Source organism: Cryptomeria japonica, chromosome 3 (assembly GCF_030272615.1).
Source record: "Cryptomeria japonica chromosome 3, Sugi_1.0, whole genome shotgun sequence".
Classification (NCBI taxonomy): domain Eukaryota; kingdom Viridiplantae; phylum Streptophyta; class Pinopsida; order Cupressales; family Cupressaceae; genus Cryptomeria; species Cryptomeria japonica.
Window position 1 is genome coordinate 9,684,235 of NC_081407.1, and position 144,179 is coordinate 9,828,413.

Here is a 144,179-nt window from a genome sequence, read left to right on the forward strand (position 1 = left end):
ATTGGGTTCTCCCGCAGTCATTCTGATCACACCGTCTACATTCAGTTTCTTGAGGGTGACATCTTGATTCTTGTGCTATATGTTGATGATCATCTCATCACGGGTAGCTCATCATCTATGATTCAGCATATTCAACGTGCCTTGATGGATCAGTTTGAGATGACAGATCTCGGTCTGTTGCACTATTTCTTTGGTCTTCAGGTGATTCAGTCTTCTCATGGGATCTCTCTCTACCAGCAAAAGTATGCTCTTGACATGCTTCAGCACTTTGGCATGCTTGATTGCAAGCCTGCTCCCACTCCATTTCAGTCAAGGGTTGTTTTGACCACATCTTGTCCCACTCCTTCAGTCGATTCTACACTTTACAGGCAGTTGGTTGGCTGTTTGTTGTACCTGACTCACACCCATCCTGATATTTCCTTTGCGGTTGGTCTTGTCTCTCGATTCTCCCATGATCCTCATGAGAGTCATTGGCAAGCTGCCAAACACATTTTGTGGTACATTCATGGCACTAGTTCTCATAGCATTCATTATACATCAGGGGAACCTCACATTGTTGGCTACACTGACTCAAATTGGGCTGGTGATGTCACTGATCGGAAGTCTACTTCCGACTTTGTTTTCTATCTTGGCTCTGGTCCTATCACATGGTCTTGCAAGAAGCAGACTATTCATGCATTATCATCTACAGAGGCTAAGTACCGATCTGCTATGCTCGCTAGTCAGGAGATCTTATGGCTTCAACAGTTGATGACTGAGTTTGGTTTTCCTCCTGATAGTCACACTGTTCTTTGGTGTGAAAATCAGAGTGCTATTCATATTTCCCGCAACCCGGTAGAGCATTAGCGGACGAAGCACATTGAGCTTCACATGCATTTCATCCTTTAGTTGATTCAAGATGGTGTTCTCATTCTGGAGTGCATTCCCACTTCTGAGCAGGTTGCAAACGTCTTCACGAAACCTTTTGCATCGCCACGTTATCTTCAGTTGCGCTCTATGCTTGGGGTGAAGGAAGTTTTCCTTGGGGGGTCTCTATGAGGCCTTCCTTCCTTCCTTCCTTCTTCTTCTTTCAGCATGTTCTTTTATCTCTTTTTGGAGAGGAGTTTTTTCCCACTGGGTTTTCTCCTTTGTCTCCGTTTCATAGAGATTTCATTGTATTTGGGTACCTAATCAAGCCTTGTTGTCGGGACCCATCTTTCATGCTTTCAGTCGTTGTTCTAGGTTTTAGCTTCTCCCTAAGTCTAGCTTAAGGGGGGGTGTTAGAGTAATTGGGTCTTTACTTGATTGATTAAACATTATTTGTTTAATTCTTTAAGTTTCCAATTATCTTTTTACACTTAAGCTAACATTAGGTGCATATAATTAATTATTATGTGCAAGCCTAGGGTTTTCCCTTTTTAGGGTTTCTTGACCTATTAGAGGTTACTTTTTCTTTTCATTGTATTATCTTTTCACAATACATTTCTAGTGAATTGGAGCTCTCATTTTTGGAGAATATTTTTCCTGTGTTTTTTTTTGTTCTTCAGATTTTGCTTCATTGCTTCTCCTTGTAACAGGTAATTCGGCTTGCAGAAGATCTCCAGGCTACTGTGGGGTTGTATTTCTCAACTCCTATAATGTTGTATCCCAAATAGGGGTCAACAATAGGGGAAATAATTAGCAGAGAGATGGAGTGGATCATCATAGAGAAAAAAATCAACACCACATGACAACAATAGCTAGACCTCTTATGTCAGTTTTTTCCACTAAGAATACAACCACCAATAGGGAATGATGTTACTTTGATTGATATTCAAGAGGAGCTTGAATAGGATTGACATGATGTAGGGACAAATTTCCAACATAATTTATCCCTACATGATTATATTGATCTTAAAATGAGACATATGTCAAACAGGGTAATAGAGAGCACCATTATGACTTATGCAGGAAGGTTTGGAAACTTACTCTCCCTTATTTTGATAACTCTAGTAAAACCTCAGCTAGAGAACGCATTCAAAAGTTAGATATCTACTTCATTCTTAACCCTATGCCTAAAGAAGAGTCTATAAAATATGCTACTATACATTTAGAAATGGTTGCTCATGAGTGTCGGCATCATGGTATGCTCACCATGTGACATGCACATATCACATCATATGCAGATTTTACTAAGAAAATGCTTTTGAGGTTCGACAAGAAATATCTAGAGCTACATTTCAAGGAGTTAGCATAGTTAAAAAAGTGAGGAACAATGGATGCTTATGTTGCTAATTTTCAACAATTGTCAATCTTGGTGATACATATATCTGAGAGGAGGTTCATTGTACTCTTTATTGATGGGTTATATGTTCAACCATTAAGGGGATGGATTAAGGAATTCAACCCACCTACCTTGAAAGAGGCTATCAAGAAAGCAATGGATATGGAGGCTTCTACATCAAGGAACAAATTTAGTCTAAAGAATTTTCCTATACGAAAGATAAGGATAAGATATCATCTCAAAAGGAATCACACCAGCCATGGAGTAATTCAAACAAGTTGGGTAGAGAGTAGTTAAATGACCTTAGGAGGAGGAAGTTGTGTTTCCATTTTAGGAAACCTTGGGGCCCTTCCCATAAGTGCGGTGTTAAAGATAAGGTGAAGCAATTAGAGTAGTTTTTGGCTAAGGAATTTGCATCAAAAAAATTAGATCAGTAGTCTGATTCTGATAGTAGGGATGAAGAAAACGGTGTGAAAGAGGAAACCAAGTATGAGGGGACCATTTCCCAACTCACAAGTGCCCGGAAATCTATTGCACTCAAGCTAAGATGAGTGATATAGGGGCAAAAAGGTGATAGCATTAATTGACACATGGGCTATGCATAACTTCATTGATGAGAGATTTGGAACCAAGTGGGAATTATGTTAGGAAAATTAATGTTTACATTATATTCGTGGTGTTAATAATTATGTAAATGTAGAAAGGTAATTACTATTGTAATAGCGATGTTGTTAATAAAAAAACTCACTAATATAAGTTTGGATGGTTAGAATAACAATATATCACAATAGTTAGTGGTTAATGTGTTATACATGTGAATGGTATTCCAGGATATTTGTTAAGGTTGTTTGCCTATGTAAGTGGCTATACATTAGCCATGTATTGAGTGTTGAAATATGGAGAGCATCGTATTGTTTGATTTAATTATTTTAGCTTCATCTCCTTTCTTACCATATATTCTCATATTCTGGTATCAGAGCAGGCGTTTCGACCCAAGAAGGCAGGTGATGCATCAGCCTCAAAATTTTGATGTTCTTATGATTGGTAGCTTGATATTATAATCATAGATTAAAGACACTTATCTTTCTGCTTCAAAGCTTATTCATTTGTGGTAGTTGGTGATGCAGAGATAATTGGAGAATATGCAGTTGTTGAGCCCGTAAAGAATGACATTGTCTTCCAGAATGCTTGTGATTTGATTGAATTTCATTAATTGGGCATTTCTATCACTAGTTAGTCATTATCGGCTATCTCCATGGCTACGATTTTGTTAAGGCAATTTTAGGAGACTGTCTGATATATCTTCTCTGTGGTATTCACCTTTGCAATCTTTACATTGCAGATCCTTTAAACATGACTAGTTGTGATTACTGGAGGCGGATATTTTATGCCTATCATGGTGTGATCCTTGTGAGTGGATCAATTTGGTTGGTAGATTATATGCTTAAGTGGCTCAAACAAATTTGTTGTTGCTTGAATACTTCTTTGTGTTGTGTCATAATGTGGGAATTTGTGGTCTGCCCACTCACTGTGATCTGTATGTGGCCCACGTAAAATCTGACTCATTATGGCGGACCCTATCAGGAGTCAATAAGGCTAGTTTGATAAGTTGCATTTTGTTGAACTTCCTTCAGTATGGCGGAGCCTGTGTTACCTTGACCATCTTAAGTGGGTATCTTATCGTTTTTTGTCATAAAAAATATATAATTTTGTATAGGGGTTATAAGTCATAAATTGTCGTGTCACTAGAGATATGTTTGTCATGTAAATTATTTAAACATGTTTGAGTCAATTTTGTGAAGTATTTTGTTTTTATGGTGAAGTGTTCTAGTCAAGGTGAATTATCAGTTGAGCCTGATACCTTTGATTAAAAAAAAAGTAATCATGGACAAATTAACTTTTATAGAGAGATTTGAAGGGAGAGACTTTCATACTTGGCAGATATAGATGCAATTACACTTGATTGAAAAAGATCTTTGGGATGTTATCAAACCAACTGATGCAAATGAACTTGCAAAGTGGAATATCAAAGATCAGAAAGCTTTGGGAACTATTGGTCTCAGCTTATCAAAAGCATACTTACATCATGTGGATTTTGCAAAATTGGCAAAAGAGATTTGGGAGTCATTAAACAAGCTCTTTGGATCCAAAGCAGAAAGTGCCAAGACAACATTGAAGCAAAGATTGTATGGACTGATAATAGAGAAAGGTACAAAAATGGCAGATCATATCAGTAAGTTTCACTCTCTTCTAAATCAGCTACCTGGATTAATGAAAAAGTAAAAGATGATAATGCTAAAGCAATACTTCTTAATAGTTTTCCTAAACATATGTCTGCAATGGTGATCAAATTAATAGTTTTCCTAAACATATGTCTAAAGAAGCCTTATTTGTACGAAATAAAGCAAGAAAAGGAAAGTGCAAATCTCAGACTATTCCTTCAAAAGGAAAAATAAAATGTTTCTATTGTAATGAAATGGGACATGTAATTTTGAATTGCAAGAAGAGGGCACAAGATCTATTAGATGATAAAATGGATCATCATGCTTCCTTAGCTGAAGAAATTGATTGGGAAAATCATGAGAAGGATGAAGAGCTATAATGTCCCAGTGATGAAGAATATGTGCTTCTGATAAATTCAAGATTAGAGGTTGGAGGCACAGGAGGCCGAAGGAATTTTGGCGACCTCTAGTCAATCAACAAGGACGAGGCTGCTTATCAACTTTGGTGGCACTTTATTTGTTGGAAATTGACACTCATTTGATTTGGTTCATATGTTATCATTGATGGCAACATGCTCTGGCTTCATTCTTTGGTTTGGTACTTCACCGGCAGACACTTCACCGGCACCGACAGGTATCTTCACCGGAAGGAAGGATTCTATGGGTACCGGCATTGAAGGCTGACATGACTTACAAACAGGGTATCGGTATAGGAGGCCGACATCATTCGGAGATCCAGCAATTGGCAATTTCATTTTCATTATTTATGTATATATGTAATGAGCTGACATGTATAATCATTTTGTAATTATCTATGTAAGACGACATGAGTCATGGAGGATTGTAAGGGTATATAGGTCAGTTGATTAGATCATTTTGTGATATGATAGGATATGATGGAAATGATTGTAATCAATGATGTTTTGTAATGTAAAGATCATATATATGAGGTTTGTAGATGATTTTGGATGCGCTCACAGAGCGAAGGTTATTCCGGTAAGGGTTTAGGGTTTCAGAACCGGAACAATCAAAGCTTGAATCGAAACTCAAATAGGCATAGCAGATGCACTAAATGAGTTCAGTCTTATGTTTTATTATTCAAAGTGACTGTAGTCAGTGAGACTCCTTTGTGTTGAGCAGTGTGCTCTAGGCTGTAAGCCTTCCTGCATGTGCAGGCCCCCATATTATGTAATATATTTTCATATGGCCAGTGGATTGATATTGTGGGTCACAAATCCCACCATGGTTTTTCCTCTTTGAGGTTTTCCACATATAAATTCTTTGTGTTATTGTTTAAATTTTTGTAATTGGTTCATTGATTTCTTTACTTCTTTCAATTATATATGTATCACTTTACCGGTTGGTGAATGCATGATATAATAAGGTTAAAATTGAATTTAACGGTAGAACACTGATTCACCCCCCTCCCCACCCACCCCCCCTCTCAGTGTTCTTGGATTCCAACAATTTGTATCAGAGCCTTGTGCCTCAGAGGAAGTGTAACAACTTGAGGGAGATCCTAAATCCAGAATCCATGGATATGAGTATGGAGAAGCAACTTGAGGTGGCACTTGAAGATTATGATGTTGAAAGGATGAAGAACTTGAAGCTACAAGATGAATTGAATTATGCCAAGGAATTAATTCTTATCCTACAAGAGAGGTTATCATCTGTTCAAACTAGGAGAAAGGAACTTCTGCAAAATCAGGATAATGAAGAGAAAGATTCCCTTAATGAAAAATGTCAGAAGCTGAGTCAGGAGAATACGGTCATGAGGAATGAAATGCAAGCCCTAACTATGAGGATGTGAAAGGAGATTGAAGACCGGAAGACGAATGAAGAAAACCTTGGGAGATCTCTGAAAGATAGATCTGGAGAATGCATCCAATTGGCTCATGAAAATGATATGTTGAAAACAGAATTAGTGCAATCCCAAAGCAATGAACAAGAACTTGAAAGACAGATGATAATCCTAAGAGATGTTCTGAATATTGCAAGTGAGTACAAGGACAAATTCAAGGTTAGTTCAGCACAGCTTGATGAATTATTGAAAAACCAAAGACAGAATGGAGATTCCAGTGGACTTAGATTTGAACAAGGTCAAGTCCCGGTTCTACAAATGAAGATTAAAACCAGAAGACACCGGTAAGGCAGCTTAATGCTTATAAATTTAATGGTAGATGCTTTGTTTGTAATAAATTTGGTCACATGGCTAGGCAATGTAGAAATAGCACAAATCAGAACTATAATTCTACTCTCATCAGAACAAATGCAATAAGTATGGTCATAAGACAGAAGATTGCAGAATGAATGTTAAATGTCATGCATGTGGAAAATTTGGACATATGGCTAATCAATGCAGGTGAAGCAATTCTACCCATTATAGCAAAGCAATTCAAAAGAACAATGTTACATGCTATGCATTCAACAAGATTGGACACAGCTAAATTTTGTAGAAGCAAAAATCCACCGATTAGCAATGATGGATCAAATGATAAAGGGAAAGAAAAGGTCAATGAAATCCGACAACATCATATCAAGAAATGGTCAGGAAGTTAGATGATCAATCAGCAGAAGGAATTGCTCTGGTTACTCAATCGACAAAGGAGATTGCTCCTGCACTGATAGGAAGCTCATCCGGTAACAGAGGCAGAGGCCTTAGGGGTAGGAAAAATTCATGAAAATATTGCATAAGCCCTAGGAAGAGGATTTGGAAGATGTTCCAGACATTGGAAAAGGTTTATTCGATATGGAGATGTTCGACCGAGATCCGGTATATTCCACCAGAATTCATTCATATCAATGATGGACTAGGGTTTCTTGAAGATTAAAAGGTTGAATCCACTTTATTTTTTATCACCTTGCATTCAAAGCGATACAGAGCAAGTCTAAGGCGATTCAGTGCAATCAAGTATCTTATTCAGCGATTCCACCCGCAGTTGAAAGAGTTCTCTAGGGTTTCACCGAGAACCATTTCTCAGGTACTTATCGAAATCATCTTTCATCATGGAAGCAGGATCATCCTCTGCACCCACTTTCATTGCAAATCCTACTATTGTCAAGGTTAAGGATATTCCCAAGCTAATTTTCAAGCAATGTTCGCATATTGCCACCTTCGATGATTCGGTCGGTGCATTTTCTCGTGTTCTGAAAGGAGTTGTTTATGTGGAAGACGTGAAAGCATACATTCACTATCACATTGAGGATCTGGGTACCAGTAGCATCAAGGGCATGTATATGAGCGAGTTGATGGGAGACTCTGGAAAAATCAAGCCCAAGTATAAGCACATTGAGGATATAGGGTTTACTAGCATTCTTGATATCCCTGAATTTGAAGATGAGATCATCTAATATGTACTGAGCAGAGTTCATGGAGAGTTCATTTGGCTAGAAAGGCCATATAATATCATGAAGGAGGCCATTAGGGCCATTACCGATTTGTCACAGATTGGTCACCGACCAGTGATCGATGAGGGTCAGCACCATCACTGATAGAGACATCAAATTTGGCAGCATGATCATTGGGTATAAGGTAACTCAATCCAATCATCTCAATTCAGTTTCTAGCTCTTGCATATATGTCACACATAAGATTATGAGGGAAAATGAGAAGATAGATCTCTATGGATGGATGTTAGATGAGTTGTTAATTAACCTTGGGAAGATCAAAGGAGAGAAAAAGGGGATATTCTAGTATGGGAATCTTATTGTATGCTTGATGATATTTTTTATTAATGAAACTCTCGGTATTGGGAAGAGACAATGGGCATTTGATATCCCGGTAGGCAAACAACTGAAATAATATATTGCTAGTTTGGGTAGTCAGCAAGATGATAAGGTTTGGGGTTATTTCAAGGCATTTCAGAAAGCAATGAAATCCAGAGAGAGGGTTCCTAAACAAATTGTTGAGAAATACTCAACCAATATCTGCTTTATGGTCAAAAAGGATGAAACCTTAATGGAAGCAGTTAAACCCCAGAAGATATGGATAGAGGAAATGGGATTGGAGGTTGATACTGAAATTTTGGATTTTTATGCCAAGATGTTGATTGATGCTCCGATTGATGAGGCTGAAAAGTCTTTCGATACTGCAAAGCAAAAGAAGCAAGAGGTTCAAACCGAATTCAATCAGAAGAAGAGGGAGAAACAACGAGGCAAGGCCAAAAAAATTGTTGAACGAGTATCTCAGGACATGAAGGCCTTAATAGATGTTGTTCCGACAAAAGGAAGGAAGAGGAAAGAGCCTAAAATCTTCATTGAGCCTATTCCATCAGACTCTGGAACTGAAGATGACACACCTTTAGCATTCAAAAGGGTATTGAGGAAGAAAGGTGAGGAGTCTAAGGAGGAAGCAAGGAAGCAACCAGTAAGGAAGGTCACAATCAAGGTATCGACTAGCAAACCTGAAAAGAAAAGAGCTCCAAAGGAAACATCTCATACACCTTTTGCACCATCCAATTCTGGCAGAAGAAAGAAGATGGATGACACAAACCTTGCTATTGTATCTGGTAATGTAACTATTATCCCTCCCAAGACTTGTGCAGAACTGATAGATGAAATCAGTAAGGATGGTATGTTGAAAAATGTACAATTCTATCATGAGCACTTAGATGATGATGAGCAGAGAGAAATTGAGGAAGCAGTTTTGTTATATCAAGATATATTTAAGAAGGCTTTGTTAGAAATTGAGAAGAAAATACTAGAACAACTATATGACAATCTAGATGCTAGGAGATTATCCACTATGGAGGAGGACAAGCACATAAAAATTCAAGAATTATTAACTACTTGTGGATCAATTACTCCAAATGAGTTTGATATGACACTTGAAGTTGCAGATAGAACAATTTTTTTGAAGAAAGCACAAGATAGTTAGTCTTATGTCAGGTAGGGTTAATGAAATAATCAATGAAACCCACAAGGCATGGGTTCAATTCTTTATTGACAACCTCGGTTTCTACACTTGACTGAAAGCTAAAACTGAGACTACTAACATCCCGATTGAAGGGAAAGGCAAAGGTGTAATGGGTACCTCACCCATAATTTTAAAAGATAATAAGGCATTGGATGTAGAGCCCCTTGTAGAATCTAATGTATAGGACACAGAGGAGATACCGGCAAAAGTAGATATACCGGCAGATTCACAGAATGTACAGGTTACAAATGTTGAGGACAATAGTCCTCCAGATCAGAATGTACGGGTCAAGGATACAATTCATGTGGAACTGGCAGTAACTGATACTGCACCAAGTGGCGAAGCCACTAGTGCAAAAGAGGAAGTTATTAAAGTTAATCAACCATCAAAGGAGAAGGGAGAGGAATCCGACAGGGAACCGGTAGCGAGCACATCATTGTTGTCAATTGACACCTCCCTGGTAGAGCAGAAGAGCATAACTGAGATGAGTTCTACTGAGCTCATGATGATGGTTGCTCAGAGATGATGAAGGAAGGATTAGTGGACAAAGGAATAATTGATCAATCAATCCCAATTTTGCACAGACTTGTCCCAGAGTGCCATTTTGACAAAGGAGCAAACCCATCTGAAAAAGCTCAAAATAATTACTAAGCACATTTCTAAGGATTTTCAATCATTGCAGCAAATCTCTAACCAGCAGACATTGGAGAGATTCACACAAACTAAGAGAGATACTTTTGATCAGATGATTGAAACAGAGAAGAAAGAGATTACTGACAAACTAAATTTAATTGATAATGCTTTAAGGTAATGTACTAATATATACAGAGTATGTTGTAACTTAGGAAAACTTACTACAGATATAGATAAAGGGATTAAGGATTCTAAGGATAAAATTGTAGCTATAGTCAATTATTTTGATGGCTCCAATTCTTTGACTACATCTATTGATGGACAGATTTTGGTATTAGAAGCTCAAATTTCAGCTCTTCAAAGGGATAAAGACAAAATTATTAGGAGAGATAAAGGGTCAGAGGATTGGTGAGTCCCCGGTTGGACTCCTTGAGTGTACATAAGAAGGAATGCATTGATATGGTTGGTAAGCCCACACTGACAGAGCTTAAGGAGAAAGAGTCCTATGCTCACATGCTTAATAGACTTATATCGGTTTCTGGCACATTCAAATCCATTTGGGACACTTATCTAGAGCTTTTGGAGTAAGCCTATACATAAATTTTCAAAAATATTCAGCTCCGGTAAGGTGTTTCGGGACACATTCTTTGTACATTATTTCGTTCTTCATCCTGGTTTTTGGTATTTCGTTTTGGCATTGACGTCAAAGGGGGAGGTATAGGTGAAAAATATATTCTTGACTTCAGGAGATATAGAGTATTTTGTATAGATCATGATCACAGATGGATATTCAACTTAGGGGGAGCAGTCTCAGGGTGAAACCGGCAGATGGAAACCATTATCATTTTTCACATGAGTGTTTCTATCAATGCCAAATGGGGAGATTGTTGGAAATTGACACTCATTTGATTGGTTTCGTATGTTTTCATTGATGGCAACATGTTCTGGCTTCATTTTTTGGTTTGGTACTTCACCAACACTGTTAGGTATCTTCACCAGTAGGAAGGATTCTATGGGTATCAACATTGAAGACCGACGTGACTTACAAACAGGGTACCGGTATAGGAGGTCGACATCATTGGGAGATCCGGTAATCGGCAATTTCAGTTTGATTATTTATGTATATATGTAATGAGCTGACATGTATAATCATTTTTTAATTATCTATGTAAGCCAACATGAGTCATGGAGGATTGTAAGGGTATATAGGTCAGTTGATTAGATCATTTTGTGATATGATAGGATATCATGGTAATGATTGTAATCAATGATGTTTTGTAATACGAAGATCATGTATATGAGGTCTATAGATGATTTTGGATGTGCTCATAGAGTGAAGGTTATTCTGGTAAGGGTTTAAGTTTTCAGAACAAGAACAGACAGAGCTTGAACCGGAACTCAATCAGCCATAGAAGATGCATTAAATGAGTTCAGTCTTATGTTTTATTATTCAAAGTGACTGTAGTCAGCGAGTCTCCTTTGTGTTGAGTAGTGTGCTCTAGGTTGTAAGCCTTCCATTATGTAATATCTTTCTATATGGCTAGTGGATTGATATTGTGGGTCACAAATCCTACCATGATTTTTCCTCTTTGAGGTTTTCCACATACAAATTCTCTGTGTTATGGTGTTAATTTGTGCAATTGGTTCATTGATTTCTTTACTTATTTCAATTGTATATGTACCGGTTCACCGGTCTGTGAATGCATGTTAAAATTGAATTTACCAATAGAACATTGATTCACCCCCCCCCCCCCCCCAGTGTTCTTGGATTCCAACATTATTTTTTAGTATATGTTTTATTTTCCAATGTTCCTGATTGTGTAATAAGTGGAATTTCACATTGTGGGGGGGAATATAACCAATGTTCCATTCACATTTGTGATATGTATGGTGATTTCTATGTAACTTATGTGATGTGCAAGCATAGTGGCAAACAAAAGCACCAGAGTAAGTTAGTTCATGGACCTTGAAAGGGTTTGTGGAAGGATCCAGAAAACCACACGAAGTGAACAGATAAGTGGAGGTTCATGTTCATGTCAAGGTTTGTGGTAAGCTTATTTAAAACAATGGGAGGAGAGAGCCTTTCTTTTGGATCAAGGTCGTGAGTCACATAGTTGGACATGCCACCAGGGTGAGCATAATGCAAAAGAGTGTGAATGTTTTTCTACCATGTAAACATTAAGGGGGGAATGTTAGGAAAATTAATGTTTATATTATATTTGTGGTGTTAGTAATATGTAAATGTAGAAAGGTAATTACTATTGTAATAGTGATGTTGTTAATAAACAACTCACTAATATAGGTTTGGATGGTTAGAATAACAATATATCACAATAGTTAGTGGTTAATGTGTTATACCCGTGAATAGTATTCCAGGATATTTGTTATAACACCTCCTGATTAATAGGAGTTTGTTTGGCTATGTAAGTGGCTATATATTAGTCATATATTGAGTGTTGAAATATGGAGAGCACCGTATTGTTTGATTTAATTATTTTAGCTTCATCTCCTTTCTTACCATATATTCTAATAAATTACAGACTAAGGAGCATGAGGGATTCAAAGTGATGGTCGCTAATGGTCATATGCTTCCTTGTACAAGCAAGATTATAAATCTAAGAATGCAAATCAGTGACTATGAGTTGAGGGATGAATTATTTGTAGTATATATGAGGAATAATGATGTCATCTAGGTATGACTTGGATTTTGTCACTTGTAGAATTCTCCTTCAATTTGCAGAAATTGGAGATGAGGTTTGAACATAAAGGGAGGAAGATAATGCATAAGAAAAATTCAAATGTAGGACTAAGGGTGGTATCACTCAAGAGAATTTAGATATTTATTAGGCATGATCAAGTGGAGTAGGTAGTAGAGTGTCTAGTTATTCCTTCAATGCCTACAAACCAACAAAAGACTAGTTACCATATGAAGATCTAGGAGCTAATATCTAAGCATAGCAAGATTTTCTGGAGCATAACTCATGGAGTTCCACCTGAGAGGGGTATAGAGCATTTCATAGAGAAAGAGGAAGGTGCTAAAGAAGTCATCATACACATAAAAACATCCTAAGAGGAATACATATGAGATAGAGAAGGTAATTAAGAAATTATTGGAGATAGGGCACATTAGACCCAACAAAAGTCCATTCGCGTCAGCAATTGTATTGGTAAAGAAAAAAGATGGCACTATGTGAATGTATATTGATTACAAGGCCTTGAACAAGAAGACAATCAAGAAAGGGTACCCGATTCCCAGGATTGATGAGTTGATATATGAGTTGCATGGGGCTCGATAATTCTCTAAGGTAGATTTGAGGTAAGGGTACCACCAAATTCGAATGAGGCAGGAGGATATTGAGAAGACTTATTTCAAGTGCCATTTTGGACATTTTGAATTTCTAGTGATGCCTTTTGGTTTGACGAATTCTCCGGCCACTTTCTATAGTTGCATGAATCGGGTGTTTAGGAAGTAATTGAGGAAAACAATTTTATATACTTTGATGGCATCTTGATTTTTAGTAGGACTTGGGAGGAGCATATGCAACACCTTAAGGAGGAATCGAGCATTTTGGAGAGCAAGTCCCTTTATGCTAAGGAGTCAAAATGTGACTTCCAGATGACAAAACTTCTCTATCTTGGTTGCATCATTTGTGTTGAGTGAGTGAGAATAGATCTAGAGAAGATTAAGGCTATTCTGGAATGACCTACTCCTACCAATTTCACATATCTTAAGGGATTATTTGGTCTTTTTAGATTCTATAAGAGGTTTGTTAAGGGTTTTTTAGATTATTTGGTTTAGTTGCACTACTTAAAGACTTGACTAAGAAGAGAGCATTTGTATCGTGTGATTCAACATAAAAGTGCTTTGAGCACTGTAGCGTCGTAAATTGTACGCACTTGCTAGGGTGGTACAATTTCACACCTAGTTTAGCACCCGCCTTGGCGCATTTTGCATTTTGCATTGCATTTCCCCTTTAGCACTTAATTAATTAAATTAATTAGGTCTAAGGTCTTATTTTATCATCTCCCATATCATAAAGTTGGGCCCTTTCATTAAAGTGTGCCCCTTTCATTTTATTCTTCCAATACATCATTTAATCAAAAACCCTAATTAGGACCTATTTTGAACTTGGGGGCTTGATTTCGGGGGTCAAAACATCTCGAAATCACCTGTAACTTCAGGATTCTCTCTAAAATCATCATATCCGACGGCCCTGAAAATTTGGTGAAAAGTTGTCGGGACCGTGGCGCCCGGTGCACATGGTCCCGGACATTTTTCCCGAAATTTTAGGAGCGCGATCCAATCATAAAATAAAGCTTAACCCCAAGAAATTGGTGGGATATTCAATCTCTAGGTCGGCCAAAATACGAATTTGCGACCTAGGGTTTCATACATAAAAGCTCTCTTTCCTCATTTGAAGGGATCCGAATTTTGGTTTTCAGGACCTCATATGCAGCGAAAGAGCAGATCTTTAAAGACTTCAACAACATTCAACATCCTCCTATCAAGAATTTATCAATTTCATTCATCCATTTAGGGCTTGGAAGACATTGAAGAACAATAGGAGATTACCGACTGAAGATTGGCTTATACTCCTCCCTTAAGGGTTGGGTATGATTTCATGTTGTTTTCATGTCTTTGCATAAGCTTCAATATATCCTTTATTCATGCTTTAGATCACTTTGCATCTTGATTTAGAGCATTTGCATTATCATTTACAAGCAATTAGGGTTTACTTTCTAGGTTGCTCTAGTTTGCTTTCTTGCATTTAAGGACCTTGCACACACACTAGGTCTGCACACACAATACATTTTACAATACAAATTGGCTATTCGTGGAGGTGGAAATCACCGAAGCGGGGGTTTGACTAAGGCAAAACCCTATATAGCCGCCCACCACACCTTTTCAGATATAAGTGCAGGTTTCGGAATTTGGACGACGCCGCAAGTTACAGATCCGGAAGAAGCAGACGGAGACCGAACAACACACCAAATCTCAAAGAAAAAGACCAGGACAGGGGCATGGGGCACCCTGGTCCTGCCAGGACAGGGGCACTAGGCACCCTGGTCCCTGGGACAGGGGCGCTGGGCACCCTGGTCCTCCTGACAGACAGCATTTTCAGCATTTTTGACAGCTTTTCCAGAGTGCAAAACAGCAGTTTTCGGAGCAGTTTCAGGGGCAGAATCAGGACAGTGGCGCCCGCGCCCCCGTCCCGAACATTTTCAGTCAGATTTTAACTCCGGGTACGCGTTTACATTCTTGTCTTGTCCTTGTGTTTACAGCTTTCCATCATTTAAGTTCAATTCTGTAATCTTGTTATTAGTTCATACTTGCACTTTGGGGTTAGGGATTGAACTTGCATCATTTCATCTTTCAATTACAACAAAGGAATAGAAATCCTAATAGGTAGCCCGTGGCTCTCTCTTCCACAAGAAGAAGTAGCCAATTGTGTGATACCTCTAGGCTCTTTCGTATTCCACAAGTGTGTGGTTGAAAGTGAGATTAGGGCATGTTTGCTTAGTGTCACTTTTTCTCCCACACATTTTGGTGAACCCGACGTGAACTCCAATCTTCTCTAATTCTGATTTATGTTTTCAAATTTGAGTGTTTATGCTATTTCAAATTCAAATTTGTATTTACAAGTTTCAATTTCTTGCAAGATTCAAAAATTTAGAGGAAATTTTTGCTAAAACCCTAATTTTTCAATTCAAAGTTGAACTTGTGGATAGCTTAATTTGGATCAATAATTTTAAATCTGATTTAGGAACTCATTTGAATCATAAATTTCATTTTCTAAATCTACATTCTAAGTGCTTGCATTGGTTGAAATTAAACATTTCCTTCTATTTTGCATGTGTTATCATTTGAAAGAGGAAAATTGTTGTCATGATGCACTCATTTGATAATGGGTTAGCTTCCCTTGTTTCAATTTTTCCTTCTCCTAAAGAACTTCCCCCTATCTATAACAAAATTTTAGTGCCTAAAAGAGTTGCTATGAATCCCTTTGAGACTCTCCCATGCTCTAAGGATGAAGACTTTAAGAGTGATCTTGACAATTCTCCTAAAATGTGCCCTTCTTATTTAGTTATCCTAGAGGAAGAGAATGATATCATAAACACCTTTCTTAATGTTACTTCACCTTCCCTACATGATGCCTCTCTAAGTGAAAAGGTATTGATGGACATTGACTTATTTTCTCCTAAAGTTGGTCCTTCCAATGGGGGCATGTTAGTTCAACAAGAGGTTATGAACATTTCTATATTATTCCCTCTCTGAATGATAATTTATTTCTTCACAACCACTATTGGTTTTTTGTCTCCACTCTTCTCTTGTGAAAGATTTTCTTGCATACAGGTGATCTTGGGTTGTGAGCAGCTGGATTTCTCAAATTCTTCATGGTATCAGAGCTCAGATCTGTTGCAGCTTGTTCTTGATTTGTTGAAGATTTTTTGGAGCTTTGAGGGTTTCAATTATTCAGAGTTTTTTCTGTTGGATCTGGGGGTACTTCTTTTTTCTAGGTATTTTGGGCTCAAATGGACCTCACCGTTGTGCTCAGAGCACCCAAAAACACCCCATTTTCATATGAAATTTGTCCATTTTTGGACAAATTTGTCTTCTAAAAATTTTATTATTATTTTGCCCTTTTTGGCACAATTCCCAAAAAAGAATGCAAAAATTTTTTAAAAAATTGCAGTTGAACGACTTGCAGGTCGACAGTTAGCCCAGCAGTTAACCCGCTCACCAGTCAAACACCAACACCACAGTCCATGCACCAACCCGATCTGTCACCTCCGCTCAACCCGAGTACCAGCCCGAGCACCAGCGTTGCCTACTTGCCACTAGAGCTCCACCAGACCCTGTTTTACATGCTTTTTGATAGGGGTGGTTTTTTGGCGATAACTTGGGAAAACGGAGGCCTTTTTCGACGTATCGTATATCATTGGAAAGATCTTTTTGAGAACTATGCATATTTGGAAGTGAGCTTTAAAGATTTTTTTTCATTTTGTACCTGGTGTTTGTCGTCAAAGTCAAAGCTCTTTTCTACACTCTGGGAGCCATAACTTGGGCAAATGGACTCATTTTTCTACAAACGAATAGGCATCGGAAAGGTCTTGGAGATCCCTATTCAGATTTAGGGTCATTGTTCCTGAAATTTTACCAGGTACACAAGATATTGTCCAAAGCAATTTTTTTGCTCTTGCTTTTCTTTCTGGCTCTCAGATTGTACTGGGGTTTGGTTTTTCATCTTGTGCAGCTAGAAGGGATTCAGGATGCTGATGGTGATCGTGTTCATGCCTCGACTGATTGGTGTCATTTCTTTGGTGTGTGTGGAGATATCTAATTTAGGTTCGGTGCTATCTAGGTTATGAACCGGTTTGCACGAAACATGTTGGTGGATCCTCTGATGCACTTCCGGGATGTTTTATTGATTGGATGATATTTGTTTGGCCATAGGTTGACATGTGTTATGATTTCATTTCAGGATTATGTAATGGATCTATTGAATTATCATTTGTGTGTCTGACCTAATTGGTTAGGTCCCGGGTTGGTATAAATATATGTATGATCTCATTGTAGATCATATGGATATGGGAATGGCAAGGAGCGAATAATGTAATAATCATTTGTGCAGAGGATTTGGTCGATCATAGGTGATCGATTTGGGTTTATGTAAGAGGTTTTAGACCTCTAGTATTGAGCTTAATTAGAACTATAATCTAGCATGTTTGATGCTATCACCAACAGTTCTTATCTCTAGATTGTAGTCTAAATATCTTGAGGAGGTTTACATCTCTATAGTCAGTGATACTCCATTGTGATGAGCAATGCGCTCTAGGCAGTATGCCTTTCTGCATGTGCAGACCCCTATTGTAATCATATACTTATTACAGAAGTATCATCTGACTGTGGGTAGGGATTCCCACCGTGGTTTTTCCCTTTCCAGGTTTTCCACATACAAATCATGGTGTTATGTGTTATGGTTGCATGGTATTGATTACCTGTTTTTCATTTATTCTTTAATGCTTAATCAGTTATATCGATATAAGGTTTTAAGTTCTTTAATTCACATAATCTGTTAACAACGGATTCACCCCCCCCCCCCCCCCCTCAATTGTTCTCTGGTTATCCTAACAATTGGTATCAAAGCCTCGTCCTTTTTTGCAGAAGCTTAACCGCTTGAGGAAGACCCTATAGAAACTACTAGTTCAACTCCTATTTTCTGGAAGGACAACCCTAGGCTTGATGGAACAAACTATGGAGTATGAAAGATTCAGATGGAGACTTGTTTAAGATACATTGGAAAGGAAATTTGGGAAATAACTCTGAATGGTTACACTCCTCACGATCTGGCATCTGGAAATCCTGCACCGATAGACTTGGATAAGAACATTGAGAATGACTTCAGAGCTAGAGAAGGCCTCTTGAGCACCTTATCAAATTAGCAAGTCATGGGACTACCAAACAAATCATCAGCAAAATCTATATGGGACAAGTTGGAGACTCTGAATGAAGATGATCCTACTGTTAAAATTGCAAAACTTGAATGTTACCAGGTAAGATATGAAAGCTAGAAGATGGAGGGAGATGAAAGAATTTATGCATTCATGGAAAGGGCTATTGAAATCGTATTGGGAATTCAGTGTTGTGGTGGATCTCTGAGTGAGGAAGAGATTGTTTCAAAAGTGTTAAGGGTTTTGCCACAGGCATATAAGATGAAGGTAACTGCAATTAATGAGCTAAAAACCATGCCTAATTCTTTTGTCAATAGAGATACTCTTGTTGGGAAGATATCTGCTTTTGAGCTTGAAGAATTTGGTCCTCCTAGAGCTACAAAGATTGATATTGTATTTAAGGCATCTACATCATCAACCAGCAAGCAAGATTGGAAAGTGTTGTATGCAAAGGAATTGGAAGAGATTAGGAAAGAAGATGAAGAGCTTGAGCAGCTTGAAGCCCTATTTGCTAGAAGGATACCTAGAGGTCCGTCGGGAAGTAAGTATGAAGGAAAATATCCTTTCAAATGTTTTGCATGTAATAAGATAGATCATTTTGCATCTAGATGTCCTGTAAGGAATTCAAAATTGGAAGAAAGAGCAAGAAGATCTTTTAAGCCTAACCTTGAATATCATATCAAACATAAATACAGGAGAAACAAAAACAAATCATGCTACTATGCTGATGAGGAAGGAGTAACTAATGACTCGAAGGAAGAACCAGTAGGAGATTCAGTTAGTGGATCTGGCAATGGAAAAGACTAGGTATTTTATGCTATGAAGGAAGATGATCCGGAACATGTTATCAAAAATGAGGAAAAGGCCCTTGTAGCAAAAGTTGAAGACAAAGATGAATGGGTAATAGACAGTGGATGTTCTCATCATATTACAGGTGACAAAGGGATGTTTCTAACCCTGCAAGAATTTGATGGTGGTCGAGTCAATTTTGGTAATAATAAAGCATGCATGATCAAAGGAAGAGGAACCATTTCATTGGATGGTAAGTATAACACTGATAATGTCAATTATGTTGAAGGTCTAAAGCATAATCTTTTGAGTGTAGTACAGTTGGTAGACAAAGGATTTCAATTACAATTCAAGGATGGAAAGTGCAAAATCATTAGCAAATCAGGATTGGAGATTGCAATCGGTACACAGACAAAAGGTAACATCTTTCATTTGAACTCGGTGAAAAGACATGTTTGATTGCACATATTGATGAAAGTTGGCTATGGCATAAGAGGTTGTGTCATGTAAATTTTGATTGCAGTGTAAAGATCAATTCAACTAAAGCAGATAGAGATTTACCTAAGATAGTGAAGCCTCATAATCCGATATGTAAGGAATGTTAAATGGGTAAGCAAATCAGAACTTGTTTTAAGAGCATATCCGATAAATCTAATGATGTTCTTGATTTGATTCATACTGACCTATGTGGTCCTGCTAATACAAGAAGCTTTCAAGGAGATAGATATTTCATGTTAATCATTTATCACTATTCTAGAATGATGTGGGTTGCTTTTCTAAGGGAAAAATATGAAGCCTTTGAGAAATTCAAGATCTTTAAAGCTATGGTTGAGACAGAGACAGGAATGAAAATCAAGTGTCTGAGATTAGATCAAGGTGGTGAATTCAATAGTTATTGTGAAAAAAATGGCATTAGGAGACAATTATCTACACCCCGTACACCTCAGCAGATTGGCATAGTGGAAAGAAAGAACAAAACCATTTTGGATGTAGCCAGAAGAATGATGATTGAAGCTAATTTGTCTCATATCTAGTGGAGAGAAGCAGTAAGTGCATTAGTTTATACATTCAACAGAGTTCATACCAAAGGAGATACCGATAAGACACCTTATGAATTATGGTTTGGTCATTCTCCTACTCTTAAGTATTTTAGAATCTTTGGAAGTAAGTGTTATATCAAAAGAGATGATTCCATTGGAAAGTTTGACCCTAGATATGATGAAGGAATATTTCTTGATTATTCAACTAAAAGAAAAGCATATAGATGTTATAACAAAAGATTGTAGATAATTGTGCAGAGCGCTAATGTGAAAGTGGATGAGTAGTACAAAGATCAAGCTAAATTTTATGACAGTGAACCAGTAGTGCCTATACTGGAATAGAATACTGAACCAATTACCCCGGCATCATCAGAAAATTCAACTGTAACTAAAGAGCAACACAAAGAACCTGAAAATCAGAAAATGCCAAGGTATGTAAGGCTAAATCATTATGAAAATCAAATCATTGGAGACAAAAACATGGGAGTTATGACAAGGAGAAGATTGGCAAATCAAGAGGTGTGTTTCATTTCTTAGATTGAACCGACATCAGTAATTGAAGCTTGTAAAGATGAATGTTGGATGAAAGCTATGGAAGATGAATTAGATCAAATAGAAAAGAACAATACTTGGACTTTGGTTCCCCGACTTAAAAATAAGAAAGTTATTGGAACTAAATGGGTTTTTAGAAACAAACTAAATGAGGATGGACAAGTTGTAAGAAACAAAGCTAGATTGGTCTACAAAGGATATTCTCAGAAGGAAGGAATTGATTATGTTGAAACTTTTGCACCAATAGTTAGAATTGAAGTTGTTAGACCATTTCTTGCTTATGCAACCTATAAGAACAACAAGGTCTATCAGAAGGATGTTAAGTGTACATTTCTGAATGGAGAACTTGAAGAGGAAGTCTACTGAACAAATTGATGTATTTCTACTGACAGATGACAAAATTATGGTTTGTAGATTAAGGAAAGCTCTATATGGATTAAAACAGACTCCTAGAGCTTGGTATGCAAGGCTGGATAAGCATCTTTGGAAGTTTGATTTTATAAAAGGTAATGCTAACAGTAGCATGTATTATAAGATCACTAATGATGATATTCAGATTATTGAAGTATTTGTTGATGATATCATTTTTGCAAGTAAAGAAAAATTATGCATGGAATTTTCTAATAATATGCAGAGTGAATTTGAAATGTCTATGACTGCAGAAATAAGATTTTTTCTAGGTTTGTAGATTACTCAAACTGACAAAGGCATTTTTATCTGTCAAACTAAGTATCTAAGGGATTTGTTGAAGAAATTTGGTATGAAAAATTTTAAACCGGTTAGTACTCTTATGGTTACAAGTGAAAAATTGTCAATTAAGGATGTATCCCCTTCAGTAAATTCTACAAGATATAAATCCATGATTGGTGGTTTGCTATATTTAACTCAGACTAGACCGGATATAATGTCTGCAATCAGTATTGTATCAATATTTCAAAGTAATCTAAGATAAAATCATGAAAGTGCAATAAAAAGGATACTCTAGTATTTCCAAGGTACAACTGAATATGGTTTATGGTACCCTAAAGATGATGACTTTACTTTATGTGCATATACAAATGCAGATTGGGCAGGTGATGTTGATGACTAGAAGAGCACATCTGGTGGAGCATTCTTCCTTTGGAAGAAGTTGGTTTCATGGATCAACAAGAAGCAGTCATGCATTTCTTTATCTACTGTTGAAGCTGAATATGTTGCAGTCGCAACCAATTGTACTCAAGTTCTATGGATGAAGCAGATGTTGAAGGATATACAAGTGAGTTGTAATGATTCGGTTGTTATCCATTGTGATAACTCTGCAGCTATTGGCATATCCAAGAATCTGGTATTTCACTCCAAGACTAAGCATATATCAATCAAGTATAAATTTTTGAAGGAAAAGGTGGAAGCAAAAGAAGTCAAATTGGTTTATCTGAACACTAAAGAATAGATAGCAGACATCTTCACTAAACAGTTTATCTCAGGAATCATTTGAGTATTTGAGAGACAGATTGGGGGTTTCTACCCCTCCGCTAGAGACTTAAATGATGCAGATGTGCATGATTCCGGTATGCATTATCAAAGCTATCTTTTACTCCAGATTGATGAAATAATGCTACTACTCAAGGGGAGTAGTCAGCCTTGAGATTTAGAGTTTTCATATTCTGTTTGATTCTTTGGCATTGTTGTCAAAGGGGGGAGAATATATGTGAAAAACCATTGCTATTAATTTATTGCACTCCTTAGGGGGAGTTTGGTAGTATTTGGTCCTTTTGTTTCATATTTGGTTTAGAACTTCATTGCTATATCATTCTATGGGAGATTGTTGGCGGTCTTCTATTGGGGGAGACTTGTTTGGCATTTTCTTGGCACTTGGATGTGTTTCACATCTAGTGTTGCCATCAATGCCAAAGGGGGAGATTGTTGGCCATATAATGTAATTGATTATGTGTTGCATTGATGTTTTGTCATTGATGTCAACACTTGTTATGGTTGTTTACCAGTTTCTCGTAGAAGGACTAGATTGGGAAGATAATCAGTTGGTTGTCACCGGTATGATCTAGTTGATGGAATAAGTTTGTATGGATGGTTCATATGCTTCTGAAGTATGTTTCAGTTAGTTGGTATTGACTTGATGATCGGATGCTATCTCATGTTCTAGTAAGCTTGCTTTATAGGTCCGGTAAGAGTTTCACTGGCAGAGCTTTATTGAAGATCTTTGATGTAATGCATAAGTGGTGTTGGTGCAGCTTCTAGTAGGGATTCAAGATGTTGATGGTGACTATGTTCATGCCTCAACTAATTGGTGTCATTTCTTTGGCGTGTGTGGATCTAATTTGGGTCTGGTGCTATCTAGGTTATGGACCGGTTTGCATGAAACATGTTGGTGGATCTTCTGATGTGCTTCCGGGATACTTTATTGATTGGATTATATTTGTTTGGCCTTAGGCTGACATGTTTTATGATTTCATTTTAGGATTATGTAATGGATCTATTGAATTATCATTTGTGTGGCCAACCTAATTGGTTAGGTCTCGGGTTGGTATAAATATATGTAAGATCTCATTGTAGATCATATAGATATGGGAATGGCAAGGAGCAAATAATGCAATAATCATTTGTGCATAGGATTTGGTTGATCATAGGTGATCGAGTTGGGTTTATGTAAGAGGTTTTAGACCTCCGGTATTGAGCTTAATCAAAACTATAATCTGGCATGTTTGATGCTATCACCAATAGTTCTTCTCTCTAGATTGTAGTCCATATATCTTGAGGTGGTTTACATATTTGTAGTCAATGAGACTATTTGCCCCCATATTTGGCCTACATAAAATTTGAACTTCAAATCGGTCTCAGTGTCGAGTAAAGATCCAATAGTTGTTTTTGCGTAAACAGTGAACACGCAATCCAAGGTCCTTACTAGTCCAAATATGAAAAATGAAAGAATTTTGAAAATTATCACAAATTGAGGGAAATTGCTTGACAATCAGGATCCAAACATCATTTTATATCGTGTGGCCAACTTTCACCTAAACTCAGTTCATACTTTGTCATATATTAAACTTTCAATTTTTGGTGTTTGTTGCTCCCAAATGATTAAAATATCTCATTTAAAGCTTCGTCAAGAGGTGTAAACAATTGTGTGGACCTTTTTCCCTTTCATTTATGCGTGTTTCAAATTTCAAGACCTAACTCCCTACCATTTGAAACTTATGCCATTTTTCTCCAACCAAAGCAATATATTTAAAATATTTAAATTATTTCTCAAATAATAATTTAATATTTTAAATTATTTTAATATGTCTGGTCGTTTGTGCTTAAAAAGTTGTTCAAAATCATCGGTTGCACTCTTCCTTGTTTCCTCTCTTTGATCAATGGTTTCTAAGGTCTAAAAGATAGTTCGTGAAGCAGAAGGTTAGGAATGCTCACTTTTTGAGCATTCTTAACCTCATTTATTAACCTTTGCCAAGAAGGTTAGAAATGCTCACTTTTTGAGCATTCCTAACCCGATTTTTGGCGACTCTGTTGGGGAGCGACATACTAGTGTGCTTTGTTCCTCAGATATTTTAATGTACCTTCTTCAGAATGAAGGTTGGCGACTCGGTTTGAAAGATCGAATCTAGAACAATGGTTTGGTACAAAGGAAAGCTGGAAAGTGATAGTGAAAGTGACGATGAAGACCATATGTATCCGAAGAAGTAGGTTTTTGATGAGCCCATACAAGTTGAATTCTTGAAGAACTTTTATGGTGGCATGCAATTTACTCCTAACAACATTCATCTCTCCTTATGTCAAGTGTTGAAAGACATTGAAGAAAAAGATGGAAAGGAGATTTGTTTTCTTGCTTGTGATCATTTACCTAAATCAACAACAATCAATATAGATGAAGACAAAAGTGGTCCTTCTCCTGAACCATTTGCTCAACAGAATCTAAGTCCTGATAATCCTGAACAAGTCAACTTCTTGAAAAGTTTCTACAGTGGAAAGAAACTTGATCCTCATAAAATTAATCCTTCTCTACTTCAGGCTCTACACAAGATTGAGGAAAAAGATGGAAGAGAGAACCAAATTTTTGCTCGTGACTGTATTCTTGAATCAACAATGGATAATAATGATGATGCTCATTCTCCTTCACCTATTTCTCGACAAAATCAGGTTCTCACTAATTCACATATCAAGTTTTTGAAAAGCTTCTATGGAAATAGGAAACTTGATCATGCCAAAGTACATCCTTCTCCACTCCAAACATTGCAAGAGGTTGAACAAAAAGAAGAGGGAAGAAATTATTTTCTTGAAGATGTGTGCACTCCTGATAAGATGTCTTGTGATCCAAATTTTGAAAAAGATTCATCACATTATGCATGTGTCAAGGAAGATGAAGTCGTATTAGCTCATAAGGATACATGTCAAAAGAAAGATCAAGATGAAGTGTGTGAGGAAGAAAAAGAAGATTGTGTTCCTATATGTCATGAACACTATGGAGATTGTCATAGCAAAGAAAAGTTCTTCTATCAACTTAAAAACAAAGAGCTTGAAGATGATGAATCAAATTTTGTTCAGACATGCATGCAACTAAAGCTTCAAGAAAATGTTGAAGAGGAGAGGTATAAAGATGAATCTCCTATAGTTCTCATTCCAACTTGGTGCCTCAATTCTTCTGACGATGAATTTCTATGTGGAGAGGATATTCTCATTCAACCATCACTATCAGTTGAAGATGAAAAATTTTCCAAGGAAGTCAAAGATATGATGCCTAGTGGACAACCTTGTACATATATGTCCAATGGAGAAGCAACCATAGGTAAAATTTTATAGACATATTCTTTATCTTCAAAAATGGAGACCTCTACTGAAATTCTAGAACAGCCCCGAGTGAAAGAAGTTGAACCATCAAGAATCCACTCTTTATCATACATGCCACCTGAGTATGAAGTTTTCAAATTTCATGAAGGATGTGATGAAGAAGAATCATTGGGACAAGAGAACACAAAAAGTAGTACAAATGTCTATGAGCGGGTTGAAGATGAAATCAATGTAGGAATAACAACAAATGTCCCTATCTTGATGGAATTACAATCTACGCCTTATGAAGCATTCAAGGTTCAAAGGAATCCTCCTTTTGAATATTTGGATCAAGAAGACATCCTTATTCAAGAGGATAGTTTCGGAAACTGTACCAAGAATGCAGAGATAAATGAGGTAATGGATGATCTAATGAAGAAAGCCAATGAAGTTAATTCTCATAATGATTGTATTCCAAATTGGTGTTTGAAGGCTTCAAGTGATGACTTCTCCTATGGTAAAAGTGTGTACCTCAATCCTTTGTTTTCAGATGAGTGCATTTCTACATGTGATTTTCAAGTTGATACTCAAGAACCGGATTCAATGGTTATGTCATCTCAAGTTTCTTCACATTACAAATTATATGAATGTTATCCAATTCGTGGATTAATTTATTGCAAACCAGACTATCAGAGGGATCTTCAGATAGAGGATATAGGTATGCTTGAGAATATTCCACAAATTGCCAATAATGTTCAAAGTGGTACCCAAATCCTTCAAGAGAGCTTGCAGATTTATGATGAGATATGGTTGTTTCGTTCATTGCTCAAAGATATTTCTCATCTTCAGCATGTTGATTTTGTCAGCCTGCTGAGCTTACAGGTGCCACATGGATGCATGCCACTTATCCGCAAAGGTGCCTATTTCTCTCAGCCTGTGAATGGTTTTGTATAACAATCCTGGGAAAGTTTGAGGTAGGCTTTGCCTACCATGTACATACTTTAGTTAGAAGTTTTGTTATGTTCTCCCATTTTTGTTTTGTGTCTGGTTTCTCTAGCTATTCCCTATGTTGTTTCCTTTCTGACTATGTTGCCCAATAGATAGTGCACTAGCCTGCGAACCAGAGATTTTGAGTTCATCCCGTATCCTTTGCATTCCTTGTCCCCAGTCAGAGCCAACTATTGCCCCCATATTTGACCTACATAAAATTTGAACTTCAAATCGGTCTCAGTGTCGAGTAAAGATCCAATAGTTGTTTATGTGTAAACAGTGAACACGCAAACCAAGGTCCTTACTAGTCCAAATATGAAAAATGAAATAATTTTGAAAATTATCACAAATTGAGGGAAATCGCTTGACATTCAAGATCTAAACATCATTATATATCGTGTGGCCAACTTTCACCTGAACCCAGTTTATACTTTGTCATATTTTAAACTTTCAATTTTTGGTGTCTGTTGCTCCCAAATGATTAAAATATCTCATTTAAAGCTTCGTCATGAGGTGTAAATAATTGTGTGGACCTTTTTCCCTTTCATTTACACGTGTTTCGAATTTCCAGACCTAACTCCCTACCGTTTGAAACTTATGCCATTTTTCTCCAACCAAAGCAATATATTTAAAATATTTAAATTATTTCTCAAATAATAATTTAATATTTTAAATTATTTTAATATGTTTGGTCATTTGTGCTTAAAAAGTTGTTCAAAATCATCGGTTGCACTCTTCCTTGTTTCCTCTCTGTGATCAATGGTTTCTAAGGTCTAAAAGATAGTTCATGAAGCAAAAGGTTAGGAATGCTCACTTTTTGAGCATTCTTAACCTCATTTCTTAACCTTTGCCAAGAAGGTTAGAAATGCTCACTTTTTGAGCATTTCTAACCTATCATAAAAAGGTTAGGAATGCTCAAAAATTGACCATTTCTAACCTCATTTCTTAACCTCGCGGGCCCCACTTTGTCAAGAATGTTAGAAATGCTCAGTTTTTTAGCATTCTTAACCTCTTCCATAAATTTTAGCAAAGAGAAAGAATAAAAAAGAATAAAGAAAGAGCTTCAAATTCCAGGTTTTGAATGTGTGTTGAATATAGTTGCAGATGTTTTTAATTGGTCAGGTTCTTGACTCCATCATCCCAGCCTATGCAAAATGGGAGCTTCGAACGAGATTGAAGATACAATATACCACGTGATGCTTCAGGAGGTTTGTGTACAAAAGGAGGAACACACTAACGGCATGCAAATTGTTTGATAGAATCCCTCAAAGAAATGTGGTCTCATGGTATGTTCTTAATGCAAGATCTGTGGTTCAAATGATTTTGAAACTATCAAGCAAGTGCAATCTGCAAGTGTGAGGCCGATTTCCCCAACCTTTGCCAGCATCTTCCCTGCCAACGATAAAATAAAATTTTCAAACCAGGTTTAATACACATCAATTTTGCCAAACAATGGAGTTTGAAATGCATGCAAATCGCAGAATCAAGAATGTATCATTGCAGTTGTTTGAAAGAACCACTGTGATCATAACTGTAGGTCAGGGAAGCTTACCCAGTGTCGTAGTTGCTTGATAAAACGCCATGTATGATGCATGTGAATTATTTGACAGAATACCACATGAAATGAAGTAGTGGAAGATTAAAAACGGCAAATGAATTGTTTGACATGGAGAGCCTTGAAGAAACGTGGTCTGGTTTACTGTGATAATCTGCAGACTGGCTGGCACGCTCAAGTGATTGACCATGTCGTTACTTGCATCAATTTATCCAAAAATTCATGATGATGTCACCATTATATAGGTAATATCACTGAAGTAAGAACGAGCACTTCTACCTTAGCCCTTCAGCTGCAGAAAACACAGTAATTGCAGTCGGAAATTCCACATCCACAGATTGGAGATTTGGCAAAAAGCTATTATTCGAATGTCTGCATAATAACGAATAAAGTGCAAATGTCCCTCCTTCCCCATTTTCATCAGCTCTCAACACAATCAAGATATACTTGAATAGAGGCACCAAAGTCAATGTTCAGATGATTACGGATAGCACTTCAAAAATATCTTCCTCTGAGTACTCATGGTTTTTCAACATAACTAATTTGATATACATACAGTGGCGAGAGACTTAAATCTCCATAAACAACACCAAAGCTCTAGTACACCGAGTTGTGGGATTCAGGCCTGGATAGGAATATACGTCTTCGCCTTGAAAAAAAACTCAGGCTCTTGAGCGCAATCAATAGACCCTGGTGATAGGTGTGTCGGTTCAGGTAGGAGCGTTGATGAGCGATGTTCTGGAGGTGGTTGCCAAGGAAGGTTTGGCTATGAACATTATTTAATAGAGCGGTGTCTCCGCCGCCAACGTTATCTTCACCGGTGCCCATGACAACAGCCTCGTTAGAAAAGGCAGTGGCATTTATGAGTATGTGGTTGCAATGAGATTAGTTGTTCCTGCTTCTCCCTCCCAAGGCGATGCAAAGGTAATCAACTTGACAGAAGCATAACAAAGGTGCAACTGCTCTGACCGATATGTCTGCAAAAATGCTAAAGCGTGGACAGCGAAGTGAAATGGTTGACAAATTCATCAAATCGATGTTGCCCCATCGAAGGCAATGATTGCATAGTAGGCATGAAGTAAATTTGTAAGAACACGTTTGAAACTTTCAAGCTAATGCAATTGGCAGGTGTATAGCCGAATTCCACGACCTTTATCAATAGACAATGAAGAAGCTCTGAATGAAAACGCCTCAAAGCAATGTCATCTCATGAAAGCTTCAAAGGAACCGTTAATGTAAACAATGCACATGAATTGTTGTTGAAAGGGGTGTCATGGGGATTCATCAAAGCCTAATAGAATTTGGGATTTTTGTTAGATTCTATAGTTCGAAATGCTTTGGTAAACAAGACACAAGACGTGTTTTGGAACTACAAATCATGGAAGCTTAGGCAAGGCAAGCGAATTGTTTGTCAGAATGCCTCGAGAGAGAGAAGAGTATTGTGCCAAGGAGTGAAACAAGATGATTATAGATGATTGCAGGAGATGCTCGAATTAAGATGTGTTTGATTGCAATGTATATGTAGATGTGCTCTCTTGGTGCATGCCGATTTTACATGAATATCAACTGAAATGTTGAAAAAGCTTTAAAAACCTTCATGGAAGCAAAATTGGTAAGCGTAAAGCTCATTCTAAAACCTATGTCAACATCCTCGGAGCTCGTGCTAAAGTGAAGTATTGTCATCCATCAAACATGAAAGGATGAATACAAAATTCAATGAAAAGAGGTCCAAAAGATTTCATGCAAATGTGCAGATAATGAGTGTAAAGCTATGATTGTCTAACATTATCTAGCATGTAGCTACACTCCGCAGTGTAAGCAGAGAGTTGATGATGAAAAAGTTACAAAGAAAAAGTTGCAGATTAAGATGGAGGCAACCTCGACAAAATCAACAAATAAATTATTTCTTCAATGTAATGGGTTTGATATTATTTTTGTAAAAGGTGACTTATGTCACTTATTGTAACCCAAGGTTAGAAAGTTGACTTCTTTTGCACATTAAAGTGTAGGTTACTAACTCATTGAGATTTACACAGAAAAGAGTTAGTTATTAACCCAGGATTGAAGTTGGTTATAAGGTAGTTATCCTATAAGCCTATAAATACAAGGCTTTTGCATTGTAAAAAGGGGGAGACGTTTTACAGAGGGGAAAACTTTGTTGGAATTCCAGGAGAAACTTGTAATGACATTTTGATTTGCACTATGTATAGAAAGGATTTTGGACTTGTATATTTTCAAAAGGATAATGAAGAATACGTCTTAGTTTGTGTGTTCTAAATGTATTCATGTGTTATCATTGTTGAGTTCTCGTATGTCAAATTGGCAGTCTTTTTATGCATAGGTGATTTGTACAATTGATGTGGTGATGCACAATCAACCTTTGGTATCTCAATTTGACTATGTTGAAGTATCTTATCTCTCTGTATGTTGAGACTGGTCGTTCTTCTTTATCATCATCTCATGGCTACGCATATTACCTTATAAACTCCCCTTGTAATTTGTTGCTAATGATGAGAAATCTCAGTTGATGGTCGTATGTCTATTGTTGGGGTTTCTACCTTTATTTCTTTTTATTTTTATGTTTTCTCCTTTATGTACTTTCAAGTTAAAAGTACACAGAAATCCTAAACACCCCTATCATACGAGGGAGCTACCCCTCTCAAATGCAGAGGAAGATCGTGTTTAACGGAACGATCTCTCCAACTGTTGGAACGTTTGTCACTGCTCATTGGGCAAACAGGGTCAGTTTCAGATAAACGACCACAGTGACAAATCTGTTTACTAACAAGACTACATTGTGATGAGCAGTGCGCTCTAGGCAGTGTGCCTTCCTGCATGTGCAGGCCCCTATTGTAATCATATACTTGTTGCAGAAGTATCATTTGACTGTGGGTAGGGTTTCCCACCATGGTTTTTTCCTTTCCAAGTTTTCCATGTACAAGTCATGGTGTTATGCGTTATGGTTGCATGGTATTGATTCTTTGTTTTTCATTTATGCTTTAATACTTAATCAGTTATACCGATATAAGGTTTTAAGTGCTTTCATTCAGTTGTTCTCTGGTTATCCTAACAGTTATGAGGCTCCTAACTTCATGGATCTTCTGTTATTCCTACATTGAAAGAAAAATCGCAACACACGTAGAATCAGTAGAATTTGCATATTGATCTGAAGCAAATAGAGCGTAATTTTGAAGTTGGAGATATGCTATATTTGAGATTGCAACCATATAGATAGTCCACTCTAAAGAAGAGTGGAGCGAAGAAGCTCAAGTCCAGATTTGATGGCCCATTTAGAGATACCAAAAGGGTTGGAGAGGTTGCCTATGAACTTGAATTACCAGTTAGCAGCAAGGTTCACAATGTCTTCCTGTATCCAAGCTCAAGAAGGCACTCAAGGATAATGTGGTACCCTCATCAATTTTACCACCATTGGATGAGGAAGGGAAGATGATTTTAATACCAAATGCTATTATTCATTTTAGAGAGCAATGTGGGAGAGTGAACAAATGCAACGTGAGAGATGCTAGTGGAGGCAACATGGGAGAGTGAGCAGATCTTGTAGCATCAAGAGTTGAAATTGCTTGAGGACAAGCAATCTTGGGAAGGGCTGACTGTAATGTCCCCTTCATAACTAATTGATAGGGTGAACCATTAGCCTATTTAGTTGAGTTCTTGTAGGCTAATGAGTGGGGATTAGGGAACTCTATAGGCGGTTTATCCACCTATGTTGATAGTATCTACTTATTTAGATAAGTTCAGATAGTTCTCTTGTGCATAATGCCTTTTTCTGGAGAGTTTTTTGGCATATTTTTTGTACTTCTATTTTTAGTAATTTGGGATAGGTCACTGACAATGTCTCTGGTCAATCTAGTTATTTTTAAAAGTGTCAGTGTGTGGATATGAAATCGATATTTTCATATTTTATATGGTCCAGTGCTTTATTTTAAATAACTTAAATAACATAATTTATTAAACTTAAATATAATATTTAACTTATTTAAATTTTATGAAGTTATAAAAAGGACCATAGGTGAACATAAGTTGTTTTAAAAAGGGGACTTCTAGAAGTTGGTGCCCAAGCTGAGGGAAACATAAGAAGATAAAGTAAATTAAAATAAAATATTATTCTTTCTCGTAGGGCGCAAGGTTTGGCATGGAGATGGTTGCCTCTTTTGGTGATGTTATAAGCTCTTTTGGAGCCTTTTTTAATTAGGAGAATTTGGATTTTTTTGTTGTAGCTTCACTAGAGATAGATTCTTCTTGGTTTTTTGAGGATGAAACCCTTCCATTCAACATCTTCTACATTGTTGAAAGATACAGTTTGGGAGATTTGGAGGTGTTTTTACTCAGGAAACATAGTTGGGCTTATAATTTAGATTGAGTAATCAGATCACAGAGTTTACTGCAGATCTTCTAGATTGTTGAGCAAATTAAGTTTGGGTGACTCAAAAGAGAGTCTTTGACATCCCTTTGATAGTCGTACTTGTCCTTCATGTTATTTGTACCGGCTACCATGGGTTGAGCATTATGTTTAGGATTGATATTTCATGTCTTTTTGAGGTACCTAGGGCATGCAAACTTTACCCATCAGTTTCTTGGCATTTGGGAGTTCATTTTGTGGTGTGGTGGCTTATTTTGGAGGGTTTTCATATTAGAGTTTCATCACAGCAATTAGTCTAAGTTATCAACCTTTGTTGGGTATGTTATGGTTATTAATGAGCTAGGTTGCTGTCAATTTGGAGAAAAAACTCATATTCTGACCAGCGTTAAAAGGTGGAAATTTTAGCTCTAGTATTTATGTTGTTACCATTATTTTTAGAATTTATTTATGTTGCTATATATTATGTTTATATTTAACATTGCAATCAAAAAATACACAAAACCCCTTTTGTATCTTATGTCTAGTCTAAGATCACACACACAGCGTGCGTGCACGTGCACGTGCACGCACGCCCACTTGCACGCATGCGCGTGGGCGGCCTTGTGTCACAAGGAGTGTGTACATGTAAGAGCTATGTGTGCTCACACAAACATTGGGAAGAACATGAAAGAGACATGTCTATGACATGTGTAGCGGATAGGGTGGCTATGTGGTGACCTTTCATGCTCACACATGTGAGCAAGAAGAGGGTAGGGCACACTTGTCACATGTTGACAAGTTTAGATCTTGATCCATGTAGATGGATTCAATGGCTAAGATTGAGTGGACAAGGATTGAGATCAGGTGAAATCAAATAATAGGGAAAATAGTAATGAAGCCTAATTAGCTTAAATCAATTAATTGTTTTGGTTGGAGGATATAGGGAATAAGGTTGGACATAATTTATTTAATTAAAGGTGAGGAATAAAGATTAAAGTTATAATTAATTAAATAATTGTAAATTTATTTAAAGGTGGGGGCTAAAAATAAAAGATGTATTAAATCAATGATAAATGTTCATTTAATTAGCTAGAATCAAATAAAGTCAAGTGTGGTTGGGTATGGACAAATTTAGGTGTCTACACTAGCTTTCAAAAAGAGATTGAAGGTTCTTGAGCAATTCCCTGAAAACACAATGGTCTATGCTAGATACAATACTAAGCAAGTTTACTACATTTCATTCTCAAATTGATGGCCAAGCAAAAGTGGTAAATAGGATGATAGGGCATCCTCTCGAGGTGTACAATTTGAAGAAACATACAACTTGAAATGAAAGTCTATCTTTCATTGAACACAACTACAATAGAGCTCTACACAAGTGTATAGCACTATTATTTACAAGTCTACTTGAGTTTCCAACCTCTAACACCCAAAAGAAAATTGATAATTTATTCAATTCATTGAGGATATCTAAAACACATAATAGCAAACATCCTGCAACATGTTAATACAAAGTATAAGTAGTGCCATGACAAACATTAAGCATTGCACATCTTTGAGATTGGTGATTAAGTTTGGCTACACCTACAAAAGGAGAGATGTACAAGACCTTGCCACAAACTTTGTCCATTTCAATGTGAACCCCAAACCATCACCAAGTAGGAAATAACGCTTTCATGATTAATTCGCCTTCTTACTTCTTACCTAGGGTTGCATTTGTTCTTCAATGTAAAAGTCTTGCACCCATACTTTCCACTTTTGTTGGATACTTAAGATGTTGCAAATATACTTCAGCAAAAATACATCAAATAATTGAATGAAGTCATCAACTAAGTTATCAATTTATTTCCAAATAAGTTCGCAATTGGTTTCCACTCCTCTAGTTGCAAATGCATGAAATGGGTGCCACTAGGTTCGCTCTATTTAACATGGCCTTTGTTTTTCTTTCTCAATTTAGTAAGAGATCAATTGTGATTCTCATGGCGCTTTACAATCTCCTTCACTTCTAATCTTTTAATGTAGGGAACTGAAGACAAGTAGTCATTTACTCATTAGTGATTTTTTATTAATTCATTGTACTAGTAGTTTAGCACAAAAAGACAAAAAAAAAAAATCTGAAAAGGGAGTTTGTCAAAGTATTGACATTCTTTGAGAGAAAAAATGAACATACTCCCTTAATTGCACAAGACAAAAGTATGCTCAAAGTTAACCAAGTAACTTAAACGCACAACAAAAAGCTTATCATAAATAAATCAACTAAACTAATGAATGTTTTGAAAGCAAGAGACATGTTACAAGTGAAATGCCATCTATGGCATCTTTGCGAACTCTAAATTTTGTCATTTCTAAATGGACACTTGGTTTAATGGCACAGTTCACATTGTAGGCGTTTAGATGTCCTCTACAATACCAAAAAAAAAATATGAGGCACTTAGATTTCCTCTGCAATACCAAAAAAAAAAAATGATTTCCGGGACAGGACAGTAGGGCTTACAGTCTAACTTGAGGATGCGATGACAATTGGAAAGTCTTTTGACTACCATAATTAAGATGAGCTGCAGCGAGTAAAAACAATAGAAAGATTAGGAAAAAAACACCTCACTCAGACGGCCCAACAAAGGTTGCCAACTAAAATGAAGGGTTTTCCAAATCAGGATAGGAAAAAATATGTGACCTTTATTTTGATTTTGAGTTGGTGAGACTTGTGGCTCAAACCTTCACCCATAGTTATCAATTGATTGCATCTAAAGCCCGGCTACCGGAGAAATAAAAATTTCAATGGTATTATGATGTAAAAAATTTTAATCGTTGAGGCACACACCAAACCACGGCCTAACCGGGTAGTCTGGTGTATCAGGAAAACCCTCCATGTCTGTGCTCTAGTCTGCAATTACTATGACAAACAATAGAGAAAATGCGCAACTACAAATAATGCTCTAAAAATTCGTTCAGAAAAACCCTAAATTTTGGGCCAGAAAATTCAACAAAGTAAATTTAAAAAATGTTGATGTTTAGTTATCTCTGCATGATAAATTATCTCTGTCGCTTAACCAAAGGCACGTGCACCAGGAAGTTGCATTGTGTAAAGGCTACCCTGTATTGGCTGGGCACAATACCCATGCACCTTAAAATGGCCTTTCCTTTTTTGTTGTATTGTAAATAATAGGTTGATGAATTTGGTTAAAATTGCAAAAATATTTCGCTTTTGATGTAACACATTTATAAAATCTGAATCATGAATCTTTCCCCATTTAAAAAGAATATTGTCAATAAAGAAAATGTAGGTTAATGTAATAGACATTACATACAGATAATAAAACTTATTGTCTGTCTTGACCTGGTGCACGTGCCTTTGGTCTCTTAAAGGCAATTCGATTGATAGACTACTGTAAAAGTGGGGAAAAATTATGCTCGTGTCAGATGAGAGTCAATAATCCAAAGAATGAGCAAATAATTGAATTGAGTGTAATTAGATGAGAAAAAAACAAGTGTCTCGGAAATTGCAATGAAATAAGGAAACCAACGATGGCATAAAAACCAAGTAAATTATGACGTTTGATACTGTGAAGAAAATAAATGTATAAGCTAGAACGGGTGATGCTTGATAAAATTTTGCCATGCATCCAAAACATTCTCATTAACAATTAACCCACAAGTATGCGGATTATTTGTCATTTCTCTTGTAAGTGAACATGTATAATGCACCATTCCTGATTTAAACAAACCATACTGATTTCTTTTGAGGACTACAAATTCAAGGGGCCATGCACATATATTTTATGCATCCCTTAATGGCTCATGTTATCAGTTCAATGGTCCTTATACTACCATGTAAACATAACCATCACTTGGTTTGCTTAAACACTTCTGAGAGAATGCAAATTCATTATATGAAATACAATTGGATTTGCCCTGTAACCCATCAATATAGCAGAGCACTGATGAACAGCCTTTTTTAGCTGCTTCAAAATGCCCACAATTGCACAGCAATGAATTGGAGCTAATATTTCATTTGGCTTTGGTTTGTCAAGATACATATGCAATAACTGCTAAAAAATTGTAGATAGAAGTGCTAAAAAGCACTAGTCCTGGAGGTTTACAGTAGGCCCAAGTCAAAACGTGGGAACAAGGCATGCAATCTTCCGAAGTGCCCCGCTTACATGTAATATGTGAGTCTCAACTGATTTTTGGAACTGAGATTTTCAGAAAAAATTGTATACAAAGCACTGCAAAGTGTATCAAGATCCCTTGTAAGGTGAGCATTAGACCAAGTTAATATAGACATCGAGAATCTTCATGCACAGAGAGAAGCATGCAGCAGATTCAGGCTAACCATCAAACTATGTTACACTTCTTTTACCACCTTTGGCTTCAGAATGCAAGATGTCATGTCTGCAACAAATAATTAATGCAGCTTCCATCTTCCAACTTTTCCACCTCAATGCAAAAGCAGCATGATCAAATATTAAAAAAACTGATACAGCCTAACATATCTCCTTACATTGGCTATTGCCCTCTACATTCAACAGCAATGACACCGACGCTTGTTCTTTTAAATATCTCGTTTGTTTTAGCTGAACTAAATGGGCCCTCAAACTAGATTCTTCAACCTGGAGAATAAAAATACCATCAGGTCCCTGCAATGCAATTGACAAGTAAAGTTGTAGGTCACAATTTCAAACTTGATCCTTACCTCCATTGATACCGCTGTAGTTAATAAATCTGCACATTCTTCCAGCAATGATTTCTCTTGAGCTGCCACCTCTGCAAGTTCAGAAACTAGATGGTTCATACCCTCTACCTGCAGCTAAACAATAAGAGATTTAAATAAACATCTCTTATTATGGTTATAACTTAGGCAAACAAACAAGAGAATTATAAATAAATCGTTGTGTGATAACACACAAAGATAGTCTCTCTTACAGTCAACTCGAAACTTAATATTTGGAGAAAGCATCATAGTGTCTTGAAATCTAATTTGTTCTAATAAGTTTCAATTCAAGATTGGCATGTAGCTTAATATTACCTTTGGTAACAACAAGCGGACAGAAGAACCCATTGCTTTCATCACATCAACTGCAGAACTAACAGCTTCCTTTACTGCTTGAGTATCAGCCTACACATCAATCCAACTAACATAAGATTTTCTCAAACTGCTTTGTAACTTCAACCTATGGCTGCATTTTGTAATTATACGAAAATCATTTGAATAAGTTGAGTGAAAATAAAAGGTTTACTAATAAACAAAGTGTACCCTTGCACCACCAGTAACAGGAAGTCGAAGAGTAGTTGCTTCCAAAGCCTCAACAGCTCCTAACAAAGAACTTGTATGGTCTCTTTCTAGCATTGCCCATCCTTCAAGATATGACATCTGCATCAGACATCAAGATTAGTTCATTCAAACTTTCAAACAACAAAGATTATATAATTATTTAATCTTATATATTAATTTGTAATTCATGTCATAAAGTGCTTCTGATTAATAATCAGTAGTACTCCACCATGGGTGGATTTGTACGGTCCAGGTTATTCCCTAATGTGGCATGAAGTCGAAACCCAGGCACACATAAAATTTGAACCCTATATAAGGGACTCTAATACACACCAAAATTCAAATATCATAACAAAACCCTTTTATATAACTCATTAATTACCAGTCATTCAAGTATATATTATCAAGCACAGTTACAAGATTTCAACATTTCTATATTTACATCTATTAGACTAGCAGAAATACAACTATCATCAACATCCACACTTCAACCTTTTCTTTCTCTTAAAATTTGATCAAATCACATCAAAATAATTGTGTAATATCTTCTAACCAGCGGAAGATCATATGCATCATATCTAGATACATAACAAGTGTAAATTCTATATTGAAATGTATCCATTTAATAGACCAGCATAGAGAGGAACGCAAAGGATTTGAGCACACTTCAGAATCTAAGAAGAAAAACATTAAAGGAAAAACAGCTGCAGATTGGAAGAAGTAACATACCAGAAAATCAAGATAAGATTATTTTCAGAATAATATCAAAGGGAAAAACCTGAATGTTTAAAAAAATTCATGATTTTAATGTAAGATATATTTATAAAAGTAAATGCAATTATCATTTTAGAATTGCAAATATTGTTTTAAGGCAAAGATAAGAAATGTTCTAGAAAGGGACATTACAAATGGTATCAAAGCTTTGATCCTGCCAGATGGGGTAAAGCTAAAATGTTGGACGCATTCCAATCAACGACTTGAAGGTCTACAGAAGGAAGAAAACATGGATCTTATGCAAGAATAATTGTACAAACTTGAGGCCCCTAAAATTATTAACCGATATGAAAGTTTGTCAAATAATGAAAAAAGCTTGTGTTCCCTTTGATGAGTACTTGGAGGTACTCAGATACTAGTTTCCCAACAAAAAAGAGGTCTATATGAATACATAAGAAAAATGGCTGAGGAGATTAAGGAGCAAGATCCAAGTGAATCATTAATTATAGCAAAAGAGAAGTTAGAATCATAATCACAAGAAGTTGCTAAAACCAAAGAAGAAGAGCCGATATTGTGTGTCATCAACATGTCAATAATTGCAAATGATGTCCAAGAAACATCCATCCAATTTTCAGGTATGGAAGTAATTGATCCATGTAAAAATGACTTGCAAGGTATGGAAACGATTGGACCATGTGATATGATGTGCATGATATTAGTTATGCTGTTGTGAGGAATGATTTGTCTAAGATTGACCCCCATAAAGAGGAATTGCAAGTTTATCAAGAAAACTCCATGATGATACATACCAACTGACCAGGTAACATTTGAACTTTCTTGTTCCAAGACCAATGAGCTTGTCGATGGGTTAGTTTGTAACCATGAGAAATAGACTTTTGGTTTGCCTCTTGGAGAGACCAACATGGGCATTGAATAACAATGGACACATTCACCATGTTGTCATCCCATAAAACTCTGAAGTTCAAATGGATACTGTCACCCCAGGGAGCTTGATGCTAATTGAAGTAAAAAATATAACTTATGGTGAAGGACCCCCTAGATCCCTTTACTCAAATACAAAATCGGCTTTCCACCAAAAAGTGGGAATCTAGTATTCACAACACTCCCACACAATTCATCATGACAGAGGATGAAACATTTTGCTATCATTTTGGATGTCAGCAATGGCAATCAAGAGTTTGTATTCATTACCCTGAATCCACGGTGAAAATTAAATGAGTGAAGAACTGTATGATATTTCTGGAAACTCTCTAATTGGAATAGTTACAACATGTGTGAACCTCAAAACTGGACCGAAAGATTATAAAATCATTTCAGAAAAGGACATCGCATTCAAGGTCATAGATGTGTGTCATGCTTCAACTCTCATCTTAACATATGGAAGCTCACCCTTTTGCTTTCACTCAAAGAGATAGCCATGACATTGTAAATGTTGGGCTAACTAAATCGGTTCTTTGCAAATACGATTGTTGCCAAAAGGGGAATTGATTTTCAGATTATACTTGGTTTCAAACAATGCTAAAATTGCAAGGTACATTTGTGTTTCTTCTCTCTAAGGATTAGAGAAAACTTATCTCAAATTACGGACCTTGCAAATTTCCAACTGTAGGTTTTTTTGTTGAGAATTATTGGGAAATACCAGTACATAAGTCCGAAGAATACTGGACAACAAATTGTCCTCACACTTGAGATGAAGGTATCAACCTTATCATATTAAAGACCTATATTGGTAGTTTGGTTGAGGCAAGTATTGTAACAACAGTTCTCTAAGAACATTATTGTAGTACATTGTCAGAAATAACCAAGACGATGAGAAAAGCGTTACTTGGTGTAAATTTTTCAATTCCTAATGATGCCAAGGTGTCATAGCAGAAGCTAATTACATTGCAAGAAGAATCAATGTCTAGAAATTATTAATCTACAAGGTTGATTTGGGATCCTGGTAGCTTCAAGTGCATCCTAATTTGTGATTGCTTGAGGACAAACAATCTTAAGCAGAGCAGACTATAATGACCCTTTTTCAAACAAAACACCATTCAATACTCCTATACCCAACAATTCCCATCTGCATCATAGTCAACGCATTCAAGGAGGCAATGCTGCAATCCTTGCGGTAGCTTTTGGATGGTTTGCATGACTGGCAATAAATCGCATTCTCTAAAGTTTGAAAGCGGCAGATTTATGGCTTGGAATTACAATATGAATCATACTTCACAAAAAGATAGACTGCTAGTGTCAAAGATAATTTCCCCAACATTAAACGTGATAATCTGCCTAAAATAACAAATAAGGAAATCACATGAAGTGACACCATTATCATATAAGTTTATGGAGATATACTTACAGAAAAAGGGATGCTAGCTTCATACTAGCAATTGAGAATAAAGAAGAATTAAATTAGAAATTAAACTATAATTTACTAAAGGACAGCAGTTGTGTGAGACAAGTTGTGACTTTCAAAAATAAGATATATATGGGAGATCATTCCATTAGAAGGAGACATCAATTAATTGGAAGAAATTATTGTTGTGACTTTGCAAGTAAATACAGCCAATGAGGATGCAAACCCTCCAAGGAAAAATTAAGAGATTTAAGGACGAAAAGCCCTTAATTTCACGTATCAAGTTATTGGACGGACACCCATAACTTGTCTAGATATCAAGGACAAACATTTAAGGAAAAATAGCTGTAAATTAGAAGGAGAAACATAGCAGAAAATCAGGATAAGATTATTTTCAGAATAATATCAAAGTGAAAAACCTGAATGCTATAATAAATCCATGATTTTGATTTTAAGTTACATTTATAAATGTAAATATAAATATCATTTTAGAATAAGAAATATCATTTCAAGGCAAAAAAGAGAAATGTTCTAGAAAGGGACATTACAAACATGTTCACAATATATTTTCAGATATTTGAAGTTGTACACTATTTCATCTCCATTGTCATAATCAGACTTGTACTTATTAAGACATTGCAATCATGTCTTTGTGTTAGCCTTAATCTCAGCACACAAAATAGGTCCAGAATTAATCATAACATATACATTCATACTAAGTAAACTGTTCACCATCCCTGTTCCCAGATAACTTGAATCCAAACATGTTCAATGGAAAATTTTCCCAGGTCTCCAGATCTCAATGTAGCAGAAATGAGTAGGGCAAAGACCAGAATAACCCATCTACATCTGTGCTAACAAACCTTCCTTCATCTTTCACGGAAAGCCTTTGGCGCCGGTTTGTCAAAACATGTCAATCTTATCCTTATGCTCGCTTTTACCACCAGATTCAAACACAGAATTGGCTGAAAACTTCATATCATACAGATTCGGAATAGACAAAACATGTCAATCTTATCCTTATGCTCGCTTTTACCACCAGATTCAAACACAGAATTGGCTGAAAACTTCATATCATACAGATTCGGAATAGAGAAACCATCCACAATAACTCTCAAATGGTATCTGGGATTGAGTGAAATAAAGACCATTGGAATTCAAGAAAATCAAACTACAGCAAAAAGATTAGGTTTGCATTAAAAATCCTCAAAGACGTGTAAGAAATAAAGGTATAAACCACAAGATGAAAGAAACAATTTTACAATAAGGATAGAGCCCTAAAGTATTAAAAGAGAGAACATGTAACTGATTATCTTCGACAAACCAATTACTGTGGTCAACAAAACCAGAGTAACGAGGACTCGCACGGACTCACCTAGACTCGTCAAGTCACGAGTCGAGTCAAGCTCGGTGAGTCCCAAGAGCTTGGACTTGGACTCAGCCAAGTCTAGGCGAGTCCCGTCACCTAGACTCAGCCAGTGTCAACCAAGTGTTTTAAAACTCAGCCATTTAAAAAACAAAAACACAAAATTTCAATACTTTTCTGGTTTATGACATGCCCCCAGAGTATACAAAAAATATAACATTTAACTCCCCACATTTGTCTTCAAGTCAATCTCATTCTCTTTATCAGAATATATACATGAAATATAACATTTAAGTATTAAGTCCTTTCTTATACTTTAAGTTATAATTCATGTATATATTGGTAGGATGTTTGAGAGTGGTTTCAAATCTTTGGGAGTTATAATGCAAATTCTAGTTTTTAGATCTTATAAATTTTCACTTGGTCAAATTTCAATAATCAGCAAGCTCCTATTAGCATTCTCTTGCTCTCTCTATCTCACTCTCTTTATCTCCCCTAAACTCTAGACCTATATAATCAGCAGGCTCCTATTAACATTCTCTTGCTCTCTTTATCTCCCCTAAACTCTAGACCTATCTCTCTCCCTATCACTCTTCCTCTATCCCCTCTCTCCTCTCTCCCCCAAGATCTAGACCTATATATCTACCTCTCTCTCTCACACACCCTCAAACCCCTGCGAGTGGTGCTACTCTCAACCTCTTTGATGATGCTCCCAAACCCTCATCAAACTATAAGTCTAAGCAAGTAATATAGCTGAAGGAAATATCACACTTAGAAAATTCAAACATTGGATTATAAATTGTAGTGCATTTTATTTTTGAATCTTCACTTTTACATAGTTCCATGGAGTTTCCAAATAAGGGGCTGCGGGATGGGGGGCCCAAGGACCTAACTTTGGGGACAGCAAGGGAACGGTGGCAAGGTGGCGAGGAGCCAGTGCTAAAATATACATAGTACTTGAAAAAGTAGTTATAAAAATATGTATAAGGAATAAGTATAAGAATTACAATTGAAACTTTGGCAAACTAGTAGAACTAACAAATAGTAAACTTTAAACTTGAAAGTTTAAACTAAAGTTGTAAACACATTGCAGGATTGCATTGAACATTTGAATTTTGAAGTGAACATTAACAATGAAAATGTCGAAATCAAAATCTATATTTTATTCAAAATTTCATAATGATGATAATATTTACAAATGTTCAAAATAACAAAATGGAGTGCAGTGAGGCCTCTAATCATCCCACATCCTCAAGCTCCTCCAAACTAATACCAACCATCCATATCTATGTAGCATCATCATCAACCTGTGTCAACTGCTCTATCTCTACATCCCACCGCAATGTTGGACTCTCCTTGTACATAAGTCTTGCAATTAATGAGACGCAAGGCAATACAGCCACAAGCTTCTCTGCTCTCCTAGAGGTAATGCTTATTCCTCTTAAGGAAGCGGATAAAGCTATAAGTAGACTAGTTCCCTTAGCCACAAAAGAACTAGAAACCTGAGATAACAAACAAATGGCTAGAGAGGTAATCAAATAAGTTGACCCATGCATAGTCCACCACAAAATTGGGTCCTCCTAGTTCATAGTTTCCCTATCCATCTTGGGCCTTCTCAAAATAACCCCGAAGAGTGGCAAATTTTGTCCACACAATACAAATGATGTTGGCTTCTACAAAATCATGCATCTTCTAGATGACCTCTACAACAAGCCTTTGTATCTTATATGGGTGTAATTCTACCAGGGCTTTGCACGAACCAATTGGGATTCAATGAAGCCATGTGCAAGGAGTGTTGAGCTTCTCCCGTTGCTGATGAATGGTAGGCTAAATGTATTTGTTGTAGAGTTGCACAAAGGAGCCTCTCACGCTATTGCCTTCATTTGGTCAAGAATAGAATCAATGTACTCATACACCTCTCCAAGTCTAGATGCATTGGAATCACCATACCTAATCACTTCGAAAGCTGGAATAATGATGGAGACAATAATTTTTGCATCACTCCTAAAAAAACACTCTTCACCGCATCTTTCACCCTCTTCCCTTGCTGTCTTAGACTCAAGCCACTAATTCCATTTTGTTGTCATAACCATTAAATGCAATGCCTTCTGCAACTCAAGTATCCTCTCCAAGAGAATGAAATGTGATGCATAACTAGTCTTTACAGGTTTCAAGAAATTATGCTTAGAGAAGGCCCTAAAGAGTGCATGTGAAGTGTGTGGTTGCAAATAAGCGTTTGCACAACTCTAGCATCATTCACAATTGTTTTGATCCAATCAATCTTTCCCATGTCTTTGAGTGTATTATTCATGGCATGCACACAAAGAGGAGTCCACCAAGTATGTCTATAAGCTGGCTCAACTAACTTCCTTGTAGCTTTGCACACATGGGTCGCATTTGTCATTACTTGAAACACATTTTGTGGCCCAACCTCCTAGACCTGAAACTGAAAATCGACATCTTGTGATGTCTTGATTAATCAACAACCCTAATAAAATAAGGGCCCTTTGTACATGTAACCATGATATTGATAAGTGGATGATGCCTAATGTTCATCCACCCATCCATGACTATGTTGCATCCACTTGTGACCCAAGATTGCTTCATTTTCTCCATTAAAATATTTCTTGGAATAATTCTTATCCAAGATTGTGGTCCTCAATTTCGTTTCCTCTAGTGGCACATATGATGGTCCCACCATTGCCATCTTTGCCACCACCTCCTTATAATAAGGAGAGCAAGCCACATGGAATGGAACGCAATTGGCAAAAAAGAATCTGCCAATGGCATCATCTACCTCATCCTTCAATTGCACATTGAATAATTTTGCCAGTGGGCTTGGAGAATCACTTGTCATCTTGTGTTTCCCCTAGCCTCTATTACCCCTGATGTAGAGAAAACCAGCATATGTGCAATTGCCTTCTACAAAATAGAAGTAGAACCCTATCCCTCATGACCCCTCGACCTTTGGGACAAAGAAGCAAATGTAAGTGCAATGTTAGTATCAAAGGGATTCTTAGCATATTTTCGTAGTACTATGGAAGGGCAGCTAATATTCGCACTAACAATGGAACTACTGGTTTGGATTTCACAATCACCCCTCTGCTTCAGCACTTTCATCAAGTGCATAATGAGGATTCAAATTCACTTTCAGCTTCTTGTTTGAGACCCAACCTCATCCTCACTCATGCTATGAGAACTCATAGTGACAATACAATAAACAATATAAAATTTGAAGTTTATAATTTTAAAATTAAAATTAAACTATACATAATGCAAGAGATTAACACACATTTTCTTTTTCTTTTTCTTACTTTAGGTTGCATGAAGCATAGTAGCAAAAGATTCACATAAAAATCTTCGATCTTAACCTTTTTCAAACAACAATTTCAATTTTGTTTTCTTACTTCAGGTTGCACAAAGCATAGAAGCGAGGATACGCGAAAGTTATAATCCCAATTTGACAAAATAAAAAATTTGAAAATGTAAAAGACAAAAACTTAAAAAATTAAAAAATGATAGCTTGCTGTTATATAATTAAAAAAATTAAAATTCGATCATGATTCATTTGCAAAACTGAACTTGACTAATGAAATTTAAAATTTAAAATTAAAATTTGCAACAAATGACAATCAACAATGTAAAGTTATTTCAATTTATAATAAATGAAACTAAATTCTGATTAAAACAATTGAGAAACTATCATTAATGAAACTAATTAAAAAAAAAAGTGAAAAATAGTTGTAGATGCCTCTTGATTGAAAATGAAGCCTTTCAATCTTTTGAGTTGGCAACTTGGCATCACTCCTCTTCTTGCTCTTCCTCTTGCTCCTCTTCAACCCTCTTGCTCTTCACTCTCACTCTCACACTCACAGCTATTAGCTTCTTGTTGATTTGTTTTTGTGAGTGGAGAAGAGATCGGAAGGCAGATTTATAGGGTTTTGGGAGTTTGGATGGGGACCATAGGCCATTAGGGTTCGGCCTTGGACACGAGATTCAAAAAAAAAATTATTGCCTTTTTGTCTGACTAACCATGAGAGACACCTGAGCATCCCTAAGATGATCAAGAGACTCTTGGGGGTTCCCCAAATGTCTCAAGGGCATTCTGATGTCCCCTAGGTCCCAGAAATGTCCCCTCCTATGGGGAGAAATCATAAGATGGCGACACAAGTGGTTGGGTGGCAAGGGGATGTCTGCTCCAAGTTCTCACATCCCAGAGACATCCACGTCCCAGAAATTCAAAGATTTTAAGGGACGCATCACCATGGTACACTACTTTTTTCTTCCCCACATAAACAACTGGTTTATTGACCACAAAACATTAGTTAATTACAGGTAAAGATATTTTTGACACATTCACGATTGATCATTATCACTATTTTCTGTTAAATTAAAAACCTAAGTTTTAGAATCCTTCTAAGTTTTAGCCTTCAACAATGAGATAGACCAATCAAAATCAAAACCATCAAAGCAAGAAATATAATAAAGTCTTCTAGGAAAAAGGAACCAACAGTTGAGTGTGTTTCAAAAGCTAAGATAACATTTGTAGATTTAAAGAGAATTATTTTTAGTAGTGTAACACTATTATTGTTGACCATTATTACTAATAACTAAATGAAATGTACTCATCAGATCCAAAAACAACAAATTATTTTATGCCACATGAGAGCACCAACAAAACATGACTGCATGCACAACTATAAGTCCAACCTTTTTTGGGGGTCTTTTATGACATCTCAACAGAGACATACTGATGTGGCATCATATTTGAAGATGAAGACCTGAAACCTTAGGTTTAGGCAATTAACTTGCCAAGTAAGCTGCTACAATGAAATATTCTTGCTTGAAGTTTTTAAGGGATTGATGTATGATTGATTTGGTTTTGATAATTTATGGTAAACAAAATACAGATGTAATATGATGAAATTCTCAATACAATAAACTGCAATGAAGCATTAATCGTTTGGGGAATTAATCGGCAAACTAAAAGTATAAGATTTTGGAAAAAAAGGGGAAAAAATCGGATTTACAAAAAAAATGTAAAAACTTGAAGAAAAACAATCAAAACTATTTTTTTTTTTTAATATTTAAGGGCATTTCCATAGCATAGAGATATTGTAAGTAAATAAAATAGAAACTTCAACACATGAATTGTAGAGAATAATTTTTTGTTGTTTATATTCATATTGCTGATAATATTGCACAAAATATACCACTAACATTTTTGCTTATGCATTTAATTGTTTTAATGACATATAATGTTTCTTTGTATTATAAATATATTACTGGTTTTAAATAATCTATATTAAACAAATCAACTGTATATTAAATATTATTATATAATTACAGTTAATTATAAAAAATTACTAAATTATAGTATATTAATATATCATAAATAATTAAATAGTTATAATAAAGTTTTAAAAATTACTAAATAAATATAATATTTATTAAATAATTATTACATAATTATACTAAATTGTTTAAACTTACAGTATATTTATACATTCTTAAATAATTACAATAAATTTAAAAAATTATTAAATATATTTTCCTAAATCATTAAATAATTACAGTATATTATTAAATAATTATTAATTTATTTAATATACTGTTAATTTATTTAATTCTATAAAAAATTTAATTTTTTCTGCATTCAATGATATATTCTAATTAGTTTTCCTAATTAAATAAAATTAAAGAAACAATAGTATTGAAATTTTTTTAACGATTTATTTTGATCCAATAAGTATTTTGCATTTTGTAAAAACATTCGCTCAAAAAAATTATTTAAAAAAACAGTAGTCTTAAATTTCTTATTATGATTTAATATTGTGATTGAATAATTTTTTTCTATTTGTAAATACATTTGTTCTAAATCAAATTATTAAAACAATGTATTAATGTAAATACATTAGCAAAACAAATATAAATTTTGGCTTCAAATTTATTAAATTGTGTCACAGCCAAGACTTGAAGAAATCCTCACGCCAAACCTCGTGAGACTGTGCAAGCTCATTCCCACGACTATGGTGCCTGCTCTATGGCAGGAGAATGAGTTTTAAGACTTTTTACTGCCGTTTTTAGGGTATTTTAATAGCGATTTCGCAGCAAATTAAAATAACGATTTTTAAGCTGGTTTTAATCGCAATTTTTAACGCAATTATTAGCAATTTAATCAGCAAAAAATCGTTGACTTAGGTCAATGAGTTTTTCCCTGACTATTGGGGAATCAGTCGGTGCCCCCTGCGAATTTTTCTGAATCGTGATTTTTTCCAGAGTAATGTTTCTTTGCAATAAAGAACAAATTCACAGAATGAATTTTTTGATAGTATTGCAGCTATCACTATTTTCCATTCAACTTCTGCTTAACATTATTCTGATCAAACCACGAGTTCACTAAATAAGAATGCTACCTCTATCTGACGCTGATCCACAAATCGCCTTAACTATGTTTGGCGCTCAAACTCTCATTCATAGCACGATATTTACTATGGGTGGAAGCTGTGATTTTTTAATGCAAAATCAGACTGGAAATACACTACAGGATTGCAAAATTTGTTGTCAACTGATTCCAAACCCCCACGAATGTTGGCTGTAGTCTAAGCTTGAAGACCCAAAACGCATGGCTGGAGATCTTCTATCACTGCGATAGGAATATGGCAGTGCTTTGATGCTGACCAATTAATGATGTCGCCACAATCAGACCTGGGGTTGCGTCTAGGCTGCAGATGACAGGGTTTTCGTCCTGTGTGTGTACTGGATTGCAGAGCTCATAAATCGATAGAATAAGACAGTAATAATCAATCCTTCTTCAAGCATCGAATAACTAATAGCTTCAACATCAACCCAAAAGCATCGATCCCTCTAGAAACCTCCTTATAAGTGACTTAGGCACAAATTCCAATGATGTATGAATTACTAAATTGACCCCCATAATGATTTGCCTAGAAGAAATAACGTTATGACTTAAAGTGGCCCCCTTCATTAGTCATAACGAAAAATTAAAATATATTGGCTTGGACATTAGCTTTTTGGGCTCCATCTTTAATTTTCCACTTGTTCCCTCTTATTTATTTAAATCCCGGGAATGAGGAAGGCTAGGAGATTCATCTTCAATTATTGTCATATGGAAAGGGACATTACATACAAAAAATTTAGTCATTAGAAATCAACATGTATGATTTTGAGAGGCACAACATTAGGATTCACAACTACTGGGTCCTTTTACCTCTTCAAATTTCTTTACATTATAACTTTTCAGAATACAAGCACTTATTTCAGAATACAATTCTTGCATTAATGAAATGACAAACTACTAAGAAATTACATTAAAATTATTTTTGACAAATAAAAACAAAATCTGAACTAAATCTTATTTTCATTGCAACGGGTGATCAAGCATGTTAGAAAGGCAAACATATAGGAGCGTTCAAGAAAATTATACCCTGGCTTTCTGCACGCTTTAGTACCAAGATAAGCCAATAGAAAAATTTATGAGTGTGCATGTTCCAAATGCTTACTATAACAATATATATAAAGCTTAGAATCTTACTTGTCCTTTAAGAATGGAAGCAAGCTTGTTCTCCAGCCTTAATTGTTGCACCTGGATATTCTTCATTGTTACAGAATCTGCCAGCTCTGAAGTAGTGAACCACACATTTGAAAGTAGTTTCTGAGATAAGCAAAAATGAGTCAGCTCCTTAAGATAGTTGCAATAAAATTAGAATTGCTAAAACCGCACTTTTCCTAAACAATTCAAAAATATAAAAAAGTATTGAATAGTTTAACACAGATTTAAGGCCAGAGTCAGCATTCTACACACATACTGTTATCTTATACACATTGTCGATCCATAAATATTCATGGACAAAATCAGCAGACTCTATCAGACTCCAAAATACTTCAGAATTGGCAGAGTCAGAAAGGATTCTACACTGATGGAATCACCAAATACATCACACTGGTGGCTTCGGAAATGTCAAGGTAGTTTGGAAGTATTAAAACAACTTCAACATGTTGTCCATGGTGGATTACTGTTTCAAATGGAAAACTCAGAAACAGCCAAGATTCAGTGTTTTTTCCCATTCTATGCAATTGGGATCTTTAATCTTCCAAGGGCATCACCAACAATGAAACCCTTTTTAGTAAAAGTAAAACCAATGTGGCTAGTTGTACTCCCAATGAACAGTTCTAAGTTAAACACGCTGTTAATTTATAAAAATGATTTTGTAGACACATTCATAAATAAAATACATTTCTTTTTAATTACTCTGCAGCTGTCTAGGTCAACTTGCTGCATTTCATTACATAGATTGAAGAAAAAATTGAAACAAACAAAATGTGTTGATAATTGGCTTCATACATACTAAAAAATTCTCTTTCTCATCCAGCTACCTCCAAACAATTGCAAAGTTCATAGAAATAACGGAGTAAAAACAGACATTATAGAAAGACTGTCTGGACCCATTTATAAATAAAATGTATGCCCCTTAATTGTTCTATGGCTGTCCACTTAATTGCTCTATGGCTGTCCACTTTATGGAACTTGCTGCATTTCATCACATGAATTGAAGAAAAAATAGAAGCAAACTGAATGCATAGCTAAATGGCTTGGAACTGACAGAACATTCTCTTTCTTGTACACCAATCTTCATACTCTTGCAAAGTTCTCAAAAACAACACAGCTATGTTACCAAATTTGCCAGGGGACCGACCATATCCACGTTTTGGTTTAGTCCACCTGTGGATATGCACAAGACAAGGGTTTGGGGAGGTGGGTTCGTCTAGGACAAACCCATTGAGGATCCAAGTGGACCCAGCCAAACCAAAAGCTAACCTGTCAAATTTTCTGCCCTTTTTAATTTTTTTTTTTTTTTTGTTAATTTTTCACCTTTGACTTTGCCTTTTAAAAAATTATGAATATGGCATACTACACCACAACCTTGCTGGGGGTACTGCCCCTATCACCTTGAAATTGTGGGATATGGAGGCAGGGCAAATTGACTTGAATGCTTTCACTTTCCAACATGTTGCACTTGAGGAGTACAAAATTGAGCACATTTTTAGCGCATGGCAATGGAACTGCTTGTGGTTCTTCAAATGTTCCTACATGATTTAATGTCAATGATGATGGTCTTGATGATTTAGAAAGTCAGTATGACACTGAAAATTGATTGTTGAAATTGATATTATTATTTTAATATTGAACTTGAAGTTTGAACAATGAATTTTTTATAATATTATCATTTGTGTTATATATGCAAAAGAATTTATGGTGGTTTTCTTGTTTATATTTTTTTTTTCTTGTTTTCTTGTTTAAATGATGCTATGTAGTATTCTAAACTTAATTCCAGATTTTGGCCTGCAAATATATATATATATATAAATTTTACATGTTTTTTGTATGGATGAACCCAAAAGGCCTAATAAAATCTTTGCTGTATCCACAAACCCAAACCAGGATCCATACCAGAACAAGTAACTTAGCAACACAATTAAAATTAAAAGCAGAAATTACACACAGATTATGTGGATTCATTCTTAAATAAAAGATATGCTTTTCAATTATTCTGTGACTGTGTGAGTCATCGGAGCTGCTGCATTACATGACATAGATTGAAGGAAAAAAATGCAAATTAAATGTGTAGATAATGGATTGGCACTGGCTGAACATTCTCTTTCTTGTTCGTCAACCCCCAGACTAATGCAAAAGCTTAGGGACACCGTAGTAAAACGATACTTGCAGAATTTTTTAACAAATTGTGATTTATTCCAATTAATCACCACCCAACCTTGCTGCCAAGTTTTCCAAGAAAAAACCTCTAGATTTTTCAATTAATCGGTCAACCCAGTTTTTTGGTGAATGAAGCATGATTTCATCACAACTAGTCCCCAATTAAATTGTAATTTTTTCAAAAAATCATGATTAATTTGTTATTTTTGAATATAAAACCTACATTTCAGTCAATCCTGCTCATTTTAATGCATTTGTTTTGAATTTTCAACAGTGATTTCAGAAACAAAAAAAAAACTGAGAAAATAGTGCACCCTAACTCACTTTTCTCCTGATTAAATTCCAATTAATTGAGGATAAATTTATCTTTTGGTTTGCAAGCGATTCCTAAGAAAGATGTTTTCTACCTCATAAAAATAGACATCATAAAAATATTGAGTGAACTAAAACTCGCAGCGATTTTTGCTTGAAAAACTCACAAGTAAATGCAAAAAGTAATGGATTTTCCTTAAAAACTCGTGCAAATTCATGTAATTTAGCTTTTTGTGCTTATAATTTTAAAAACACAATTCATGTTTCTAACTCCTCATCTTTGTATATACCGGCAGGATGTTTGAAGGTGGTTTCAAATCTCTAGGAGTTATAATGCAAATCCTAGGTTTTAAAAGACCTTATAAATTTTCAGACAATCAAATTTCAATAATTAGCAGGCTCCTATCAGCATTCTCTCACTCTCTATCTCATTCTCTTTATCTCCCCGGAACTCTAGAGCTATCTCTCTCCCTACCACTCTTCCTCTATCCCATCTCTCTAGATCTCTCTATCTCACTCTCCTTTCTTCCCCAAGATGTAGACCTATTTCTCTACCTCTCCCTCTCTCTCATCCTCAGACCCCCACCGGGTGCTACCCTCAACCTCGTTTTGGTCTTGCCCCTAAACCCCCATCAAGAGTTATTATTACACAACTTGCCAAAAATATCTTTAGATGGGGCAACTTCTACATATGGCATGGCTAGTGGAAGTTGCAGTGTAACTCATTTAGGGTTGAACTTGTTTTTTGGTCTATAATATGCATTAAACTCTAATTTTGATTTATATATGATGGAAATTAGTAATATCCTCGACAAATTTAGTAATGTGTGTTTTTGTAGAATATTTTTTAAAAAATGTATTTTAAAATGTTCAATAAATTTGCGGAGTTATTGCCAATTTTTTCCAGAGTTTTTTGGCAAGTCCCAAGTTCTTAAAAAAATTGGGCCAGCTGAGTCATTGCTGAGTCCGAATTTTTCAACTATACTCCAAACTATTGCAAAGTTCTTTAAAGAATCAGACATGCTAATATAAAAGTTAATGCTTCTCTTAAATGTTGTAACTAGTGTCTGAATGGGAAGCACCTGTACACAGTATTAGACAACAGAAAGTAGGCCAAATATTTAGGAGCACCAAGGAGTAAGTTTAGTGAAATTATTCTACTTTAAGTCAATAACTGATTGGAAAAGGAAGGCAACCATAGACTGGCAAAGGGAGGCAGCCAAGGAATAATAATTAACAAATTATCAAAGTGAGGCAACCATAGACTGGTAAAGGGAGCCAGCCATGGAATAATAATTAATAAAGTAGCAAAGGGAGCCAACCATAGACTGGCAAAGGGAGGCCACTATGAAATAATAATTAATAAATTAGCGAAGGAAGGCAAACATTGACTGGCAAAGAGAGGCAGCCATAGAATAATAATTAATAAACAAAAAGAGATGAACCAAACTCAACAATTTTAATCAAAACAACCATATTGGTTTTTGAGCTGGTGAAATTCGAGGCTTGAGCAAGACCAAGGAATTTTAAGTTTTTTGGCAGCAACTTTTATGAATGGCTTCAAAGGCCTACACCAGCAATGTGTTGACTAAATCAGCATTCTTGTGACCCTGGCCTGCAGATTAAAAGCCTACAAGTCCACATTTCTTTAGAAAGGAGAGTAAAATTGATCCACGTAGGCCTTTGAAAAAAGGAGTAAAGTTATGTACTACTGATCTTAGAAGCATAAAACTTTAATAAATTTGCCAGAAATGAGTGAGACAGACAAAACATAGGAAAATCAGATTATATTGATCAACATTTGGAGATGAACGAGTGACTAAATGGAACAAGAATCAAGCAGTTTCTTCAAACAGAAAAGGATAAAATATGGTGGGTCAAAAAGAACCAATGAAGAGCTAAGAAACTATTAGCATTGTTCAACAATGAGTAGACTATATAAAAGAACAATACAATAACAATTTAATTTGATGTATATATAGTATGAGAAAGTTACACTTATCATTGAAGAACAAAAATAGAACGGTACAGACTTCATTAAAAAGCAGCTTCACATCCTTCAACTATAATTCAATATTAAAGAAAAAGCTTTGCTGTGAAATTTATCCAAGAAAGATAAATGCATTACAGTTTAGGACAGCTTAGATTATTACAATAACAAAATCTTAACTGCTAAATTTCTAGGATATTAAAAATGGATATAGAAGCATACCTCAGCGGTAACTCTTTGAGCATTCATGGCAGCTTCTGATTTTCCATTGACAAATCTCCATTGCAACAGTCTATTGTGAAGTATGCGCAAATTATGGGCTTCTTCCAACTGTCCCGTCCCCTTCTTGCCCTTGCGTGTGTCAATGCCAAAGCTGAGCATAGATGAGGCATTGTGGGAACGGGTGTGCAGAGAATTTGTAGAAGGCAGTGATGGCGGTAAACGCATTCTTGTTGGACTAGGTTGGCTTCTTGCTGGAGATAACATTGAAACCATCACCTTACCTGGGAGATGAGGTGGACGATAATGTAGTTAGTTTTGTCATTTTCTTATAAAATAGTGAAAGTAGCTTAAGTAGATTTTTCTTACAAAGAAAGAAATAGCTTTATTGAAGATGTTTTATACAACAGATAAAATAGATTTGTTCTTAGGGAAAATTATCTTTCAAAGCATGTAATTGCTGCCATTATTAAAGGAAACTTTGAATTTTGAAATTAATGGAAGGCATTTGAAGATAATTCTGAAATACTATTGAGTTTTGAAACTAATGAAGAGGCATTTGAAGATAGAATCTGAAATACTATGTCTCTATAAGATTAAATTGTTCCTGTTATGTTATCTCTCTAAAACATTAAATGTTGAATCAGAGCAGGCATGTTCTTGTTAGAATGTATATCTAGAATAAGTTTCTCAGCACTTCTAGTTAGGCACCAGCTTTGCATATCTTTTAAATAAAGACTGTGTTTGAAGTTCTCAGCAAAGTCTCCTATGCACTAGCTGCAGCTGACTATGTCTTCTTGGAGTGCAGCATTTAGTCTTAATTTAGGATCTTTAGGATAAGATTCAGTTCTATTTTGAGCACTGAATTTTATTAAAGTCCAATCTTCAGTTTGGTCTTCCTTTGCTTAAGTTGAAACAATGAAATGTGATATAGAGTGCACACTCCAAAAGAAGATGAACGGTCTCTTGAATGCATTTAGTCATCTGTTCAAGCAGATTTGTTGAGTTAACTCTGACTGTTCATGCAAATTTAGAAGCTGATAACTCCCATGTACGCCCTTTCTCAGATCTATAAATTGAGAGGGCAGTACTAAAATTTGCAGAGAAGCTTTTTTATGTGTTTTTCAGTAGTAGAATTCAATTAAGATCTAATGAAAATCAAAGATAAAACTTTAGCAGTCATTCATTGATTTTAATTTATTGTTTTCTATTATATGTGTAAATAGAATCTAGCATCAAACTAAATTAGATGTCGTTTTGATAAGTTCAGTTTCTGGTTTGTAGGAATTGGATAAAAATGCAGAATCTGCTTCCCATGATTTAGAAAATTTACCATGATAGCGGAAAAGTTTACTGAAACCTTCAGAAAAAAAAATCCTTGAATGGATAGTAAAGCTACTACCTGTGAGAGGGAGCTATCAGAAGGTTTCAGAGGTGAGATGCATGAGCTCTGTGCTCAAGAAAAGCACAGTGGACCTGCGATGATATATAAAATCTTTGTTAGGTTGCAGATCTCTGTTTGGCAGAATATTCCAGCACTACAGCATAACTACTTTCAGTCTCAGATAGGAAAAAATAATGGAAGATTCCTCTATCTTTGTCCCATGGAAGCGTTGGGCATAGATGTTCTTGGAACAAGATCTATGCTAAGTTGCCGAAACGGAATCAGAATCAGCTACGTGGGTACATTTGGGTAAGTCTATACAAAAATCATAAATATATTATTATAAATTAAAAAATATTAATTCTATATATAAATTAAGAATCATATAAAAATCATATATATAAATTAAATATACACGCCTACATTATAAAATTTATGAATTTTTAATTTTTAAATTTATTATATAATTACTAATATATAATAATATAGTGTATGATAGTTTAAGTTTTAAAACTATTTTATATACTAATATACTGTATAATATATAATATAATAGTGTATATTAATAAATTTTAATTATTAACTCTCATTCGCTCCTTCCCTTGACAAAGTGCTTGATATTCTTATTCGCAACAAAATCCATCAATTGCTCTTCTTGCTCCTTCGCCCGTCAAAGTGACTATTATTCTGATCCGGCGTCGCTTATTCTGAATCTCATTACAGGTTTCATTTGAAACAAACTGTGGTTCTTACTGATAATGCAAACCAATGCATTTAGGGTTTTTTATTTTTTGTTGTTTCAGGAGTTAAGAATTCTCCTTCCCTCAGCGAAGTGCTTGATATTCTTATTTGCAACAAAATCCATCAATTGCTCTTCTTGCTCCCTCGGCCATCAAAGTGACTATTACTCTGATTCGGCGTCGCTTATTCTGATTATCATTACAGTTTTCACTTGAAACAAACTGTGGTTCTTACTGATAATGCAAACCAATGCATTTAGGGTCTTTTATTTTTTGTCGTTTCAGGAGTTAAGAATTCTTTGTTAAGGGTTTTCCAAAGGTCAACAAAACTAAACAAACCTTGATTTTTTACGCACCAATTCACACTGTCTCTAATTCCAAGACATTTCTGTTGAGTTTATGGTAGTGCTCGTTAACCACAGACAAACATCAGATTTGTTGCCTTCCCAACCATAGACGATAAGCTTTTATCGTCACCCCAGAGCACTCTACATGTCCTTCATGTTATTGAATTCATCTCTATTGATGACCTTGCATATATATGAATCAATACCTCCTAATAGACCTCAAGTCGGCCATAAACTTTTGGCACCAAGGATAGGGTCAGAACTATATATTACAAGTTACATATGAGTCTCCCTTAGTTGCAAGTTACATTTAACTTAATCACAAGTTGCACACAAGTGGTTCGCCCAAATAGGGCCTGCCCCAAATTAGACTCATACAACTGAGATATCCAAATGCCAAGGCCGACAGGCCACTTGGCATTTTGTGCACTAGGTCGGCCCTAGAAGGGATCCAATCTAGCTACACAACAACACTCCCTCTTAGCTAGGGAGGATTCCTTTTGAATAACCAAGTCACATAGTGACTACCACCATGGTTACTCCCATGAATAATACGTTCACCATAGCTACTCCCAAAGGGTGAACAAGCACATCATGGAATTTCTTCCATGACACCCACCATACCTACTCGCAGAGGGTGAGCTCACCATGCCTACTCGCAAAGGGTGGAAGAGGGCTTTCACCTCAATCTTCTCTCAGAGAAGGGTGCATTACCACCATGCCTACTCGCAAAGGGTGGAACGAGGGCTCTAACCTCAGACTTCTCCCAGAGAAGAATGCATCTCCACCATGCCTACTCGTAAAGGGTGGATCCACCATGCCTACTCACCAAGAGATTGCACCTCGAACTTCTCCCTCACAAAGAAGAACTCATTAACAAGGGATTGCACCTCGAACTTCTCCCTTACAGAGAAGAACTCATTAACAAGGGCTTTCACCTCAAATTTCTCCATCACAGAGAAAAAATGCATTAACCAAATCTTCATGATGATGTAGCTTCCTCTAAAGCTGGAATGTCAGGCTTCCTCTGAAGCTGAAATGCCAGGCTCCCTCTGAAGCTGAAAAGTCATGCTTCCTCTGAAGCTAAAATGTCAAGCTCCCTCTGAAGTAGATATCAACCTTCTGATCTCTTCATCCAAGGTTACTTCTGACAATATGTCAAACTCCCTCTGAATGTTGATTCTTCCTCTGTGAAGAAATGCAAGCAATCTTCCTTCCTTGAATACAATCTCTGATTCGTCCTAGAAGAATTTCAGAGAGAGATAATGATAGTCAGGGGAAATGTCAATACATGATTCACTATTCAATGATGTAGCATGACTTCATGAAAAATTCATGAACATTATTCAAACATAAAGAGTACTTATCTTTTATAATTTTGCTCAGCAATGGAATTTCCATTCACTTGGATTGATCACACCGAAGCACCTAGTGATAATCTGATGGTTGCATGGCCTTTGGCCCTCACCATCACTCATCATCTGTCCACAATATCTGCTCCATGCATAGCTTAAGCATCATCTGAGGAAATGCCTTTAATACCATCCATAGCAAAGTGATGGACCAACCACATAAATGCAATAGAAATCCCCTGTAGCAAGGTGTGCCAGAATGCTAAGTTGCAGTGCCCATCCTAGGACAAATGTCAGATGATCTTCAAGAGCGACATAAGAACTCAAATAACTGGACCTTCAGTTGTAATATCATCTGATGCGTATGCAGGCTTCAGCGAAACGAATGCTTCATGTGACTCTCGAAGCTTCAAGGATGATGTGAGAGTTGTTGCAAGGCGTTATTGCACGGAGGCCTTCTCCACCATTCCTGATCGTTAGGTGCCTCCATTCGCTTTCGTCCCCATACGCACACATTTCACATTTGTGTACGGCTTAATGTGATCATCACAAAACTCGCAACTATGTTGTTGCTTGATCTCAACCTTCCATTACACTGAGCAGTCGATAGCACACGTACCGACTCGTGTCGCTTCGTTGAATCCTCGGGATGTTTGCTGCCATCTTGTCGATGTCTCTAGCCACGAGTGACGTGAAGCGAGCGATCTCTGTCACTTTCATTTGCTAGTAAAAGTTACGATCGCTAGATAGAATCCTCCACAACATGTTCTCCTCCCCGAATGAAGAATTTGAAAATAGAATGTTAAAAATGGACAGAGATGTCCATAGCGACTCCACTTACCGTTAGCATTTCGATACCAAGCTTGGCGACTTTCAACGCCAAGGCATCCGACCGAATCTGTCATTGAGCACTAACGACAAATCTATGGCGATCATCGGCACCTCAACGGTCATTACTCGCCACAAAGCATATGCGATGCTCACGTCTGAGTTGAGAGGCTCAGTAATCGACTTTTGCCTGCACTTAGATTTGATGCAAAGCAGGCAACAAACTAGGTGATAACCTTCTCTCACCCACAACTACTATGTCCAAATCAAGTTGTTTTGTTTGTTCAAGGTGTCAAACAACACACCTATCAAGTTCTCAACTCACACAACAATTTGTGTGACCGGATCCATAAAGGATTGTATCTTCCAGTACCGATGGGATGAAAACACTCTACCCTTGTGTGAATGGTAGACAATCTTTTGGTACCGGTGGGATGAAAACACTCTACCCTTGTGTGAATGGTAGACAATCTTTTGGTACCGGTGGGATGAAAACACTCTACCCTTGTGTGAATGGTAGACAATCTTCCCGTACCGATGGGATGAAAACCTATTGGATTTTGTCTATTGGTGGTCCAACCAACACAAAACATCCATAAGATCTGAGTGTCAAATGTGTTAGGGGGTACTTGTCTCACAACTGTCCTATTTGTCTAGTAGCCCTACAGGTTGAGTTCTCCACACACAACTTAATAAACTTTCAAAGGACAAGACAAGCTAAGAGCAGATTCAGATACCCTTTATCGAGTTACAAAACTCCCCAAAAGCTTAGACCCTAACCCCAAGTTTGAAAGGTCTATATCCTTACTGTCCTTCCAGACCTAATTAAGCCAATTAGGCCTAATTTACAAAGTAAGTACCCCTTGTATTAGTCCCCCGACTAAACCAACTCTTTTGCAAGGTGGGGTAAGGTGTCAAACCACCAAATCCAAGGATTCGGGACTTGATCCCATCTTCTTTGCCTACTGCAAGTGATTTTCACTTCTACCTTTCAGGCGGTCACATAGAGATGCCCGCCTAGGGTCAATTCAATCTCCTCGGGCTTGGAGCCTCCCTGCAAACCAACACCAAAATCTTATGGTACAATGGCCCCTCTAACATTTTCCGATAGGTTGTTTGGTCCTCTGGTGAAAATGTCAGATTAAGGGCATTTTTACAGTGAAACCCTAGGTGCTGGCAGGGTTTGTGACCAGTCCAAATAGGGTTTGATGGATCTCTACAACCCGATTATTACAAGACCTCAAACTTGATTCGAATGAAAGGTAAGAGACTTCCCTAACTCATCCAATTGGTTTCAGGCATCCACCAATCCGTACTAGTCAAAAATGAACATCAAACACGCAGAATTTCAGGAAACTCCAAGTATATTGTATTGCTCCAAAACTCCAAAACATCACCAATTTCAACAACTTCAACAACAACAACAACAACTCTGAAATCGATCCAAGTGGGCCTAATATAGCCTCCCTAATGGTTTCCAACCACTTTTCAAGCTTTGGAACCGTTGGAGGATTAGTTACCCCTTTTTACAACATTTTGCAATCACAACAAAAGTTGTCAACTTGCACTTTTCAAATTTGGCGACTCCAAGGTGCATTCGGCCTATTCCAAGGATTGGTCTAATGTTTCTAAGACCAATATTTATTGCCTGACTCATGCCTAGACTCCTACTGACCCACATGGTCATTTGTCCATGGTGGCTTATAAAATGCAACCATGACAATGCCTTACATCAATTGGGTCTTGTTGACTCACAAACCTATCAACCTACTACAAAAGATGTTAATGTGACAAGGTCATTACATTTTCACCTCATGGGTGATATTAGACTCTTTAGGCTTCATTTGTGTCTTTGGGTGCTCCTACACCAAGATTTCTCAGTCTGCAAAATAATTTAATGAACTCCCTCAAAAGCATAGGATCTACCTTCAAGCAGTTAGGCTCTATAGGAGGAACCCGCTCTGATACCATGTTGAGTTTATGGTATTGCTCGTTAACCACGGGCAAACATCAAATCTATTGCCTTCCCAACCATAGACGATAAGCTCTTATCATCACCCTCGAGCACTCCACATGTCCTTCATGTTATTGAATTCATCTCTATTGACAACCTTGCATATATATGAATCAATACCTCCTAATAGACCTGAAGTCGGCCATATACTTTTGGCGCCAAGGATAGGGTCAGAACTATATATTACAATGAGTCTCCCTTAGTTGCAAGTTACATTTAACTTAATCACAAGTTACACAAGTGGTTCACCCAAATAGGGCCAGCCCCAAATTAGACTCATACAACTGAGATATCCAAATGTCAAGGCCGACAGGCCACTCTGCATTTTGTGCACTAGGTCGGCCTAGAAGGGATCCGACCTAGCTACACAACAACAATTTCATACCTAGAATCGGCTTTATTTTCTAGCAATTCAGTAACTTAGGAACTGTGTAACTTTGTTGCAAATTAAGTTGCAACAACTACCGATTCCACATTATTTGCTTCTCATAAGAAGATGGCCAAGTCCAAACATGTGATCCTTGATTCTGTAAAAGATCATCTGATCTCTCACGTCATTAGAAATACCACTAGAAAAAATGTTTGATGCTCTAGTCACTCTATATCAAAGTGAGAACATCAATCAAAAAATGTTATCAAAAAATAACCTAAGAAAATGCAAACAAGCAAGATAGATACAAAAGCTCCTTACTCAATGAAGATTATTGAACTTTGAGATCAACTTGCAGCAATCAGAGAGGAAGTCAAGGGCAAATAACTAATACCCATCACATTAATGGGTTCTATTCTTCTTAGCAACCTTTTGTTAGTGGGATTTGTGCCTAGAAAAAGCATCCTAATTTTGAGAGGCTATGGGATGACTTCATCTAAAAGTTACAAGACACGCCGAGACTCTGCAAGTCTAGGAGACTCAACAGCCAAGTACTTGCCAAACTCATCGAGTCAAGGGAGTCCCAACCAGAGGACTCAATCACGGTGCTATTTGACATAAAGCAAAAAAGACATTAAGAAAAACAACTCACTCTACTTTTTGTGTCTTATATTTGCCCCCTACACCCTACTCGCAATGTCATTTCATTTTGAAGCCAAAGGAGAAGAAAAAAAAGAGAGTTTTAAGCCAAAATTGAATTGCATTTTAGAGAAACCAACAAGGAGATTGAGCAAAAATTGGTGGTTGAATCACATTTGAGCAGGTTTGTAGCTACCTTTGGTGCATCTAGAGGAGTCTACAAAGGATTGGAAAGAGCCACCATTGGTTTCAAGCAATATTTACGAGGTGAGTTTGTATTTTGATGGGTTTTTTTTTTTTAAACAAGAAATCCATTTCTTTTTTTCATTTTCCATTTTGTTTTAGTGGGACCAAAGAACAAATTTGTTGAACAAACTCTAGGTGTTTTTGTAAAACAATCTAGTTTTATAGTTGCAAACCCTAGAATTTTTTATGTTAGTTTAAAGGAAAGGTAACTTGTTTTCATTGCAAAAACACTTTTCAAGGGGGAGGCATTAATAGATTGAAATATCGTATTGCACATGGTATGTCGAGATGTTAATCCATGCAAACATGTGCCTACTAAGGTTAAGCGTGAAGTGCAAGTTCAATTAGAAACCTTTAAGCAGCAAAAACAACTAAAAAAGATGCAAAGAGAGAAGATGCCAATCATTGGTGGAACTGGAAAGTCTTCTTACATTCTTCCATTTCGTCCATTTTCAGGTGCTCATAAAGATAGTGCTAGTGCTGGAGGAAGTGGCAATGGTAGCAAAGGGCCTAGAGTTTGTGCATCTAGGTTAGAATCATATATTTTGCCATGCACGAATCACTCCATTCCACGCAGCCAGGTAATTTTTTTTGTTTGTTTTAAAATATATAGTTTGATTCTTTCACATGAATTTTTATATTTAGAAGTATGTCCAATTCAAATGTAATCTTTCCATTGTACAATACTTATTTTCTTTAATTTATTTGTGTTAGGTCTCCTTACTGGCAAAACATGGTTGATGTCATTATTGTTTGTGGTGCGGGGTTCAAAGCCCCTAATGATAAGGAGAAAAAGGGCCTCATATTGTCACAAAAGGTGGCTGATGTGAAAGCTACAATAGAGGTGCAGCGAGAGATATGGAGGAAGAAGGGTTGCAACATCATGACTGATGGTTGGATGGATAGAAGAAATAAAGAATTGTTATTTTTTCTTGTTTCTTCCTTAGGTAATTGTACTTCCTAAAATGCATTGATTTAGTGATTAATATTTTTTATTTATGCTTTAATAATCATTGATTTTGTTTCTTTCTCAAGTGGCACAATATTCATCATATCTATTGATGCTTCGCAAAACACAAAAATGCTAAATCCAAAGCTTTTTGAGGGAGTCTGGCTGAGGCAAGTGAGGCGAATGTGGTGCAAGTGGTTACAGATAATGCAGCAAATTATGTTGCCGCAAGTAGACTATTGATGGATAATCACCCATCATTGTTTAGGACTCCATATGTTGCTCATTGCTTTGATCTTATATTGGAGGATCTTGGCAAGATTCCATGGATCAAAGAATGTGTGGAGAGAGCAAAAAATATTTGTAAATTCATATAAAATCACACATGGTCTGTGATCTCCCAGCCTAAATGCTGCGGTGGTGCGGATTCCCGTTGGGCGTGTACACAAGGCTGGGACCCACCCATGATCGGGCAGCCACGTGTCCACGAGGAGCTTAGCCTGCGTTGGCACTCTGGTAGGACGGAAAACCCCACTCTTAATGCCACTAGGCGCCATTCACCACTAGTTTAGGCTTTTGGCATAGTGGTGGCCTCGCTTGGTATCAGAGCCGAGGTCTCGAGGTCGAGCCCTGCGGAGCGTGGTGGGCTGTGATCTCCCAACCTAAATGTTGCGGTGGTATGGATTCCCATTGGGCATGTACCCAAGGCTGGGACCCACCCATGATTGGGCAGCCACGTGTCCACCAGGGGTTGGCCTGTGTTGGCACTCTAATGGGATGGAAAACCCCACTCTTAACGCCACTGGGCACCATTCACCACTAGTCTAGGCTTTTGGCGTAGTGATGGCCTTGCTATTGAAATGTCCTTGACCAATTTGAACAGGTTATGTTCCAGAACTTTCAACAACAACGCACTCAAACTAAAATAAATTTCTCAATCATAAAACTGAATTCAATATAATTTAAATTTCACATTGCCCAATCATCGTTAAACAAATAGACAGTTTGCATAAAGAGAAAACTCACAGAACTTGGAATCATTGCTTTCAAATTTATTATTAGAGAGTTTCAGATTTACAGCTTATCTAGGACATCGATTTTATATTTAGTGTTGACCAAGCTTTACTTACAGGAAAACCAAATCGTGCCAGACTTGCCACATTACATCATGGTTTTCAGGAATTATCTCCGTTAACCAAAACTATGCTCTTGGAAGAGGAATGACGGCTACAGGAGTGTGCTCACGCAGAATTCTCAGAACTATCTATAACTAGCTTGACTTTAGGAAGACTCTGACTTTTCCCTGTCGAAGACACAGGCAAAGGCAGATAGAATCTCATAGCTACAGGCTACCTGAGATAGAGTTACAGTACTTAGCAGACTATCTTTTCCTATGATCGCTCCACGATTCTGCCCTTCAAAATCTCCCTGCGAGTTCAATAATTATTAAGGAAAATGTAATTAATCACTCCACTTGCGATGCCAGTAATCAATAAACACCAGCGTAGGGTTCAGCATCCCACCTGGTGGAGGCTTATGGGGATTTCGTCCCACAAGACCAGCGTGCACAAAGGCTCTTTACCAATTCCAGCATACTCCAACCAAAGACGGACACCAATATATAGCTTCCTGTGCCGAGTTAGAGCCACCGACCCAAAGTCGGCTGGGCAAGGAAAATTATTAATTTTAAATAAAACAACAAAGTCGGCCAAACTCATGATTCGAAATTTAAACAATTTCATGTGTTTAAAATTCCCATCTTATTTTTTAAAAAAACTAGAAAAACAGAAAAGATGAGGATGTTAAGAAACACTGCTAGGCCTCACGGCCCCTCCCCTACATCGGGTTCATCACATGGTCCTCAACTTAATTAGGCAATTCATAGGGCAGGAGTTGGCTCGTCATAAGACTAACCTGGTTTGCAACCAATTTCATCACATTACAATCCATGCTTCAGGCAAAGGGAGCTTTGATGAGGAGTAGACTTCATCGTCATATGCTAAGATCAATGTAGAGGTTGATGTGGCAGACTGGATTTTTTATGAGCAAGGCTTCTGAGTACCAATTGCAGAGATCATACAGATAAATCTAATTCCACATAATATTTCTATTCATATTTTTCTTTTATTTGCTTATTTTTGTTCACATTTAATTATGTTAATGTTTTACAATAATTGCAGTTCACAGAGCCTTTAGTGGTTCTCCTATGAGTTGCTAGTAAGGAGAAGCCAACAATGGGCTACATATATGAGAGCACAGATAGGGCCAAGAAGGCCATTAGATCCATTTATGCAAAAGTTGAGAATAAGTATCACCCCATTTGGGAAATCATTGATAGACAATGGCACCTCCAGCTTCACAAGCCCCTACATACAACTACATATTTCTTCAATCCAACATTCTAATTCCGCCCTGATAGTGGCAACTTGTCTAAGCTGCAAGGAGATCCTGTGAGAGTTCTAGTAAATGATAGAGGCAACTTGTCTAAGCTTTGGCACAAAAGACTAGGTCACGTGTGCTATGGAGTGTTCCCACTTGGAGAACATGGTGCAGGTATCGCCTGAAATCAACATTGAGAAAAAAGGAGTTTGGAAGGTTTGTGCACTCGGCAAGCATGTGAAGGCTACTTTTCCTAGCAGTGAGCATAGATCAAGGGAGATTCTTGATCTAATCCATTTAGATGTATACAGACTCATGTCTTCAGCATTCTTAACATTTACTATGTATCTTTTATTGACAATTCCTCAAGGAAATCCTGGATTCATGAAGAACAAGAATGAGGTCTTTATGAAGTTTCAAGGGCCCTTGTAGAAAATCACACAAAAAAAAAAGATTAAGATATTAAGGTTTGACAATGGAGGAATAACTCCAAAGAGTTTGACAGTTTTTGCAAGGGACTAGGAATTACGAGGGAGTTGACAGTGCCCTACAATCCTCTATAAAATGGGGTTGCAAAGTACAACAATAGGTCCATCATAGAGATAGCTATATCTATGATCCATGATCTAGATCCACCGATGTATCTTTGGGAAGAAGCATGCCTAACAGCTGTCTATATTTTAAACAGGTGTTCTCACAAAGTGACAAAGGACAAGACACCAAAGGAAGCATTCACAAGTAAGAAACCTCAGAAAGCACATCGTCATGTTTTCAATTTTTCCAATTTATAATCATATCCCTGATGAGAAAAGGACAAGGTTGGAACCTTATAGTTTGAAGGGTATCTTTGTAGGATACGGAGAAACCTTGAAAGCTTACAAAATCTACGTTCCATCTCAGCAGAAGATAGTTGCAAACAGAGATGTCAAGTTTGACAAGATGCATGTTCCTCAAAATCTCAAGAACCTCCAACAGTGATTGAAGATTTAAAAGAACATGCTGCTCAAAAATCGATCTGCTGAAATCAGAAAAATTAGATTCAAATCAGCAAGTTTCCAAAGGTGTTGAGGGTGCCTCTCTTCCATCCAGTTCAGCTAGAAAGCCTAAGTGGTTCACACAGACATTACAGGAGACACAGAAGGAAGCTGGAACTCCTGCCTTCCATTCAAGTAAGTAATCCTCTCAAGATATTTCAAAATTATGTGGGTCGAGTGTCATCCATCATTAAGGTGTAGCCTTCTAGTTTTAAGGAGGCAGCAGGTTAACAAGTTTGGCAGGATGCCATGATGAAGGAATACAACTCCATAATGAAGAATGATGTGTGGGAGATAATAGCTCAACCAGAAGGAAAATCAGTGATTGCCTCTAAGTGGTTATACAAGATCAAGCATGCAGCATATGGCAGCAGAGAAAAATTCGAAGCTCGATTTGTGGCTAGACAGTTTCCCAAGAAAGAGGGAATTGACTATGAGGAGACTCTTGCCCCAATTGCCAGGTATATCCCTATCAGATTCATCATGTCTTTAGCAGCAATCTTTGATTGGTACTTATATCAAATGGATGTGAAAACATTTCTTGATGGGTTGATTGAGAAGAAGTGTACATAAATCAGCCTGTGATGAACCCGTGAAAGATGAGGCCACCTGGCTTGGATGGCAATATTGGTTGCCAACTGTGCAAGTTTGTCTCCTTCCAGAAAAATCAGAAGAAGAAATCAGATTCATGCCACCTGTTAGTCTTATCCTTTGTAGGAAAAAAGAACCAGATTTGGTCTGGAATCTTCTATTAGAACCATCGACTTCTTGAAGAAGCCTAGTTTTGTTTTGTAGTGGCAGTTGTATCCATTTTGTCTTGTAGTGACAGCTGTATCCTAGAAGGGAAATTAGATCTATTTTGTCTTTAGCATCAAACCGCCCTAGGATTTCTCTTTGGCAGCTATGTGCCAACTGTCTGCAGCTATTTGTGAACCAGAAGCTTCTACCAACTTCAGCCAACTCGTTGCTAACTGTGGTTGGCCTCTTTACCGATTGGCATCCCTTCATTGAAGGCAATCAGATTGTTTACTGCCTTGCACTACAAGTTAATGTACTGCCTGAAGTGGGTATATATTGAAGACTCTACTTTGTCTTTTGGTATGGTCAATATTTGGGTCTTGGGACGGAACCCCCAAGAGGTCAGCACTGCTGCTGTGTGTTGCTATTTGAGCTCTATATGGTCTTGAGATGAAACCCTCAAGAGCGTGTGTTGCTGTTTGAATTCTATATTGTGTTCTATGTAAGCTGAAAGCTCAAATTACTGTTGTAAAGAAATTCTATATCAGTTCAATAGCAAATATATTCCTGATTTTGCAGTTCCCAAGTTGAAACGTGTTTATTGATGCTATAAATCTGTGTAAGCACTAAAAATCTGAATGTTCTATAAGCAATTTTGAGCTCCTTATAGTGTGTATTAATTTCCTAAACCAGTCTGAATCTATATTGTGTAACCAGTTTGTTTCTTCGAATTTAACAGTTTAAGTAAGTAAAAATCTGAATGTTCTATAAGCAATTTTGGGCTCCTTATAGTGTGTATTAATTTCCTAAACCAGTCTGAATCTATATTGTGCAACCAGTTTGTTTCTTTGAATTTAACAGTTTAAGTACAAAGATTTAGATCATACAGACCTTAAGGTCCTTACACAGCCGAGGGGCTTTGAGGTGCATGAGCGTGAGACTCATATTGCAGATTGCAAAAGGCCCTTTATGGTCTGAAACAGGTACTTTGTGCATGGTACTCTAGGATTGATGAATATTTTTCAAATTTGGGTTTTACCAAGACCAATGCAGATTCCAATCTTTACTATTTGATTGATCATTCTAAATTGCTTGTTTCAGTCCTGCACGTACAATATTTAATACTTTTAAGAAGTTCAAAGAAATTCATAGAATGGTGCTTTACGAATTGTTTCCTGGTAAATAGACTTCTGTAGCACTCAATTCAACAGAAGCAAAATATAAGGAACCCACTTCTGCTAGTTGTGAAGCCATCTAGCTTCAGAAGTTACTAGCCGAGCTGACAGATTGTACTTTAGACACTACCGTGATTTACTATGGCAATCAGAGTCGTATAAGACACTCTGAAAACCCAGTATTTCATGATCACTCCTGTTGAAAATGTAGCTAGGTCGTATCCCTTGATTGGGTCAACCTAGCTTGGTAAATTTTAGATGTGGCCTTCGACCTTAAAATTTATTGTGTAATTTGTAAAGGGTTATCGGTTAGGTCCTAACCTATGTAACTTGTTGTTATAAATGGGTTGACCCCATAATGTAACTTGTGACCATTGGAGATTGGTCCCGCCTAGGCACATAAAACACTCAAAGGGCAAACACAACTGTAACGTGTGGAAGCATGGACCTATTCATGTAACTTAAACTAAAAGCATTATATTTTGGCGCCAAAGTCCTTAGCCGACTAAGGCAAGATATAATGCTTGTACCTCCTATATAATCAATGGATTGTAATCCATTTCATAGACAATAATGTGCACTTGATCAGCGAATACCACTCTGCCAGCGAATTCAATGTTGAAGTCAGCAAATATTCTCCAAGAGTCAGCTAACACATTCTGAGTGACAGCGAATTCACATTCTTGTAAATCAGCAGACTTCTGATCCAAGAAGCTATCCTCTTGCTGTGCGAACTATATCAGACTGATCTACCCTAAGGTCTGCCCTACATCTGATTGGAGATTCAGTCAAGTTCAAATCAGAACTTGTGATTCAGATAAGTCAATTCTGTCATGCCCTAGGTGGGCGAATTTGTATTTGATTATCTTTTGACATTAATCTAATCAGATCTGAGATCTTTGGTTGCTGGGTTTTTTCTCCAAGAGGGAGGTTTTCCCAGGGTACATGTGTGTTATGCATATGAATTACTTTGCATTCTGATTTTCTGTTCTATACTGCTAATCTGATTGCTAAAATAACATGGTATCAGAGCACTAGGTTCGTATAGAGGTTGTGATCAGATTTGTGCTCATATCTAACCTGTTGTTGAAAGGTTTAGTCCTCATGGCTTCTTATATCAGGGTTGAAGATAGGTTGGAAGGTTTCACAAATTACTCCTCTTGGAAGGTCAAGATAATGATGGCATTGAATGATCTTGCTGAATATGTTGGCAAGAATGCTAAAGAACCTGAGGATGAAAGTGAGAAAGAAGATTGGAAGAAGAAGGACTTCCAAGCTCAAAGGATAATAATAGACTCTGTCAAAAATCACTTGGTGCCATCCATCTCCATGAAGAAGACCGCTAGGGAGATGTTCATCACATTGGAAAAGATGTACGAAGTCAACAATACCAGCTACATACTTGCTTTAAGGAATCAGCTCTTTTACATCAAATTAGAGAAAGAAGAACCTGTTGCTGCTTACTTCATGAGAATCTCTGAGCTAAGAGATCAGCTTGCTACCGTTGGGAAGAGCGTTGAAGACAATGATTTATCTATGACTGCCCTAAATGGTCTTCCTCCCTCTTGGGAACCGTTTGTTCAAGGAATCAGTGCCAGAGTTGAGCTTCCTAAGTTTGATCAATTAATGGGAGATTGCATTCAAGAAGAGTCACGGCTGGCTGCAAAAGGAAAAATTAAGAACCCTTATGATGAGCAACATGTCCTCTTGGCTAAGAAGGAAGGCAGCCATTGGAAGAAGAATGATCTCAAGAGAAATAGAGATTTCAGCTCTTCTACCCCTCATTCAAGGAAGAGACCAAGAGACTTATCTCACATCCGATGCTTCCGATGCAACAAGCTTGGCCACTTTGCAAAGGACTATCAAATTCAGGACAAACAAGAAGATGCAAACATAAATGAAGTATCAAATCCCCACAATCGTGAAGATTTCCTCTTTTGATCTATTGGTTTGTGATCCATTCCATCCCTAAGTTAAAACTTCTGATCTTGTTGTTTTATTTCAGTAATGATGTATTGGAAACTAACCCTTACAGCTGTTCTAGAAGGAAAATTTTCAGGTCCTCAAGCACAATCCAAGAAGGCCCACTTCAGCTCATGCCATCGGATCTAGATTTGAAAGTCTACTCAAACTTTCAAACCTTCTCTTTATTAAGGATACAAATTGATAAATTCTATTTTAGATTGATTCCAACTTTAAGTCAGGAAATTTGTTGTGGATTTATCATCTAGATAGGGTTTTAGAGGGAGTCTCATGATACTGTCAAAATACCTTATTTCAGTAAATCTTATTGCTGGTTTTCTAAACTTTGTGTTTCAGCTCTAATGATGGATTTAATAAGAATATGTCTAATGTATGATGTCTACTTGATTATAGCAAAGTTATTTCCTTTTGGAATTGATAATATATATCTAATATTCCTTGTCTATTGCAAAATGTTTTTTATGATGATACTAACCATGATACACTAGGTGTATCATCCACCCTCTGCAGAGTGCAAGGTGGGACCATCCCCTGTGGAGTGCAAGGTGGCAATGCTCGCTCACCCTCTGCGGAGTGCAAGGTGAGTCCACCCTCTGCGGAGTGCAAGGTGGCAGTTCTCTCTCACCGTTTGCGGAGTGCAAGGTGAGTCCACCCTCTGCGGAGTGCAAGGTGGCGGTTATTTCTCACCGTAGATCCCAAACTCGCCACGAGTCGTGCGAGTTATCCGAGTCGCCGAGCTGAGCAGACCTTGCCGAGTTTTTATGACTCGGGCCGAGTCATAGAATATGATATATAATTTCATATATATATATAATTGTAAAAGTATATAATTTCAAGATTTTGCCGAGTTGTAGCCGAGTCACGAGTCGAGTTGGCCTTGCTGAGTCCGAGCCAAGTCCGAGTCTGGGAACTTTGTTTCTCACCCCCTGCAAAGTGCAAGGTGAGTTCACCCTCTGCAAAGTGCAAGGTGAGTTCACCCTCTGCAGTGTGCAAGGTGACAAGTTGTCCTTCTCTGTGAAGAAGCTTATGTATCCTCTACGGTTGTGCATGATTTATGTTGTATGGTTATATGTATCTTTGAGTATTAATTATTGCAAGTGTGCATAATGGATATCATGGAAGGAATCCATGAATGTATTCTTTGAATCCATCCTCTGCGGATGTGCATGATGGATATCATGAAAGAAGTTCATGATGTGTATTTGTGTATTCATTTCCTGCAGGTATGCATGATGAATATCATGGAAGAAGTACATGATGTATATTGAATTCATCTTCTATGAGAATGCATGGTGGAAAGAGTCCATGAAGCATGGTCACGATGTAACTTGATTAATCAAAGGGATCCTCCCTAGCTAAGAGGGAGTGTTGAAAATGTAGTTAGGTCGTATCCCTTGATTGGTCGACCTAGCTTGGTAAATTTTAGATGTGGCCTTCGGCCTTAAAATTTATTGTGTAATTTGTAAAGGGTTATTGGTTAGGTCCTAACCTATGTACCTTGTGGTTATAAATGGGTTTGACCCCATAATGTAACTTGTGACCATTGGACATTGGTCCTGCCTAGGCACATAAAACACTCAAAGCGCAAACACAAATGTAACGTGTGGAAGCATGGACCTATTCATGTAACTTAAATTAAAAGCATTATATTTTGGCGCCAAAGTCCTTAGCCGACTAAGGCAAGATATAATGCTTGTACCTCCTATATAATCAATGGATTGTAATCCATTTCATAGACAATAATGTGCACTTGATCAGCAAATACCACTCTGCCAGCGAATTCAATGTTGAAGTCAGCGAATATTCTCCAAGAGTCAGCTAACACATTCTGAATGACAGCAAATTCACATTCTTGTAAATCGGCAGACTTCTGATCCAAAAAGCTATCCTCTTGCTGTGTGAACTATATCAGACTGATCTGCCCTATGGTCTGCCCTACATCTGATTGGAGATTCAGTCAAGTTCAAATCAGAACTTGTGATTCAGATAAGTCAATTCTGTCATGCCCTAGGTGGGCGAATTTGTATTTGATTATCTTCTGACATTAATCTAATCAGATCTGAGATCTTTGGTTGCTGGGTTTTTCCTCCAAGAGGGAGGTTTTCCCAGGGTACATGTGTGTTATGCATATGAATTACTTTGCATTCTGATTTTCTGTTCTATACTGCTAATCTGATTGCTAAAATTAACAACTCCAAGCATATTGAGATTAGATACCACTTCATCAAAGACAAGGTTCAAAACAGCGCAGTGGTTCTGCAATGCATTCCAACAGATCAAAAAGTCACTGATATCTTGACTAAGCCCCTTTCAAAAGGAAAAGGGATAGTCAGAGAACGAATTGGTGTGACAGAGAATACTTTCCTTGATAAGAGAAAGTGTTAGAATATGTATCTCAAAATAAGTTTCTCAGCAGTTCCAGTTAGGCACCAGCTTTAGAATCTTTTAAATAAAGACTTTAGTTCAATTCCTGTGCAAAGTCTCCTATGTACTGGCTGCAGTTAACTAAGTCAGTCTTCTTGGAGTGCAGCAATTAATCTTCTTCAGATGCTGGAGTTAACTAAGACTGAGTTTCAAGTCTTAATTTAGTAGCTTTAGGATAAGATTCAGTTCTATTTTAAGCACTGAGTTTTAGTAAAGTGAAATCTTTGGTTTAGTCTTCCTTTAGAAATAGGGCAAACAGTCCAAAAGAAGCTGAACTGTCTATAGAGCACACTAACTCATCTGTTCATGCAGATTTAGAAGTTTAGTCCGACTGTTGTTAAATTCCATGTACACCCTTTATCAGATCTATAAATTGAGAGGGCAGAAATACAATTTGCAGAGAGGCTCTTTTATTTATTTTTCAGTAGCAGAATTTAGTTCCAGATCTGCTGAAAATCGGAGATAATGGTTTAGTGGTCATTTATTGATTTTAATTTTTTTTCTATTATATGTGTAAAGAGTCAAATTAAATCGGAAGTTGTTTAGAAAGGTTTAATTTCCAGTGATATTTTTTTGTAGGAATTACATTGAAATGCAGAGTTTGTTTACCATGATTTAGAAAACGTATCAGTTCTTGCATTGTGGGTTGAACTATAAAAAGACTTTAGTCCTCCGCAGAACAGTTCAAAGCAAGTAAATTATTGATATGTAAGACAAATAAAGGCTCGGATAGAAGCTAAGCAAACCTAGGAAAATTCAGTAGAAGAAATGCCTGAAAATTTTAGAATTTTGGGTGAGGATATGTTCAAAAGATTAGAGGTTCTTGAAGCTAGATTACATGAGAATCAAGTCTCTGCAAATCGAATTGGAAAAATTAACAGGGTTGGAAATGTAATCCACATTCCTATAATGGAGTCTCCTGGTAACTAAAATTAAAAGTACTTAGGGAATTAAGACTTGAATCATTGGAATGTTGATATGGAAGCATAAATCAAGAGAGCAAAGCAGAGTTTCTCCAAGTTCCAGGGACGAGGAAGATGGGGGCGTGGTTTTGGAGATGGCAAACATATTCACAGATTTCAGAAAAAACAAGAGAGGTGGGGAGGCTGCAGCTATCAAAAAGTTATAGTTCTCATAGATACAAACTAAATATTCATAAAAGAAATATACAATCTTTGTTTCTGATTATCAAATTAGAAAGAATAATTCCCCAAATTTCATGTCATTTTACTTGTGTGTACTTGGAATGATTTCATGCCCTTTCCAATTCGTTTTACCAAATAAACATTTATGAAAGAAAACTACAGTTTTTGTCCAGACTTTTCTATCATCCCTGAAGACAAGGAAGCTTTCTTCACTAAGGAAATTTGATTTAACAATGTCAACCAAAGACCAGATAAATGAACAAAATAAAGGTAATATTTAGAACGTCCACCACCTTTGAAGGGTTAGATTTTCAATGGTGTAATTTATTCATATTAATAGTTTATGAAATTGACCTACATGGCACAGTGATGACTAAAACCTTTGCAACTTTGCATACATCTTTAACATTGTGCATTCAGTTTTTACTTTTTACAATTTAGAGAAAACAATAATATTTAGAATGTCCGCCACCTTAAAAGGGTTAGGTTTTCAATGGTAAAATTCATATTAATAGTTTATGAAATTGACCAACATAGCACAGTGATGATTAAAAACTTGGCAACTTTGCATACATCTTTAACATCACACATTCAGTTTTTACTTTTTACTGTTTAGTGAAAACAAGTTCACGAGAAATGAAACTTATGGTCTCAAATACTAAGGTGGCCAAACTCCTTTAAGTGTTGCAAAGGGAAATGATGGTGAGTCAACTGTGATTGCTGCTATACCATCTGCAACAATTTCTTGAGCTCCAGGATCTTAGAGATGACCATAGTAATATTATTCTCCTCATATTTGTCACATTTGCAAATTTGGAAGATAATGGCTTAGCTTAGTCAAGTCAGCTAAACGAGAAAAATTGGGGAGTGATTCCGCAAAATCGACACAAAACTTGGTTGGCCCAAAAGATAAGAGGAAAAAAACCTTAATTGACTCAGTTTTATTTTATAATATTTGCACAGACAGTCTTCCTAGATGTTTTTTAAGTGTTCTTTTTATTCAAATGTAAGGCATCCAAGGACGACTTGTCACCCCTAGGACAATCAAGCTGGCAGGGAATCCATGGACATTTTGTTTTATGGGGCATGTTGCCATCTGACAAGGACAACCCTGTTTATTTTTCCCAGATAGGTATATTGAGAGAATCGATGCCAGGATGTTAGTAGGAACAGTGGGATAAAGATGGCAACTCTACAATGTGAAAAATTTATAGCGACCAGTTTCACAAAGAATTCCATAAATTAATAAAAACTTGAAACAGAAAATGATTAATCGGGGGAAGCAGAAGATCCAAACATGGAACAAAATGTTGAAGAATATAAATGACAAGTTCAGTGGGAATGAAAGATCATTTGGCAGTGATATCAAATAGTAAAGAGGGATGGACCACTTACAAAAGAAGAGAAGAATGTGAAGGAGAGCCAAAAGATTGACCCTGTGATTGGACAATGAAAAAAATACCTTGAAACAAAATTTAATTAGAATCAGATGGTAATAAAGAAAAATGAAGTGTGTAAAACAATAAAAACAAGTTCTCATTACAAGTAGATAATCAGGTAACTAAAGTTATCATAGGTCAAAAAGTTAAAATGATGAAGTGGAAGACAAGCAATATAATTTGAAGTCTGAGAAGTGTAAAATCGAGGTGTACATGATCTGGAAATAACCATCCAGATTGACAAGAAAAAGCATAAAGACAAATATATCAGACAACCAACAAAACATAAGAACACAAATAAGAGTCAATGACATAAAATAACATCAACGGAAAAGGTGGCTGGTTGACTGATGCTAAGGAAGAGTTGTTAGGTAGCTTGTGAATCTCTTCAGGAGAAGAAACTTGTCAATGTGGCTTTCAAAGTGAGTACAAATGAACAGTGATGGAGATAAGAAGAGTAATGTAATGCATAGCATCCCTAATGATACCATTAATTTCGTAGTGCTAGCCAAGGTTGATTTTTATATAGTGAGGTTGAAATGTCATATGGTTTAACAGAACAATGTATTGTTCAATTAAAAAAGGAGCATTTAGGAAATATTCTGTCTTTGAATAATTGTATTGTTCCTCGGGTTGTTTCAATTCTAGTATCTTGCAGTTTTTAGCTGCAACATAGCAGGATCATGTATTGTTCAATTAAAAAAGGAGCATTTAGGAAATATTCTGTCTTTGAATAATTGTATTGTTCCTCGGGTTGTTTCAATTCCAGTATCTTGCAGTTTTTAGCTGCAACATAGCAGGATAATATGCTGAATATATAATTTTACCTGGAGAGATGGGATGCTGTGCTCCAGCAAATGGTGATGACACCTGGGGTCGATTTGCAAACCGTGGGGATGCCATTGCCCTTTCTGGTCCATTGATAACTGAACCAGTTGATGGTATAACTTTTAATCGTGCTGCTGACTTCAGGAACCCAGATGTTAAATCGGAATCTGGCAACGACGAGCGCAGCCCAGAAGATCGATGTAATCTATTATTAGTCTCCTGCCAAAACCGAGCAGGCACAGTAGTACCTCTTCTTGTGCTGACATTGCCTCCAGAACCACTTCTATGATTAGAACCAACAGCTTCTTGAACTACAGAATTGCCACCAGAGGAAACACTCTCAGTGTCATCAGAGGCAATGTCACATGGTGTCATTGTAGTAGAAGTGCAAACAGAAGAAGGTGATAGTTCTACTTCTTGAGATGGTCGTACAGTGTGATTAGATTCATCTGATTTACCCGAATCGGAAGTCTCTGTGAAACGGCGATCAATTCCTTTTGATGGACTCCTGAGTCTTCCATCGAAAGAAACCCGCCTGGAAGCTGTAGACGCCCCACTCTCAACAGGACCCTCGTTAATGGACCGCTGAAAAGCCCTATTTACAGCAGCAGACCTGGGAGTTCTTGTTGTACCCAATGTAGACTGACCCTGCAATAGAAGAGAAGAAGCCCTGCTTGTTCTATCTGTAAGATCCACACTTCTAGTCATAGTATTTATCACCTTTGTACTGCTTTTCCCTGGCCAGCGCTGCTGATCTGGTTTTGAATGTGAATTATCCACAGGCCTAGCATTTTCAGTTTCCCTGCTGGGTCTGCGGGGGGTTCTCTTCCTCTCAGGAGTCCCCTTCCTCTCAGGAGTCCCCTTCCTCTCTGGCGTCCCCTTTCTTTGTAAATGTGTAGCTGAATCCCCTGTTTTCTGAACAACATTTGCAGCAGGCTTTAGTGTATGATCCCTGGTAGAGATCGAATCCCTCTGCATGGATACTGATAAACTTCGAGTTGAAGGCCATAGGAGGCCCTCTGGACCCCGCCCTTGTGTGCGCTTGGCTGCCTCAACGAGTCCATTGGCAGCTCTAGAGTCGGAAGTCGGTAATGGAGATGGCCGTCTTCTCTCAGCTGACTGCGCTCTTTTTAAAGAAGAAGTAGGTTCTGGTGTTGTAATATTCCGACCTAACGTGGGTAAGGGAGATGGGCATCTTCTGGAAGAAGCTGGGGGAACCGCAGAGTAGGACGTTGTGGCGGTCTTATACCGGGATGTCACTTCCCTGTTCTTGGGCTTGCGAGGAATTCCATTATTTTTCTCGGACAAGGCTAATGGGGCTCGCCCATTCTCCTCCAATTTATGTTGCTGGTGTTGCTGCTGAACCTCAGAAGCCGCAGCGGAATATGCCGCTACCATGATCAGCTGTCAAACCATGCTCCTCCTGGCCGCATAACTACCTACCCCTCACATCACAGATCATTATCTTTATCCTGTCAAACCCTCATCAGACCTTCTGCAATTCAATTTAGACTGATCTTAAGGTTTCCAATGTTGTCGAACCTGCATCCATAAAGACAAAACGAAATTATATTTAGGTCAATGGAACCGTGAAATATAAACTTCGAACGCACTGGAGAAAAACATATCTATGACATCAAAAACAGAAAAAATTGGCGTCAAAAATATTCCCAAAATGCCCAAATCTGCAAATGGTATCTGAAAGCTACCTACGCAGATCATTAGCGGCATAAGACATCTAACCAAGACATCAATCAGGCATTAAACATGCATCTCCGTAACACCCATATCTCCAAGCACGGTCTTAACTTCAAAAATCATACAGAACGAAGCTAAACCCGTAAAAAGGAAAATAAAATAATTTGGATCAGGGACCTGACAAGTTGGTCATTCCCTAATCAAACGTGCATGACAACAGCTACTGCCTGAACCAGCATTGTGGACGGCAATGGCAGACACCGATGCAATGAATTTTCACCTGTTAAAACTAAGATCCAGGTGGCGCCTAGCACTGAGAACAGGAACAAACAGAGAGAGAAATACAGGAACCCTGAAAAGCCGTTGGAATAAAGGTAGAGTGCAATTGAAGCCCAGTTAAGATGCGGTCCCAAAGGAAAAGCAAAGCAGAGTAGCCCAAATGTAAAGATGCGACGCACATGAGAATGTAGCAAAGAAACAAACCCAAAGGAAATAATAATACAAGACTTCTATGTTGCGAATGGGGATGTGGGTAAACAAGCCTTTTCTTTGTTAAACGAGAAATAAAAGACATTCACGGGACTATAATGTGTCCAGGCTGCAGAGTTCTGACCAAAAAAAAAGATTGGCCTAACTGGGCCTCACTTTGGACTGACCTATTTTTACTGCTAAGATGAACAGTAAAACTTTTAATAGTAATGCCCAAGGGGTGCTTTGAACAGTGTTCCGTAAACGGGAATCCCGCTGCAAATTCGTCCCGAGATGGGAGCAACCCGGATCCCGGTTTTTCTAGCAGTAAAATCGAGGTGGGTGTGTGGGGTTCTGTTGTGGGTCTAAGCTCTCAGGCGGGCCCAAGCCTCTACAGTGCATTTATGCGCTTTCAATATGATCAAAAACCAAAACCAAACAAAACCCAATTTCTATTTAATTTATCAACGAACGAACCCACAGGCAGGGTAAATGTAAAATATACGTCTAAATAATTTAATAATAACGAACAAACCCAAAGGCATGGCAAATCTAAAATATACGAGTTCTAAGCCTGTTACCAAATAATGGAGGCGGGGCACCGCAATGCACGTGGGGAACAGAGACCTCTGCTGAGAACCGCATTTAAAATTCTAGCATCAAATGCCGTGGGCCTGGAGGTCTGGTGGATGGTGATGGTCCCTTTTCTTCCTTGTACTACTTTTGTGGACACAACTTAGAGGCCTATTTTGAGGGCAGAAATTAATTGAGACTGGGAGTTTACACAAAGCTTAGATGTAGAAAAGAAGGTTTGAGTTTAAAGTGATGTGTAAAATAGATGTGCGATTTAGATTAATTTATATTTATATTGGGAATTGCTTTTTATGGAAAATTAATTGATGTTTGGTCGGTTGAAAGAAACGAAACGAAGAGAAAAAATATTAATTAATGGAGATCAATTTTTAATCTTGAAGATTTTCTTTTCAGTTTTTGACTAGTGATGGTTCACTTTTATCGTCTACGAAAAAAAATTACATTTCATTTGGGTTTTTGAGCAGTAATAGTTCGCTTGACTCGCAGATTACTCGCTGATTTCATAATGATTAACGGAATTGTAACATATGTCTCTCTGGAAAACAATCGGATCTCGGAGATATAATACAGAGAGATCCATTGGCTGTTAAGGATCTATTGGGCTGGGCTACTAATATATCATAATCATTCTCTTAACCATGGGCTGGTCATCCGACAACGGCAAATTTCGGCAAAGGATATTTAAAAACTCCACCGAAAGAGGGAAGATGCGAAGGATTCCTTTTAAGTAGTGTGCCCGTTTAGGAAAAGGACATTTTCTATATACTTAATAATAAAAAGTTTCCTTAATGATAGAAAAAGTCCTGATCTTTGGGGTCCCCCAAACGGTTGAATATCGTGGATTGAATCGAAAAAAATACATTTATTTATAAACGTTCTCTTTCATTTCATCTTCATTTTTGCTTTACCTTCAAGATGAGTTTTGAGGCTTTCTTTTTTATAAGTTTTGGGTTTAGTACACAGCCATTGGACAATTCTCACATCTGTTCTGTCATGCCGTTTACATCACTCCAACCGAAAAGTTTAGACAAAAATAAAATATCCTCGTCAATGAAAGCACTGTTCTACTTATTTACCTGATTAAGCCTTCAGTTAAAGTAACCAGAAAAATCTGATATTTTACTGCTCCATAACCATTTGTCCACAGAATTAGGTCTAGCCTTTAAACAAAGCTTTGACAAATATTTTTTAGCAACTAACCCCTTGATTGAAGGTTGTGGGGATTCTACCAAACTCGTTTACCTGATAGAGCCTCCAAAAGTTTGTTCGAAGAATCCGACGAATCTACCAAAGATTATTCTTTAAATTTCCAAAACCTTGTCGAAAATTCCAACTAATCTGCCAAAGTTTTTTCTTCGTTTCCGTGGCGAACTCCACTTCGAAAAATGGCGAAATTTTCTGCCATTGACGATTCCAACAATGAAAATTAAAACATTTTATTTTTTGGAATGTCAAACAAATCTGCTATAATATCCCGAAACGTACAGACCAGGCACAACTTCATTGAATCTGGTAAAGACATCTCTCTATCCTCAACTTCGTTAGATTAAACAGTACCTAGATGATATTTTGATCTTATTTTGGTCGAAAAATTATCCAGAAAAAGAAAAATAGCCGACCTTTCCAATACCGTGCTGAATAATCTCAGATTAAGCATTTTCATCTTTTCCTTCAATTTTCAAAAGCCTCAGGAGCTCGAAACCAGCATAAAACCCTCAGCACCAACGGTTTTCCCATATTTCACGGTTTCAACAGCTCTGAACTGTTCTTCTGAAACAAATAAATCTGCTGTTTTTAGCTCGAATTTCAGATTAGAGGAGTGGAAAATTACGGTAAATGGTAAAGGTCTCTGCAAATGGGTTTCGATTGAAGAATGTGCATGATACATGTCGAATTTGAGCTAACAACGACTCAAAATTCGCTCAAAACGGTTAAGTATTCGGCATAAAAGCTTGAGAAAACGAGTCTGCATGTTCGGGCTAGAGTTTGAGCTAGAACGACTGGAAATTCACTGCACACGGTAGAGGACTGAGCAAAAGAGCTTACATTTAAGGATGTGCGTGTTTTTTGGCTCGAATTTGAGCGAACAACTACTCAAAATTCGCTCAAAAACGGTAGAGGAGTGTAGGAAGAGGTTTAAAGTTGAAGAACGTACCTTTTTTTTCCTTTGATTTGAGTTAAGAATGACTCAAAATTCGCTGAAAAACAGTAGAGGACCGCGGCGAGTGGTTTAAATGGAAGAATATGCAGTATTTGGCGCGCATTTAATCTGAAAGGACACAATATTTCCTGTAAATGGTAGAGGATCGTGTAAAGGGCTCAACTTGTTCGCTTAAGATTAAAGATAAGCCGAAACTGTTGTAAATTCTAAGAGACGTGCTTGTTGAAGAAAATCTTCAGTTGACTGGTTCAGAAGAACATTTTTGAGCTGTTGAAACGGGTAAAAATATGGACAAATTGTCGATGCTGAGGCTTTAATGCGGGTTTCGTCCTGAGGCTTTTTAAAATTGAAGGAAAAGGGCTAAAACACTTAAAATTAGAGGTTATTGTTAGCTCAAACTTAGCCAAAACCAGGCAGATTAATCTACTTAAAGCTTTTTTGCACAATCCGTTCCCAGTTAGGTACGGCAAAGTTTGAGTCGTTCTTCGCTCAACTTCTGGCCAAAAGCATCCGATTCGTTAACGCCGATACGTCAAACAAACCCCTTTTCCACGCAAGTTATTTTTTAATATTTTCAAACACACAACAAACTAATTTATGCAACAGGGAAAAGCCTTACATATAAGCAATGTGATTCACGAGATAATTTCAAGAGTAAGTCGAATTATGATCTTATTGTGAGTCTTTCGATTATTCTTTTGTAAATTTTTTATTGCATTATTTTAATATAAAAAAAAATTATGGTATTGCTATCAAATTCAATTATATAGTTTTTAAGTCAAACTCATTGATTCATTTTTTTATGAGTCGTGATTTACAAGAACTCATTTCTCATGAGAATGAATGGTACACTTAGCACTCATTGCATCTAAGTGATGTTCATAGAGGTGAAGCATTCAGCCTTCCCGAGAGGTCCCCCATCCCAGTATTACTCCAACTCAAGCATGTTCAACCATAGAGTTTCCTCCAAGGTTAAGCCCACTTAGCCCTTTACCCCATTTGCAAAACCTTCAACAGGTATTATGCCTTATGAACCATTCATTCAGCTCATCAATTGATATGTAGGAGATATTTCAACAAGAAGTCAAATTTTGATATTGCTATCAAGATTTAGCTATGTAGTTTTTGAGTCAAACTCATTGACCCATGTTTCATATGTAGCTTTTATTTAAGGTATACTTATATCTAATGTGACACCTTATTTTAAAGGTTTTGTAGGGTGTCAAAACTATCTCATTAGTTTTTCATGGTAATTTAGTGTAGAGGTGTAGCGAAGAATTTAGCTTTTTCTTTTGCTAGGTTTTTGGGTTTGCTTAACAGTTAGCAAGGGTGTTGGAGTCTTACAAGGTCCCTATCAAAAAGTGGGTGTCTCAAACTTGAAGTTAAAGAAAATCTTTTCTTTTCTTAGTTTACCATCATTAAAGTTTGTAAAGTTGGTTCTAGGCCCATATTGTGTTTAGATTCTAGGATTATTATGTTCAAGGCTTCCATTTTAGTTGATTTCCATGATAAGTTAGTTTTTGTTGTAGGTAGTGTGAATGTTTGGTGCTCCATTAAAAAGCTTCTATTATTCAATGTGATTGAGGATATAAAGGTTGTTGATGTCATGCACATGGAATCCTCTCTTGGTTTGTTCTCCCTATTTTAATGCATAGTGTAGGGATGTTGGCATATTGTTTGATTTGTTCCAAGGTAATTTGCAATCAAACACTTGGTGCTCTCACTCCACATAAGGGTACTAGAGGTGATAAGCAACTACAACTTGCTTACATTTGAGAATGATAAATTATACTAGTTGATGAGGGATGAGCTTACCAATTGGATTCATATGTCTAGTTTGGAAGAATGTGCTTCAACATACCCAATAAAGGTATCAATGGTGTTGGTATCAAGTAATGGGATCCCCAATAGAGCATATGATTGATGGTGTGTTCTTGGAGGCACAAGGATTTCAAAATGAAGTTCATGAAAATTATGAATGCTAGAGGTTTAGTGTTTTGGTATTTGAATGCCTTGTATATTTGACTTGCTCCAAATGCTTGGTAGTTAATGTCTTAATTTTCCATGTTAGCATTTTGATGTTGATTAATTTAGACTATTGTGAGTGGTTATGGTGCAAAAGTGTGATATATCTTGACTATATGTTGGTTCCTTTTGTTTTGTATATATTTATCAATCTTGCATAGGTTTTTACATGTGCATTTCACTCTTGTTATAGTGTGCATGCTTTATCTGCAAGGATAGTGTCCTATAATAGAACTCTAATCTTATAAATAAAAAAATTAAAAGTAATCTTTCAAATGGTTTTGACTAAAAAATATTGTAATTTTTAAATTCTTCTTAATACATAATGATCACAAATAATTTATTATTTATTCTTAAAATCAAATTTAAATTATTAAATTAACCAAAAGCCACATCTAATGTGTTATAGATTCTTGCACATCCCATTGTGTTTTGACATAATGCACATTAATAACATGCATAGTCTTTCATCTAGGATGTTTTGATATTTTGCACTTCTCTACCACTACCTCCACAACCTCATTTAGCACCCCTACTTGTTTCAACTTTATGCACATTCATAGTTTATCTATCAAAGGAAATTATCCAAGGTGAAGATCTGGACAGAGGCCTTTGTGACTCGAATTACAAAGGTGAAAAGTGCATACTTGGCACTATTCTCTACTTTTTGGACATGATTAGACCTTTTATCCTTTATGTAAGAGTTTAGCGTTCAGCTTCCAATATTTGTGTGCAAGAGTTGTCACTTAGCAATGAGATTATATAGCCCAACGAATTGGTATTTCAAATGTGAAACCAAGACCAATTGTCTCCAAAGGATGGGTTGACTATTAGAAACACACTAATATTCATTACTTCACCTTTCTCAAATTATATGGCTAAAAGGTTGGTTATTTAGAAATTTAACAAAATAGAAAGGACAGTAACCGATCATTTACAAAAAAGGTTGATCTTCATTGGTCTCCTCCCTCATCGATGATATTGTTCAATGAGCAATAACAAGTTCATAAATGTAAAGGAGACCAAGTAAGAGCTCAACAATTGGATTAAGAATAGTGACGAAAGGCACCAAAGTCTTTTTATAATACCTCCATTACAAATATAAGTACAAAAACATTTCCTCTCTCCTACACAAGGACAACCAACTTCTCATAAAACATATAATTATTATCTATAGTTTACATGAGCATTACCAACAACTTTTCTCAAACAATTTAGGATTAGATCCTCTCTAAGATGAAATATAATTAATCAACAAGAAGCAAATGTATTCCCACTAAATTGGTGGAGACTATTAGAGACATCTTGGTTAGTTGTACACTATTGAAAAAAATTATTCAGCCCTTGGGGTCATGACCAAGGAGAAGATCCGAATGAATGGACACTCTATTAGAGTTCTTTGAGACCATGTGAGAATTCATTAGAGAAAAGATTACGGCGAAGCCAAACTACCTCACAAGTTGCCTTAACAGCTCCTCTATACTCTGCTTCTATCGAAGAGAGAGTCATTGCCTGCTGCTTCTTACTAGTCCAAGTGAGTGCACCAGATCCCATACTGAATGCATATCCAGAGGTTGATTTCCTATCATCAACTGAACCTGCCCAATCTGAATCTATGAACCCACTGAGTCGAGGATCATCACTCCTACTATAAAGAAGTCCATAACCCGAGGTGCCTTTCACATAGCACAAGACACGCTTCGCTGCTACCCAATGATCAGCCCTGGGGGCCGTCATGAAGCGTGAGATGTAGCTCACTGCAAAATTGAGGTCAAGTCTAGTGTTAGTGAGATAGATGAGACTACCCACTAGTTGCCTGAATTGTGTTTCATCTACAAGAGGACAATCAGACTTGGCTGACAATTTCAGACCACTCTCCATAGGTGTGGAAGCAGGTTTGCAATCCTGCATTCGAAACCTGTCAAGCAAGCTTCTGGCATACTTAGACTGAGAAAGGAAGATGCTGCTATCAGTCTACCAAACCTCAACACCCAAACAATAATGAAGAAGTCCCAAATCTGTCATATCAAAAGTGTTGCACAAATCCTGTTTGATTTCTGAAATCAAATGTGTTGAATTCTCAGTAATGATCAAGTCATCCACATAGACAACAAGAAAGAGAATATCATTACCAGAGTGTTTGATATACAGATTATTGTCTGAAGGACTACGATGAAAGCCATGAGCAACCAAGTATTGATCAATTTTTATGTACCATGCTTGAGGAGCTTGTTTAAGTCCATATAGTGCTTTCTGGAGTCTACACACTTGTGGTTCTGAACCGGCAACCTTGAAACCAAGAGGCTGCGTCATGTAGGCTTCTTCCTGCAATTCACCATTGAGGAAGGCACTCTTCACGTCCATCTGATGGACTTTCCAACCATACTGAGTTGCAATGGCGAGAAGAAGATGGCAGTAGGAGCAAAATTCTCCTCATAGTCAATGCCTTCTCGCTGTGTGAATCCTCGAGCAGCTAATCTAGCCTTATATTTATCTATGGTACCATCTGCATGATACTTGACCTTATATACCCATTTACAGCTAATGGGTTTCTTCCCTAGAGGAAGACTTGAAAGAACCCAAGTGTGATTCTTTTGAAGACTTTGGAACTCACCATCCATTGCATGTTCCCACTCTGGAATCCCTTTGGCCTCTGCATATGTTTGAGGCTCATAGATACTGTGGATGTTAGCCATAAGAGCAAAATTAATTATGTTTTGTTGTTTGCCCTTATTTTAGGAAGTTCTACCCTTAATGAGCTCATCGGGACGAAGAGCACTGATGGTCTTAGCCCACCATTTAGGCCGAAGAGTAGATGTGCCAACATCAAGAGCATGAGGAATAACTGGAAGAGGAAGCGGATCAAGATCAGGAGGAAGATTAGCATCTTCCGAGGGAAACTCAGGTAGTGCATCATCAAATACAAAATTTGCATCATCCCTCCCATTAGGTGAACCAAATGGAAGACGGATACCTAAGTCAGAAGCCTTCAAAGGCTAATCCTCGGAATGTTGTTGAGACGAGGAAAGCTGAAATGGGCCTCATTCTTCATCAAAGACAACATCGCGACTGAAGGATGATCAAAGTCTACATCAATCAGTCGGTAAGCCTTATGGTTGTCACTGTACCCTGTAAACATGAGCTTCTGACTCTTGGAATCCAACTTAGTGCACTTGGCATCAAGAATCCACACATAAGCTAAAGAGCCAAAAACTTTCAAATGGCTGATCCTAGGTTTGCAACCAGGCCATGCTTCCTCGAGAGTCTTATTTTTAACAGCATGAGTGGGTGACCTATTAAGAAGATAGACTGTTGTGAACACTCCTTCTGCCCAATATTTCTTAGGAACATTTCTATGTTCCATCATAGACCTAGCCATTTCTGTAATGGTGCGGTTACGATGTTCTACAATGTCATTTTGCTGAGAGGTGTATGGTGTGGTTAACTGACGTTTTATGCCATGTGTATCACAAAAAGTAGAGAAAGCAGAAGAACAAAACTCCCCCCCCATTATCAGACCTAAGAGTAATAATATAAGAACTAGACTCTTTTTCTACTAAGGCCTTAAATTTCTGAAATACAGTAAACACATATGATTTGTGCTTAAGGAAATACACCCACATTTTACGATTGAAATCATCAACAAAAAGCAAGAAATACCTGCACCCAATAACAAAAGTAGTATTCATAAGACCACATACATCAGCATGGACGAGTTGCAATACCTTAGAGGCTCGCCATGAGTCACCATCCTTGAACGGTGTCTGGTGCTGCTTCCCAACCTGGCAAGCTTCACAAACGCGATGATTCTGAGTCTAAATATCAGGTAGACCATGTACCATTGTCTTCTCGAACAAGTTGTGCAAGATAATGAATGTTCAGGTGACCATATCGCTGATGCCAAAGACTGTTGATAGATGAATATTTAGCTGTGAAGGCATGCTCAAGAGAATCGCCTGTATCCACAAGTCTATAGACCATGATCCTCAATGCGAACAACTACAGTAGTGTTAGAAGCATGATCAACAATCGAGCACTTATGTGTACTAAAAACGACATCCAGCTGAGGAGAACGTCGCATAATCTGACTGATAGAAAGGAGGTTAAGTTCCATACCAGGAACATAGTACACATTGAGCAATATGAGATTCCTAGCTCCAGACTGTATCTGAACGTTGCCCTTGCCGACAACAATGTACTCTTCACCACCTCCAAAAATAACTAAATCAGTGTAGGGAGAGAACTCAACAAACCAGTCACGCCTGTGAGTGAAATGACGAGAAGCACCAGAATCAATGTACTAGGCAGAAGACTTCACATGATCTGCAGGTCTTTTAGCCATGAAGGCATAAAAGACAGACTCTTTATGCTCTGTGTGCTCAACAATATTGGCTTTAGGCTGAGATTCTCCCTGCTTCCGTTGCTCGGAAGCCAATTTGGTATGGCAATCTTTGATCATATGACCAAATTTGTGACAATAATTGCATTGCACCTTCTTTTTCTTGGAGCCATCTTGAGACTGAGAAGAGCCCTTCTGCTGAAAGGACTGGGATGACTGGGATTTGTTTTTATCCTTGTGAAAGGATTTGGCAGCAAAGGCATGTTCTGAGGAGGCTAAAGTAGCACCGCTACCAAACTGTTATTTCCAACGATCCTGCTGCAGAAATTTGGTGCATAACTTTAGATATTTCAGATCAACATTAGTAGAAGTAATGTTGAGAGTCTCTATAAAGTGCTCATACGGTTTTGGTAGACTTTTCAGAGTGATGACTACCATATCCTCTTCCTCCATTTTCCGACCAATAGCTTCGAGTTGATCTCGAATGTCCTTAATCTTTGTAAGATGCTCCTGTAAGGACATGCATTCATCCATCATAATGGAGAACAACTAATTCTTCAGAAAAAAGGCTCGACTCTTGTCGGATGTCTCATGCAACTCCTTCAGATGCTTCCAGATTTCTGCAGTTGACTTGCCAGAAGGAATCTGAGGTAGCTAGTCATCTGTAACAGAGAGCTTGAGAAGCATGACAGCTTCTCTATTGTGGTCATCAAATTTGTCTTGATCGGCTCCGGCTGCAAAAGGACGAGATTCTTTTCCCAAGACAAGATCATCTAGGCGGCGATATTCGAAGATTGTCAGCATGCGCTACTTCCAGGTGTTATAATTTTTGTCATTAAATCATTGACTGCCTTCCAACATCAAGTTGGTCAATGACGCCATCTTGCACGTTTCCCAATGCATGAAAAATGAAAAATATTGAGAAGAGGCGTTGGCACAGAATTCAAAAAAATTGAATCCCAATGCAGAAATAGATGCAAGTACAGACTTCAAAAAAAATGAAGTACAGATGGCACAGATTTCGAAGAAAAATTCGGCTAACCCATAAATCCTTGTGTAAAACCTAGAAAGAATCTGTTGTCAAAATCTGGATCAGCTAGCTTGAAAATCGAGGCACCCAGAAAATTCTGACGACGACGACCCAGTTGAGATCTCGAAAAGCCCACCACGAATCTATGCTCAGAAAAAAATTTCGACTAAATCTGGAGGGTCAAAACCCTAGCCGAAAGTCAGAAAACACGGGTTTAACCAAGTTGCAAGTTGTAGAAAAAAATGGCGGGTTTGTCTTGCGCCGAAAAATATCGAAAACCCTCGCCAGACAAATGCAAACAGGAAGAATCTTGTTACACAGGATTAACACAATCCTTAACAACCTCAAAAAATAGAAGATTTCAAAAAAACAGACTTTTGAAAACAAATTTTTTTCGAAAATCTGCAGCAAAACCAAGAGGCCCAAAAAATCTTAGAAAAGAATTCACAAATTCTTTATTCAGGCTCTGATACCATATTACGCAAGTAATTGGTAAAAAAGTGAATGTCTATTAACAATGAGCAAACGCTCAATCAATAGGATTACAAAGAATTACAAGAGGGCAAGTTTCTAAAAAGAAACCGCCAATAAGATCTTATTAAGATATTTACACTAAGTTTACAATATTGAGCATTAATAATAAAATAATAAAGTATTATTCTAATACTATCTACCTTGAAGTTGTAGAGAAGAGCACTCAAATTGCTTTTGAAAGGTAAGAATTAATCATATATAATGGTTGGGTGACTATTCATCACCCTTTTGAATATTTCCTACAAGATACTTGCTACAGATGTTGCCATTTGTACCAAATTTATGAACCTAGACTTAGTTAGATCTAAATAGATTAGCTTTCTTGGTGATCAACTCATTCTACATTATTTTGTCTTAGCTTAGGAATTAATTGAATGAGCACAATAAACAACATAAAATGTCCTTATTGTTAAATTAGACTTTCACAAATCCCACAACCTAATTATATGGCCTTTCATTTGTAAAATATTGAGCTAGCTTGAATTTAGACCTAAGTAAGTCTCACATGTTCAATTGATATTTGATAATGACAATGCTCACGTTGTTGTCAATAAGACCTTATAGATCATTAGTTCACCCTTCAAAGATCCACCAGACATGGATAGCCCTTAACCCTCTTCCTTTATGCTCTCTTATATAATGTCCTTGGTATAGGTCCTATAACATGCTCATTCTTATTGTATATTTCCAGTACATTTCTCTTCCTCATGACTCGTGTGTCTTGAATTCTCATTTTGTCAATGACAATATGATTTTCGTCCACAATTTCAATAAATGTTTCTACCCTATATGTGCTAACTTATTGTCATGTTGTGATTAGTTCCTAGTTATTCATGCAAAAACTATAATACTTCATGACCACTATGGATCCCCGTCGTGTTGATTTCCAATGATGGTACCTTTTAAACATATTGAAATTTCTTGATATTTAGACATTTTTGTTGGGCTAGTTGGTACTTTATATATGATATTTACATATGGTTCATCAATAAATTAAAAACCAAGTTTCTTTCCTAGACCAATAAATTTCTCTCTATTGTGGGTTGAATTCAAGTTGCCAAAAATATGACCTAACTGGGTTTATACTCAACACCACTCCACACCTTCTTGATGATTGGGATGCACAAGCATGAAATCTTTTGAAATTGATTTAGAACCAACTCTAGAACTTAATCCCGGTCATTTTAATTTCTTGCATAAAGATAACATCAAGGCAATGTCTATTTACAACTTGTCTAACATTGTGACATTGATTAGGGATTGATAGACCACTCACATTTCATGACATAATTTTGCACTTCATTGGGATTCAATGATAATTTTCTCCTACTCATTCACCAACACTTGGTATTGATTATCTAAAATAAAATATTGACAATTATGGCAATACCAATGCCATGAATACATTAGAAGGTGCTAATCTTAAGTGGGACCAAGAAATTTTGAATTATCTCAAACTGGCACAATGGGGTGATGAAGTGAATTTTTTTATACTTGAGATATTGAGAGTACTTTGTGATGATTGGTCATATGACACCCATCATAAAGGACTACATCATGAAAAGAGGCATATTTGGGAGGTATTAGGTCTAAAGTGGATGTCTTGGAGGGGAGACCCATGATAGAAAGTTTGAGGAGTAGCAATAGAGACTCAAAGGTGAGGAGTAATGGGTCTATCTATGGATAAGCACAAAGGTAAAAAGGATTAAGGCTCAAGGGTAAGAGATGATGATGATGAACTTGAAGTTGGATGAGAGGGATTCAAGAGATGAAGAGAACTGTTATCTTAAATAACCTAATTTTCTTGAAAAAAGGCATACATGTAGAAGCAAACTCTTTATGGTAGAGATAATCCCTAACCAAATTTTCATCCTAATTATAATAAAAGCATACATTTAGTTTATTGAGATACTATACGAGTTAATTCACAAATAAAATGGGACCAAAAAGGATAATAGTTCTAGGCAATCGTTGTGATCTAGGTCTATGTGGGCATGGGGATGTAAACTATTAAGTTAGCAAATTTGTTAATGTTATTTTTGCACCACACCACATAGCCAATCTTAGTAGTTATATCTTTGAGGAAAGGATGAAATGCTAGAAAAGGGAACTCCACCCACATCAGTTACTCAAGCATTGAAGGTCACTCAAAATTAAACTCAAAGTCCTAAGCTTGCATATACCAAACTTAGCCACATATTAATCAAAATCCATATTGAAGTAACTTAATCATGTTTAGTTGAGCCAAATGTATAGGAAAGCTAACCCTTTCCAAGACCCCTAATGAACTCTAGAACCCAACCCTTAAGTTCATAGTTTATTTTTTGCCACCTATGAAGTTTTAGCTCATTGGGAATGCCTCTTACAAGGAATAAAATAATAGATCTTAAACGATGTTAAGAAATAAAATCTATGACTTCATCTGGGAGATAGAATTTCATATTTTTATCTTAGCTTAAATTCATTTGGCTAATTTTTAAATTATCTATTTAAAGCAACACATTTGCAAGTTGTGCATTGTTAAATAGTATTCCCTTATCAAATTAGTCTATGAGTGACTAGAGAAAAGAGGGTCAAGATCCAACAAGTTGAGGTTTATGTGCAACATATCTATGAGCAATAAGATGTCAGTATCATGATCTTTTGTCATAGCTTCCTAAAATTCCTTGATCTTGTGATGTCAAAATTGCATATCCTTATAATTTCACATTATATTCTACATTCACTTTGGCATCCTAACCTTTGCTTGCCCAGTGCTAAAGTATTGATATCTTTAATATTTGTGTTTTTTGCCTTTGTGTTCCTAATGTCTTGCTTATGTTTTTCCTTTGTGTTCCTAAATTTTCTAGACACTAGTGCTTCACATGGACATTTGTGCAATGTGCCAATGTCACCTGCAATAATTTAGTTATGTCTATTTAGTATTTAATAGCTAACCATCCTAAAGAGATTCATAATGGTTACAAGTACCCCTTTGTTCTCCTCTTTGGCACTATATTTCATTCATTCTATCACTTCTTATCAGAGTTAATTGTCTAGCAATCTAGCTCTCTATTCCAAGAAAAAATGAAGTTCTTGAAGCTATCTCATTATTATCAACAATCTCCATTGATATTCAAATACTATTCTAACTTGCTTATCATATTCATGGAAGTGTGGTATAGTATCTATAGCCCAACATTGTCCCTCTTAGCTTTCTCAATGTTTGAGGCAATATTGTTTTGTGTTGTTGCTCCAACGTCTTCTTATTTTCTTGACGTTAATATTATTTAATTCCTTTTGTGCTTGTATCTTTGACATTGTGGGATCATACTCTTGCTCATTTACATTAGAATTCTAATGTAGCATTGTTAATTTATTTTTATTATATCTTGCATTCTCAATATAATTATCAAAATAGGTTATTTATCAAGATTGAAAACCCCATCCTTGGGCTTGACATGAAGGCAAGCCCCTCACAACCACCAAAAACACTTCATTCTCTTTCTTATGCTACATGTTTCATTGAGGAAAGTGATTTTTAACCTTCTTTGGAATCAATGATACATTTTCCTCTCTATTTTCTTTATCATTGTCATTTATTTTTTAATAGAATAGATTTAAAAATTTCTTGTTATTACATTCTCTTTGTCACTCATGATATACTAATATTGCTCTTGTTTCATTTATGTATCAACAAGTTACATTTTTTGAGGTATATTCATGTTTTGGAATTTCACACGATACAGAACTATAAGTGCTTGCATCCAATCCAACAAGCTCCAAATTTTAGCCACAAGTTGTTCTCTACCATCTTTTCTCATTTTTGTTATTATATTGTCGTTTATGTTTCTATTTCTCAATACTTAGCAAAAACTCATTTTATTTTAAGTGTTTTAGTTGGTTAATAAACAACTAATTATAATTTTTAAAAAAATTAGGTTAACTTACATAATTTATTCTAAAATAGTAGTAGATTAGTTTCTTAAAACTTAGATAAAGCTAATTAACCTAAGTGTAGAGATTACTGAGATCACTCACAAAGAAAGAGAGTCTTTCTTTTGTAGAGTTGAATTTCAATCTCTATAGATTTGTGTGGCAAAAGAGGGTTTGTATGCAAGATTGACTTTGTTCTACCATCAATTTAGTTTTCCCCTTATGGATAGAGTTAAGAATCATATCATTTACTTTGTTGACTTTGTCTTGCTCAAAGGTAGTAATCTAGTATTTTTCTCAAACACAAGTAAAATGGCCCTTCAATTCACCAAAACGTGATTCTTCTTGAGATGAGATGACTCTAGCCCTAAATTAAAATTTTCTATGGCTTTGTAGTGAACAAGCATTGTAGAAGTGAGATACAATAATATATGATGGCATGAGATCCACAAACAAATGTATTTGAGTTGTGCTTTCACAACACAAGTTTTGAGTGCTTGCAAGTTTATTAATTTGTAACCCATGTGATACTCTATGAATGTAATTTTTTTCTAGGAAACATATCTCAAGAAATGTGTGGAAAGATTGACCAAAGCAAAAAATGATTTGTTACTTAAAAACTTTTAAATCAAAAGAGATGTTCCTTCACCCCATCCTTCTCATGGACATTGATATATTTTCCATTGAAAGTAAATCCTCAAGACAATATATAGTATGTGTATAAAAAATACATAAGCTATCAATCAAAAAATATATGTATGCATAGGCTAGAACATGTTAGTTCTCATCATTGTGTTCAATAATAAAACCTAACCAATATATCCACAAAGAGATTAAAGAACATGCATAATGACAAAAATTATGTGTGATTCACTATTATATTAAATTCTAAAACAAGAAAAAAATAAAATAATTTCAAATTTGAAAATAGAATATATTAAAATCTTTGAAATTCTGAAAGATTAATGATTAAAAAAAATATTTATTATAAAAATATGATCAATCCTAAATTTTACATATTTCTTGCATACACAATATTACCAATTTAAAAATAATAATAATAAGACTCAAACAAACTCACATGTATTACATGTCAAAATACATTATTGATAGACAAATACTTTAAAACAAAAATTAAAAGGAAAAAACAGACATTATATAAATTAAAATATAACTAACTATTTTCTTTTTGTATGTATATTAATTAAATATTGACTATATAATTATTTATAATTATACATATATTTATTTTTTAAAATTAAACAATCAAACAAAACCTACAAAATTTATTTTGAGACTAAACACTCACCAAAGCAACTATTTACAACAAATAATTTTTTATTAAATATTCAAATCAAGTTTTAACAACCCCATCGCAAAATTTAACTATTGTAATTTATTTTAATTGTATATTATACTTCATTGCTTCTCATTCAAGCACTTCATTTGATACCTTAAATTAATTTATCTACACTACTAGCTTAAAATGAAAGCTCATTTACATATTTAACTCACTTAAATTTATAAAGTTTTAATTTATTTTTTCTCAATTTCATTAATTTTTATTATAAAATATATTATATTTTTTTAAATATAAATTATATATAATAGTATATGTAAAAATATATAAATAATTTATATCTTAAAAATAGTATAATTATATGCAATATGAATTATGTCATAACAAATTATATATAATTGTTATTTTAAATTGTAGATTTTAGAGTAATTTAATGTAAAATGATATTTTAGAGTTGTTATTATTGTTATAATTGTATAGTAATAAAAATTTAATAATAGTACTGAGCATATAATAATTGGATGTGTGAGATATGTAAGAGATAATTGATCAGGTAGTTCTTGATTGAGCAATGAAGTTAAATGACTTGTAAAAAACCTAGTGGAAATCAAGTCTTATCAACCATAAAAGACTTAACACCTTTAAAAGATGAATTTGAAATCATGCTCTCAAAAAATCTAATAGAAAAGATACTCCTAAAACCTTCAATCTACACCAAATAAAATAATAATTAATTCACTTAATATTATAATTATAAAAATAACATTATAAATATTTAAATCCTATAATTTATTAAAAAGAGGCTTAAAATGACAAAGTCGTTAAAAGTTATTAAATAAAGAGATTAAAGTGGTCCATATTAGTTGATAATTGGTGGCCAAGTGAAATTGCGTAACATTTTATCCCCAACTACATTTTCATACTAAAATGTTGCTTTTGGTTTACACATCCACATATGATATGTGTCTTCTAAGAGAAATTCACTTTAAGGCATTTGCAAGTAAACTTTTAGAGGTTTCTTTTAAAAATTATATGGCATGGGGCTCTCTAAAAGCATTCAATTTACGTACAAGTCATTTAGTTTCTTTAAAAAAAATTTAAAAAATTATATGTTATATTGCTATGTTCTTTGTCAAGGAGAAAAATTATATTGGACAAAAATTATTTTAATTAATGGTATTATGTATTATTAAGTTGGATGACTACATCTCAAAATAATAGAAATCTCAAAAGTTCGATAGATTGAGTCCATAATTTCTTTTTTAAAAATTCAATTTTCTTATGTTTCAATATGAAAAATATTTTCTAAATGAATACTATAGAGATATTAGTCTAATTTTTATATTTAATATAAAACATATGTTTAAATTTGTTTTAGAGTCACCCCAATCTATTTGAGAAAGGGTTTTGTCATCGTAGGCCTTTTATATGTTGTAAGTTACAAAGAATCTCTTAAACTTAATATGGACATTTGTGATTAGAAGAATGTGAAAGGCAATTAATTATTATATGACTAACCAAAAGCAATGTAATCCTTATTGTGGAGATATTTTTCTAGATTTAGAACTCCTTAATGGCATGTAAAACCCACTTGGAACAAAGTGTAATATATTTTCCTTGATGATTCTTTGTTGAGACATGGACCAGCTAGGACTCAAACCTAGGACCTTCCATACGCTGCTAGAGTGCTCTACCACTGAGCTACTGGCCCCTCTTGGACTAGTCCATCGTCGGTCCGAGTGTGGCTTATTTCCAACACCAACACCCCCCCTTAAGCCACACCTCTCGTGTGCTTGGGGCTTCTAGCCTGGACCTGGCTCTAATACCATGTTGAGACATGGACCAGCTAGGACTCGAACCTAGGACCTTCCATACGCTGCTGGAGTGCTCTACCACTGAGCTATTGGCCCCTTAGTCCATCGTTGGTCCGGGTGTGGCTTACTACCAACACCAAAAGGTTAAGCTAGAGAGAACTAATGTCTACAATTACTGAGAATAGATTTTAATTTGCTTGCAAAATAATTGGCATACAAAGTGATCCACAACAGTTCTTTTGACAGCTTTTTGAGTACATGAGCTACATTTTTATTTGATCGGCAAATTAAAACACTTTCTCTACAAATAAAGCATGAGAATGATGCAGGAATGCTTCAAGAATCTGAAGTTTTATTTTCTTAGAAAATTGAAAAAGTAGATTTAAAGCAAAAAAAAATTGAGGGCAAGAAAAGTAGCTTTTGTATTTCTTCGAAAAAAAGGAAAAACAACTACATTCTTGAAGAATGCTTAGAAAGTAGCACATGTAATCTCTTCCATAGAAAGTAGCACATGTAAACTCTTCCATAGGGCAGGACCAGGCGTAGCACCCTAAGATCCCCTAAAGGGAACCTATCTTGGGGTCCCTTCCTTTGGCCTATCTGAAAATGGAGCAGGAAAATCCCCCCTATGTCAGCTCAAGTTGGAAAATCAGTCAATTAATTCCATTGGCAAGTATATAAGAGGGATTTCCCCTCTCATTTGACATCAAAGGGCATACACACAAGAGGTCATCGAGCATTCAAGCATTTAAGAGCAATTGAGCATTTTCAGTCTTCCTTCAAGCTTTGGAGCAACAATAAAGTCAAGATTTCAAGCATTGAAGAGGAGATCATCATTCTACTTCATGAAATCATAATTCCATGTGGAGGCAAGCAAAACTTCACAAGGAGGTATAAGCATTTCATTTTCAAGCAATTCAACATCCCCTCAAAGAGGAGGATTTCTACTTTCAATCATTTCATTTACATTATTTCAACCACTTGGTTAATTCCAAAACCAAGGTTTGACCTAAAGGCAAACCCCTATTCCCAACACATTTCCTTTTCGAAACGCGAAAGGTTTGACCTAAAGGCAAGTGTACTTCTAGAATTAAGCTTTATTCGTAGAGACGGAAAAACCCTTTTCGAAACGCGAAAAGTTCAGAGGACCAAGTGGAGGACGCCCCTGTCCGAACACACGGTCCCTGCAACTTTTGCTTGATTTCACAGAGCAGCTCCGAATCATCTCAAACTTCTCAGATCCATGTGCACAACTAAATCTCGAACCTGTAGCTCATTGTTTTCGCATTCTTTGTCTTCATTTTCAGCACTTTGTCTTAATTCAATCAATCAACTTACAAAAGAGGGTCAATTGCATTCCAATCACAACCAATCTACTTATTATTCAATCCTTGCATCCTTTGGGATTGGATCTAGTAGATTCATCCCCCTCTTTTGAATGTAAAGTCCCCCAAAGTGAAAATTGAGCTTAGTAAAATTCCCACCCCTCGCAAGTGGAGAATTTGCTAAGCCAATTTTTTAACTCTTTACATAATGTGTTTCCAACTAATAATGGGCTTCCTATCAAAGGAAAATTTGAGCATCTCCTCCTATCAAGGAATTTTCAATTATAGTCCTTTGACTATTCAAGAAATGCAAGGGAGCTTTGTTTGTAGCATTGAAGCTTGCTCCATTGGAGGCTAGCACTAGCTAGACCTTATAAAAATAGTCCAAGCAATACATGGCTTCTTGAAAAGACTTAGTTTTCAACAAGTGTTGAAATGATCATACCTAAAATTTCAAGTAATAAGCTATTAAGAAGTAGGTAGAAGAGAAATACCCTTAACTAACCTCCACAAAGCCTTATCGGCCAAACATAGCTAAATATTTTGAGGTGTGCAAATAGAGAGGCCAAGTAAACAAACAACTCTATCAAATGGGTCTTAAAAGCTTAAAGTTATAGAAATATTGTTAGTAATGGAAAGGATAACTAAAGAATAATAGTAAAGTGTTTGAAAAACTACCAAAAAGAAATATTTGAATACTGAAGCTTTATTTATAGCAAGCATAAATGTTTACTTAATAAGGCTACAAGATTTTTTTAAATCCAACTTGAGGAATATGATGTGCTGGAAGATATTGGCTAATTTTGTACCTTCCAAATATTGTCTATAATGTATTGACTCTTGATGAAACTTGTTTGCTCGAGATACACAATGGAAGGCAACAAGTGTCAAATTAAAAGTGCTAAGGCATCGGTCATAAATAACAAACTTAATGTTATCACAGTTTATGACTCTTGTGGAGAGACTCAAGGTAGACTTGGAGAATGTCAAGACTAGTGAAAGTGCCCCCATGCAAGCTACTACATAAGAGAAAATTATAACTCATCCAAAGTGATAAGTGAATCACAAACAATTTGAGATCAAAGTGACTCAAATTGGAATGATCAACATTAAGTATAGTTATAGTGCTTGAGCTTGCTCAAGAATCTCATCCTATGCTTCAAGAATGGCTTATAATGATACAAAAAGGAATTGGATATATTTAGGAGAGCGGTAAAAACTTTCATAAGAAAAATGAATGGACTTAATTTTTATCTTGTATTTTTTATGCACAAATATCTGAAAAAACTTTAGAGGCTTTATCTCAAACTCTAAGCTAGTGAGGGTGTGCTCCGATTTGAGTTCCTTTAGCTATATACAATTCAACAATCTTGAGATTTTGCTTTAGTCGAGTAACTAGGTTCTAGAGTTGGTAGTGAAAAGGAATATTTTATAACTATGTGGAAACCTTCATAAATTCCTTTGTGTCATCATCATCCTCTCTATTATGCATGTTTGCTCCTTTCTTGTCAAAACACTGAAAAAAGGTGTTGGTGCAAGTAACTGCAATATTTTGTCGCTCAAAGTTTAGTCGGTGCACCAATGAGTGTAGTTCAAGGCTTCATACTGAAGATGAGTTGGATACCTCCTATATCAAAAAGGTGTAATATGTTGAAAAACAAATGTGTTAGGGGTTTTAAAAAAGGTTTGTCATCCCATGCAAGCTAAAAGGTAATGGGACCATGGTCAAAGAGAATAGTCTTTGGACGTAGTTTCACCAATCCCCCGTCAATAACTAGAAGATGGAACATGTGTTGTTCATAACTCATGATGAGATCAAGGCATTTCAAAACCATATTTAATTTAAACTAGAGGTTAGACCATATAAACCAAGGATCCAACACATTGAACAAAGACTAAGACTTTGGGTTTGATGAGCTCCACTCATTTCTAAAATAGTTACAAGCCTCATGCTTGCTACTGCATCATTCAAATATCTTCCTTGTGCTTAAGAGTCTTCACCATATTAAAATTGCCACAAATAAACCAACTAGAAAATCGTAAGTTGCAAGCAAGCCATCTCCATAGCACTAGTCTTTCTGGGTCATCATTGGGTATATAAAGATTAATAATGATGATAAACAATAATCAATATCAAATAGAATCTACACCATTCTCTATATGAAGAGATATAAGGGCTTAAATATAATAAAATTTAGCGAGATAAGGTTAAATCGTTTATAGAGTCATTTCTAGCAAGAATCTAGTACCTTTAATATCTTCTAAACAAATAATATTAGACAAGCCAATTTTCTAGCAACAAAAACAAACATCAAACACGTGGGAAGAATTTGTAAGTGCACATAATCCTTGAAATGATGTTCATATACAAGGGTCCCTCCATAAAGAGTTGTAGTTGGTTGTCTTCTTATATTAACACCACAAACTTATCACCTAGGAGTGATTAATGTTTTGGTAAATTTTTTATTTTCAAGTAAGACAAGGTAGTCTTTACTCTTACAATCTCCCCTTGGTTATTCATCGTCACTAAGCAATAAGCTTCAAGAATTATTAGGGTAGAATCTCAAAAAAAAGGTCCCATTAGATGAATGATGTTTAGGTCTTGAGTCCATTTGATAAGTTTGATTAGGGTGCCTAGAAGGAAGGATTATTTCACTCTTTAGCTCATAATGTTAAGTTTTAATCATATGGATCAATTCATTAGTTTTGACTAGTTTGGAGCCAAAGGTTTTTCTCAATCCATGGTGCCCCCAACTGACCTCTTAATAGTTGGAGATGGCAAGTCAATTACAACCTTAAGAATTGCATGAGGTATACCTAAACAATCTCTAATCATACTGTTAGGGAACTAACACTCAAAAAAAGTGTTCAAAATTTCTATGTAGGTAACCCTCTATGTGAAATGGTATATTTCCCATGTAAATCTCAAATAATTGTTTCAAGTCAAAGGCAAGGTCCACCTCAACAAAAATCTAAATGTGGGGCCCAACTAAAAAAATACACTCATGGCAAATAAGATGCCTCTACTCCAAAAAAAACACATAAAGGAACTAGGAGACCTAAGAACTCTACCCAGATGAAAATTTTGAGTGATGGTTACTCAAACACTTTAAATTCCTAGGTCAAGAAGCTAACACCAATAAGCTTGGTGCCATAGGGATTAAATAGTCAAGGATTGGTTTGATAAGATACAACCTAGATGTAAGCTACGAGGATACAATATCCATGTTATTTGCATAAATAACATAAAATATATTTTGATAATGAAACATCAAGATCAAGGAATCAAAAGTATTACCTTGCCATAAACTTTCAAAATAAATGTATGGGTCTGTTTTGGTGATATCCTTGCAAATTTTCATAACAATAATTGTAGATGATAAGGCAATATCTATTTAAATAAACCTAATCCATCTCAAGGGTAGGATTGATAGTGAAACTAATGTGAAAAGGCTCAAGATTAGCTCATGAAAGTAATATAGGAAAATGGAATAGCCAAATAAGATACCCTAATTTGTACCAAGAATAAACCATAACTACACATAAGTTAAACCCTAATCTTGGCAAGAGTCATAACTACATAAGATAAGGATGAAGCACAACAAGGTTAAGATAACTCATTAGGAGGGGATGTTTACCAAGCTAATAGACAAGTTCCTTCTAAGGGACTAATAATTGGTTTTTTTAAAGAAAATTTAAAATCCACGTTGATGTGAGAATATTGTTAGGGTCCTATTTTGTTGAGTTGGGCCTAAAGATAAAGATCTAGTAGTCAATCAATTTGTAAGCTCCAACATTGGAAAGGATTATATTAAAGAGTTAAACTATTCTATTTGGAGATTGTGATATAGACCAAGAGAAGGTCATGCACTATTTCAACACCATCAAGTAACCATAAAGGTTGAGGAGAAATTTAATAAGAGACAACAAAAGAATGTCAAAAGGAAATGAAGAACTAATAATGAAAGAGCTTGATTTAAGAAACCCTAGCAAGGTGAATGAGGAAGGGAACAAAACCTCCTAAGCCTACAATTAGTAAGCATGATAACACAAGTCCAAGGAAGAGTTAAGGAGGAATTGAAATTTGAGAAAAATGATTACACGGTAGTTATTTTTCATGTGGAAAACAAGGCCATCAAGTCATTGAATGTCATCAAACAGAGTTTTTTAAGAGTACAGGATGAAATAGATTTGTGCACATATCATGAAAGTTAATTGAAAGAGGCCATTAAGTAAGTAGATTGAACAAAATAAATAGAGTGTGGGGAGACATTTATGAAGAAGAAATTGCTATTAAAGTCACTTCAAGAGAACAAGGAGCCTAAGTAGTGGATGAGTATATTTTGCATGTTATACAAAATATGGGATAAGTCACGCTACAAGGTGATAGTTCATAGTAGCAATAATGGCAATCTTGTACTAGTTGACGTAATAGAGAAATTGAGGTTGAAAAGAAGGGTTCCCTCTAAGCCAAGATATAAGTGCTAACATTGGAAAGTGTAGAGATGAGCGAGTGTGTGACATCATGCCCATGCATTTTTATATGTGCTTCTAGGCAAACCTTAGAAATTTGACAAAGAAGTCATGCATAATGGTTATGTTAACACTAATAACCTTGTCAAAGATGGAAATAAACATGTGTGAATCCTTTAAAGAATCTAAAGGAAGGTTATGGTGTAGAACCTCAATAATGTTGATTTAAAAGGAATATTATGAGGTAAAACCTTAGTGATGATGATTTTAAAGGAGATCCTAAATGATAAAGAGAAAAGGTAAGTGAAGCCTGCAATTATCGAATGCACCACAAAGGAAAACGAAATATCATGAAAGATGTTGTGACAAGAATTTGCAATCAAATTATACAACACAATGGGGCAAAGTTTCCATTAAATAAAAGGAAATATAAAGTGACTAAATTTAATGAATGGCCAAGGTTTGAGATAGGCAAAGGATGCCCGAAGAATGTGACACATAATGTTATGTTGGGGAAGTGATATCTAAAACTTGTCCCATAAACGACTTATGGAAGGAAAGGAGAAAAACACTTTATGCCTTATTTTACAATAAGAAAAAAATTATGTAGTTGTAAGTGTTATCAAGTATTACCCATAATACTAGCCATATGAAGTAGGGTGTTATAAAATGAATACATTCCAATAAATTCAAATAAAAATTGTATTAAAAAAACATATTCACAATGGAAGGTTTCATAAAAGTTTTGATTAAAGGTGTGAAGCCCTGAGTATGAAAGATATGGGAGTAAAGTATATCCAAAGACATAATTAGGAGTGACACTATAAAAGGCTTGACATCTATAAAGGGTGTTGAGGATAAGATGTTGAAGAAGTAAGTAGGTTTGAGCCTAAAGAGAAAAGATGTTGAACAAAAAGTATGTAGGGAACTTGTGATAGAGATATATGGATTATTATTAGGAAGCTCTAATAGTTAAAATATAAAGTAAAAGTAGTTTCATAAGTTAGAATTGTGAAACAAGTAGTGGGCCTATAGCTATTGGGTACCAAAAATAGGAAACATGTGATATTGTAAAAAGATGGGAAAAGTGAAATAGTAGAAAGAAAGAGAGAAGTAAGTTCCATAAATCAAGGAAATGAGGGGCCTATATAGGAAAGACTAATGTGATAAATTCTATAGCAACATAGAACTCAAAGACAAAAATTGAGGAGGTGGGCAAAACATGAAACACTTAGAAGCCCAACTTTTGCAAGATTTGGCAAGAATGGATCCCTAACAAGACCCAATTTAGCACCTTAAAGATAGAAGAGGTGAAGAATAGATCACATCTTCATTCATGTATGTTTTGAAGGAATATTGCAATGGAAGCGTCAATCAAAAGAATGACTCTACTACTCAACCCTTATTTGTGAGCATTTAGGTCACACTTTTTTTAAATCGGGGTGTTTGATGCAAGAGCATCCTTGGCTCAACAACAATTTTATGTGAACCAAAAACATTGTGTTCTCTTCTTTGTTTTCTTTTATTTTGTAGGTTTTCTTCCTTCAGATTTGGAGATAAAGTTTACACTTTCTCTCATGTTCTTCTAAGTTTTGGAGATGATTTTCTAGTGCAAGTTAATTTGGCTATGGGATTCTTACTGCACATGTTCACAAATATTTATTTTCACCTCTCTACATAAGGACTAACCAAGCAAGATGTTTTAATGGCATAAGATTGAACACTCTATGACTTATCAAGAACCACACTAGATCTAGTTCTAACTTCCGTATGATTGTAAATTACTATAATTTATATAATTCATGAGAAAATCATATCTCATTTAGAAGATGTACTTTAGTCATTTCAAATTAAAGTTCTATTTAAGCAAGTTTGTGCCAAGTCATAGGACCATTTCATAGGCAAAGTCCTAAAGCATCATTCCTGTTACACTAGATCAATCAAGAGGCCTTTTGTGGTTGACGACAACTTGTTGATCTTGATCCAAAATATTTACACTTGAATCTAACAAGATGGTAACTTTGAAAGATCATTCTTTTTCTTAGAGACTCAACAAATTCTATTTGAAAAACCAAGAAAATATAAATATTCATTCATAAATTTCATTGTAATTTTTTAGATATTACTATATTTTATATTTTATCATAAATTCCTAAAATTTATATATATTTAACCTAATGTATTAAAATATAATTATTTCATTAAGATCACATTTTTATTAAAAAAATTAATAAGAATATATATTGTTTCAATCTATCTCTACATATTTTAGATTATTACAATACAAATTATACTTTTAACAACCCTTCATTAAATTCTCACATGCCTTACTTTTATTCTCAATATCCATTTTCATCATAATCAACTTGTTATACCTAATCAAATAGATACATAAAAGATAATGATGAGATTTACATCAAATCAAAATGAATTAATTGATGACAAGAGTATAAGTGAACCCATAATAATAGAATTATAAGAAAAGAAAGAGGTATAGATAAGACACTCTACATATGGAAGAAATGATCTCTAATATAGAAAATATTCTCAAATGCCAACTTTAAAAAAGCTATTGAAGGAAAAGCCTTCACTTCACCACGCTATTTAAATAATGAAAACAATAAAGCAACCCTGTAACTTGTTGTAACGTCATAGTCTAGTAACTCTTTGTTGGGGGTTAAACTTATAGATTTCAAAAAGAATATCCAAAAAGAGTAGTAACCGTACATTTGAAGGAATCATAATCTAGTGTCGGTCGAGCTCCATGACAAACATTCACTCCCTATTGAAAATGGCACTTGTTGACTTACTAATTATATTGCGCAAACGCCTTTTATAAAATAAAACAATTTTACCAATTATCTCCCGGGTATTGACCATAAATGTACGTTTATTGAGCAAACAAGAAATCTTAGCTAGCAAGTGTAGATTAGTTGTTGACCATTTCCCACCATCTACACCTTTTCAGTGGATCTACTTTTGCGGGCTTAGTCCGTCGGTGGTTTCAGAATTCTGAAACGTACCATGACTTCTTTCAGGTTTGGTAGGTTGTACCGGTACCAATAATCATTATAGTTAATGTTGTGTACGTACAAATCTTAAACGGTACATTAGCTGTTTATAGCTATTGTTTTAGCTTCTAGGTAGTAACGACACACGCTGTGGGATCTGTTGCGTGCACAAGGATCAAAAAGTATCCATTTCAAAGTGTCACCCAATACCTACTTAAAGATGTCCCAATAACTGTGCACTTAAAATTGTCAATACTTATGGACAAATGGTCTAGTAGTCATGCACAAATGTCCCACTAGTTTGTGCACAAATGGCCCAATTATGGGTCAAACAAACTGAAAAGTGAACAACTATCGATAAATGCAAAACTTATGAATGGTTTTTTTAGTTAGCATTTTTTGGGGTCGCTTAAAGTTAGTAATTGGGTGGTTGTGTACACAAGGAGTGAATGGTCATTGGAACGCACACGGCTACTAGTGCTCTTCCCCTAGTTATGTATTTGAGAACCCATTAAATATTATAGATAGATTTAAAAAAATATTTTTACATACAAAATAAAAGAAATTTTAAGTAAAACCTCTCCACGTGTTATGTATAATATATAAAGTTAAAGCAAATAATTTGTTTTGGTTTAATTTTATAAAAAATTGGTCATGGTTTCTATGAAATTAATTATGCTTTTAGTATTCTTTTAAAGCTAGGATATGATTGAGATATTTTCAAAATGCTAAAAGGATATAAATGATGGACTGAAATCGTTTTGGAAGTAGACTAGAAAAACCAAATCCATGCTCAATGATGGATGTAATTGAGGATGGATTTGTTAACAATTAAGAAAATTCAGCAATGAAAACAAAATTTTGGGGATAAAACCAAGATTGTGAACTTCAAGAACATTAAAAAAATTAAAAATAAAGTGATTGTTTGTTTATTTAATCTAGATCTTGAGATGGTTGACACCTTGGGTGCAATCTTCCCATTCTGTGTCTCGTTAGCATTCACCTATCTCGAGTATCTAATAGATGTTAATGTCTCCCTAGCATTGTCAAAAGTTACTTTCCTTAACTTCAACCCTAACCCTTCTTTGTCTCGCTCGTTTTTGAAGAGCCTCTATTACCTTTCTTTCCCTTAGCTCTCTTTTTTTTTATAACTCCTCCAAATATGGTACTCAATTAGAATATTATAGTTACAACAATTTAACTCCCAAATCCTTTTCTCTTCACATATGGCACAAGGTGGTCAAGGTTTGAAGTTAAGGATTCAACTTGTAACTCCTCCCAATAGTAGCTCCCTATAAATACGATGCCATTCAACAAATTTCAATGCAAATCAAGAGTCAAATGTAACTTCCACCTTGTCATCATCAAGGTGGTCATGCATGCAAGATTCTCCCTCTAAAGTAACTCATATGGACCACATGAGAGCCCAAATAAGTGACAATAACATATAAATGGGGGTTACACACACAAGTGGTCTACTTCCCTAATGCTCCAATGAAAATTGTGACCATTCAACTTCCACAAAAATGTCATGAACTTTGAAACAAGTGATAATTGGGGTCCACTAAAGATTACCTCAAATGGGTATTCCAAAATTGGGAGGGAAAACAAATAAAGTTGAATTTGAAGTGCATAGATGATGGCAGACCACTAAAACCTAACATTGTAACTGTATATGGATGATGTTAATTGTTTGAGTCTTAGATGCTTTGGCATCACTATATAGAGGCATGTTGACATGCTCATATTGGAAAGTGGGGAGCAACACTATAAATTACAATAAAGCTATTTATTTAATCATTATTATGTTTGACAACTATGTAGCTAGGACCACACTAGTAAAAAATAATGAAGGAAACTATAAGAAAAATGGGGAGGGTTTTTTAGCAAATAGTATCTCTATATTTTAAATATCAAATGACCTTGTGAAAGCATTATCTAAGGATAGGTTTGAAAGGTGATAATTTATGACTATTTGAGGGTTGTACACCAGTTACCATGGCTTGTTGATGCCCACAAAATGAAGCAATTGATGAATGATGAGGTGATTATGGAATCCATGGTCAATGATGGATGTAACCATTGAAAAGTAAGAAAAAATATTGAAGAAATTATAATTTTAAGGGATGAAATATGAGATTATGAACTTGAAGGACAATAGAATATGGAAAATGTGTGGTTAATAATTTATCTAATCTAAATGTTAAGGTAGTCGAAACCTTGTGACTTATTTCCTTGCCCCATTAAGATCCCCTTATCTCAATAATGAAAATTATAATAATATTGTTCTTTTGACCTTGTGATGTTTGGTGTCTATATAACTTGTGAAAGGACTATGTAAGTATAGATTTGAGAGATGATAATTTACTATGATTTGGGATATGTGCACCCCACTTACACAACCTTGTTAATTAACTAACATCAAAGCAACTAATAGATGACAACGTGAATATTAACAAGAGCACTATAACAATGCTAAATAAATAATGAAATATTATAAATTTCTTTGACTAGAGGCATCAAGAATTGAAATCTTCCTAAATTTGATATCACTAATCTAATCCAAGGCCCAAAGTTCTACGAGACATGAAGAGGGATCTTCAATAAATCATGTTTTGCAAGGCGTGGAAAACCTTTAGCAACCTTCCTTTTCAAAATATGACTAAGTGGTGTTTAGATTATCTTATTTAGTGTTGTAATACTTTGGCAATTTCTAAAGACATGTAAATTAATGATCTCCTTGGCTTGAAAATTTTGGAATTTTTTTGATATACATATTGATATTGAATGCATTATCCATGGAAGGAAGATGTATGCAATATATGGTATATTAAAAATTGATCTTGAGTCCAATGAAATTAGACAAGATGAAGGTTAAGTTTGGTAGAAGTTCAAAGCATTCTTAAGTTTGAGAGCTCGACATAAGAAATAATTTATTAAAGTTTGCAACTTCAATGAGGAGGCAAGGTGTCTGAACTCTTAGTTTTGACTAAATTTTATCACAAATAGTTAGAAATTTTAGACAAATAATAATTTCATTTCTAATTTTTAATAATGTAACATTTATGACTTTCTAAATAACTAATATAAATATATGATAATAAAATGACATATTAATACATTTGAACCCACAAATTCTATCATAGAAATTCAAAAGTTAACATTTCTATGTACAACTTCAACACAAATTACTATATAATGCATATTTTAAAAAATGCAAGCAAAATGGTTTCCGTTGGGACTAAATAAAGCCATTATATACATGCAACACAAAACATGCTTTTTACCTAAAAACAAAAAAATGTATATATTATTTAAACAATCGATATGGGTTTTAATGTTTGTTTTTTTCGCTATAGGTCAAAGGCATTTTTATTTAGGTCAAAGGCATAGCATGCCCGTTAACATGATTCTCGAAAACATCCTTGTCAAATGTACAACATTATTAAGCTTCCATATTGCAACAAGAAAGCGATGTTCTACTGTTTCTTATCGGTTTGATCACAGTATTTGGGATTAATACAAAGTTTTTAAGACACATTTTCTTGTGTTTGTTGTTTTCCCCGAGACCCTTCTTCGTATCAACATCCAAACTGAAAAAAACTAATTAACCAGTAAAAAAGATGTCCTCCATGAAGCCTTGTTCGAAAGTTCGAGGGAATCACAAGGACAACCAAAACCCCCCAAAAAAGGACGGACAAATCTGTGAACAAGAAGTATTAAAATTTCCCGCCAGTCGTCGTTTCTGAACTAGTTAGGGAGTTCGTGTGGCCAAACTTTTGTGACCCCAATGACAATGTCCATGTCAGCGTAATAAGTCCTCCATATAAGTCCGATATTATTTGCTAATAATCTGTAGAGATACGTAAGTTTAGGCTCAAACACCTAAGACTCTTGAACCACTTCTCCCTCTAATATCGGAGTTGGTGAAGTCTTGTTTGTGCTAATTTCGTGCACTCATAGATCTTAAACAATATATTGGATTTTGATTTTTTTTTTTAAGTTGTCTTTCTATGCGACTTAACTGCTATTAGCTATTGATCTGGCTTCTGGGTAGTAACGATGCACGCTGCGGAATCAGTTATGTGCACAAAGGTCAAAAAATACACATTTCACGCCTGATACCTAACTAAAGATATTCTAGTAACCAAACTCAAAATTGCTAGTACTTATTGACAAATGTTTTAATATTGGTGCACAAATGTTCCAATAGTGGTACACAAATGGGGCAAATGTTCCAAAAGTTGTGCACAAATGGGCCAATTAATTACAAAAAATGATCGGCTATTGGTACAAAACAAATTTATTAATGGTGTTTTCACTATGACGGCTATTGGGGGATCAACATGACAATAAGGTGATAGTTATTGGAACTATGTTATCTATTGGTGCTCTTCCCCTATCAAAATTTATTGGACAATCAAAATGTATCTTTTGTATTTATTAAATAAATTTAAAATTCAAACAATATTATTTTTTATTTTTTAATTAATTAATAAATAAAGTCAAAAGTGTATTTCCATTTTTGGATAGACAAAAATTGGATGTATTTTTTAAGGTGGTGTAGATATATATTTTTAATCATTGAGAGATATAATAAAATAAAATAAAAAATTGAGTATATATTTTTAGTTTTAAAGATTATATTATATTATTTATTACTATTTTAAAATTAAGCATTAAAAATTAATATTAAAAATATTATATGCATTAAAATTTCTATATAATGTGCAATTTTTTTCATTTTTATGTAATGTTTATCTAAAAAAATTAATTAATTAATTAAACAAAAAGTCTTTTAAATATTAAAAATACTTTCTAATTGATTTTATACATATATAATAAAGTTTACAAGTAAATTACATGGAAAAGAAAAAATACAATGGTAGCAAGGAATTGAACATGTGAATGTACTAACGAAACTTATTGAAATTGTGACCCATTAAAAATAAAAAATACAAAATAAATTTATTAAGTGTCAATTTTCATCTTTATATCAATTATTATTATAGACCACAATTTCTTATACTCCTTTTTCATATACTTATTCTTAATGAAAATTATTTTAAGTAAATAAAATGTCAAGTTGATATAGCAATATCTTATATTTTTAGTGAATATTTATTAATTTATAATAAATATAATTATATTTTATAGTTCATATTTGTATTTATAAAAAAAAATTTAAATTCAACATTTCTAAGTTCATTTGAGATTTCAAGATTTTTTTAAAATGTTGTTAAATTTTAGTAATTATAATTTATTTATTTTTATAACAATTAGTAAGGCTTTTCTAAAATTAACTACATCGATATATTAATTGCATAACACATAATTTTTAATATTAATTATATAAATACGTTATTATAAGGGCTAAAAGTTTTTATTTTTTAATTTTTTTTTTTATTGTTATAGTGCTAAATTTGTCTTATTTTATACAAAAAAGCGTCCTAACTCCAAGCCTATTAGCCAACCAACTACTCTCAATAACAATGCTCCAAATCAATCTTATCTATAATATTCACTCACCATGACCAAAATGCAAGGAAACTTTTGTCACTTAGAAGGGATTGCATTATAATTTACTACTTGGACTAAAGTATAAATGCAACCTAGTCTTAGAGCAAGCTAGAACTATGGTGTAGGTTCATTAGAGTTTAATGAGTATAGATCCAATCCCATTTTTCTCATTTCAATCATCAATCACAATGCACATCAAAATATTCATCTTCAACTTCAACAAATTATCAAAAGAGCTAAACCCTTCTAATCACTTTTAATTTATCATTTATAGTTATTATATCAACACCCAGATCTTTATTCTATTTCCCTACACTAACTTAGAATAAATTTTATGTTTTTAATCCATTAAAGTACTCATACATGTATGCTATTAAATTAGCTCACAAAAGATTACTCATGTTGATAAAATCAATAGGTAATTTATTGTTGCTTGCATAACAAAAGTTGATTGAGTGATGGTAAGCAAGGTGGATTTCCTTCTTCACGTGCAAAAAGGGTGAATGATAACATTATGGAGCTCGTTATTGGAGGTTTCCTCTTTACACGTAAGCAATAGGTAAATGATTTGAGGGAGAGGCTTCCTTGGGGAGACAGTAGTTTATGGAATAACAACTAATGTAATGTGTGAATTGTGTAATATGATGCTTTGAAGATCAAATTTATCGAGCATTTAGATGAAGTATGTTTTGTAAAGAGTGACATTTTTTAAAGCATCAAGATGGAGGTTTATATTTAAAGGTCTTACAAAATATTCATTTGGTGTTGGGTTACTTCAAGCTGATTTTATTATCTTCTAGGTGAGTGTTTCCTTGTTAATAGCCTCAAGAATATTCACTTATTCTTTGATGATAACAATTGGACCAAGTAAGGTTTCTCTCAACTCCCTTGTGATTCCCTTATCAAATCTAAACAACCCATGACACGTAAGCACAAAAAGATCTAAATCCTCTTAACGTGTCAAGTTCAAAGTTGAGGTTTTTTATGCAAAGTTTGAAACATAGACACTTGTAGAAATCTGAATTGATGTTTTAAATGCTAACATTTTTTGTCCTTTGTGTATTTTGAATTAGATTGAATCAAACTAAGTTAAATGATGCTTTTGGAGTTTCGTTGATGTAATATTTACTTCACCTTAGATATGTCTCTATCCTAAGTGTGACATTGTGACTATCTAATAACTTTATTTAGGATATAACAATTAATTTTCCTTATCTAAGTAGCTAAAAATGGCATATGCACACCTTGAATTAAGGTAAACTAGTGTCATCAATACCTCATCATCTTTTGATTGATAATAAGTAGGTGCCACCTATTGGGAAAAGGTGTCTCCACCTTACATTTTGAATGTTTATATTTAATTGTATTTATTGTTCACCCATATATTTGGGTGGTTCCAATCGGAGTGGCACACGTGTTGGCATTTGATCATTTGGTCAACCGGTAATGTAATGTGTGTTTGCTTGATGCAACCGGTATATGTATGTTGTGCAGAGAGATTAGATTTATTTATGATGACTATTTTGTATGTTGTCATTGATGGCAACTATGTTTCTTTAAGTCATCTAAGTCCTACAGTTCAACCGGCTAGACTTAACCAATAAAGCAGAGACAATTTTATCAAAACCAGTAATTAGGACATCAACCGATAAAATGACAAACAGTGTTACATTCCAACAACCGGTACATGAATATTGAGATGATGTGGTTTTGTAGCAGCATTGAAGATTATCAGATGAAGATATGTTAGTGATTGCACGTGCTGAATCGATCAGGTGAACGAGATTTGTTTGACATAACAGATTAGTGGATGGAGACTTAACCAGTAGTGATGAAAATCACTCAGATCGGTAAAACGACACATAATTGGATTTGTTATGTCGATGGCCGACATAACTAAAGCTTACAATGCAAGATTGTCTAGATGCATTGAACCTAGGGAATTGTAATAAGGTTCTAGCCGACCTTATGATAATTTTAGTTGTGTGGTGAGGTATGAAAGGATATATATATACATGAGCTTGATAGTGTGATATGTGATGAGCGAATTTTGTATTTCTGATAGTGCGAAGATCAGAGGAGCTGAAAGATGAAGTCTTTGTGATGTCGTAATGTTCTGAAGCGGATCTTATCAGACATAGAAGGCGTTATACTGAGATCATTTGTACTTGTTGTCTCCCTAACAATTGCAGCAAGAAAATCCTCTTACAAGGTCACTTCTAACAGGGTTGCAGTCAGATCCTAACGGTTTGATCATTAAATCCTCTAACCAGGTGACACATTAACTTGTGTTTGCAAATCCCAGTTACTTGGGTAGCTCCTAACAGGGCTGGTCCTCACAAGCCTTTTTGTAAAGCTCTTAACTGAGCTTAGACACTTCTAACAAGGTGTGCCCCTAACCCGATGTTGTAGACCTTAACCGGTCATATCTCTATACCGCAGATAGTGGATCTTGTGGGTACTAACTCCCACCGTAGTTTTTCCCATATAGATTTTCCACGTATAAACTTGTGTCATGTGGTTTATGCTTTGTGTGCTGATTGCATACTTGGTGTTATTTCTTACATGTCTATTAAGTTTTAAGTTGGTGAAATTGTTATTCAGATTTGTATTGTTTTTACCATCACTGGTACATACTTAAGCAACTCTATTATTATCCATATTTTTGAAACTCTTGTATACTAATAATATTGTTGCAATCGTTAGATTTCCTTCTATTATAAGATATCTCTGGACATAATTTACCTATATTTTTTTAAATATAGATATACTAGTTTATATAAATAATGATATTTTATTCCATAATAGAGATTTTTTTTTTTTTCTATATGGTCTTGTGTAAACGTGTTTGCACTCGAGAGCCAAGGCAATTAAAAGGTCATTTGAAGGTTCCCTAGGGTGATCGATCCTAAGAGATGTGACGAAACGACATGTTTAAAAACCCTGTTGGCGTGAACTTTTTTATTGCACGAGTTTTTCCATGGGTGAGTATGCTAGATTTCTTCTTGCATAGTCATGAGTTGAAAGGGCACGATTTTCTTTAGAAAGTTTTGGCACTAGTAGACACGACATTGTATTGCAAGTCAATGACTCTGCAATGTTCTGTCATCGCAAGTCGTGAGCGAGGTCTCTGTATTGTGGGCCCGTGATTTTGTTTGTTGCGATTTGCCATTGCAGGTCGCAAGATCATCTACGCAAGCGTTTTTTTTTTTTTCTTTGGTTGTCATAGTGCAAGGCATCAAAGTTGATACTAGTCATGGGTGCACTATTTATGAACAAACGCTTCTAATTGTTGACCTCGGCAATTACCCTAGGGCTCACATAATCAAAGAGAAAGGAGGAGAGCCACCAAAAGAGTTTAGCCCTGGGTTACATGAGGCTAAAACCACACAATTTTTGCATTTGATGGTTTAAATTCAACCTTTTTTTTATTGTCCACCAAATTGATTTTAGGAAGGGGTCTCATGTAGGGATTAAACCTTCTATTTTTAGGGAAGAGGAGGTCCTCGAAAGATTGTTTCCTACGATTATTTGGAATCTTTTCCTAAAAAATAGAAGCTCCTACTTTTTAAATTTTCACATATTCATAAGAACATCAGCTTCTTTAAATTTGGGAGCTTAAACTTTTAAGCTGAACTCCACTACAAAATTCATAGGACCAACAGCTTTAAATTTTTTCTAAAATATCTCAGCAGCTCCAGCTCTATTTTTTAGGAAGCTTAAATTTGGGAGCTTAAACTTTTAAGCTGAACTACACTACAAAATTCATGGGACCAGCAGCTTTAAAAAATTTCTAAAATATCTCAGCAACTCCAGCTCTATTTTTTAGGAAGCCCCGGTCCATGAGACCCCAGCCTTAGAACAACATTTAAATTTTTGGAAGTACAATTAAATAGATAAGTAGGGAAAATTGAAATTGTAGTATCTTTTGACTAGCTACTTATAATTGAGAGTTGTTTTTTTAAGTGCTCAAATTTTTTACCTCGATCCATTGGAAACATTTTTGCTCTCATCTTATAAAGTGTCATTTTTCATTTCAATAGGAAAATCTGATGCACTAAAAACATAAATCGTCAAATTTTGGGGGGGTCCAATATTGAATCAAGGAGGGGTGTTTTGTCATGCATGCAGTTCATGCTTTCCTTTTGGTTCTTCACTTCAATATCTTCATTTCTACAACATTTCAATTTCTAAAGCATGGATTAGAATCAAGTTGTCATGCCATTAACCCCCTTTAACTATTATGATTGAAAACCAAAGAAACGGGACTCGGACTCGGCTCGGACTCGGCAAGGCCGACTCGGACTCGGACTCGGACTCGGGACTCGGCGTCAAACTCGGCTCCAGACTCGGCTAGACTCGGGATAGTGAAAAACTCAAGAAATTTAGAGATTTTTAAATATTTAAAACTTGTTTCAGACACCCTTTATTGAATACACCTTAAAGACACAATAACATCATCAAACTCGGCTCATTTGATTACATACACAAGTATACATCAATCACATAAGCATAAACGCAAATTGTAGCTGAAGAAAATAACAAACATAGATATATAAATATTGTCAAATGTATACAATATTACAAAACTCATGGAATAAAAAATCCATGTCATCATATGATCATCATCAAATGTTTCATACAAATACCAAAGGTAAATACAACTACAAGTCTATGGCTCAGAGGAGCCTGCACCCTCCGGCCCCAGCCCCCTACGAAGGCGTCTAAGGTAGGTCCTGGATGATTCGACTGCCATAGCCGCTCCCCATGACACCATGCCAGGCTCACCAACATCAGGAACATTCGTGTCACTATTTGCCTCTGAATCTCCTGTCTGTGCTCGTGCTCTCTGCTCCTCCTCTGCCATGGCTACAGTCTCAACCTCTATATCTACCTGGTCGATCCAATCAGTGTCAGACTCGGAGGTTAAATTTTCTCTACTTCTATCGACGCAGTTTCTCCCATATTTTTCGACGGGGGTTTGGGGGCAACGCCCCCAAGGTGGGGTCAAGGGGCAGCGCCCCTTGCGCGCTCCCTGTCGCGATACAGGGCGAGGTCGAGGGGCAACGCCCCACGAGGCCAAAAAAACTTATTACAAGTCTGAATTAGGGTTTCTTTGAGAGTCTTCCTTAGGGCCTGGTTTTGCTCTTGTTGCTAATTGGGTCTTGCTTGGTGAGTGAGTATCATTCTTGAAGGTCCAAGCTAGGTCAAGTTGGTGAGTGATAAAGTCTGGAATGTCATCCTGATCTTCAAATGCCCTGAAATTTGGCTAAGTCTGGAATATCCTGATCTTGAAATTTGACTAAGTCTGGAAAACTGAAGAATCCTCCAAAAACTAGATTTTGCAATATAACTCCTGGAGGCCCGAAACCACTCTCAAACATCCTGACATTTCCTTATATCTTTCTTCTTTCTTATACTTAAATGTTATATTCCATAAAATAATCCTGACGGAGAGACCAAAATGTCAAATTTCGCCCTTCCAAAAAAACTTATTACTTTTAAAAAAAACTTTTTAAAATTTATTTTTTTGTCATTTTATTGACCCAACCAGTAGCCGAGTCTGGGGCTCAGGACTCGCCGAGTCTAGCGATTTTGAGCCAAACTCGCCAACTCGGCGAGTCTGGCGAGTTTACTCCCCAAACTCGGACGAGTCCGGCGAGTTTACTCCCCAAACTCGGACGAGTCCGAGTCCGAGTCCCTAGGACTCGCCGAGCATGACTCGTACTCGGACTCGCCGAGTCTGGGCGAGTTTGGGCGAGTCCCGTTTCTCTGTTGAAAACACAAAGTTCAACTTGTGCTAAAGAACAAAGGGTTGTATAGGCTAACAACGTGTATTGAAAATGAACCTATTGTTGTAGAACCAAAAGAAAAACAGTTTAACAAATGTGATTAATCCTTTCAATTTCCATGTATGAAAATGTCTCCTAAGCTTCTCTTTCATGTATAGTCATTAAATACACCCAATGAAATCTACCTTACATTTGAAAAACTCTTTGGGAAAATAGATGAAATCAAAGGCAATAAGTTAGAGAATAAGCTCATAAGTTTGAGCCCTAAGTTCTTTTGACACTCTAGAAGACTTCTTCACTAAGTTCAAATTAGTTAGGTTGCAACTAAAAGAATGTGAAACAAAGAAAAAAGAGGATCAATTAGTTCTTTATATAGTCTCCAAACTAGGTCATGACTACTCTGTGTTTGTCTCCACCTACTCCATCAAAAGGGTCCTTGGGTCACTGTGGAAGGTGTCTTCTTTAGATAACTTCAATACAGACTTGAGAATCTGCTAAGGCACAAAGAAATTAACCTAAAGCACAATCTCAACCTCATTTTTTATGGTCTCCAACATATGCATTCAACAAAATGCGATCCCCAATAGATTAGCATAAGCCATTCAACTTAACCAACAACTTTCACCTAAAACTAATTTTATTTTTTTTAACCTAATTATCACAATTTATGACCAATATTAAATACAGCTGATCTTTATAAATATATTATAATCTAATAATAATAAAAGTAGTTTACTGAACAAAGACCAGTTTCTAGCCGCTGTCTGACCCTCCAAAATTACCGCCCCTGCCAGAAATTCCCAAAAAAGAGTTTACCCCAAGAAAACAAAAGGGGAGGATGACCCAGGGAAAAGTCACGGCTTTGCTCTCGAACATCATCTCACCTGCCAGGAATTCTCTAAAAGATTTTACCAGCTAAAATAAAATGGTGAGCAGATTTGCTACAGTGCCATAATACACGAAAACCGATAGCAGTTTCAATGGACAAAATTTGAGCGAATTTGTCAAGCATCCCCAATAGTTACAGTTACTGCAACGCTGTTTGCAAATATATCTTGATCAAATTGATGTCCCGAAATAGCAAATATACTGACTATTTCCATGGCTTCGCTAGATTTAATTTAAGCATTTCTATAGATTTTAATTTTTATAAATCAATTATTTTTAAAACTACTTTTTCCTAAATATTATGGATCGGAAGAATCAAATCAAATCTTTAATTCAATCGTATCCTCCCTGTTTCAACGGCTCTAAAATGTTTTGAATTGAAATAAATTAAACAACAGTTTTTGCGCAAGGGTACCTATTTTTCAAATTTACAGCGATTTAAAACCGGATCCTCAACTAATATATTCTGTTGCCGAAAGATATCAGCTGAAACATTTTTTGGTACTTTTACACATTTCTTCAAATTTTACCGATTTCAGCTATCTTTAAACACAAGCAACCAAATCAGAGCCTTGACATTTATAACTGCACTATTTGTTAACAAACAGCCAAGGAATCTGCAAAATCTAAAAACAATTGAAGTCTTTACGGTGATATGAAACTTTTGAACCGATCTAACGCAATTAGCTAAAATGAGAGGCTAAAAACACTAAATCTTTTACCATTCAACTGCAGCAAAGTTTAGTAGTTCACGGCTCAAATTCGAGCCAAAGGCATGCGGATTCCTCTAATCAAGCATAATTAGTGCCAAAAATACGCAGATTTTTGTCTAAAAGGACCTCTGTGTAACCCTATAGCAATTGCAGTGAATTTTTATTTGCTTTTAGCTAAAAATCGAACCAAAATCAAACAGATTCGTCATCTAAGTTCAATTTAACTCTAATTTTAACTATATATGCCCTCCATTGCTTGTTTTTACACGAACAACTAACAAATTTCTAGATAACACAAAAAATATTGAGTTTAGAGCAATTTACCTGGTCATTTTTGAAAATGATTATTACATCAATCAAAACCGCAGAACTCGTGCCATCCGGAAAATATCGCTCTGATACGAATTTGCAGCTGCATTATTCGTTTGTTTTAGCGATCCGCCATGACTGCACCATTCACAAACCCTCACAAGCTAATCCCAAATTTCAAATGTATTAATATAATTTTATTAGAGTAAAAATGATCACAATAATCATTTCTATTTTATTTAATATATTATTATTTATAATATAAATCCACTGACCATTAATTATTTAAGCAAAAATAGTTTTCAATTTGGAGAAGGAAGGTAAAGGTATCATATAAGGTTGACGATGGTTCAACTTAGATTTTAGGGTAGCTTTTGTAGTCTACTAGACCATTAATTTGGACATATATGTCTTTTATCTTCTTTTTTTTTTATTATATTGAGATTTGTTTTGGATATATTTTGATTTACTTTTTAAAGTAATTTGTGTTAAGAGTTCGTATACACTTGTATCTATAGGAGGTTCAAGGAATAGTCGATAAGATATAAAAGGTAAAATATAAAAAATATTTTAAAATTACATAATTAGTTATATTATGCATTGTTAAAACATACTTATTATTTTCTTTTATTTGGTAGTATAGATTGAAATGATTTGAAGTTGGTTTTATTGTTATTATGCAAAGAAAATATGTATATAGAGAAATATAATAAAATGGATTAAAAAGATATCAATGAGAAGGTTTAAAATAGAAAGCAACAATTCTAGCACCTTAAATCAATGAAATTTTCATGTCAAGCAATTCAAGCAATGAAAACTACTAAGCTAACTTAACCATCACAACATAATAATATAGGCTTTAAAATAATTTGACATTAAAGAAGTTATTTAATTTATGAAGGTTAATTTATTAAAGTAATAAAATTAATTACTAAAGTTACTAAAGTTATTTAATTTATGAAATTTAATTATCAAAGTTATTTAATCTATTGAAGTTAGTTTATTAAAGTTAAGGAATGTATTATAGTTAATATTAGAATATTATTATTTTATTATTAATATTAAATTATTAATGTTAAGTTATTAATTTAAAAAATTATTAAAAATAATTTATTGAATTTAAGTCCTCATAAAAAAAAAGGCGAAAAATGTGCGAAAACCGGCAGCGAGGGCATCAAGCGATTTTTTCATCCTGAATTCCTCCGAGGAAATCATCGGACCTTTTCCATCAAAAATGGTTTTTCAAGCGGACTAAATATGCGCTCAGGATTTATAACCTGGGGATTAGGGCTCCCTTGCCTCAGGAGCAGTCGGAATGGCAAGTGGTAAAACCCAAGAGGTCTCGCAAGGCAGCCATGAAAAATCCTCGAAGGGTTGTGAATGGCAAGGAATGCTACCAAGGTAATTCTAAGTCGGCTATCTCCAATAAGTTGAATTAGCTATAGAATCTTGAGGAAGGTTTCATAAAACCAGATCCCCGGGCTAGCCTATACTCTGAAAATGATGGAAGAAGTAGAATTAACAATCACAGAAGGTCGTCTGGAACTCACTCCAGACCTAGGGCTTATATAGGCAAAGGCAAGATAGCTTCGATGCCTCCTAAACCCTTAATGGCTGAACCAGATTCAACCAAGGACCCTAAATCAAACCTGGCTAACATTTTAGAGATTAATGAGAATCTGGTTAAGAGGATTCAACAATCTTGCAAGGCCTTTGGGGTTTTCGCGAGATGGCAGGGACTTGGAATTTCTTTGGAGGCTATTACATATTGGTTTATGACATCCTTCAATTGGATAGTAAGTATAGCTATCCTATCTGAGAGTTTTTTGTATATTGATTACGAAAATTCAAGACACAAGGAGGAATTCTTAACAGATAAATCTTCGACTTTCAAAGGTTTTGATTTTAGTTTTTTAGATTGGTCTTTGGATTTTAACCCTAATAAATTGCAATCTCTAAAGATAGATAGACCAGTTTTGATACCTAACCTACTAATAGAATTAATGGACATCAAGATTATCAGAAAAATAGGTAATCACATTGGCAAATTCGTAGAGATTAGTGATAAGTATAGGAAATATGTGAACTGTGTTTTGATAATTAATATGGATATTAATGTTAAAACCTTAAAACCTATTGAAATTAAATCAGGGGTGTTGTCTTTCCTTATCTATCCTGAATTCTACAAAGGAATTCTTGATCTAGACCCTGTATCGATCCCAGTACATCCCCCTTCTCAATTGGGGTCCAGCAGGACTCTTGGGTTTGACATTAGTTTCAATTTGGAGAAAGGAGGGTTTGTGATTAGGGAAGTTCCTCTATCAACTAGGCCAATTGAGGAAATAGAAGAAGGGGAATTTATCAGGGACAAGAGTAGGGAAGATCGGTTGATCCCCTCCCCTCTCCAAGCCTTTGTGAGGTTGCTAATTTGGATAGTCCCCTTGTCATGGAGGATAAATTCTCCCCTACTTCTATTGATGGGAAGGGTGGGGAAATGGATGCTCTTCCTCTTTCCTCTGATTAGGCCACTAGAGTGGAGGATTGAAGCAACTCCAAAGGCTCTCCCCATCGGAAGGTAGGCTCTATTAATGAGGAAGGGGCGGATCAAGAGGAAGATCTTGCCTGCAAAGAGGAAGAGGTCAACTACATTATCAACTATCTTTGTGACTCAGTTACTGAGGAAAGCATGGATAAACTACTGGATGAAATAATTGACAAGGAAGAGCTTGATCTTTAGAACAAAACTGCTAAGAAAAGATATCTTAGCTTTCTCCCCTCCCCCTGTGGTCTTGGACATGGAGGACCTTTTCTTGATTTAGATAATAAGGAAAACGAAACCTTAGGCATCGAACTCTGGGCAGGTGATAAATCCACCTCGGCTTGTGCCAAGTCCTGCAAAAAGAGAGGCAAGAAATCTCTGTCAGAGCTACGAGCTAATGATGGCTCTGCTGAAGGTCAGGTTAAACTCACAAACATGTTTCATGCAGGGAAGGGGAAGGTCCTTCCCAAGGCATCATGAAAGTCATTTCATGGAATGTTAGGGGTTTAAATGCCCCTAACAAGCAAAGGTTAGTCAAACGTTATCTATCCTCTTTTAGCCCATAATTAGTTATGCTTCAAGAGACTAAATTGGGAGATGTAGACTTAGCTTCCTTTGGCAAGCGAGTAGGCTTTAGATAGATTGCAGGGGGCCCAGCCAATGGAGCCTCTAGAGGTCTGGCTATTATTTGGGACCCCCGAAGTATCCTCTTTTCTCCTTTGGCATCTAACAACAATTGGATGAGTGGGAGGGTAACCTATCTCAAAAATAATCTAGATTTTGTCATTATTAATGTGTATGGGCCAATCCTTAATAGGGATAAAAAAAGAGTTTGGGAGGAAATTGAAGATTTCAAGAGTACCCTCAGTCAGTTATGTTTTTTAGGTTGGGACTTTAACACAATTCTGCATCAACATGAGAAGCGAGGAGGCTTAGGTATTAATGCTCGTGCTTCTCTAGACTTTGCAGATTGGATCCATCAGAGTGGTATGCTAGAGATTTAAATGGTTAAGGATGCCTTTACTTGGAATAAGCGTAGGTTAGGATTTAGCAACATTGCAGAGAAACTGAATAGATTATTTGTATTGGGAAGTCTCATCAACTTTCCCTTTACCCTGGAAGCCTCAATTCTATCTTTTTAGGATCAGACCACTTTCCCATTTTACTTGACATTTAGGGTGAAGTAGGGCCAAAGAGATGTCCTTTTAAATTTGAGAATATGTGGCTGAAGGATGATCACATCCTGGAGCTTCTAAAAGAATGGTGGAATGGGGTCAAGGTATTTGGGTCTGGGATCTTTACGATTGTTAACAAACTTAAGATTATTAAGAAGAATCTCATACAATGGAATAAGGAGCACTTTGGTAATATCTTTAACAATAAAGCTCTAGTGGAAGCTGAGCTAGTTGAAGTCAATGAGAAAGTAATGAGACAAGGGATGGATGAGACTTTGTTTCTCAAAGAAAAGAAACTCCTGGCGAATCATGAATCTATTCTTGCCAAAGAAGAAGTCTTCTGGAAACAAAAATCTAGAGAGACATGGTTGGAGGAGGGTGATAAGAATACCAAATTCTTCCACAATAGTGTTAGGATGAGAAGAGTTAGAAACCATATCTCCAAAATTAAGTGAAGTGATGGCTTGGAGGTGGCTAACTAAAACCATTGCGAAAGAGGTTGTTGATTTCTTCTCTCTTATCCTAAACTTTGATTGGAGCCCTCACAGCTCTGTTCAAGACATGTTTTGTCCCTAAAACTCTAGCTAATCAGCTTCAGAAACTCCTTCCCCTGTTGATTAGTGAGAAACAGACAAGTTTTGTCCCTAGAAGATCTATTTACGATGGGGTCATTATAGCTCAGGAGGCTATCCACTCTGCCCAGAAAAATGGTAACCCTAGTATGCTCCTAAAGCTTGATAGTAGGAAAGCATATGACAAGGTGAATTGGAGATTTCTATGTAGATTCTTAGAAGCTTTTGGCTTCCCCGCTGCATGGATCAATCTGATTTTTGAATGTATCTCCACGCCTAAATTATATGTTTTGATCAATGGTACCCCTGAAGGGGATTTTTTAGCTCCTCTAAGGGTTTGAGACAGGGAGATCCCCTATCCCCTTTTCTCTTCATCATTATGGTTGAATCCTTGGGTAGATCGATTTCTAGAGCTAGGGAGGTTAGTCAGGTGACGGGGATTAGAATTACCAATAAACTTGACCCTATAACGCATCAACAATTTGTGGATGACACTATGTTATATGGGCTTAGCAATCTAGGTGAGGCCCAAGCTTTTAAGCAAATCTTGGACTCCTACTCAAAGGCTCTGGTCAGGAAATCAATCCGGCTAAATCGGGTCTTCTTTTTTAACACTTAGGCAAGTTTACAAAATAGCATTTGTGGTATTCTGAATTTCAATCTAGGAAGTCTTCCCTATAAGTATCTTGGTCTGCCCTTGGATAAGGGTTCGAGGTCTTTTAATTTATGGGATGGAGTAGTAGAAAAGATCAAAAATAGGATAGCAACCTGGAAAGGTAAGTGGCTATCCTCTACGGGCAGAGCTACTTTGGTTAAATTGGTTCTGGCTGCTATGCCTATCTACCAACTTTGAAGTTTTAGCCTGCCTCAGTACAAAAAGGAAGTGCTAAATAGACATCTAAGATCCTTCTTTTGGTAAGGGGCGGAAGAGAAGAAACGGATCTCCCTAATGACCTGGGATAAGATCTGTAGGCCTAAGTCAACAGGGGGTATCAGGATTAAGGACATTAAGGTTTAGAGTAGGGTTTTAGGAGCCAAATTAGTATGGAAAATGTTTAGGTCTCCTCATCTAAAATGGGCCCAAATCCTCTTTCATAAGTATCTCCGAGGTAGGGACCCCATGATCCTTCTCAGAGATACATCACCTCTGAGAGGCTCGCGTATTTGGAACTTTATGTTGGATTGTAGGAAAATCATCTTGGACAAATTAACTTGGAATTTGGGAAAGGGTGATAAAACCCTTTTCTGGTCTGACTCTTGGGGAGGTTTTTCAATCCTTCAACAACAAGCTAACCTAGAGTCATCAAGAGTAACGCTAGAATCAGTTTGGGGCAGGTATGTCAAGGACTATATCTCGCCCTTTGAGGGTGACTTAGCCAAGGGCTGGTCTTGGAGATCCCTTGATCAGGTTAACATCCCGACTGGGGAGAAACTGGTGCTTCAAGACATCCTTAAAAAGATGATGGTCTCTTTCAATTTAGGGTCAGACACTATGGTCTGGGATGGTTTGAAATCAGGGGAATATTCCTCAAAGGATGGTTATAATCTCCTCCTAAGTCAACAACTCTCCTCTGCCACCTCTGTCCCTGCAGCCTTATGCTGGGACAAGATGTGTCTTCCAAAGGCTGGGGTTTTTTCATGGTTAGCCCTCCAAAATAAGGTTCTAACAACAAATATATTTAGAAAGATGGGCTTTGAAGGTCCTAGTAGATGTCCTTTGTGTGAAGTGGCGGAAGAAGATAAAGATCGCATCCTTCTCAATTGTAACTATGCATCAAAATGTTGGTTGTGGTTGTGCAACAAATTAGGGTGGTCCTCTGCCTTTCCCAACTCCATCCTTGGAATGTTTCAAGCTTGGCCAACCCTTTTTAAGAATTCCCTTTTATGGTGGGTTGTGGAACCTAGCTCCCTCTTTGGTTATCTGGGAACTTTGGAAGGAACACAATATGAGACTCTTTAAGGAAAAGAAGATGGATTGGACCCTTTTGATGAATAAAATAGAAGCTTCAATAGTTGAGCTTTTAAATAGTAGAATCTCTAAATTCCCTAGCAACCTCCCATAAATGACCTATTAGGATGAGAAGATGAGGGGGCGATGGTTTGGTTTGAGGATCCCTCCCTTTGTTGGAACCAATAACTCTAATAATCAAGAGTTGAGGAAAGCCTGGAAGTGGAAAGCCCCTAAAAGGGGTTGGTTTAAGTTAAACTTTGATGGAGCTTCCCGTGGGAATCCAGGTCCTGCAGGAATAGGTTGTTGTCTGCATGATGAAGATGGGAAGGAATTGGCTAGGGAAACTAAACCTATAGGGCATGTTTCCAACAACAGGGCTGAAATTCTAGCCCTCATTGAAGGTCTTCTTCTTTGCCAAAATAGAGGCATTCGCAAATTGGCCATTGAAGGAGACTCGACCATTATTATTAATGGCCTTAGAAAATGTTCCCTATCTGATTGGAAGCTAAATGCGCTCTTGGCTAGAGCTCTTAGTCTCCTAAAATATTTTAATAAATTGACCTTCAACCATATCTATAGAGAGGGAAACACTAGAGCGGATGAATTAGCGAATGCAGGAGATGATGGACAATTTATTAGTTAGGAGAAGGCTCCTCCTCTATTCTAGACATTTGGATTCTCCTAGGCCTTTTGGTTTGGTCAGCTTGGGAGGTCTTTAGGAGGCTAACTTGAGCTCAGTGCAGGGAAGAAGTGTTTCTTTCATCTTTCTTCCAAGATCTTAGCCCCTTCTCTTCTCAGATTACCTCTTCAAGCCTTATAAGATTTTATATCTATTAGTTTTCAGATGTATATAGGGATATGCATATTTATATAGACATGCATTTATATATATCATCACTATAGATATATATATATGCATGGATATACATGCATTAATATTCATATAGACATTTGTATACTAAAAGGAATAAAAATTATGGGTCTCAAGGAGTTAGCTTTAACTATCTTATCTCTCCTTTTCGCCACAATTTAGATTATTTTACCTTTGTCTTTAGCCAAATTTTAGAGGGAGATGATTCCTTTCTAGGACATCTCTTGTTAGCAATTCCCCTCGATTAGCACCAATTTGACGGTATTTTAGTAATGTTGATGTGACCCCCCTCTGCGATTGAAAGCAAATTGATTAATTGCTTGTTCATGTGGAGGCGGCGGTAATAATTTCCTAGATCATGGAGATTGCTTCAAACGCATCCTTGCCCTCTGATCCCGGTCATCTATCTGTATCTATCATTCCTCTATGGCAAGATGAGCTATATTTATCGACTCATTAAACTCGGGCTCTACTTAAGTTTGTTTTTGCTTGGGTTTTGGCTTATTTGTTTTTCAAATAGCTCTAATGGATACACCACTAAGACTTATAGGGCTCAAACGACAGATGGTCTTTGTTGGAGAAATCAAGGAGGAGAGATTGAAGGGTATCCTGGTTCATCCGAATCCCTTGGTTATCGGAGTGGTTATGAAAACCCTAGGGAATGAATATATTTTGAATGAGAACCGAACCAGAGCCAATTCAAACATCGCAGTGATGTTCTTGGCAGTGGCTATGCATGTTGAGAAAGACAAGAATGTGGTGGTGAAACTCTGTAAAAATGTCTTCACGAAGGAACTATTCGGTGAACTGGAGCAAGTGGTGGTCAATATCGACGAAGAGCTCATAGCTCCTAAACCTCATGATTACGATATCCTTATTAGGATGAACAATTCGGTGCCAAGATACCTAATTCTGACTATAGAAGATCCACTAGCTTTTGAAGCCTATAGCCCAATCAGGCGAAGAAATTTCTTCTTCCTTTTATGGCTCTTGCATGTTAGAAAATCATTGCGCAACAAATGGTTTGTTAATTACCTTGAAGTGGAGAATATCAAAGTGGTTTCGAATGATGTGGCAATTCCTCCTTCCCCTGCTTCCCCCTCTATGGATCTGCCTGCTAGCTCTGGAGCCAGGGATTCTCAAGAGCGAGTAGAGAGAGGCTGAGCTGGTTTATGGAGGTTAGAATGCCTTCATGCTTCTCGTTCCTTTTTGCCTGTTAAATGTCTCTAGTCTGCTTCCTTTCTTGAGTAGCTTTAACACTCTTTGTCTTTTGACTATTATGACAATTAATCTCTAAAACTATAGCGATGTTTCCTCTCTAGGGTCTTTTTCATAATCTGGACTTGGAATTATGGTTATATTTAAGGTTAAGTTTATCGTTCTTACTCTGATAGCTGCTATTTACAACTCGGTCCAAGCTTTTAATCAATTTATGAAATGAAATTTTAATTGATGATAATTTAAATATTCACAGACTCTCTAACTCTCTGATTTCTTGTGTGTGTGTGTGTGTGTGTGTGTGTGTGTGTGTGTGTGTGTGTGTGTGTGTGTGTGTGTGTGTGTGTGTGTGTGTGTGTGTGTGTGTGTGTGTGTCTATATATATACATTTTCTCCTGCTTTTCCACACATTTTGTAAGTTTTTCTGCAGTAGGATTTGGATGATTAACTTTCTTTACAAAGGAAATAGAGGAAGACGTCTGGCTCCATCTTAGTAGCTCAAGGCTGTAATTTTTTTTTATAAGCTATTTAATGATTTAGTTAGCTGATTGTCCTTATCTGCATTTGGAAGGTTATAAGGTGATTATGGGAGTTTCTTTCTTTAACTCGGCTCAGGGTTTTTTCCTTGATCTGGATGTTTATCTATGCTTGCGAGGAGGTAGCTTTCTCCATTTTTCTCTACAGGAGAAGGTAGTGAATTGTTGGTTGTATATCCTTCATATATGGCTTATATGTTCCTAATATCTCCTACAGTCTCATTGGAGTTTGCAGTTATATTGTGAAGGTTGGAATTTCTAGTTAGATGGCCTTTTGTGCTAACATCTCGTAGAGTTCTTGCTGTAAGGTTTTATGTAGGTTTGATTATGATTAGTCTGGCAGGGTCAGTCCTGTGCAAAACATGGTGTTTTATTACCTTAAGGGAGTCTTCTTGACACTGCTCTCTTAATCAAAGTTTTGCAGTCTACTCTATGTCATTGATCCTAGCTGATAGACCTTCTACAGATCACTGGCATCATGCTTCTAAGGGTTAAGATCCAGGCCACTTTGGGCACAACTGTTATCTTTTTTGGCTCAAGCAGCTCTTTCAGAATTCCGCATGATGTAGCTCTGGATATAGCTCAGCCAGTTGGGATCTATCCAGGAGCATTTTGTATCTGCTTCTGGTTTTCTTTCCTTCTTTATGTATCATTATATTCTTATCCCCTATAGGATCTAGGTGAGACCAAAGGTTATCTTCCTCCATTCTTTCCTACTTGTGCCCACACTAAATGGAGTATGTAATCATTTTTTTTTTAAATTAATAAAAAAATTTCAGGCCCCGGCCTTTTACCAACCAAAAATAAATAAATAAAATAATTTATTGAATTTATTTTATTAAATTTATATTATAAAAATCATAGTTTTTTCTTTCAAACTCTAACATATTAAACCCTCTATAAATGCCCACACTTTATAAGTTGTAGGGCCACATTCAAAATATATATTGAAAACCAAATAAATATATATATTTTAATTAAATATTTGGTTAACCTTAAATAAATGTTGTAATAAAAAGCACATTAATAAATAAATATTTGGTTAACCTTAGATGAAATTTCTCTCCACATAAAAGTTACATATTAGCTATATTAATTTAAGTAGTTAAAATTCACCAAAAATTTGAAACAAGTATGATTCTTATTGTAACTTGATTAGTTCAACGAAGAGCTCTAATGGAAGGAGCCTGAACAAATAATAACCATGTGTATGGGTTGTGAGATTTTGAGAGAAGTTGATAGCTAAATGTGGACATATGTGACAAGTAGACCCTGTAAAGTATAAACCAAGCCATAAGATTAAACCATGAACTAAAATAGGAAATCGATAACCTCTATGTCTGTAAAACCATGCATAAGGTGAATTTTTAACAGTGTCGTGTAAATTTCATTTTGATTGTGTTACATGAATAAACCAGTGATTAAAAATGGTTTACTATTACATGGAAATTATTTCAATCAATAATTAAGCTATTTTACGGTGTGAGACAATGGTATACGGGCTTGAGATAGGTTTTAAGTTACGATGTGAGACAATGGTATAGGGGCATGAGATAGATTTTACTTAAAATGTGGAAAGACGATTCTGCATTGGGTTGTAGAACAAGTTTTACTTAAAATGTGAAAAGACAATTCTATAATTAAAAGCCTATCAGCTAATAAATCTAACTATACATGTTTTTATCTATGTTTACTTTTAGGAATTGGTTTTGATTCTTGATTTAATAAATTTTTTATCGAAGGGTGAATATACAATGTGTATAAGTGATATAGGTCAATTGTATGATTTGTAAAAATGATCTTTAAACTTTTATTTTAAAAATTCAAATTTAGGGTCAATCTAACCCTTCCAACTAACCATTATGTGTTGACTTGAAGCACATAACATTTCATTTATGATCTTCAGAATCTTGTTTAAGGACTAAACCTAGTTTATTTTTACACTTAAGAATTTTTAAGAACATCTTGTAGCTATAATCATTTAACTATTATAATAGAATATTTATTGTTGAATTACTTACTTGTTTCAACGTCTATGGCCTCTCTTACATGTTGTTGACTCAATATCTTTGAGTGTTTGACCAAAGGGAGAGATTCTTGAACATGACAAATTCTTGACCACATAACTAATTTTTTATGTAGGAATAGCTATAGAAATTCAATACAAGTTGAAGGAAGACATTTAGAAATTTATAGATATTAGATCAATGCATCTAAATCAAATCTATACTTGCACAAGTTGGACTTACAAGTGTTAAGCACACAAATATACTGAGAGTGAGGTGAATCAATATATGCAAAAAACTTAACATCAAATCTAATTTATCATTAGAAACGTTTATGAATCTTACTTTAACAATAAAGTAGCTACCCAAATGATAAACAAAAACACACATTCACAAAATAGAACACCAAAAATACATGGAGAACCAGAAGGGGAAAAACATGATGAATATATATGCTTGGATCTATTGTGCAAATCTAGCCTAACAAAGAAACATACAACTTACAAATCTTTATTGTCACCAAACTACTAGTGACACCAATCCACTTAAAATGAATTTGTAGGCACCAACCTACAGAAGGCACCAATCCCCTAATATAAGAATTGAGCATCGACTTATATTATGAAGAACCAACCTTAAATACAACAAGATATGAATTATGCAATCCTTCCAAACTCAGATTGCGTCATTGGCCAAATCTAATCGGCCAAAAAACACTCTCATTGTGTATTGGATCTGAAACTTGATTCACAAACCTTAATTCATCCCTGCTAATTAAATAAGCAGCTTTCACAGCTCTTTCACCACACTCTCTCAACAAACACACCAGGAATGAACCTAGATCGATAATATATATATATATGCATTACGAGGATATTTACATTCACAAGTTGACCTAGAACATAATTACAACATCCACAAGTCGATCACAAATATATTTTCTCAACCAAATGTGTCATCGACTTGGACCTAAATCCCACACACTACACTAGGAGTGGGGACATGCTATGCATTATCCAACATGGCCTCAATTTGTCTCAAACAACCTTCACACACTTCCTCTAGCTGACACATGTTATCCTTCTCTGGCGCATCCATCAACACACTCACCCAACAAACACAATGAACACTCTACGACTTTCTAACTTTCTATCAGTTGAAGATCTACCTATAAAACTCTAAAATCTAATACATAATATGTAACTTTACTTTTAAATTGCAAGCCATAACACACAATTACGATAGAATGTGAAGCATAACACCATGACAATGCAATAGGTGCACATACTGTAGTTGAGTGACAAACCTGAGAAACCAATTGTAGACACTTTTGGACCTCCACAAATATGTTATACAAGTAGGAACAACTATTATCAAAACATCATGATAACATTAAGGTAAACTTGCGATAGAGATTCCTGATTTGGTTATTGATCATAGCATTTATTTAATGACTCTCTCTTTGGTGGGAAAATTTGTCGGACCCCGACCTAATATTGAGGATGTAAGATCCTTTGTTAAAAGAAAATGGAGAATGAAAGGACAGGTTGAAGTTTCGGCCCTGCCAAGGGTTTTTTTTGTGTTTTCTTTTTCATGCAAGGAAGATTTGGAAGCAGTTCTAAGTGGAGGCCCCTAGATGTTTGGTAAATCATCTCTTTCTTTAAGAAAATGGACCCCTAACATGGAACTAAATGATTCCTTTTTTGAATCTGCCTCGGTGTGGGTAAGACTGCCTGGACTACCGTTGGAATACTGGGTGGAGGATGTTTTCTCAGGAATCGCTAACTCCTTTGGGGAGCTTATTGCGATAGACCCAATGACTACAGCTCGCAAGAGACTTGTGTATGCACGCATCTGCGTCAACATTTCACAGAATATGGATCTCCCAAGTACCATTGATATAAATTCCAAACTTGGGGTATGGGAACAAACCATTGAATTTGAATCTCTCCCTTTTGTGTGCTTCTCTTGCAAAAAAGCAGGTCACTGGGCTAAGGCTTGTCCCAACAACCCTAAAAGACCTATGATTAAAGACAAAAATATTAATAAACCGGTATGGAAAGAAAAAAATAACAACAAAGTTTGCAATAAGGCAGAAGAAAAAAGTGGAAATCTGTTTACAGAAAATTAGGAAAATGAATCCAATGACTTAACTAAAGACCCTACTTTGAAGGGGAACAAGAAGAATGAAACTAAGGAGTTTGAGATCAAAATAGGTAATACCTTTGAAGCCCTTCAGTTGCAAGAAAAGGAGGATGAAATCAGTACAAAGACCCTTGAGGATGGTGAGATTGAGGATATCATTGACTCGCATCATGAGGAATGAAATGAACCCATGTTAGAGAAAGAAGAACCCTGTTTAGGGAAAGAGCTTCAGGAACAGGAAATAGAAATGAGAAGGAGCAACAAGTTTGGATCACCACAAGCAATCTTAAATGCCTTATTCCAGAACATAGAAGTAAATATGACCACTTCACCCTGGAAGAGAGAAAAGCTTTGGAGTAACATACAAGATGAATCCAGGGCAGAACAACAAGAAGAAATCATGATAGAAAATGAAAAGAAAATTAAGACCAAGAAGACAGGAGGTCCTAATGGAGTAAAAACCAGAACCAGATCCAAGGAAGATTTTGGGGCATCAAGATCCCCACCAGGACGCAAAACCATGAAATGCCACAGGGACTAGGAGAGTAAACAAAGCATAGTTGATGGAAGGCAGAGAACTATCAAGGAGTCCTGCCCCCAGGTCTCAAAATGAAGGTAATATCATGGAACATCAGAGGCCTAAATGGTCTCAATAAATAGGATATATTAAGGAATCTTATTCGAGATCAAAATCCGTATATTATCCTGATTCAAGAAACTAAAATGAGCAAAGAAAAAGTGGAGAAAATTAAGTTTTTTAAAAATGGGGGAGTCTGTGGCAGTAGCTCAAATGGCGCCTCTGGTGGAGTTGCAATATTCTAGAATAAGAGCACAACTTCTGGAGACATGATTGAAGAGGATGGCAATATTCTATCCTTAAAAGCTAGAAATATTTTTGATGAGAAGGAATTTGTTATAACTAACATCTATGCCCCTAATTCCAAACATACTAGAAGTAAATTTTGGGAAAAAGTTCAGCAAAAAAGGAAAAATTTCTCTATGAATAGTTGGATTGTTATGGGAGATTTCAATACTCCTCTGCAAGATAGAGAAAAATTTGGAGGTAGTCAAGCTCAACCTGAAAGCAGATCTGACCTGATGGACTTTATCAATGACAATGCTCTCATTGATCTGGATCTTAGTGGAGCCTCCTACACTTGGTCAAACTGAAGAGATGGGCAAGATCTTATCCAGGTAAGACTTGATAGAGCTCTTCTCTCTAATGATTGGATTCTTTCTCATAGTTGTTCCCTTTCTGTCATTGATAGAATTGGATCAGATCATTATCCCATTTCCTTTGTTGCTGAGAACTCTAAGCAAAATCAAAGATTCCCCTTTCACTTTGAAAAGATGTGGATATCCCACCCCAATCTTGAAAAGTCCATTGCTGAATGGTGGAATCTTGATATTAATGGAACAACCATGTATAAAGTTGCCAAAAAACTTAAACATGTCAAAACCAACATTAAGACTTGGAACAAAAAGGTCTTTGGTGATATTTTTGATTCAAAGAAAAAGCTAAAGGAGGAATTGAACCTGATTCAAATATTCATTCAGAAAGAGGGCTACACAAAGTATTCCAGAGCCATGGAAGATAAGGTCCTTGACAACATTCATACCATAATTTCAAGGGAAGAAATATATTGGAGACAGAGATCCAGGGCTATATGGCTGAAGGTAGGGGACAGAAACACTAAGTTTTTCCACATGACCTCCCTAAAACATAAGGCAGCTAATAGAATCACCAAGTTAACTGTTGAGAACAACACTCTGACAAATAAGGATGAAATCAGGGATGAAGCTGTTTGATTCTTCAAGTAGCTGTTGTCTAGTATTGAGGAGCTTGATCAGACCCATCAACTCAATCTGGTCAGCAATATTCCTAATATTATAAACTCTTTTCAGAATAAGACCCTTGTTGCCATCCTGTCTGTTGAAGAAATCAAAAAAGTTGTCTTCTCCTTTCAAGGGGATAAAGCTCCGGGCCCTGATGGATTCCCTATGTTTTTCTTTCAAGAATTTTGGAATATTGTGGGGAAGGATACGGTTAATGCAGTAAAAGAATTTTTTGGGTCCAGAAGAATCCTTAAGGAGTTGAACTCCACTTTTATTGCCTTAATCCCCAAAGTTGCTGGGGCAGATTCTATGGGAAAATTTAGGCCTATTAGTCTATGCAACTCTTTCTATAAAATAATATCCAAAGTGATGACGACAAGAATGTTGGCGATGCTTCCCTTCATCATATCTGAAGAGCAAAAAGGATTTGTTCCTGGTAGACAGATTCTTGATTCAATCATTCTTGTTCTTGAGAACATTCACTCTCTCAGTGCTGCAAAGAAAGAAGGTTTCTTGATAAAGTTGGATTTGGCTAAGGCTTATGATAGAGTTGAATGGGATGTTCTATTTAAAATCATGGGGGCTTTTGGTTTTGATGGTAAGGTTATCAAAATAATCAGAGAACTAATCACTACTCCTATGTTCTCTATTTTGGTTAATGGATCTCCTACAAAAAATTTTAAAAACTCTAGAGGGCTAAGACAAGGAGAACCCATATCACCTATCCTTTTTACCATTCTGGCTGAAAGTATGAGTAGAATGATTCATAAATTGAAACAAAGCAAAATTATCAAAGGTCTTCAACCTTCTTCTGCCAATGTGTTTTGCACTCATCAACAGTTTGTTGATGATACTATCATCATGGGATATTCTTTAGTCAAGGAGGTTGAAGCCTTCAAAACTGCTCTCAACTCCTATGCTTTGGCAACTAGTCAACTGGTTAACCGGGATAAATCAGCTATGTACTTTCTCAATACTCCAGTCATAAGACAACAGAGAATAGCCAATATAATTGGTTGTAAAGTGGACTTGCTGCCTTCTACCTACCTGGGTCTTCCTTTAGGGATGGCTCCCCCAAACTCTTTCTGGAATATGATCATTGATAAAATTAATAAGAGACTTGCAGGATGGAAAGGCTCAATGTTATCTCAAGCTGGGAAAATGCAGCTCCTCCAAGCTACTCTTCAAAATCTCCCTGTTTATGCCCTCAGTTTGTTTGGTATTCCGAAAAAATTTGCTGAAACTATGGAAAGAATTCAGAAGAGATTCTTATGGTCAGGAGTTGAAGAAAAGAAGAGAATACCTTTGATTGCTTGGGACAAGGTGTGTAGACCAAAGAACAAAGGAGGGTTGGGGATTAAAATTATTAAAACTTTTAATAAAGCTCTTCTTGCCAAGCAATTATGGAGAGCTTTTGACATTAAGAAAGACTGGAGCCAAATTTGGTTTGATAAATACATTAAGAATCAGACTATCCAAGGGATCCTCAATGATGAAGATATCCCAGCTGGATCTTTCATCTAGAATAGTGTAACCAAAGCCATAAAAGTTGCAAAAGCTAGAGCTGGATGGGTCCTTGGAAAAGGTGATAGAATAAGGTTTTGGGAAGACCCTTGGATGAAGAATGAAGCCCTATTTGATCAAAACAACAATCAAGTCATTGAAGAATGTAAAAGGAGGTTTGGGCTGATGGTTTGTGACTATTGGAAGGAGAATAAATGGGTCAATCTTGAGGACATCCATCCTGGTCTTTCCTCTATTCAGAAAGAGTTGTTGTCCTTTTCCCCTAACAACAACTATGATGATGTTTTCCTCTGGAAAAGTGACCCTAAAGGTGAATTCACAAGTTCTTCTACTTATAAAAACACTTTTTCTCAAATCCGCAATCCTTTCTGGAATAAAGTTTCGAAAAGTATCCTGATCCCAAAAGTCAACATGTTCTTTTGGCTTGCTTCCTATAATAGTATCCTTACTATTGATAATTTAATTTGAAGGGGCTTCAATTTCCCTAACAGATGTGAGCTCTGTTAGAAGGAGGAGGAATCAGTTGATCACCTATTTTTTCATTGCTCCCACACTTGGGAAATCTGGTGTAAAATATGGGAAAAATGGAAAATTAATTGGGTCATGAACAAAAGCATTAAGGATATAATATGGCAATGGAATTTTCCTACCAATTGCCAAATTGTTAAAAACCTGTGGTCCCTGACCCTCCCCATGATATGCTGGGGCATTTGGAAAGAAAGGAATAACAGGATATTTAGGGAAGAAAAGTGTAATACTCAGGTTGTCTTTGAAAAAATATGCAGGGCTATAAAGGAGAACATCAACATCCCTCACAAGAATAATCAACAATGGGCTATTATAAATTTCAATGATATGGAAAAAGGCATTATTACTGAATGGAACCTGATTGATAAGGTCTACAGAGTGGAAAACAAGAAGAAGAGAAAAAACATTGTTTGGAGGTTCCCTGATTATGACTGGATAAAGGTTAATTTTGATGGGGCTGCCAAAGGGAACCCTGGAAAGGCTGGTGGAGGTGGAGTTATCAGAAATGCTCAAGGAAGGTGTATTGTTGCTTTTGCTTCCCCTTTTGGAATCTAAAACAACCATGTGGCTGAAGCTATGGCCATGCTTAAGAGCCTCCAGTTAGCCCAGGAATTCAAATTTAAAAAATCTAGCTTGAAGGGGATTCCTTAAATATTATACAAGCCATCAAAGGGATTAATTCCGTCTCCTAGAATATTGCTAATATTATTAAAAATGCTAAGACTATCCTTAATAACTATGTTAGCATTATTTTAACCCATACTTTTAGAGAGGGTAACAAGGTAGCGGATTTCCTTGCTAATGAAGGGGTTAATTTGGAAAAGGGGATCAAATATATAGGGGACGATCACATTAAGTGGGAGATTAAGGAACAATTATTTTTTGATCACCATAATGGAGCAAGCAAATATTATGATTGAATTCTGGGGAGTGAGTATGGAGGCGGATGAACTGCCAGTCGATGAGTGCTTCTAGGCATCATTACCAAGAACACATGTGTGCGAGAGGTAATTGTAATAATAGCCAGGTTCGTATGAACATGAAAGACAATTTCAAAATTGTGAAAGTATCTTTTCAAGGAGAAACCAGAAACACATAGTTTTACTTGCGGGCCAAGAGCTATAACAGAGGTGATTGTGACTTGAAAAGCAGAATGGGAGGCAGCCTTAATAGGAATGAACTGTCTGGGTGTGAGCATTAGAAGAGCGAAAGGAAGGTGTGGAGAAGGCTCCACCAAAATGGGTTCACGGATTACATGGAGAAGCTCCATGGTAGTAGAAGCTCTGTCTCTCAGGGGTTCGCAAAAAGATGGAGCAATAACAGGGCTACCCTGTTTGGGGAAATTTGGCACATTGATGAAAGCCTAATCTCGGAGGTAATGGGGCTCAAGATGGAGGGGACCAAATTCTATAGGGATAGAAAGTATGCCGCTGAGGCCTTCAAAAACTTCCCTAAGACGGAGGACGAGAAGAGCAACCTGGAGAAGAAGGATAATATCTCTTACTTCACCCCCCAACAGGTAAAACCTTTCTGGCAAAAAATTCTCAAGGCATTAATGGAATATTTAACTGTGGATGGTAGGTTTACAAAAATTTACAATTATCACTTTTCCATCCTGAACCACTTCTGCCATGGGGTGAAAATTTCTTTGCCCTTCTATCTTGCTTCTTCTCTGAACGAGAGTTTGGCCTACCACATTAAAAAACCCAGCTCCTACCCTCTTGCGCACCAGGGTCTCATCCTGCTGATTTATGAATATATGAAGAATAAGACTAGGGCAACAAAGGATGACCCTTTAATTCTCAATGCTCAGACTTCTGAGAAAAGCATAGACTCTGGTTCGACTAAGGAGACCAAAACCCCTTCCCATAAAAAAAGGAAGATTAATGTGCAGGAAGAAACGGATGTGCTTTGTGAGGAAGAAGAAGGAAAAAATAATGAAGAAATTTCTGAAAAGGAGATCAATAAGGAGGAGGAGTATGGGGAAGGAGAGGAAGGGGGCAATTCTGAGAATTGTCAACATAATATTGTCGGCTCAAAAATTGAAAAAGAGGCTCTGAAGCCTAAGGAAGGTGAAAACCCTAATGAGGAGGAGACGAAACAAAGCAAGGATTCTGCGGAAACCATACTAAATACCGCCTGCAATTGCACCCTTGAATTCTTCAACTTTCAGAAGTGGGTGGTGGAAAACATTACCAGCATGCAGGGTAAACAGAGGGAGTTGGAAGTTAAGATCAACAAGTTGATCAACATGTCTGATTCTGGGAAGCAACACGAGGAGATGGAGAATAGTGAAGCAGAGGAAGAAATGGAAATGGAAGACTGGCAGGAGAAAGACTTGATTAAAGGCGACCTAAAACACCTAGAGGACGTCATCAAAATTCTGAAGGAACAAGTGGAGGGGGATAAGGACAATGTCAATGCCCGGATGGCTAGAAACGAGAAAGCCCTGAAAAGCCTCATGGATCATAGCCTCCAGGGTCTAAAAGTCTCCTCCTAGAACATGAATGCGTTGGTGAACCACCTGGAAAAGAAAAACTAGGAGAAGGACCTTGTGGTTATTGAAGATGCTCCTACTTCCAGCCTAAAACACCAGACCTCTAGGCACAGAACCAGGCAGACTACGACGGAGAAGGAAATGAAGGTGAAAGATAGCCAGACTGCTCAGGAAAATACTGATTTGAGGGAAGCGGCAAAAGCTATGATGCTTTTGGTACAGGATGCAGAAGAAACCATGAAGAATTTCTAATTGTTGTCTTTTGCTGGGCTTGAGGCCAATTTCTTGCTGGCCTTTTGCTGTCCTTTCCTTTGTTGTTGGTCTTTTTGCTGGTGTTTTGCTGTTGTTGTATTTTGTTGCTATATTGAATATCTTTCTTATGTATTTGGGTTTCGGGTCCCGTAAAACCTGCTTTTAATTAATCAAAAACATTAAGAGATCTATCCAACATACTTGACACTATCCTTCAAATGCTTTGCACGTTGATACCTTGGCATGAATGGCAACATTAACAACACCTTTGACATCAATGTCAACACTATGTCCAACAACAAGTGTATAATTGATCCTATATTTGTGGAAGTGACCTAGAGTAATAAACAACAACTCCATAAATTCTAGATATTAATTTGTTTGAGCATCACTAAATTTCTTGTACACATCAACATATCATTTTTAGTCATTTGTCATAACATTTGTGCATCACATTTATAACTAAGTATATTTTATTGATTTATTGCATTCATTTAGGACTTTACTCCAAAGACTTTCTCCCTTTACTATTCTAATCTAGCATTATTCTTTTAGATTTTATTTAACTTACATGTCCATTTCTATAAAAAAGATTGTATCCTCTTCATTTTGGTGAACCCCTTCACTCTTATAGCCTCTAAGATTTATTTTCTGAGTTTTATTGCTAGTGTTTTTATATAAAAGATTGATGTTTTTTTCAAAGATTCATATTCATAACTACCCTTGATATATTACTACTTTATCTTTATAGGGTTCATTTATGGACCACAAGCTACTTGAAATCCTACTTTACTTGTAAATCCTTATATAGTCTCTATTTATTTGAGTTTGCCCAAGGTTTCAATGAATGTATTAAAGCTCATGTCGTTATATTTCAATCCCTTTGTGGTAAAGTGAAAGATAATCTACTTGATGAAGAGGTACCAAGTATTTTTGTTAAGATCCTACTATCTCCCATCTAACATAGTGTAAACCTAAACATTTATGTTTCCTTTAAGGACCTTTGTGATCATGTTAGGAATGTTGAATGAAAAACCTACTTGTTTTCCATGGTTTAAAATATAGGTTCTCACATACCTCTTCAATGTCTTCTTACCATTCCAAATGTCAAAAGTCCAATACTTCCATATGGGTAATGATAAAAAAGAAGCAAATTGGTGTGTCTCCTACTTCTAATGTTGTTTATTCTAAGCCTCGAATAGCTAGTAAATTCACATGCTTGATTAAACTTCATGTGATTCAAATCTTATTGAATGCTAACTTTATCACCCTCCATTGCATTTATCCATTAGATCCATATAAAGGACTCCTTACTAGATATGATGAAATCAATTTTGCAACTATCATATGGTTAATGGTCAACACACACATAATTATATGATCCTTAAGAATAAGGTCTAGAGTTTGATTGATACAAATTTTATACATGTGGATGATTTTATTTATGTGGGGAATTGTTTGTTTCCATGCCTATTGTTTTTACTTATTATACAATTTTTTTTATTTCACATTCTTAATCTAACAAAATTAATTTTGAATAAGGGTTTGAGTATCGTGTTAATTCTACACGTTCTATGTATATATGAATAAAGATCATACAAAATATAACACATGGATAATTACATAGAAATGGGGGACCAAAAAGGCATCTTAAGAGACCCTTTTTTCAAATAAAAAAGGACTAATTATAGATGAGAAATTACACTCAAAATTTGAAGATGCAACAAAAACAAGAGTCATATTGCTATGAATCTACTTTGTAAACTTTTCTTTTTCTTGAGAATAGTTGAGATTAATGGTTTCAAATAGGGGGCCACAAAAATTGCTCCTTTTTTATTATAAAAAACATGACATGGCATTTGGTGTGACCCACCTAAAATGTCAACATTTTTTTAGTATTTTAAAAATTGCTTTAGTCAAAAATTAGATAACACCACGTAGTATATGCTCAATTTTTTTGCTAATTTTTAAGAATATATGATTTTTCACTAATTTTAAAAGTGGACACATCCTTAACAATAGAAAAGAGAGAATGTGGTCCCTTAATTTTATTATAAACTAATCTAAAATCATTTCTTTAATGTGTGTATAATAGAGTCTAGTTTAAAAAAATGTAAAAAATTAAGTTAAAAACGAGACCATAACTACCACACATAGGTTTTTAATGAAAATTGGAGACACTAGCAAAATAAATTACAAATCAAAACCTTAAGATAGTTGAACTATGGAAAAATTCACATGGTTAGCAAGCAAGGAGAGAGCTTAACATTAGTATGTCATTTTAACTTGACATTGAAACACATGTAAACCTAATGGAGAGTATGCTCAAGATTATGTAATTTCTTTTACAATTTGAGAAAACATATATTTGGGTATTAAAATGTCTATACAATCCTTTGGATTGGATTCCCAAGTAAAATGCAACCCAAAGGGTTCAAAATTCATATTGGAAAATAATAACTCATATTATAACACACTTGCATTTTTGAAGGAAAAACATCTCTCTCTCTCTCTCTCTCTCTCTCTCTCTCTCTCTCTCTCTCTCTCTCTCTCTCTCTCTCTCTCTCTCTCTCTCTCTCTCTCTCTCTCTCTCTCTCTCTCTCTCTCTCTCTCTCTCTCTCTCTCTCTCTCTCTCTCTCTCTCTCTCTCTCTCTCTCTCTCTCCATTCATATTTCCCTCTCTCACTCCCTCCTTCCCTCTCTAATTCAATTTATCTTCTCTCTCACTCTCTCTACCTACCTCTTTCTTGGACTCTCTCTCTCTCCCTCCATCTCTTACAATATATGGTTTAGGGTTTATGGCCTAAGATTTAGGGTTTAACATTTACTATTCAGGGTTTAGGATTTAATATTTAGATTTTAAGGCCTAGGGCTTAGGTTTTAGTGTTTATATTGAGGTTTTATCTCTCCCTACCTCCCTCCTTCCCTCTACACTAATCCTCCCCCCTCTCTCTCACCTCTCTCCCCCCCTCTCTAGGCCTCTCCCTCTGTCCCTCCTTACCCCCTCCGTCCCTCCCTCTCTCTCTAGGCCACTCTCTTCTTTATCTCTTTACCTCCCCCTCGCTTCCCTCCTCACCTCCCTATGTCCATCCCTCCTTCCATATTTATATCTTCCTCTCTCTCTCAAAATTATTCATGATTTAAGGTTTAGGACCTAATATTTAGGTTTTAATGTTTAAGGTCTATCATTTAGAGTTTAGAGTTCATGATTGGTAATGAAGGGTTGATATTATACCTCTCCTCCTTCACTCCTTCCCTCCCTATCAACCCTTTCCTCTCTCAATCTCTTCTCTCTTTCACATCTCTCCCCCCCCTCTCTCTCTCTTCTTCTTTCTCTTTCCTCTCTCTAGGTCATCACATCTCCTTCCCATCCTCTCTCTAAGTTTCTCCCTCACTCCCTCCTTCCCTATGTACCTCTCCCTCCTCCCTTTTTTCTCTCTTCTTCTCTCTCTTTCTTAATTGTTTATGGTTTTGGGTTTAGGGTTTAGTGTATAAGGTTTAGGGCCTAGGGTTTAGAGTTCATGACCTAAGGTTTAGGATTTATGATTGATGATGGAGATTTGAGGTACTACCTATCCCTCCTCCCTTACCCCCTCTCCCTCCCTCCCTCCCTCCCCCACTCCCTCTATTTTCCTATCTTCTCCTCTCTCCTCTCTCCCCCCTCTCTAGGTTGTGACCTCTCCCTCCCACCCTCTCTCTCACCTCTCTCACCTCTATTTCTCTCCCCTATCTAGGTCTCTCCCTCCCTCCCTCTTTCCTATATGATTATTCATCCTTCCATCCTTACCAAATCTCCCTCTCTCCCACTTTATCTCTCTTACCTCTCCCCCCCTTCTAAATTATTCATGGTTTAAGGTTTAGTGTCAAGTTTTTATGCTTCTTTTTTAGGTTTTAGTATTTGAGGTTTAGGGACTAAGCATTAGGGTTTAGAGCCTATGGTTTAGGGTTAAATGTATAATGTTTAGGGTTTATGGATTTTGGTTGATGATAGAAATTTAAGGGTATACATCTCCCTCCCTTCCTCCCTCATTTCCTATCTACTGATCCTTTCCTCCCTCCCTACCCCTTTCTCTATGTCTCCATGTTTTAGGGTTTTGTTCATAGATGCAATTTGTGTTTAGGGTTTAGATCCTATAGATTATAATTTAGTGTTTAGGGTTTAGGTATTAGGGTTTATGGTTTGTGGTTTAAGGTTAAATGTATAGTTTTTATGGTTTATGGTTCATGGTTTATGATTGATAATGATGAGTTGAGGGTCTACAAGTGTCCCTACCTCCCTCCTTTCTCTCTAATTCCCTCCCTTTCCCTCTCTCTCTTCCTCCCTCCATCTCCCTCTCTTCTAATTCTCTCTAGGGTTCATTTTTTCTTGTTTTTATGGTCAACAAACCAAAACACAGGTGTGGTATAGCATGACCATATTATGATCTCAATTGACCTTAAAATGATCACATAATAACTTGAATGTGTTATAACACATATGTGTTATGGTCTCTCGAGGCCAAAAAATGGAGTGGTCTCTTTTTGACCATTCATATTTGTTCACTTACCCACATTGCTTCATATTCTCTAGTTCCTACAAGTAATTTTTTATGGAAATTAATCATAAAAAGAGCGTATTCTCCTATTATATCTCTATTTATTTCCTGTTATGATGAAGATAATCCTCAAATAATATGGACCATTATATAGTCAATTTACCATCTGTGGTTGTCCATATGAAAGTATCCTAATTGATCCTTTAAACTAGTTTAAAATTTACATGGAAATTTTTTATATGACTATCAATTGTAACAATATATTTATGTGCATTCAAGTATATATTTAAAAATTATGAATGGTTTCCTGTCCTATTTCAAATTTCAAAACAAATTTTCCCCCACTTAAATATTATCTCTTCACATAAATTATAGTTATGGAATCAGGATCCTATTATCTCACGACCCTAAAAATTTGGGCTTGTTTTGTTGGGTCAATGCTACCTAGCATCAGTGACAGACACTTTTTGGCTAAAAATTTCAAGAGGATAAAGAGTCAATCTTACCATTTTTAGAACTATCCCTAATGTGAAAAAATGATTATTCTAAGTTAGCCAAAAGGTGATTTTACTCTGAGATCCCTATATAAGATATCATCCCTAATTCATTTCATCATCTTCTATCATCTTATTATTTCCTTCCAAGAGCAATTATTATGATTCAAGAGTAGATCTAAGTTCAAAGAGCAAAAAGATACAACAAGAAATCTTGAATTATGTTTTCAATTATATTTTATGATAACTTTATGATATTTTTATTATGATTTATCATGTTATTGTATCAACACATTGAGGATGTATCCTAAGAGCATTGGATCATCAATTGAAGGTATAAACATTTCAATTAAGCATTTTTATTCAAACATTTCAATTCAAACTTTTATTTACTATTCATCAATTCTATAGGGTTGAGTCCCAACCCAAGGTTTGACTAAGGAAAACCCCTATATAGCCTTAAAAGACCATTTTTCTCCTCTTGTGTGCAAATCCATGTTTAGCTATAGGTTTTTTTATGGAGATGAAAGACAAAAAATTTCTTAAGGCCTAGAGACAAAGAACCTCTCCAAATTTCATCTAGAATCATTTTGACAAGGGCACCTAGCATCTCTATTAGATAGGACTAGGGTTCCTAGCATCCTTGTCCTCCTAGTTTAGTCTCAGATCTGGTTGGAAACAAGAATATAGTCTCAGGGTTTCAAATCTAGTTTCAATACTAAAAAAATCACCAAGTGGATAGAGACATCTAACATCAGTGTCCACCCTGTTTCATCATAGATTTTTGTGACAAGTTCCTCTCTACACCCCCTTTCCAATTTTGTACATGTTAGTTCATTTCCATACCTGCATTTTCTAGTTTATGTTGTTCATTGTCAATGTTGCACCTTCTACCCCACTTCTTCACATTCAATTACCAATCGATTTATCTCATTTAATCAATAAAACAATCAAAACAACCATAGTTCCTAGCTCTCACTAATATTTTTGTAGTGGAGGCCTAATTTGTTGTTCTCTAGTGTAATTGAAGGGATTGGGTTTGAATCCTAGTTTGCATGTTGAGACTACTTAATCCAATTTTCCCTAAATTACAA

The 144,179-nt window shown here is 36.1% G+C and overlaps 2 protein-coding genes across 8 annotated transcripts; both read right to left on the reverse strand.

The window, feature by feature from the left end:
- Positions 1 to 36,224: 36,224 nt before the first annotated feature.
- On the reverse strand, positions 36,225 to 118,571 carry LOC131065641 (protein SNOWY COTYLEDON 3). Of its 7 annotated transcripts, none has more exons than XM_058000214.2 (8): positions 118,423 to 118,571; positions 76,498 to 78,040; positions 54,488 to 54,768; positions 49,783 to 49,902; positions 37,768 to 37,884; positions 37,540 to 37,629; positions 37,207 to 37,320; positions 36,225 to 37,123 (listed from the first exon to the last, which is right to left on the reverse strand). In XM_058000214.2, the coding sequence occupies exons 2-8, from the start codon at positions 77,894 to 77,896 to the stop codon at positions 36,998 to 37,000; spliced, it is 2,247 nt and encodes a 748-aa protein (XP_057856197.1). In that variant the 5' UTR covers positions 77,897 to 78,040; positions 118,423 to 118,571; the 3' UTR covers positions 36,225 to 36,997. The 7 variants fall into 7 exon arrangements, with proteins under 7 accessions (XP_057856197.1, XP_057856198.1, XP_057856193.1 ...); XM_058000215.2 differs by lacking the exon at positions 118,423 to 118,571 and adding an exon at positions 79,246 to 79,408; XM_058000210.2 differs by lacking the exon at positions 118,423 to 118,571 and adding an exon at positions 78,208 to 79,192.
- Positions 84,834 to 85,325, reverse strand: LOC131874559 (secreted RxLR effector protein 161-like). Its single transcript, XM_059218018.1, has one exon. It carries the CDS (start codon positions 85,323 to 85,325, stop codon positions 84,834 to 84,836), a length of 492 nt encoding a protein of 163 aa, XP_059074001.1.
- Positions 118,572 to 144,179: the final 25,608 nt, after the last annotated feature.

Coding starts and splice junctions, on each gene's coding strand:
- LOC131065641 (XM_058000214.2), bottom strand. CDS start 77,896: ATGGTAGCGGCATATTCCGCTGCGGCTTCTGAGGTTCAGCAGCAACAC. Junction 37,885..49,782: donor CTTCCATTCTTAAAGGACAA/GTAAGATTCTAA, acceptor TGTCTGATGCAG/ATGTCATATCTTGAAGGATG. Junction 37,321..37,539: donor TCCGCTTGTTGTTACCAAAG/GTAATATTAAGC, acceptor CTTATTGTTTAG/CTGCAGGTAGAGGGTATGAA.
- LOC131874559 (XM_059218018.1), bottom strand. CDS start 85,325: ATGGAGAGTGGTCTGAAATTGTCAGCCAAGTCTGATTGTCCTCTTGTA.